Below are 144,179 nucleotides of genomic sequence, written 5' to 3' on the forward strand. Positions count from 1 at the left end.
GGAACACAACACAGCTTCATACGACATTACCCGAACTGCTTCCATGAAGAATACCTAGGTATTCGGTTTCAAATTTAATTCAGGACGGTTCAATCTACAAACCTTTCTTTTGAATAAGTTATTAAATAATCATCAACTCCATTGGTATGTCCACGATGTATGTATATGGATAAATTATATAAAGCAAGATCCCCTCTTCTGATGTACGTTACCTCATTGAATATTCGCACTATGACCGACAACAATAGCTGCGATGCAAGTACCAAAATTATATTCAGCTTAAAAAAAAGCCTCAATACAGGACCAAACTATATTAGTGCAAACGTATTGTCAGCATCTGCTTGTCGTGTGTTAGAATCCCAGATATACACAGATTTGAATACTTTGTCGCAATCATAACATTCGTGGCTTTCATTAAGTGATATCCGTCGACATCCTGCATCCCTTTGGGCTTTCATACCGCATTAATCCGACATGCTGTGATGTAACAGGACATAATTGAAGTGCTGTTCAAGGCCACTGTCACTCACTGCGTATGGAGCATTAAAGGTTTCCGATCTTATTGATGGCGATTCCACTCCACAACAGCTGGTTGTATTCTGCGAACACATTTGATCTTTGTTATATTGCTTTGCTGATATACTCTCCAACAAAAGTAGGGAATATAATAGATGATAACGAAATTATGAAGAGGTATCGAGGGATTGCAAAGGATGGATAATATAAATAAAGTACAAGGTGTAAGATGACAACCAACATCACATGACTACGATGTTCTGTAAGCGTGCCAAGAACAGAACGACCAAGAAAGACGACAGAGGTGGGTAGTAAAAATATGGACGTTTGAGGTGACTTGATCAAAAACGAGGGTTTCCCCCACGACTGGACAAACATTCGTTGATACTTCCTGGCATGGCTTGAATCAATCTTCAAATGACAATTTAAGGAGGTCTTGTCCACTATTACAGCGCGTGGTCGGCTGTCGCAGCGGAATGCCTTTGAAATTGGCGTACACGTCTTCAGCACATGTCCTCTTTGCTCCTAGGGGTAGCGATCAGGACTCCTGGCAATTGCATTATAGTGATGTTTACTGCTGGAGGTAATCAGTTACGATTTGTGCACTGTGGGTTCGAGCGTTAACGTCTTGAATGACACAACGTGGACCAGCATGACGTTCAAACGGCACATGCATGCATTGGCGACCTGGCAGTCGTAGTAATCCCGCCCTATATTAATACAGACCCCCCCCCCCCCCCCCCCCCCCCCGCCCCCCCGTCTGTTTCCTTACACATGACGTCGCATGACGTTCGTTAGGACGGCCAACGCGTTTCCAGAGTGAATCTTGTCTCATATGAAAACATTACATGAGACAAATGACTTTTCCAACCTTTCCGCGATCTACACATCATTGGTTTCTTGGTAGAAGGTGACGATGCAGACAATTTAGAATCGCCCGGTATGTTACTTGAGCTTTGTTGGCCTGGCGCAATTGAACAAGTGATTCCTGTTTGGGTTCGATATCTTATATCCTGGTTTCTGACAAATCCATCCTGGACTTGTGTTGTTGACCTTGGGCGCGCTGTGCGGAACCGATCATTAACCGATCACTTTGTGTCTGCAGAAACCTGTTCCATAGTCTGCAAATCACAGATTGTGGTATATTTGAACATACATTTCTGTGCTGCCTCTCGCTGGGCCAACCAGTTTGAAGCATTCCATTAGCCCTGAAGCGTTCATCGCGTTGTTGACGACGCATTCCCATTATGATCACAGAAACTGCATTAAAGCAAATGTAGAGAGCAAAAAGTGCTTCTGTGGATAATGAAATTCACTAATATCAATGGTTTAGAGCGATGTTCTTTACGTTTTTTACTGATGTGTAAAAATCAACGAACTTGACGTGTTGACTTTTTCTATTATGCACTCTGAGACCTCAAATGGATCGTTCGAAGCCAAACTGGACATCGTTGTTTGTAGCGTGTGCAGCGCTGTCTAGTCTATTAACACGTAGACATAGTACGAGTTCATAGGGCGACATGAACGAGATATTGAGATCAATTTAAATCTGTTTAATTAGCATTTTCTCAGTTATTATAAGGCGTTACTGGATTGCTAAAACACTAACACGGTCTGTCAACTTGACAACAGCCTATCATGTTGCTGTTTACCTATACTGGAGACAAAATGAAGGCGAAACTTTTTTTACAGCGCCAGGACATTGGTCAACAAACGTTGTTGCCTTGACTTTTCTCTCAATTGCTTTATAAACGGCCTGTTTTTGTTGATTCGTCTTCAAATTAAATATATGGTAATGAATAAAACATTGCTCTGGCTTCAATTTGACATTAAGTTTATGTCACTCCGTTGACCTCTGTTCGTAGTTAGATCGTATGTGTTGTATTCACATAGATTTACGTCATTGGTAATTCATTAAGGTGGCAAACAGGAATTTTATATGTTTTCAGAGTTTGTTATCAATAATACTGAAAAAGACACAACTATTCCATAACCATAAGACATTTCGGCTTAAATCTGATTTCATTGATCGATTCCGACTACATCTTACATGGAAGCATATGTTTATAAAACACTATCAGTTATTGATATGATAACGGGTGAACGCGAAAAGCTTATATTTAGCTGCACTGGTAACATACGCATTCAAGATAAGTCAAATGTTCCACTGAACAAACACGGGAAGATATGGTACAAGTCAAAATAAGGAATTGTATTGGACATCATGTTGGTTACTGGTGTGTCTAATTTGGAAATGGTCTCAACGTGTCAACCATGCAATTTTCTGTATTTTTCACCCTGATGAAACAACGTATGAGCAACAGTAATGCAACGCCCTTTGAAATCTTCGTAGAAAAAAACATGTTCCTCAAAGGCAGACGCCAAAGGCTGGAGCTGCTGGAATTGGGAAAGTTGACTTTGGAATGTTGAATACTTATAATAACTTCAACGTCAGAGAACAAACATACTCGCCACCCGCCGAAACAACCTCTTTTGGGCGTAAAAGGCAGACTAGTGGCAAGAAACCGACCACTGAAATTCCGTGATGATGCAGGGATTCTCAAAATGGTCCCGCCCCCTAAGTATCTCCTGCCATTCACACAATTTGCACAAAAGAGTAACTGTTTGTGTGGTGCTTCACGTCGCACAGAGGTACTCCTGGAAACCCCCTTGTCCCACAGAGATGTGGAACGGTTACTTCACTCTGAATTCGAATCTTTATGCAAAGATGAATATATAGAACATGAGGCGTTTCCATTCGTCTCTTTTATTTTTAGCTCAGGTGGGGGATCAGTGGAAGGGTATTGTCTGGTTGACCTTTATAGAACGATGTCAGATCGCTGATACACATGAAGTTTAATTTACAGCGATATACAAATCACTTCGCCTCTTCTCCCACAAGCATATTCTTTTTCAGTAATTCCCATATGTATTGATATTGCCATATTACAAGACTGAATCGTCAGTATAAGCAATTGCTTTTTTGTGCTGCTGTAAACTACATGGTTCATTTCCTGTCACCCTTGGTATACTAGTATATGTTGATATGTATGTGAACAGTGGCTTGTGCCATGGATGGTCCCTATGCTGTCTTTCTCCCCTGGGTCTACATGCCAGTGAGATTATATTATACCGTACATCTTTGGTAAAACAGAGATGTCACTGCAATTATTAGTTTCAACGTTTCACTTCATCTGAGTTTTACTCTTCAACATGCAAGACAAGGAGTAAGCAATTGCAATTTGTTTCGAATTTCTTAAGATTTTTCTTCGTTTCTTCCAACCTCTCCTTGTAAGTTGTATATGCGATTGGAACGTTCGATCAATGACAGAAACACTTTCTGTGTTTCACCTTCTGTTTTGACAATCTGGTTTCCTTGTGATTGTCATCATGCATTGCACACAGGTAAAAATTGGTATCTTTGTCGTTTGCTTTGCTTCGACATTCACCATAATGTACTTTCTAAATAACACGTTCTCAAGTGAAGGATGAAAAACATTGTAATTTTGTCTTCGGCTGTCAAGGTCTGTGTAAATCTACATGAAAATACAAATATGTATCTGATATATCCGGATAGTGTAGGTTCCATCGTCAAGCTGTTTAAGGATATCCTCCACGCATATGTGTATGGTTTGAATGCATGTTTGCCTGTTCTCAGAGAAGATGACTGACGAGCTCGAATGAGTTGGTGATTTTGCTTTGACGCCATCTATTTAGAATATCATAGTTTTAATACTGTGTGTCAGCTTAATGTGGGAGGACAACACTTAGTGATGCAAGGATGAGTATTTGGGGAAATGACATATACTGTTCACTATGTAGAATAAATAGTATTGACGCATGGAATATCAATGCTGCTATTGTATTCTATTCCTTGTTGTAAATAATATATGTCGAAACCAAACTGACCTATTGGTTAGAGGCGGGGATATATATGTCTCACATGAACACGTCGTTAATGCGTACATATTTGTAGATACATTTGACGTTAAGGTTGTCATTTTGATTCGTTTTATGCTTGTATATCATTCAATTTAATCCAAAATCAATAAAAACACGTATAATTTTATCATTTAAGGCATAATTCCATTAAACTGTAGTTATTGTCTTCTTGGAACCGATTATCCCGCACTTACATTACGTCATTCACGTTATGAGTATCACACGTATATTGACTTGCTTTCCGATGATAATTATGCAACTGCTAAATAACATAACATTGCACTGGGACACACATTGTCCTTCAGTGGACCCCCGTAGGACAGAACAGGTCCTCGGCATCTTTGCCTGTCGTGAAGGTCCTAATGGGTTTGGCTAGTGTGACTTGGCTGATTGTGTCAGTTCCCCGAAGCTACAGCGTGGCTATATACTGTCATGGCAGTAATTGGTTTGCCTGGCCCTAACCTAGTTGTGTAAATGCATTAGCTTTGTTATTGAGAGTATAGGAATATAAAAAAGCCATCTACTCGTTTTGTCAATGGGGGCTGAATAATCACCAATCTGGAAAGAGGAACATGTAAGTGAGTCAGTGTATTTGGCAGCCTGTACAAAATCGGGTCTGGGCCAGGCAGCTGTCAACACGTGCGGGGCACGATGACACGCAAACAGGCAAATATCTCGGTCCTACCTTAGTGGATGCTTACCACACGTATAGGAGATCGGGACCTACATTGACATGTGAGGTCCAATCATCTAAGTCAACGCAATTCGCTGTGCAGAACTGCGTCCACTAGGTATCCCAGACACCAGACTGAAGGTTCGAATCCCGGTTCGACCCGATTATGTTTCCTGGTTTCTAGCACCACCCTTCTCCTCTTGGGTTTCACCAAAGCGGTACACGTCGAAGACCTGCATCACTTCGGGCTTTCTCCCCACACCAAGCTGACGTGACGATAACTTATATACCATAACACAGCGTTAAACCAAAAACACTCACCCACATAGAATCTATCCCAAGCCATAATCTGCTATCAGACGTATGCACCTACACAAATGTAGCTGAAATCTTCTTTCCTCACAATTTTCATTATCCATGGCGGACCAATCGTCCCAGTCGTCTAACTTGCTGTACAGAATTGTGTCTCTAGTAGAGTGGGTTCCAATTCCAGATTCACCCTGATTATCATTCTTAACTTGCCATCGTATCAATCCACGTGTGTCCATCCCTAATGGCTCGATTCTGATGTCTATTATTCAAACGTATGTTCACAAGCCACATATACCGGTGAAATTTTCTATGTTTGTATTGACATCGAGTGGGCATTTCGCCATTTTCGATCTCTACTTTGAGGGGACTTGTAAGTTTAGGACTGCCTCTTGTCGTATCAAAAAGAACTCGAAGTGTTACGTTATCCTGCACGCTGGTACTTTTGTACAGATGTATCGTATCAAGAAACAACTTGGCAGGACATCTTTCATATTCTGGAAACGTACCAACACAGTATGTACCATGAACCGTTGATTCCTTGCCGATCGACTGAAACAAGCTGGAGACACTGGCTTTTGGGGTTAATCCCTCTATTACAAACTTAACAGAACCATACTCAGTGTCTTTGTTCATTTCTATAAGGAACAGATAATGTGAGGTTCGCGTGTCTGCTAATACTAGTCTGGACTAATGGCGGTTACATGTGCACTCCCATTGAGATATCATAACGCAGATTTTAATGGATATCCCACATGGAGCCGACCAGTCCTTATTAATGCAAAACGCCAGCCAGGTAACAAGAAGCAACGTATTTCACGATGACGCGGCAATCGAACCACTGTCGTGTCCACTAGACCAAGGGGATGGTCGGATGGGGATACAACTAAACTAAAACCTCGTAAGGTCGGACCCCGTTGTTCGGTAACACCGCAATCTGGATTACTGTTTGGCATGCTATATGTGTATACTTATATGAACGTAAAACATTCCCACCTGTAAAGATCCGGGTTAAAACGGACCTCGTAATATGGTGGGCTGGTCAGACTCGGTCACTTGGTTTATGATGCATGCCATTGTATCCCAATTGCGTAGATCAATGCTCATGATGTCAATCACTGGATTGTCTGGTCCAGACTTATTTATTTTACAGACCGCCGTCATATAGCTGAAATATTGCTGAGTGCGGCGTTAAACAAAGAACACCAAAACTACGTACCCATGACTCGTTAATCAGGTCATTTGGCATTCCGGACGGTTGAACAGTAACGTTGCACACAATGTATATCTCTAGGCGTATCCTCCTTAATATAAATGGAATATTGCTGAGTGCGTCGTCACAAAAAGGTATAGATGTACGCTGTACGAGCGTAAGTTAAGCTGTAGCTGGCTGGATATAACCGGATATTAGTTCAATATGATTATAAATCATGTACAGCTGGCCCTCGTTGAAACAAATTTATCATGAATGATTTACAAAACATGTGAACAAACATATGTTTTATTTACCTAACACAGACGAACATGTACATAAAATAGTGTCTGCAATTTTTTTACATTGTGTTATTCTTTACATTTACCACTGTCCATGGTCCCGTTTCGTAAAGCAATCATACGCTCGTAACTCCTATGCATTAACAGAGACGTAAGACGATGGTAGAGTCGATGTTGCTTTGTGAAGCGGGGCCTTGTACAGTTAGGGGTGTGCAGCTGGGAAAGCACGGTGATCACAAAACTCATTGAGAACACATTGCTATGACGTCACAGTTGATACATTATCGTAATGATGGACACATTCAAGCTTGGGACCAAACATTTCATGTCTTCGGGATGGTTTAATAATAGTATTTTACTTCTCGTCTGCTAAACTAATGTCAGAAACATCGGCATGAATACCGCGGTTTGGAGCAGATGGCGTTCCGCGTGCAACGGAAGCGATGTGTGGAGCTTCACGAATACTTGTCACGTCGCCTCGACACATGCGCTGGCAGCTCAAGGGCAAACCCTCCACCCCTGCTGTTGTTTTCGCCTGCACGCTTTATGCAGAAGCGCAGGTTTATTTGTCGGGCTGTGATTTTTCGCAAGTCTGTTTAGCAGTTGGTGACAGGATGAAAGAGTCTCGGTATATTATGGCTGTAAACAGAAAGCATCTTTCGTGTTCAGTAAACTGTTAAACGCATTCTGGTGTTTTTTTTATCCCAGACGGTGACTGTAGTTCACCTTTATATATCATGATCCTCATGTAAATCTGCATGTTTACACGATTAAGATTGATGTCACTTTTAAATAGGTTTTTCTTCTGAATCTAGATCTGAATCTCACATATTTGAGACCCAGTATCAACTGAAATTCTGCAATTGCTCTTGCAGGGACCAAGTCAAACGGAAAATGCATATTGTATGCTTCATAACAAGAAGAAACAACATGCGTGTTCAACCTGGATATGTTTGAGTGTAACGACTGTAGTAAGGTTGAAAAGATCATGATAACAGATAAAATTGCAACTAATTGGTGAATACCAACAAAACCATTTTGGAGATACTACACTAGCCCTGTCTACAGTGAAACCTTGTTAAACGAACACAAATACGATTTATTGTTAAAGATGATATCATTTTATGTTCCCGGCATAATCATTATCGGCATTTTGGTCTTATACTGGAAGTATTCTTAACTGGAACTATGGATTATTCGACATTTATTAATGTTCCCCAGAACAAGGTAATAACAAAGTTTCACTGTATATTATCAAGGGGTGTGATCATAGAGAAAACTATGAATAGATGTATTGTTTGTCGTGGCTCTAATGGCATAGGTGACGTAAATGATCATGCAACTACAAGTAATTGCTTGTTCTAGCCAGTTCATATGAGGTGCCAACGCCTTCCTCAACTGAAACCTGAATATCCTCTTTTCTCTCTGAATCTCATTTGCTCAATCCTGAGTCATGAATACAACTTAACTCAAATCTCAAAAGCATTTGTCAGAATTTTACTCTACAGAGGCAGACTTTTGATCACAAAGGTCATATGTAGGTCATAAAAGGGAGCGATTTGCAGTTGAAATACTGATAAAATATAAAACAAATATATAATACACCACTTTTTATGAAATGTTGAATCTGCGTACGAAATGGTATTCTACTTTCCTCTCGGGTACCACGCTGTTGAATCCCAAATACCCTCTAAACCACGAAACCCATATACCAAAAATAGAGTTGCGTATTATTTCGTTGGCAGTATGCACAAATGTATAGTTTGGTCGTTTCGACTATATCATATTTATAATTGTAATGATATATCTACAAAGCGCCAAGAGAATATTTTAAAGTACCAACTGATAAATGAGTTTCTTAAACAGTATATGAACATATGCTTGTGTTAAAAAAAGAGTGCAGTTTACACCTAAGACACCGCTGTGTACATTGTAGAGGAAGTTTCAACGTTAGGTTTGTGACTCGTTATGTGCAGAAACATATATACATTGCCATTTTCATGCGGTAAACAAAATACCTCCACAAAAATCTTGGAATTTCACGTGACAAAACAACACATGCCACTGCTGACCTAATTGGTAATATAAACTGAAACGGAAAGGTTTGGTCAAACCTTGAATATTGACTCGTCACATAAGCACAATTGACCTGTCACGTGATCAATATTGACTTCATCATCCAGAAGACAACCTGCGATTGGCAATACACGGTCCGCCGGTCTTTCTAAAGACGAACTGCTTAATGACAGGATCAGTATTAACACACTTAATGCGGCCTCGGTCCGGCCAGACTACCTCAGAGGTCGGATCCTCGGGTGTTTGTTTCCGGATAATGACATCGCCACAAGTAACTACTAGTATTTCCATAATGCATGTTTCCTTGAAAGGTCTCTCTACAGTTTTACCAAACTAGACCTTATTTCTTTGTACATGAATGTTCAAGCAAGAAATGACTTTGTTGTATTAGTTTCTGTATAGCAACATGTAAACCACGGTTCCTTTAACTTGTAGCACATTATCATAATAAACATGTAAACAAATTACAATAATGATAGGAACACATGGAATGAGGCTCAAGGCACGTGCTGTCAACATTAATATCAATACGGGTGATACACTCATAAACACAATCCTGAACAACAGCATACGGGTTCATATGACTTCTCTTGAAAATCTTATTTGTACTCAATTCTGATATAAGTTTTCTCATTATTACCAGAAGAAAATATAATTTTTACAAAATGTACAGCATTGTAAATTGAGATAAACATTACGTGTATGTTTGTAAATATGGACCTATGGATAAATTAATGTATATTTAGACATATATTTTAGTTAATGTATGTTTAGGTTTGTAAATGTCATATTATGTTGTTTAAACTTTTTCGTGATTGACAAGCACTTGCAGACCAGTAAGGGTTCACATTTATTCATGTGTATCTACAGTGACACCCCTTTCATCCAGATGACTCCGTCTTCGTAAAACAGAGGTACGACAAAGACCCTTTTTGACCAACCACCAACAATTACTGGCATAAAAATAGCTTACATGTTCGACGGTAAACCTAATTATGAGCCAATTAAGAAACTTGCCCATGTTCAAATATGTAAAAAATAGCTTTCTGAAAACCTCTAATTCAGCCCGTTTGACTCGATCTGTAGTGTTACCTATACATAAGATACGTTGCAATGAATAAAATCTAATTGTCATTCAAATGAAGACATTTCTGATTTCTGAATTCGTTAGAAACAAAGTATGTACATATTTTGGTCCCAAAAGGGCATAAGATTTCCTTTCTGGATTAACGGCTTGTGGGTACCAAGCAATGTCTCTCTGAATACGTAGATGTATATTGACGTTTCGGACTAAATGAGAGTCACTGTATATTTCATCTTTATCTTTATAATATGTATAGGATATATTCCAATACCTTACAATTACCTTTTTGACAACACATGCGTTCACAACACTTCAAAAACATAAATATGATCACTAAATAATCAAATTCATTATTCGCTTCTGTAACGAATTGAAGTGAAACACAGAGTCACTATCATATCTTGCAACGAAAGATACCTAAAGTTTATCTATACCTGCATACTCCGATATGGTACCTAAAGATCTGAGGACACCTTCATAGTACACACTTTTGGTTGTAGCTGACATGGCGCTCAGAAATGACTAACATATCTACAACAATACTACAACGCGGATTTATGTTTTTGCATTGGGAATTCCCCGAGTATATTCGGTTTCGAGATACAGAATGAGATATGTTTGTCTGAATGCTGACGCGAACTTCCATGGAGGTGCTCTCAGGTTTTCGCTCAGAGAGGCATTGTTTCGGAGTAGAATAACTCATTTTCATGAATTTGTTTATTCCGGTTACCTGTAACTATAACGGGCAAATCAAAGGCTAAAGTACCTCGCGGAAATAAGATCTATTTGATAATTCGTTTTTTAAAGAAAAAAGGGATAACTGTCTTGTTGGAAGCCAGGTGCCTTAAAAAGGTTTAATCAAATAGATTGTGTCGCATTTGACTGACAGTATTTGTGGTCTTCAGACAGATGAAAGTGAAATATCCGGTTATTTGTTTTTCTTCATAATAACAGTTTGAACATTCGACTGGGTGACGTTCTGCATAACTCCCAAACTCCATGAAGCTACTGTGGACTAGTCTGACGAGTGGCTTGTTGTGTGTACGGGACGAAGGCAGATGACCCAAGTTACTTTTACCTTAGGCATACATTATTATTCCATTTTTGTACACAAAATCCATAGCATATTCGGTTCATTTTAGACATGCTCTATCTTCTGTCACCGGTTGCTTGTTAGGTAAAAATAATTTCATTAAAAACTACACCTTTTGAGACATTTCGTATACAACCTGAATAATTCTGCATAATTATAAATATCAAGCGTCAAAGGTCTCCAATGTCCTTCAATATATATCTAACATATGAACCAGCGAATGCATGTTCTTCCAGTTGCTACTGAATCCTTCAAAAGCTCTTTTCAGATATATCATCCGAGTCGTGTATCTTGTCATACGTTCCCATGTTCGTTGCCCCTGTTCTAGTGGTGGCAGTATTTCCGGAGAAGGACAACTCATTCTGCCTAGCGTAGACGTAACGTCTCCGCAAACACCGGAACGCTGACAGAAACCCTTGTCGGAAGTTCTTGTTTAGGAAACAGTATGTGATTGGGTTTGAACACGCCGACACATATGACACTAAATGAATTAAAGATTTCGTCAGGGGGGAGATGTGCGCCCGCGCACTGTCTTTATCGAAAACAATCCACGTTGCCACGACATAAGTAGGCGTCCAAAACAGGAAGAATTCCAGCACAACTGCAAACAACATTTTAATAACTCTTTTCTTGGCGGCGCGACTTTTCTCACTATTTGACTGCCTCATTGCACGGTTGAATTCAAACTTTCTGAAGGTTCTCTTGGTGTTGCTGGCTGACGTGGCTGTTGTGTAGTCAGGATCCAGGTAACCAGCTCCGTTTCCCCGTGAGTGGTTGCTGTTCGAAAGGCAACCATTTTTGTCCTTCTTATCTGTAATAAAGTAAACAAACAAAAACACATGAAGTTGGTGTTTATGTTTAACACGTTGTTATCGTCGTTCCCTTTATAACAAGTTAGAAGCATACCCCAGTGTCACAGATTTCTGATATAATATTGCTGCTTGTGATCATGATTTTTAGTGAGGTAGCGAGTCGGATTCAACTCCAGTGGATATTCAGTCTCGAATAACTGCCGCAACAGATTCACAGGGCGCAAAAGGTAAAATAGTGAAAAGGATATGAATTGTTCACTGGAATTCAGTGAAGGCACCAGCTGTTTGCGAAAATGGTAAGCATGTCCTGCTCTACCGATAGAAACCGCCACTCACACATTTACGTTATCATTAAAAAGGATAGGTGTCAAACAGCAACTTCGACAATTATCACAAACCCATATGCACTGATACTGACAATCCACGAGTCACAATTGTGAGATTCGAATTCAGGGTATAGAGTCAGCGGATCCCGGAAACTAAGGGACGCAACTCTGATGAACGATGTGGTAATCTGTGACGTTTTGCGCCGAAGTAATTTGCACCTGTTTGTTCAAAATACTATTTGTGTTACTGTTATGTTGACGCTGTTAGTTTCCTGGTATGGTTTTCTAATGGAAAACATACTATCCTTACAACAGCTGATCCAGATGTGTTGATAACATTTATGAGAATAGTTTTCTGATTCTACGAAAGAAAACAATACGCCCCACATGTACACTCGTGAAGTAAGACACATTTTTATCTCGCATCAGACTGAGTTTCTATGGAACCAAACCTGCTTTGAGCACCTGTTACCCATGTGTCTACTATGTAGGGGAACATGGGTGGCAAAAACCTCAAGATCGCAGAGTTGCGTACCTTAGTCGTACCAGAATCCGATGATCATGTTTCATATTTACACTTCGCCCGATTATGATATTTGCCTTGTCAACACAATATCCGTACTCGTAGGTTTAAAAATATGACTCAATTCCATTGGTTTATAAACTCAAAATAGCGGTGGAAATCCTATGAGTGGATCATTATGAATCAGTGATGATACCAGGTGTTCGCGATAAGGGTACAGACAACCTGCCCTACCGGTAGCACTACTGCACAGCAGTACTCCTGCCATGCGGCAACAATCCAGACAATCAAGTGATGGACCAGATATTGCATTAATTTTACTGATTTTGCTAGACTAAAAACGATATGTCAATTTTGAATTACGTCTGCTGTGTACAATTGCACAGATTCGGCTGCGTATCAGTGAAGTCAAACCTTTAACAAATATGTTCTTGTGGGAGTTGGTGGTTGGAGGAGGAGCAATTTTAATATCTCGAACGTTTCTTTTGTAGCTGACGCAACATAATTGATACATGCTACGGAGCGTATGATGAATCTAGGGAACTTCAGTCCACCAGCAGAAACGTTCTGTTCATGCAAATATAAAACGTCAACACAAGAGACTCCCTCGGGCCTTTAATCCCACTTTAAGCCGACACGCTATGATAAAACTGAAATAAAGCTCAAAGAGGCGTTAAACCAAACTCATTCAATCACTCACTGCAAGTGAAGGCTACAAATTTTGTTTTCCATGGGTGCCTCTGCCAGTGAGTGAAATATGAATTTCATATACACATCGGAACCAGTCTTTTGTTCTTTAAGTAAATCTGTGCTCAGGAAAGAAGGATCACGGCAAAGAATATCTATGGAATGGGACCTTCCACGTGAAAGTGGTTGTTAGTACCATGTCATATCAGTCCACCACTACAGGTCTAGACCTTGTGACCCATGCCCTCTTTGCAACTGATTCATTGTCTCTGTATATAGTACAATGGTGAGGGGCGGTCGGGTAGCCTAGTTGTTAAAGCGTTCGCTCGTCACGCCGAAGACCCATGTTCGATTCCCGACATGGGTACAATGTGTGAAGCCCATTTCTGGTGTCCCCCGCCGTGATATTGCTGGAATATTGCTAAGAGCGGCGTAAAACCATACTCACTCACTCACTACAATGGTGAACTGCTGGAGTGATATACATATGGACAACGTGTTTTTTACGACTAAGATCGAGCATTATACAACTACAATTTGATTTTAACCTTGTGCCTCTATACACTAAAATTAATTTGTTTAGCAGTTTAAGTGAAGAGAAAATGATTGCACATGCAGGTTACATTAAAACTTAAGGTCTTGAGGAAACGGGTAGACTAAATGTTACATGATCGCAGTCCTCCCCCTCCCCCCACCCCTGCTCCAAACCACCCCTCACCTCCAAGTCAAACCAGGAATCGCTTGTCGCAGGTACAAACACACCTTTCGTCTGGATCGCCAGTTTTTCAGCACCAACGACCACCGGCATCTTATTCACGCTGTGGTAGGACCGAAATATTGATCAAAGCAGTCAGTTCACTTAACCTTTCTCAAATGCAATGAATGTTTAATACTTACTTTTATTTCTATCCGATTGCTCCTCCATCTTAATCCCCAGCCACAGCGTGTAGGAGATCATTCCGTAAGCAACACTCATGATGATAATTGGGAGAATAAGAAGTATCAAATTGAGAATGATGGTGTACGCTTTTTCCAAGTTCACATCGCCCCATACCTCGTCACAGATGCTGACGTTGACTCTGGGATAGTGAATGATCTTCTGGAACACGGCTATTGGAATCATCATAACAAAGGAAAGCAGCCAGCAGACCGCCAGTGCTTTATACGCGTGGGACAGGGTTTGCCAGGACCGCGAGTGCAGGGGTCTACAGATGGCGAAATAGCGCTCCATTGAAATAGCCACCAAGGTGAAACAACTCACTCCGACTGACACACCTGAAATGGAAAGAGAGAAGTGTCAACAGTATACAGGACCTGGTGTTGTATAATATAACATTTGCTTTTTGAAATTGCACGATAAGTGAACATTTTGATATATGATATTGGTTTGGTTCTAATGGTTCAGGGGGCGGTCGGGTAGCCTAGTGGTTAAAGCGTTCGCTCGTCACGCCGAAGACCCGGGTTCGATTCCAGACATGGGTACAATGTGTGAAGCCCATTTTTTCTGGTGTCCCCCGCCGTGATATTGCTGGAATATTGCTAAAAGCGGCGTAAAACCATACTCACTCACTCACTCTAATGGTTCTGGGGGCGAAGGGGTAGCCAAGTGGTTAAAGCGTATGCTCATCACGTCGAAGGCCCAGGTTCGATTTCCCACGGATACAATGTGTAAAGCCCATTTTCCGGTATTCCCTGTCGTGATATTGCTTGAAAATTGCTAAAAGCGGCGTAAACTTCCCTCACTCACTCACTCTAATGGCTCTGTGGTCTAAGGTATGATCCGCTGGTCAAAGGAATGATTCTCAGATTCGCTCTGATATGATCCTTGGTTTTTCGTATCCATGGACAACAGGGGCAAGTTTGGTCCTGTCGTCTAAGGCGCCACAGTTTACTGTGAAGTGATGCGACCCTTAGACGAGTCAGAAACCATTGACAATCGGTTCGATAACCGATTCGCCCTGAGTATAATCTTTGGTTGTCAGTACCTTGGCCACGATTGTAGATTCATCGCTGTGGTACAAATCTACAACCAGATTCACTTTGGACTTGCTCCGCATTGAGATCACACCTCGTGATATAACAAACATTATTCAAACACAACTAACCTGGTCACGCTTTTGTAGTTATATACCTTTGTCCAATACATTATGTTACTAAACAGCGAATTTTATACAACACATGCATTTAATTTAAATAATTAGACACCAGATTTCATTGACATTAACTGTAATACATCATGCTACACCTGATGATGTTGCACTGGATTTCTTCCTATTCCTATATGTACTATAGCTACACTTGTCAACTGTGGTCCAACAATCTCATTGTCTTTGCAGTAAGAATGTGAACTTCATATATCCTCAACAGCAGGTGTAACCCAAAATCGTTTTGGATACGATTGTTTAATAATATAAACAGTCATGAAAAAATAGAATGCAATGTTTCATGATTGCTAAAAATGAAATAAACAAGAAATGGCCATTCGATGATTTGATACGTGTGTCGTAGTTGTGTTATAAACCTTAAATTTACAGTGTTTCTGTAATCGTTTTCATTGTACGTTTTGAAAATCCAATCCTTTTCCCCTGCAGTTTGCTCATGAATATGCAAATATACGCGACTGGTTCTACGTGAAATCGTTTTAGGAAGAGGTTAAGTATTCTATGTCATAGTCGATTTTTGATTTCATTTTGCATTACCTTTTTACTAGAATTAATATGTTTCTCCGTTCATTAATCTCTGTCATTACCTTTAACATTTAAGATGAAAGACAATGTGAAAATCTGAACTCTTTTCAGAGTATGGCATGCACAGTATTTTACATGTAGGTTTGACATTATGAGATGGTTGCATTCACATGGATGGGGAACAGTTCAAATTACACACAACACGAACCAGTAACAAGAACACATTATTAACAAAAGCGATAATAACTGTATATTTATCTATAGCAGTAATTGATGTCAGATAGCAAGAAGGGTAATCCACAAGGTGAAATTCCATCTTTTGACACACGTCAAAATGAGAACATTCATATTGAAACCAGTACTTGTAAGTGTCTGAGACAGATGTTGGTGTGCGTTTACTCTGTATTAGAGTCAGGTAAGAGTAATTTTGCCGTGTACCTGATCATGATGTGAAGTGAATGTGGTTTATGGTTGCGTTCAAGATAATTTCACTAATATCGTGACGTACATGCACGCGTGTGTGGCTGTTTGTACTTGTTCGGGTTTATACCCGTTTTATAGTACTAGTACACAGAGATGTCATGCCGCAGATTAACACCAATACACCTCCCAGATATTCTTTACTCATAGTACTTGTTTTATGCCCTTAATGCCGTTGCCGCGCAAGGTAGCTAGTACCATTATGAACGTCTTTCGCTGTGATGCGGCGAGGGGATTTCCGGTTAGACGCTCCATCTGACAGAACACGGAGACAGTTCCGCGAACTTGAGGACATATGTGTACATAGATGTATAAGCCAGTACCCATTTATCAAAAGCAGAGCGATGAAATCATTCGTGAATGTATCACGTATTTAGCTCAAAACGTGGTTGTCCACTATAAATGTTATACGCCATGGTGTTCGTTGGTATCACCCCTGCCGATTTGTTGACACTTTCTTCATATAGACCATAGCTTGAGTAATTATCGATTTCTTTTTACCAAAATTAATTGATGGATGTACCATATGACAGACGTTCAATAATTTGACGCATCGGACAATATTAAACAGGTCAAAGGTGGCAAAATCAGACCATAGTCAGTGTAAGATTGCATTGCGAATGAGGTCGTGGACAAATAGTGTTGTATCTAAACCACAGCATACTTTATCACGGGGTGAGCTCGGTCAGTATCAACCAGGTCAAATACAAACTTGAGTTTGGCCAAATACTGACTTCCGACTGCTTTCCGCATGGTCACAGGATTTCACACAGAATCTGCTCCGGTACATCGACACGTCTAAATGTAAGTCAAATCGGATCAACAGTAAATTCGATCGAAATGTCCTTCTATGAATATAACGTACCTCAATTTTCGAAAGAGTTATGAATAGATTACAACAGGAGATAATAAAAAATGAATGAGGTCAAAGATTAAAGGTCACATGAAATGAATGAGTGTGATGGGTTTAACGCCGCTTTTAACAGTATTCCAGTTATATCACGGCGTGTCAGCTTAATGTGAGAGGAAAGCCCGAAGTGATGCAGGTCTCTGACGTTTACCACTTCGGTGAAACCCACGAGCACGGGTATGGTGCTGACAAACCTGGAAACATAATTGGGGCGAACCGCGATTAGAACCCACAATCATAGGTTTCTGGCGTGCCCATGGGGCGCAACTCTGCACAGCGGTGCCTTAGACGAGTAGGCCACCCGTGCGCCCTCACATGTGACGTCGGTGTGCTTGATTAGTGGTTAAGCCTGTCTTCTGAACCGAGACAATGGGTGGTAAAACGTCCTCCACTGTTAAAAACTACAGAATTGTTCAAGACAGAGTTCATCTCCCTCCCTCACTCACTCGATGAAGACGGTGTTTCTACAATAGCATTTCGTGTTTACAACCAAAAACAAGACGCCGACATCGCTAGAAACATCCTCAGGTGGATCTCGTCAGTAAAATGTGCAGAGGATAATCTCATTAACTGTTCATTCCCTCCCCACACTAGTCACCATAAGCTTCTGAAAGCACACACACACAACAAATCCCATTACTTTGGTTTCTGGTAGTTTCCGGAATGGATTTCTTGTTCCGGCTTTGACTTAATTACATCGACCTATCCGACACTTGTTTGTAGGACATGGGCATGTCACATGACAGCAGTATTGTTCGCATCAGACACAATGTTTGTTGTACATGAAACAACATGACAAAACCGGTTCCATAGAAATATCTGCACATTTCCGACTATATCATGAGCGTGATGTGCTCGTGTGTACCCGTCACAAGCACATGCAAAGGAAAGTCGAGTGTTTATCTAAACAACAAGGAAAATAGGTAAAAGTTGAAATACTGAATTGCATTGGACATTACTTTTCTCACTGACAAGACAAATTTGCAAATGTCCTCGAAATGTCTACCATAAAACTGTGGGAAAGCTTTTCTGAGACCTTGGATGTTTTAACCTTAATCAAGAACATCCGATTGGTGTTTCTGTTGTTTAACGCCGCCCAATATTCCAGCTATGTGACGGCGGTCTGTAAATAATCGAGTCTGGACCAGACAGTCCAGTGATTAATATCATGAGCTTCGATCCACGCAATTGGGATTGATAACATGCATCAACCAAGTCAACGATCCTGACCACCCGATCCCGTTAGTCGCCTTTTACGCCAAGCATGGGTTGCTGAAGACCTATTCCTCCACGGACTCTTCACAGGTCATCTGAGCAAGAGTGGTATGACGATCTTTGACGCCCCTTGTAACATGTTCGATTGTATCTCAAAAGTTGTTAAATGTAGACACCAAAGGCTGGAGTTGCTGGAATATTGCTCGACATAAAGTTGAAGTTGATTTTCGGAATGTGGAAGTCATCCCCCTTTTCCTGGATTGATCTTGTCACTCTAAATCTTTAAGCATATAATTATTCATTTATAACCCTTTAGAACACATGCCACATATGTCATGTTTATAATCTAGTAAATGATCGTGTTCTGACCAGATGCATGTTGTAGTGGTTGCAATTGGGGAGCATCGTTTACATCTCAGGAAAACTGGTAACCTTTAATGGCGTTGAAGAACTGATTTCTGCTGCCTTGCCTTGTTCACCCCAAGCCAGATTAAGGAGCTACAGGCTAAGTTGAGACAGTTCAGTCGAGTGAACAGAAGGCCAGAGATTGCAGCTTGTAACACGACAGCAAAGTCTTCAATTGCGTCTGGTGATCATCTAAATCGAATAGAGTCTTTGGGTACAGTTCAAAGTGGGCATAATCCTGCCCGTCTACACGTACATCATCGATCCTTCATCATTACGATTCGAATGGAATGGCAGACTCATACGTAACGAAGGGAAAGGAGGAATAAAGATAATTGAAAATAAAACGACCCCATGCCGAAGTGTTGATATTAAATGGACAACACCTTTCTAAAGTTGTTTCAAATGTATTTTTCTCATTTTATGGTGAGGACGATTACTCTGTTTACATGTAGAGTTGAGTATACTTGCGCAATAGTGAATTAAAATTTGAACTCTCGCGTGTGATGCAGACGGTTGCCCCCTTGGTGAAAGAGCAGGAACATTGTCCTGACAAATCAAGGGCCATTACCTAAGACTCGAACACATGATCATCTTATTCTGGCGGATATAAGGTACGTAACTCTGCATAACTAGTTACCGCGCCAGGCACAATTGGGCTACCCATGTCCCAGTGTATCATATGGACGCGAAGTGACACAATACATAGACACAACAAAAATATCCTTTCGAATTTTAGTTCAACATTAATAAGAGTGACAAAACCCTTTCGATAGCCATAAGAAATCTCTGCTAAAGACAGAGTCGGTTGTACGATTGTAGGATAACACAGGAGACATACGGACTACCTAACCAAAACCAATAAATAACAACCCTAAATATATTCAATCAATCCATATTTTCAAACATTATTTTGCGGTCTTTCCAAGCTGTTAATGAGGGCTGTCGGTTCCAGTTCAAGCAGGCACAAACGACAAACAATCATAACCATGCACCACCCTTGAGATTCTGTGAGCGTGCTTCCTGAAGAGCTGTTGCTCCCCCGATAGTACTGGAACGTTCTAATATGATGGATGATCTCGTCAGCCATAGTCTGTTGCAAAATATCATCCCCCAGTAAGTGTGGCTATTATCCGACCCTAGATTTACATTCACGCCTAACGCTGCTCAATTACAGTAAGTCGTTATCCGTATGATTGATTGGTTGACCAGCTGGACATCGCAGTGTCCACAAAGATGGATCTGTCGACATCACTGTCAAAAGAGACGCCACTCTGATTCTGTTCATTATCTATACATGCATGAAGAGTGAGGAATACCAGCCATATTTGGATATTTCGTGACTAGCCGTAAGTCGCTTTATTGGTCTAGCTTCGTGTATGAACCCCATGTAACTGGGTGAGCACGAATGAGTGCTTGTTCATCTGTTTAAGTTGGGAGACTATGAAGAGGTTCCGTACAGTATCTACACTTTCAGTAGTTTATGTATGCAATTTCAGATCAAATTAAAATTAGCGAATTTGGTTGAACGTTACTTTGAGCGCCATGTCAGCGCCTCGCTTTACAAATACATGTTAAATAGTATACTGTGGGACCTTTTTACTAACGGGATCGGGTGGTCAGGCTCGCTGACTTGGTTGATGCATGTCATCGTATCCCAGTTGCGTGGATCGATGCTCATGATATCAATCACTTGATTGCCTGGTCCAGACTCGATTATTTACAGACCGCCGTCATATAGCTGGAATATTGCTGAGTGTGGCGTTAATAAAAAGAAAACACACAAAAAACCAACACGAACAACGTCATCGTCAAATCGATAAACGAGTTAAGGATGGTTAGAATGAGTGAGTGGATTTGGTAAAATAGAAGCGACAAAAAACATTTCCATAATCATAAGAAATCTCTGAAGGCAGACATCATGTTATGATTCCGGCTACATGTATCGCATAAGCATCTGTTTATGAATCTCTATAAAAAAGCAATGACACAAGGTGTTGGCAAAATGTGAGTCTGTCCTTCGCCCACCGGAGACGCTTTGAACTGTTGTACACATGTAGGTATTAGATATGTACTACTTTGTTGAAATACACGCGTATTAACTGACAATCCAAGAAACATAATAAGGACGAGTGTGGTATTCCAACTCTCAGTCACAGGTTACTGACAAACCTAAGGGATATAACTCTGCAGAGAGAATTAGGCGCCTGAGACGATATGGTCCAATTTGCCCGATACAACGTATGACATTTCTTGTGTCCCTCGCCATGAAATTGCTCGAATATTGCTAAAAGCGGCGTAAAATCAAACTCACTCACTACAACTTATGAAATGATACTGATTGGTGCGGGCGGCCTAACACTTGGTGTTATTGATTTTCAGTAATCAATTCATATTATTTCCATGACCGTTTTGCCTTTTATGTCTTATGAAATATGTTTCGGCAAATAAGCGAGACTATGTGAGGCGTGCGTATGCGCTTACTCAACGCCACCGCTCCATGTCTATTATTCTCATCGTATGAATACCCACATGATCACCGCAGTAGGTTGTGTGCAGTGATTAAAACATACTCATACCAACATACATCCTAACAAAGTCGATTGTACTGTAGGGTGGTATTATGGGGTGAGGGAACCATCTTCGGGTATGAATGAATCACAAACCCTCTGCCATACAAAAACCAACGGCGTCGACTGGCTTTTGGTCGACGAGAGAATGTTCATCCAAAGGCGTCTCACTAATAACACACACTGGCTAAACATAATCTACTTTTATTCTATAATGTACCTCACATACAATACTACAAGAGACTAGCTAATTATCGTAACCAAACTAACAACCCTATTTACAGGCTTAATACGCAGCTGAAATCTTTACTGCGGATTTCTCCAATTATCAACGGCATTAATCTAAGTTAATATAGAGTACCTTTGAGGATAGCCGTCACTTACCCACTAAACATATCACATTTACGTTTGATTCAAAGGCAACACTCTGATTTATTGGATTTTTTAAAATACATTTTACAAAATAGATGTCAATAAAGTTGATGCACATGGACAGTAATCTATTGGAAAAAAAATCATTTTGGTGAGGAAATGGGGATTGAAATCAATTACTTTAAATGGATTAGCGTCTGAGGTGGCCGGACTAGTACACGCGGTGTCTCCATGAGCGATATTTGTAGCCACATCGAGGATGCTCATTTCAGTAACCCAATCAAGGGCTGCTGCAGCGAACGTAACAGAGACTGTTAACGACCCTTTTCAAGCAGTCTACATCAGTAGGTTTCAAATATGTCTACTCTGAAGATGTCCTGAGGAAGCATTACCGTACCCTACAGTGTGGCATGAGAGACTTGGGACTAAGCAAAAATTGCCATGCCATATGAATGCACTGCCGATGTTCTTTGTTTCTGTATTGTCACAAGCTTGAGAAACAGATTTCTGTTAATCTAATTTCCATTTAGTCGTATTAATGTTACAGATACAATACATGTTCTCTGGTATACACTAGTTTTTTTCCTTATCACCAACGTTGTAACCATGACATCTGCTGCCTGTTTTCCCATAACTATTCCGCAAATAGGCATGTATCTGTTGTAGACGATTATGGATGATCGGCTTAGATTGTACAATATACGCGAAGTCTCTTACATGCATATTCACAGTCCTAATTTCAGTCTGCAACATTTGCCAATACATTTTTCTCAGAATATTTATAGAACAAATGATAGGTACAATATGGAAACAAAAAACACTTAAATACAACTTCTCGAAAATTCGCTATATGGATTCAAAATATCTACTTAAGGAATCTGTGGTACCAAGGTATATTCAATGAATTCTAATATACTTTATAATGTATACAATTTCACAATTATGCCAATTTTATGTGAATCTAGCAAGTTATTTGTTCCCATAACAACCGCATTGGTGAATTCTAAATCGATAATCTTTAATGAGGGTATTAGAAGAATTCCATTTGTCAAGCATATACATGTTGTGGAGTACGCTTTTGTAGATGCTGATATATTTAGTCCTTGATTCCTCTTTTCTGTCCAAGTGGTTATGTATTCGTGTTCCCTATCATCAATATTCTGGATGATTTGTGTATCCATCATTGTCTTCTTCGGTGCTAGTGATCAACGTATGTCGGTCTGGAAGAAATCTATTTAAAAAATTCCCCTCGAGCAGTAAATGGGGAACGTAGAAGCCATAACATGTTTATCTCTGCAGCTGGTGTTTTAAAACTCTAAAAGGAAAACCCGTTTTTCTCGGTACAAATCAGGGTAGATAATCTTCTCAAAAGTGCCTATGCAAACAGTGTCTGTAATACAGGCACATTTTGAAAAGTTGCGTTAATGTGCTTCCACTTATTTGCCCACATTAGCTTAAAACTAAAAAAGACCAGTGGAAATTTAAATGCTTAAAGATTTAGAGTGACAAAACCTATCCACAAGGCTGTAGGACACGGGGACGTCTTCATGATCAACTTCTCCGTAGTCCCTTTATTTAGATCAATATTTAGCACCTTCAGCCTTTGGTGTCTACATTTCACAACTTTCTATGGATAATTGAGCACGCGCTTCCTGCTACGATTTCAAAGAGAGTCATACGAATCCTGCCAAGAGTTGTTTGATCCGGTTACAACATACAAGGCCTTAGGAAATCTTTTTATAAAGTCGTAATGTAGACATTTCCAAATCTGACGCATCAGTGACAAAAAATATGTCCTATGGAATTCCCTATTTTTGAATATATGTTTCCCGTGTAATTTCAGATGAACAATTGATTTGCCTTTGCATGTGTTTGTGACGGGTGCCACTTATGGGGTTCCATACGCTCACCTTTTTGCGAACACCTGGTATCATCATTTGTTTATAGTGATTCATAAACACATGCTCAAGATATTGTACAAACGACACAGTGGAGATGTCTTTTGTCATGGAAAAGGTTTCGTGGCTTTTATTTTAATTTGGATGATTTATTAAAAATACAGCTTTCCTTCCTATATTCTTTGCTTCCTATACTGATTTCAAGTCATACATATGCTACTGACTACATCCAAGAGGCACGAAAAAAACCCAGCAATTGCAATCACACAATTATACCTGCTAAATCACACACATGCAGTTTACAGACTCCTTATCAACCTGCACAGCGGAACATGAGACTAAACATGGCCTGTTCAAACATAAACAAGACGGATTACTTTGTAAATCCATTATCCGAATGAACATATTTTCCCATTTACCTTCTTCACGTCACCATTATTCATTACTGATATTGTATACTTAGACACCGTCCCCACATAAACACAAGTGCCTCGCGTTACTGGGATGCCGAATTGGAAGAACATAACTCCAGTCTGTTCTTCACGCAGTCTCAACCACGTTCAGATAAAGTAGCGCACAACTATTAGCCATTATCTAATGCTAACAAACAGCTTGACAGGCAAATGACACCGATATCACACATCCATTCACGAGTTCCATCGAGGTATGACAGCGTGTGGAATAATGAATACCCCAATACATGGGCATAGCGCAAAACATACATATATAATAACTTAAAGAGGAGATGCCTAAGGGTAAAAGCAAGTTGATGAAGTATTTATTATTACAACAGTTTCTTTACCATTGGAAAAAGTTAACTGAATTGATAAGTAGCCCGGGGCTAACAGAACGAAACACGATTTATTAGCTTTACTGTTAGGTTGTTGGTGTTAAGTGAGACAAGGCGTGCACTATTTATATTCCCAACGAAACGGTGTATTGGTAAAGTAAAATATTGTTTAGATTCCATTCATTATTTGCGTATGTTAGGTATGCGTGAAGCAACTTAGTGTCAATGTAAGTGTTTCTATACTTCTGTTATGGCAGCAAACAGTCAGTGCTCTGATTGTACTTGGAAGTGATTCCATGTCTGTATTACAGATATGACAAGACTCTATTTGCAATGTGTCATGTTCAGACGGGGGAATTGGGTGTTTGTTTGGGGACGAAGTAGAGTACCTCTCTGAGTTTGTTTGTTTTGTTGTTGTTTCATGCCGCGCTTAGCAATATTCCAGCTATATGACGGCGGTCTGTAAATAATCGAGTCTGGACCAGACAATCCAGTGATTGACATCATGAGCATCGATCTACAGTATTCAAATCGACACCGTTATATTAATAGAGGTTATCACGCGAATGTGGTTTTGGATGGTAAATATCCTGTATTAGGAATAAACATTGTATTTAGCCAATATCGTCGCATAACATAGGAAGTGCAGTCAGATGTACAACCAGCAACAAAATGAAACAAGGTAACAATTCGGACATATTTCGGCCAAATCCAACTTTTTGGGGAAAGGCTCCAAGACAAGAAAACCGACCCCGGTGGGCTTATGTCCTCGCAAAAGTGTTACTCCAAAGTTGCAAAAACTTGTAAATGCCTCAGCTGCGTCCCAGTTAGACACAGTATCTTAGACCACTCTTTGATAATGATAACATTTACGTCGGTAGTTTCTATAGATTCCCGATGGTCAATTCTGATTCTTTCGCCGATTGACAAGGGCGACGCCATGTTTGTTTGAAAACACTAAAAGTGGAACCCACCTGACCTTTCATATTTGCACCTTCATCCACATATGACTCTAACGGATGCCGTTTTTATCCGTTAGTTTTATCTAACGAAACCTACCCATTATATGATAAAGTATATTGAATGGACTAAATAGTCCACATTATCATACCACACGTGACCAAAATCGCAAACATCTATTGGACCAGAGCTGTGTGCTGTCATTTCGACACTACACCTTTTTTTAACTACAAATAGTGAGTGAGTGAGTGAGTTGGGGTTAACACCGCTTTTAACAGTATCCCAGTTATATCGCGGCGTGTCAGCTTAATGTGGAAGGAAAGCCCGAAGTGATGCAGGTCTCAGACCTTTACCACTTCGGTGAAACCCACGAGCACGGGTATGGTGCTGACAAACCGAAAACCATAGTCGGGGCGAACCGTGATTCGAACCCATAATCATAGGCTTCTAGCGTGTCCATGGGACGCAACTCAGCACAGCGAATCGCGGCGCCTCAGACCACTGGGCCACCCGCGCCCCCCGAACTACTGATACTTCCAAAGAGTTCCATTTTTCCCCAAGTGAATGGTCGTGACAAGGTTTTACTGTTTTACAAAATGGAATTTGTTATAGATTAACAGAGAGACATTTTGTACATGTAAGCCGTATCATATACATGCAGGTAATATCGCTTCTCCACACGAGACATCCTGCACCATAGGTGGAATATGAAACAAAACACAATCAAGATTATAAAAAAGCAAGCCTAGTCAGGTAAAAAAGAATGGTTGAGAGAAATGTATTGTGTAATTAAAGATATCATAGACTACATGTCTATAAAGGAATATGTACCTGCTGTATTTATATATGCTTGAAAGAAACTTGAGTTTTCAAATATTGTCGAGACACGCTGCGTGTGCCATATGGTAGAGTACTGCCGGTGATTTATGGAATTTCTCCAGTAGATAAATATCACGTACATTACACTTGTGTCCTAAATGGACGTTATGCTATCCCTTAGTACACGGCTACCAACCAGGCAGAGCGAGGCTCCCGGGAAGTGTCAGATTTATGTAGCATACACATGCTTCCGTATGAAAATACCGTATGTTGGTCGATGTCAAGCACAGCTGTTAAACATGTGTGCACACTGCTATGGATCAATCCTGGAAGCTTCCTGTAATCTATTGCAGTATTTCAATAAATAGTCTTGTTGTACGATTCCTTAATTGACTTTGTCATTGTCAGACTGAGTTTCAGATGAAGGACACATATGAGGATGCCAAGAATGAAACAAGTAATGTCATGTTGAATGATATGCTAGATTTTGACGTTAGTGTAAATATAATAGATACGGGTTGTGTTTTCGATTTTCTGGCCGTGGTTCATTGTTTTTATAATGTTGTGTAACGGCGCACTCAAGAGGATTCCAGCCATGTAACGGCGGCAACGTCTGGACAACACAATCCAGCGATTTTTCGATCATTTAGATTTTGTCCCGGGATATGATGCTGTGCAATCAACAACCAAACTTAATTAAATTATGCTACCCTGTTACCCTGCCTGGCGCTCGGGTATAAAACAAGGACTGGTCGACTCTCAGGCTAGCACTATAAAACCGACATAAGTGCAAGACTTGTACAAGTTGTCACACACAGGTATCGATGCTCATGATATAAATCACTGGATTGTCTGGTCCAGACTCGATTATTTACAGACCGCAGTCATATAGCTGGAATATTGCTGAGTGCGGCGTAAAACAACAACCAACCAACCAACTATATAAGCAAAGTAAGCTCGAACTCTGCTTTAAAGCACATTCACTCATGCATTTGGAAACTACTCGATTCTAGTTGGTAAAATAGACGCTATTAAATATCAATAAACCCCTCTGATTGAAACAACTGGTTTGACGGTCGCGTCACCGTGGAAGCGAATATTCATAGAATTTTGTTCAGTCATTGTCGGTTGGCATATTTAAATAATAATATCTACAGTTATATGTTACAAAATGCATAGTTGCGGTTACTACAGTATTCAAAAGATGAGTTACAATACATTTCGTGAAGAAAACAGAGAGCTTGGAATTTGACGCATTTCTATATACAACTGTGACGTCATATCCTCAAATCCCCAAATGTATATAATTGCTAAATACGGTTTTTCGGATCTGCACTGTCATATTTTATAACATTATTTCAGACGAGCATCTTATAACAATCCAGTAATTTTGACTGTTCTTAGCTTGTGTAGCAGTGATGGTGCTGGTGGTATAAGTAGTACTATTAGTAGTATTAGTATTGGTAGTGGTAGTAGTAGCAGTAGTAGTAGTAGTAGTTTTGGTAATAGCAGTAGTGGTGGTGGAGGAGGAGGCGGTGGTGGCAGTAGCAGCAGCATCAGCAACAGCAGTAGTAGTTGTGGTAGTAGTATAAAGATAGACTTGATATTCATGGAGATGAATTACAACGTGATCACCACTCCTTTGTTCACAGCTGGATTCCTCTAGTTTTGAAGGCGAAGATTAAATTGCGAACGTCGAGAAATAATAGAGGTATACAATGTACTCTCATACGGAATCCGTATTGACACAGACATGTCTTACGTCGACCCCACAAAATCAATTATTTTATTTCCATAATCAGCTACATCAGAGAAGAATCCTCGCCACAGCCCACGATCTTCAGGCACTCATTAGACGGGATAAAGAAGTAAGAGGTAATGATGTCTGAGTTTTTATCTTTGAAGACATGGTATCTAGCCCCATGATGCAGGACAGGCAGTCTTAGAAGCACAAGCCGTGAGATTCGGAGTATGTTACATCTTAATACGTGTTAGCTCAACCTTCAATTAACAGCGGCTTCAGCTGATCTGCTGTGCAATGGTGTCAGCCGCAACAGCTTTGGCCCTTTAGAAGTAACAATCTACCACACGGTGCATGACCTTAGATTGTATATTTAGATAGATAGCTAATTTGATACTCTTAAAGGCAGTCATCGAGAGCTCATCACAAGGGCTGTGTAATGCCAAAATGATGCTTATATTATGGTAGTCAAGGGTTTTTCTACTTATAAGTACTTGTCTTTCGAGATGATTAAAGAAGTAAGCAAATTCGTATATATTGTAGATTAGATTAGATGTTCATAGAATACGGTTTGACAAAACATACAAAAGGAAGGCCCAGCCATGTACTTCTAAATGGACGCTAGAGCCAGTGTCTCCTTCCACAAAGCGATTGTAACGTTACGACTGTTGTAAATGTATGTTCAACTGTGGAAGGTACGATCAACTTAGCTCTATGATCGCTTTGTGGAACTGTGTCATGGACAGTGCATTCGTTTCCTACGCCAAGCATATAATTACAGGAGACTTCTCTAACCCGATGTCCCATTGGTATCGGTCATAGAGGGTGTCATCGAACCCCGACGATCGTTTTTCTCGAGCACCATCCGATGGTATTTCTTATCCAGAAACCATCACACATGACATCGTTAGTATCTGCGATGTAAAACAACATTACGTTCGCTTCATCCATGGACAAGAAGTGTATTAAACTTTTTTGAATTCTATCGTGATCAAAACATCCGTTCGCGAACTCAACAACACTTTAAGCTCGTGATCACATGTGTACGTCACTCCATCGATCAAATCAACGCATACACATTCATCTGCTCTCTGAATCAACATTTGCAACAAAACAACTTAACTACCCTGCCCTTAGCCGTTGGGGATGTAATTAACGAATGTTCACACATCCCCGGGGTGAAATATGACATGCAATTTATTTTTTTATTTAATACTATTTTGAAGTCAAAACCCTTCTCTGGGTGTAACGAAGACGAAATCGATATGATAGAATTAATCACTTGGCTATGAATTGAAGGTATAGATATTCAAATAGGTCAATACCATATGTATACATCCCTCGCTAATCAGGTGCAACAGAAAATTAGTTATCGAATTTCATAATTATTTTGAAAAAGATTAAGTTGCAAGTCTTGTATAACTAGCGAGATCAGAGGCTCAGACATCGAAGCTTTCGGGGATCGAAGGAACTTTGGGCTTCAAAATTACAAAGAAAAAGATAAAGTTGCAGTTCAAAGAAATTAGTGAAGCTATGTTTAATCTTTAGCACATCATCTTTAACGTGTCGTTATGGCCAATTGCACCTCACTTTACCAACGATTTCAACGTTTTTCTCATATAATCGGACTCTTGGAAAAGCGTTCTGAAGTGTTGTTATTGCTGTCTGAAGTAAGTATGAACCCAATTGTTAAATACCCAATGTCCTCCGCAAGATACAGACGCATTAAATGTGTTCATATCTTCTTGTAACACACGTAGGCAGTTCTATGGACACTAACCGGTTTAAGTTCCTTTGCATCGTTTTTGATAAGGCCCAATGTAAACAAAGATTGTATTTAAACTGCATCAACAAAACAAAAGAACATGTCTTCCCTGCCACAGATATCGTCTGTGTGCAGACTTTCCATTATTATCACAGCAACGTGATGCCTCACATCATTAGCATTAGCCTCATGTCTCTGTTTTTATCCAAGAAAGAATTCACCATTGGTATTTTATCCGTTATGAAGATGAAAAGAATCGAACCAAGGGCTGTGTCTCCCGAGCCAGCGATTTAACCATCGCTATCCGACTAAAGCAAGATCAATAAAATTCAGAAGAAAAAGGTGATTTATACAGTGCTATTGTCGCGACATGATCTGATTGAATACAACATACTTCATAGTTCCATGGATTTAAAGAGTATCCCATTGGGTAAATCCACACTCTCAGTTAATACCGACAATTTAACCCCTGCGTTCTTCTTATCTTTATAGATGCTGTTAAAAAGTTCAGTCTAACATTATCACCTGTTGATCGGTGGATCGTGTTACATGAGCTAATGGAAGTTGTCAAAGTACTTGAAAAACAGATTTCACTGAGCTTGATCCTTCTAAGATTGTCGTTGAACAGCTACAATTTTTTGCTTACCATCAGCTCGAATCATACGGGGCATTAAACAGCCCTAGACGTTACCTGCAGACCTAGACATCCAGAAAAGCACGAAATATGCATGCATATACATAAAGCTAGTTTTTGAAACAGGATTGTAAAACTGGTGTTTAGCTTCATCTTAAAAGCCATAATGACATCTCAGTAGGAGGGAAATCTTTACTGTCAATCTGCAGAAGTTTAGAAAATATTTTGTTTAGATTTTAGTTTAAGTACGTATGTCTCGCACATTAAAAAGAAAGAAACGACATTTACGAAACTGTATATAACATAGCATTTTATTCCTATTCCACAGTTGAGCTATGATCTGCTTAGGTTCGAAGGAAATATCATTTCGTATTGTTTTGTGTAGACATAAATATCTAACATAAACCAATGGTGTCATTCTGTAAACGAGGCGTGTTGTATATACCATACAGCTCATATCTGTCCATCTCAGTGTGCTGGGGCACACGCGGATTCGATTAGACCGGGTGATCTCCTAAAACTGTAAATGCTCTGTGGAAAGAAATATACACGAATCTCAAATATGCCATGGGAAGAAATTACCTAACACCACTGGGTATAGTCAGCGCTGTTTATTAAAAAGTACAGTGATACCCAAGTATCCTCGTAAAATAATATTTACATAGAAAAAGTAAATATATGGCCTTGTGTTTGGTGTTTGATGCCATGTGTTATTTCCTTCTGTAATGACAAGCACCAGCTCCCCTCTATACCGACGATGTGTGGGGAGACCAATCAGTGGTATCTCTACGATATCAAAATATAAACTGTACCACTGTCAAGGTAACTTGTCACACTTGAACTTTAAAGTGCAGTTTCTTTTAAGGGTGATTGCACTATTGATGGCCATGTCTTATGAGTGCACTATATTGATATCTGAAATGTTAATCGTTTGTTCACATTACCATGAGATGTTTGTTTGTGTCATAAATGACAACTGACTCGGTTATAAACAGCATGAGACCCAAATGGTCGATGGTCCAGATATCCAAAACTGATGACTGCCGTTCGCTAAGCAGAGTTGCATCACTTACTAATGCTTTTATCAGCTGATCGTGGATACGATTATAATTTGTCAGTACACTACACCACAAGACCGCCTCCGTGGTCTAGTGGTAGAGCGTCCGCCCGGAGAACGGAAGGTTCGGGGTTCGATTTCCGGCCGCGTCATACCAAAAGACGTTAAAAGATGGTACCTGTTGTTACCCTGTCTGGCGCTCGGCATTAAGGGGCTAAAACAAGGACTGGTCGACTCGGAGTCAGTATACTGTGTTTGAGTGGGGTATTCATGTTAAACTGCGGCTTGGTATCTCAGTGGGCTAGCACTATAAATCGGCATCAGTCCGGACTAGTACAAGCAGCCACACAAACACATACACGTACATGCACGTCGCTATACGAGTATAAGTGCAATAATCTTGGATGCGACGTTAAACCCAATTTCACCTCACCTACAATCAAAGACATTTTTCATTTCGAAACCCATGCAATATGGCTGCTTAAGTACTAGTAAGCATGTACTCTATCAACACTTGAAAGCATTAATCTTTATTACAAGCATCAACACCATGTAAAAAGTCAGAAATATGTATAACGTCTTTGTGCTCAACTTCCTATTCCGAACTGCATGTCTTAATAGCTTCAGCAGGTTGAAGCACGCAAGCTAATTCTGTTATAGGCACCATTCCGTATAATTCAGTGGCCGTGCCCCCAGTTATTCATAACCTAAGATAGTCACCACCTGTATGTGGTAGACATATACACGTAACGGAGTCGGCTGTTGCTTATCCCACCACGGTAGTATGAACACGACAACATCTGATAGATCGTTGTGGAACATAGTTGAGGTGAGGTGATAGGGGTTTAACGTCGCGTCCAAGATTATTGCAATTATATAGCGACATGCATGTACGTGTGTGTGTTTGTGTGGCTGTTTGTACCGGTCCGGACTGATACCGATTTATAGTGCTAGCTCACTGAGATACCATGCCACAGTTTAACATGAATACCCCCCTCAGACACAGTATACTGACTCCGAGCCGACCAGTCCTTGTTTTAGCCCCTTAATGCCGAGCGCCAGACAGGGTAACAACAAGTACCATCTTTTAACGTCTTTTGGTATGACGCGGCCGGCGATCGAACGCTCACCACTAGACCACGGAGCATAACGATATGGTAATGTAATGCTTGAAATTTGGTTCTAATGAAACAATTCATTCTTAACGAGTGTCTTAGACGATCGGTAATTTCATCATCCTGGTCAAGTATAGCTTAGTGGTTCATGTCTTCGATTTCCAAAGACCCGAGTTCGATTCCACATGTGGATAATATTTGTGGAATTCATTGTATCCTCGTCCTTGGTATTGCCTGATAATTGCTAATGAGGGGCCTAGGGTTTTCGGTCGTTCGAGGAGCTGTATTTCCCTGTGCAGGGTTCAGTCCCTTAGAAACATGTGATTGTGTATCCCAATCCTCAATTTTACCGAAGTTGCATTTGTCTAGGGACTACGTAACTCGAGCCTTCCTCTTACAGCATCCTGTGATGCTGTGATGAAGCTAAAACACTACTCATCCCCCCCCCCCCCCCCAACACACACAACACGCGCGCACGCACGAACGCACGCACGCATGAAATATAAGACACTTTTTTCTTAACTCGATTTCAATTGGACTTTTGAAAATATATCCAATTTTCCGTTTTTTGAGACAAGTCGAGCAGTAGCATTAGACAAAAGAACCGACGGAGAGTCCACAGGACCATTAGCTTAGTGAGTGTTGACCATCGAGATATTGCAACTAATGTAAGGTGTGTTCTTGATTGCAATTTCTGATACAGGCTCGATGATTTATTCCTTAATGTCCATTGAAAAACAAGTGAGAGATCGACACACAAGATATATGGAATGAAGTTGACAGCCCATTAGTGTACAACAGAAATGTACATACGTTTTTACACGAACCAAACTCGAAAGTACATGATGAGATTAACTGATGATAAATTGAATTCATAAGCCCGACAACAATAAAGATAAGCCTCTGTAAATGTAAGACCCATTCACTAATAGAAACGACCTCATCTCTAATGGACACCATCACCAGACTCAGCTATGCAGTAATTTGCTTAGATGCATATTAACTGTATTTGGTGAACGTTAAGAAAGCATTGGTTTTGTGTGGCAAATAAGCAAACGACACAGAACCTAATCAATGGATGTATTCGAATACAGTAGACACGACGCACGAATGTATTCACAACCTAATGATAATGGATTACGTAGGGTAATCACGTTTGATCAACATATTGTTGATGAACGACGCTTTGTGTTGATTCGTCTGTGGAATCATTCAGTGTAGGTCAGTGTGTCAAATCCCTTTTTATATGTGTTCAGGAAAGAGGATTATATTAACACAAACTATTTTAGGACTGGTAGGCGTGCGTGTTAATATGGGACGTGATGAAAACAAACGCGCCATCTGTACACCGGTGTCTCCTGGTACATCTACACACTGTAACAAATGTTTTATTTGAGATAACGCTTACTTAGTAAAGTACAGATTCTCGTACTTTTTTGGGTTGAGTCCCGCCCGGGATTCGAACCCACACTTGCCAGAGTGAGGCACCTAATCGCCAGAACACAAAGTCAGCGATCTAACCCACTCAGCTACCGAGGCTTCCACAAAAAATGAAAGTCCGACAACTGGTAGTCTAGATCACGTACTTTGAGTACCCCTCTGAGAAGTGTAAATTGGCACGGCTCCCATGGCCGAAAGCTATGAATATACAATGCCATTTAGAAAGTGGTCAAATTTAAAAATGTTATATTTGGGATAACTCTTTCTTAGTAAAGTACAGATTCTCGTACTTTCCGGGATTCGAACCCATTTGTATTCATACATCTACACACTGACGAGAAAGAACTTTGTGTTGTAGGCGCATGCAAGACACAGAGATGAGAAGCGCATTCAGAAACACTGGCCTCAGTGATTTGTTCTCATTGCTAATATACATTAACTTTATTGTCACTTACATCAAACCCTGGTTCATACAGGCATACTAATTTCGGATCAAACTGTTTAAAACATATCCCTTCATCTCGGTCTATTTGCTTTTGAGGGTGCATCGGAGTGGTCAAGTCTTCTAAAGCGCTTTCACGGTGCAGGGTTGAGTCCCTTGGATGAAACAGGAACCTATGCTCGTGGCTACAAATACCAAATTCCCACTGTTAGTGATTCTTGGTTTGCTAGTATCATACCGTAACTGTAAGCACGCCCTAAGTGGGTGCGGCGGTAAACAACAAACAAGCAAACATTGGCTTGTAAATTCAACGCATGGATTGTAATGCCAATGTATTAACATTAACACATCGTCCCATCTTGACGACGATATCTCCGCCACACAGAGCGCAGCGTAAGAGTATCAGCTTCTTGAGTAAATTAGCCTAGCAATAAACTTAAAGCGTTAGGTTACCAATTCCGCTTGCCGGATAAATTGGGCTTACCAGTGCCTAAGCAGCAGGCATTCGAAGTAATTTAGAAGTAAGAGTTAAAGAAATCGGAAGCGGTAAATGAATTACAGAAGCAATCACAGAGTTGGTTTCTTTGTTAAAGCATCTCGATCTCCAACTGGCATCACATCATCAGAAGTATCAAGTAGCAAACACATCCTGCTTCGTCTGATGATTCAGAAGGAAATGGGTGGGCAGGTAGGACATGTAACAGAACTTTACTAGTTAAGATTTTCGTGAGCCAGGTTCTTGATTAATAGCATCTATTGCGTCACAGAAGTAGATGAGGTGAGGTGAAATTAGGTTTAACGTCGCATCCAAGATTATTGCACTTATATAGCGACGTGCATGTACGTGTATGTGTTTGTGTAGCTGCTTGTACTAGTCCGGACTGATGCCGATATATATTGCTAGCCCACTGAGATACCATGCCGCAGTTCAACATGAATACCCCACTCAAACACAGTATACTGACTCCGAGCCGACCAGTCCTTTGTTTTAGCCCCTTAATACCGAGTGTCAGACAAGGTAACAACAAGTACCGTCTTATAACGTCCTTTGGTATGACGCAGTCGAACCCCGGACCGTCCACTCTCCGGGCGGACGCGGACGCTCACTCGACCACCGAGGCGGTCCTTCACAGAAGTAATAGTTAGCAAATTCATTGAATTTGATTGACACCAGTGGGGAGTCTGGGTCCCTAGGAACATCCGGTGGTCATAAGAGGCAACTAACGATTAAAGACTTTTAATTAGGGTGTTGGAGGCGTGGAAATGTTTAGTACTGCGTCAGTTTATATTTGGAGCAGGTAAATGGTGTTGACTGGATATGGATATCCTGTTGTTCAAGGCGATGTACAGAGTTGTATCCATCTTGGAAACCAAGTTAAGCCACTCGGTGTTTATCTTGATCCGGGACTAACTATGGAATCACACATCGCCAGAATCTGCAAAACATGCATGCAGAACCATCGACAAGACGATACATTGCCAATATCAAACATCTTCTTACAACAGAAGCCACCCATCTCCTTGTGAAATCGTTATTGATATCAAGACTTGACTACTGCAATAGCCTTTTTATTATCATCACTAAAGATCTCCTCAGTAAACTGCAGTCTGTGCAAAATACAGCAGCCCGCGTTGTAACCCGAACTGCTAAATACTCACATATTACACCGACTTTTAAACAACGGCGCTGGCTGCCACTTCAGGCGAGAATAGAGTACAAAATCATCTCTCTCATTTACCAGTGCTATACAGCTACATCACCTGAATATCGCTCTCAGCTCTTGGACAAATATACACTTATCACATCTTTGCACAAAATCCCTGCAACCAGATTAAAATAATTTTGTGAGAGAACTTACAAGTTCTCGGACGCTACACTATGGAACCAACTGCAACTTGAACTAAGACTGTTATCCACCCTTCCATCTTTCAAAAGTGGATTCAAAACACACCTATTCCAAAAATACTACGGCCTCACATGAACTGCGTTCATTTTATGATGCCTGTTCTATGACCCCTGCAGCGTAGTAGTAAGCAGATCCAGAGAGGGTGTGCAAGGATTCACATCCCACCTTTTTTGAAGGACATTAATCACATTAACGTATAAAACATACAACTGAATCATTTGGTGACATGTCTTCAACAAAAAATACTAATTGAATAAGTTTTGGCAAATTGTTCCCAGAATGAAGTGTTTCATTCTAAGTACACCTCCGCTCCCCCTTTTCAATAAGTCTGTGTATCCCATCTTTTCAAGAAGACGTTGACTGTCATATTGCATTCGGCACGGCTCTTTACACAAACAATAAAGAAACTGCGTTTTTTCCAGATTGCAAGTAACAAACCTGTTTTAATGTGAACGAAAAACACGAAGTGCCTTCTTGCTGAGGGCTGAAAACAACCCTTTGAAGCAAATACACTTTGATTTGAAGACATTTACGCCCAGATTGGCATGGACACTCGTATTACAGTCATCTATTACAAGTGGTTAGTTCTGCCAACTTGCGTCTTTGAAAGTGCATTACTTTGAGTTGTTGGGAGAGTATTGAGCGCAACTGCAGTGCACGACGTTAGGTTCTGACACTCGAGAAATAAGACACCCACTAAAGGCTTTTACATGGGTGAAATGTACATTTGACTGACGTACAATCGATCACGTCGACTAATCACTTGTACCATGTGGCATGAGTAAATTCAGCAGTCACGTAAGATACCATAAGATGAAGCCAACAGTACATCGTTTGTAATGGCTTTTGAATTTTACAGACAGTCCTTGGGCGATAACGACGCTCATATCACTCACATGTGGAACCTTGATTTATTGCGAGACCTTACTATCAGGCGGCGAACAGCAACTCTGTGCTAAAAATGACATAACGATTCCACGATGCATTTAACAATCTCACGGTAGCTATGCTAAAGAGGTTCTTGACATATAAGCTTCTGTCAGTGGGATGGAAATAGACACCAATCATATGTGTCACCGGATACCCGTTAGCACAGCTTGAACACACACACACCGTACAACTCGAATTCGGATTAGTCGATATATCTGACAGGATAAAGGGGATATTTTTCTTTCATTTCAAGCTGTCGATGTGTCATTATTCACCTTGAATGTTTGACAAATGGATTCAAAATCTTTCGGGTTCAGTTTGTTGTGTTTACGCTACACTACCGTTCCATCTATATCACGGCGGTCATTCGCGAACACCTGGTATCAGTTACTATTAGACTTCGTGATATAATTGGAATACCGTTAAAAGCGTCGTAAAACCCAACTCACTCACTCAGTACTATTTGATAGTGATTCATAAACACATTCTCATGATATAGTCGGAATTGTACCATCGACTCTGTAGTATGCAGAGATTTCTTGTGGGTATGGAAAGGGTTTTGTCGCTATATTATTGAATAAAGGATGCTAGGCCAGGCAAACCGGTGGACATGAACACCTGACAGCAAACATTCAGCCACAGTGTGACCATCCGATCCTCCTTTAAGACGTCTCGTACGACCTTCCATGTACAATGGTAATCCGAAATTCCCTCGTTACTTGATCAACTTTTGATCAGGGCCCATTTGCAAAAAGCGATCTTAGCGCTAAGATGATCGTAACTCCCATACCTTAACATAGGACAATGACAGTCTTAACGCTAAGACCGCTTTGTGCAAGTAGGTCCAGGTTGTGAACAGGGTTACAACAGTAAAGCTTTTCAAAAGTCGTATAGTACACATGAGAAAGGATATTTCCAAATTTGACGCATCGATAACCAAAATGATGTACGATGCAATTCCCTGTTTTGATGTGTGCTATAGATGTTCCGGTGTTTGCTCATCTGAACACTTGACGGGTCCCACCGATTGTACGCAGGATCTATTTATCGTTTTCGATGATGCCTTCACTATTGAATGGTGATGCGTACATGGACCGAACTGCCGGTCCAGACTCGAAAGTTGCAGGTCTTACAGAAGGACTATTGCTGACTGTGGCGTACGGAAACAAACAAACAAACAAACAAGCAAACAAACAATTGTGCGGGCGGTTGATACCGGGGGTGCAGGACGACATGCTCAACCTTTCCGCGAACAACCTTATAGTATTATTTGTGTTAGATTGTGTGTAATTTCAGTCTGATGCACATGTTTAACTTCGACTTGTACAATACAATGCCTACGATTGTTAAGTTGCCAGTCAACACGTCAGCAAGGTGTATGGGCGCTAAAATAACCCTAAACCTTGATAGTTACCTTATTACCAAGTAAGCACAAATACATTAGTTTTAGGATAATGCTTTTTATCTACTATTGTTCGGACTGGGGAGACAAATGACGTTCACTGTACAGTTCCTCATAACAATGTACAAATCCAGACACTGACAGAGCACCAGCTAGAATGAGGATTGGCTGCTAACTGATTGCGTGTCTTGGTCTAATAACGATTTCACTTGATTGGTTTAGATGTTATAGCGTGCACGAACAAGTAAAACTAATTTTGAAGTGATAAGCTGTCTGCAGCGGCAATAAAACACAGTTCACTCACTCACACTACCATGTCATTACAGTGATTAGGTTCGATATAACGCTAATTCTAACATACATTATAACATGTATATTACTGCTTGATTTCGGGGACTTTGTGCTTGCCAAACCATCATCAGGGCGAAACTAGGATTCGAACCCAACATCATAGTATCCTGGCACGCCAAAGAGGCACAACTCTGCAAAGTGAATTATACAACACATACAGGATATGGACCAGTTCATATGTATTAAATATCAAGCTAAGAACAGGAATTCTTTAAACAGGTGCAACTGTCCCTTTACGTTGAAGCAGGGGGAAAACCATTTTCTCTCTGTTTTTGATGTCATGCTAAAATATGCTATTTCCACTTGTGACAGTTGTGTACAGTGTACAAAATGGTGATCAATCACGCATAAGATACATATCAATGAAACTATGATTAAATTGATATTCATAGTACCACAGCATTACTGAGGTGACGGGCCTTTCGTCGAAATAGTTTTTATTCCATATCCTTTGTCATAATGAAATGGAAATAACTGCCAAGTCTGTATGTCAATAGTATCAGACGCGATAAGGGCTTCCCCATATGCCACGATTGCCTTCATGTTTATTTCATGCTTATTGAATTCAGCGTGAAATCGAACCCTCCCAGCATCTCTTAGCGTTGGGACCAACCTCGCTCCACGGCTAGTACCGGTGCGAGTATCGGATCGACCTTACACTGAAGTGTGCTTAGGATTGTTTTCAATCCGTCTTCCGGCTAAATGATGAAGTAATTGCAACTTTCCTGTCTGTCAATGCAGGTCTTGAAGCAAAATACGTGATTTATGTTTTATTATAAGAACAAAAATAGCGATGTATATCGAACCATACTAATTTAGCAAAAAATACCATTTTGCCTTTTAGATGTTTGTTTACTAACATTGTATAAGTAGTACATATGTTCTTACATTTATTGAGAATTTACCTGGTTTCTACAAACGTACTGTTAAAATTATTCTTTTCAACGATTGATATTTCCATGTTTGTGGAATTATGCATAATGTAAGACCATAATTATTACTGTGCTTTTGAATGGTATGCCCGAACATTACATGTGTGTGTGTGTGTGTGTGTTTGTGTGTGTGTTTGTGTGTGTGTGTTTGTTTGTGTGTGTGTGTGTCTGTGTGTGTGTGTATGTGTTTGTGTGTATGTGTATGTGTGTGTGTGTGTATGTATATCTGTGTGTATGTGTGTGTCTGTGTGTGTTTGTGTGTGTGTCTGTGTGTGTATGTCTGTGTGTGTCTGTGTATGTGTGTGTCTGTGTGTGTCTGTGTATGTGTGTGTCTGTGTGTGTATGTGTGTGTGTCTTTGTGTGTGTGTATGTGTGTGTGTGTCTGTGTGTATGTGTGTGTCTGTGTTACTACGTGGTGAGTTGGTCTCCTTCATAACATCATCATAACACCATCATCATCATAACCCTATCATTATAATAATTTTTGAAAATATCAAAATATGGCGCATATATCTTTTAATTAATATCGTATTAGCCATCTATTATTATTTCTCGAAATCGTAATATACCAATGGCACTCAGCATTAAATATAGTGACACGGTTTTTACAATAATTTCATTTAATTTATTTACCTGTCTTAATGTTCTCCAGAGGATCGGTTCGAGCTCAACAGGTACTTGTTTACGTATTTGGTTATCATCTTAATGTCATTATCTGTGCTAAGTGCGTTTAAAGTATGTTTATACAATATCTGGATAGGATGCATAATGGCATTACTTTCACTGAAGCAGCTGTGCATACGGAATTGAATTATAGATCTGAAAATATTTCTGGTAAATGATCATGCCGATTTGATAAACCTCCATCACCCTTAAAACTGTAGTGCAAGCTGGAAATGATATTAACACAAGCTGTTGACTATTAAGATGAAAATGGAGATTTGATCATTATGTCATAATACCCCATATTGAGTTACATATTGACGTACAACTGCTGGCCTTTAGTAGCCTCAGCAGCTGACACCTTACTTCATACGGTGCAAGTCTCAGCCATTATATACCATTATAATTAGAGAGAGAGAGAGAGAGAGAGAGAGAGAGAGAGAGAGAGAGAGAGAGAGAGTGAGAGAGCACAGTAAAGTTCTTACTCTCAGGCACAATATAGTAAAAAATAAGTATATGGAGTAGGATTGAGTGGTACGAATGTCTTCAATCTTATATATATTTATGTTATATAACAATGGTAATTACCAAATGTAATCATTAATTTATCATTTGAAATAACACAAATCTATGAAATGTAATTCTAGAGGATCGAATATATACTTTTCTGCCATTGTGAGTATGGTTTTTACGCCCCTTTTGAGCAACATTCCAACAACATCACGCAGGAGGGACACCTGAAATGGGCTTCACACGGTGTTCTCAAGGAGAGAATACAACCCAGGCCTCAGGTGTGACAAGCGTGCGGTTCAACCAGCAAGTTACCCCAATGCTCCAGACATTTCTACAGTCCATCTTATTGCCTGTATGTATGTAGACACTGCAAAGGCAATCTTTGTTCTAATGTTTTGATTGTTTGTTGTTTAATGCCACACTCTGCAATATCCCACGGGATCTAGGATCCCAGGGGTATCCGTGATATAGCTGAAACGTTGTTCAAAGCAGCTTCACAATAACCCCACTCATTCATCAATAATTCAATACCGCGCAATATTGAGACTACACAGCCTATTTAACAAGTGTGTTACATCAAATCAGACGCACCGTAAAAGCAAACAATACCATAGGCTTAAATTTAGTATGCATGTGAATTAGCGTATACAATTGCGGACAAAAACATCATCATCATCCCTATACTTGTAGCAAGTAGTTAATTATGAACCCCAACTGTTACTATTTACGTTTGTGTTTGATGTTTGTTTCCATATATAATTACAACACTTTGATCCTGACCTTTTGTATTCAGAATGTTTTACCATTTTCCTGCTCAGTGATAATGACTGTGTTGTTTCAGATCCGTTACGAAACGGTATATTTATATTGGGATAGAATATTCTCATCATGGTATGGGTGAGGGTGAAATGGGTGGTCCAGTTGCGTCCCTTGGGCACGCCAGGATCGTGGGTCCCGGTTCGCCCCGATTATGTGTTAGGTTTGTCAGCACCATACCCGTGCTCGTGGGTTTCACTAAAGTGGTTGACGTATGAGACCTGCATCATTTTGGGCTTTCCTCCCCTTTTAAGCTGACACGCCGTGATATAACTGGAATACTGTTAAAAGGAGCGCCGGTGAGATGGGAGATTCAGAGAACCCGGGGAAAATCTAGACTTGCTTTATTTATGGTTATAACATTACAGTAAACGCTAGTCGGAAGTGAAAAAATGGTTCAGGTACTGTGATGACAGATTAGGTAGACGGTTACTATTGTTGACGCCGCGAGCACAAGGCTGGGTCTGGCAGACCAAGGATAAAAAAAATGTGAGGGGAGCAAGCTCAGTGCGCTGTGGCACCTTTGGCTATTTTACACTACAGGCCTAAGAATGAGTGAATGGGTGAGTTTTACGCTGATTTTATCAATATTCTCCGACTATGACGGCGGAGAACTCCAGAAATGTGCTTCCCACATTGTACACATATGGGGTAGCGGTAGAAGCAGGGGATGGGTTGGGGGTGGGGGTATTGGGCGTGGGGGGTTTAGGGTGATGTTGGAAAGACAGTATCAACCATATTTGGTGTGACAATGTCCGTCATGTTTTGTTCCATTAACAAACTGAGAGATGTCTTGAGTTTGCATTAATTTAATTTTTAAACTTAGAAGTTGCCGCAGTCAGACCATAAGGATTCTGTCGCGACCGTACATTTACATCGTGGGAAATTATTATGGAGTTCAGCTTACTAGATTACACTGTGCGTTAAATCAACATTCATCACCCTCACGTGAGTCGACAACAACAAGTAAATGGAACCAAAGGAGATATGTGTTGTAACTAGTTTTAATCTGTATAGCTTCCCTCACGGCTCCCAATATTGATCTTCTCAAACCAAAAGAATTCTTTCATTCTTTAATTGCATCTTTACACCCGCGGTTGTCAGGATTTCCCACAAGAATATCGATGAATTACATCAGCTATTATTTAACCTCCTTAAGTCGAACTCCATTATCTCGACATTTCGCTTGGGATCGGCACAATAAATAATATTATTAATTTTAATAATATCATAATGATGATGATGATGATGATGATGATGATGATAATAATAATAATAATAATAATGTACACGCAACAATCATTCTCAGCACCCTGGGAAGTATACAACCGAAGCTGCCTGTTAGGCGCTAGAAGGTTAACAGACACATTGTCATCTTATCCTACCGGGTACCCATTCACTGCTGGGTGTTCAGAGGCACAATTCGAATGAAGTCACTTGCCCAAGGAGACACCACATGTGCTACATGCGCTTCAGTATGGAACAGGACCGAAGCCCTAGAAACTCCCAGCAGCCACTGTACTTGATCTTTACTTACTCATGTTAACACTGGTGTGTCAAAATATCGCGAGATATCATGCTTAAGTCATGTGAAACGCTAAATGTAGAAATGGCTTGATCGTCAACAGGCCGCTGCCGCATGGCAGGAGTTTTGCTGTGTGGCGTTAGGTATCAAATCACAGTATATTTTATGCAAATTGTGCGAGTGGCGGGTGCTACTGGTTGAGCAGGACATTTTTACCCGTTTCGTGAACACGTAGTATCATCACCCATGTTTTGTGATCCATTCATATATTTGTCACCAATATTTTGGGTTTTTCGCCGTATGGATTTTGTTTCGGCAGATAATCGAGACATATTAGTTTCTGATGTTGACGTTGTATAATTAATGTTATATACACCGTACCCATTTGAATATTGAACCCGGAATGAAGAAAGCTGTAACAACTTGACTACTCCGCCGTCACAGCCGAGATTTGTACATCAAGGAAGTCGATCGGCTCTCTCCGGCACACGATCCACAACTACCATAAAACTGTACAACATGTACCATAAACAACAGATCATCAACAGAGATACTAAGTCCTACGTAGGAGACAGTAAGTCCTACATAGGAGATACTAAGTCCTACATAGGAGACAGTAAGTTCTACGTAGGAGACAGTAAGTCCTACGTAGGAGATAGTAAGTCCTACATAGGAGATAGTAAGTCCTACGCAGGAGAGAGTAAGTCCTACGCAGGAGACAGTAAGTCCTACGTAGGAGATAGTAAGTCCTACGTAGGAGATAGTAAGTCCTACATATGAGATAGTAAGTCCTACGTAGGAGACAGTAAGTCCTATGCAGGAGGCAGTAAGTCCTACGTAGGAGATAGTAAGTCCTGCGTAGGAGATAGTAAGTCCTACATAGGAGACAGTAAGTCCTACTTAGGAGACAGTAAGTCCTACATAGGAGATAGTAAGTCCTACGTAGGAGACAGTAAGTCCTACGTAGGAGACAGTAAGTCCTACATAGGAGATACTAAGTCCAATGCAAGAGACAGAAAGTCCTACGTAGGAGACAGTAAGTCCTACGTAGGAGACAGTAAGTCCTACGTAGGAGATAGTAAGTCCTACGTAGGAGACAGTAAGTCCTACGTAGGAGACAGTAAGTCCTACGTAGGAGATAGTAAGTCCTACGTAGGAGACAGTAAGTCTTACGTAGGAGACAGTACGTCCTACGTAGGACTTACTATCTCCTACGTAGGACTTACTAAGTCCTACTTAGGAGATACTAAGTCCTACGTAGGAGATACTTAGACAAAAAAAAATTACCTTGGCCCAACTTCGCTTCCGTAAAACCCAAGACATGCATTGGTATAAGAAGTTCCCTTAAAGCCAATACATGCATGCTTATGATTTAAGCATTTGTTGACGCTGCATATAGACAATACAGTGATTTACATCATAATCTTCTTTATACACAATTGGGATAAGATGACAGATATTAGCCAAGCCACCCAGCCTGACCTACTTCTCCATCGAGTCCTCTGAAGACATGAAGATGTTTCTGGGGACGGGTATCCTTACCTGGAATCGCAAATGTCTACTACATACTCACAAGTGTTCGACATGCACGACACAATCCAAGTGCTACTTCCATTAACAAAAAGCAGTGAAGATTTTGTATAAACTGAACAGGATCGATATCCTTCCATTCACCCTAACAACGCTGCTGAAGTCGTCTCCACGATCGTGACAATGATACACTAGCGCTGCGATCATAAAGACGGCTAAATGGCGAGATGTTTTAAGAATATCTTCTAAGTTCCCTCCACTCATCATTAACATATCATATGTATAATCCGAACTGGCACGACCCTCGTATTAGGGAGTTAGTGCTTGAGTGAGTCACATTTATACGAAATAGATTCATATAAAATAGGTACGACGTCGACGAGCAAACGAAAAACAAAATGTGGATGAGGAGTTTTAGTGTGTACTGAAGACAGGTTTGGTACACAATATACTAGTAGAGGACTAGGGTGTATCATCATAACATTCGTTTATTACGTACGCCTTTTTCAAATGGTGTGAGTGAGTGAGTGAGTGAGTGTTGTAAATATTGTGAGTAAGCGAGATTAACACCTTCAGAAATATCCCAGCCAAGGCAAAGATAATCAGCAATATGTTGATATATAACATAGGGAGACAAGTTGAATATAATTGTGCATATTTTTCAATAAATATATGCTTTATCGCCATACATCGAATTCAATCTAAGTATATCATGAAGGATAATCGAAGCGATTTCTACTTTTTTTTAAAACAACCATACAGAGTTCGTACAGCGACATACAACACATACATATTTTATCAACGTCGGGAATCAAACCTACAATTGTATCAAACTAACCCACCACCTAGTGGACTACTTAGACAACTTCTCAAATGCAGCCGATTATGGATGCAGTGCAAATGATATGAACAGAATATCAAGATTTGATAGATTCGAGGAAAATCAAATATTTTTATTTCTCCAGGTATTTTTCTCTATTTCGTGTCCGGAAAATGACAACTTTGCAACCAACATACGGGAACATGTTCAGGGTTTGTCACGAAATAGCTCGAAGCGTTCTAAAATCATATGGTATTTGCTCATTATAACAGATAATAGAAAACACGACCACACTCTAAGCTCAGTCAGGTGTTCGTGCCCCGTTCCTCCAGGAGAATCATTCAACTCGATCAGTCTCCTGTAAGACAGGGAGACTTAATTGTTCAATAATAACATATACCTCTTGAATACTTTGAGACGAAAAATAAAATGTTGACACATATGTTATTACTCGAACAAGACAATATCCGAAATCAATACATGATCAATTGACTGACTGCCGACAGGTTCAATATCAGCGAGTTTGGCTTAACAACAGTCCTTAAATATTACGACGGGGATAGGTCTTCAGCAACCCATGCTTGCCGTAAAAGGTGAATATGCTTGTCGTAAGAGGCGACTAACGGGATCGGGTGGTCAGGCTCGCTGGCTTTGTTCATGCATATCATCGTATCCTAATTCCGTGGATCGATGCTCATGATGTCAATAACTGTATTGCTGGTCCAGACTCGATTATTTACAGACCGCCGCCATATAGCTGGAATATTTCTGATAGCGGCGTTAAACAACAAACAAACCACAAACAAATCTAGCTGTGACTGTTGTTTAATCCACTAGACTAAACATATCATAACTGTTAACACAGGTGATAACTTGTCCTTAAAATCGGATTAGCCTTCCACACACTGGCAATTTACAATGTATATGTGCGTCAGTTATTGCTTAATATGTGGACACATATCACTATATTTAATGTTAAATCATTATGTCTTTCGAAAGATCCTATCGAGACACGGCGATGTATTAAGAATGGTCATCTCAAGTTTAACCTGATCAAGTTGGGTTAACGTGGAACTATTATAGTGCATTTCGCTTTATCATTTTACACAACAATATATGAGAGGATCACAAAAACAATCTCGTCTTTACAGCCACAATATCCTGTACCTGAACTTTCTTAGACCAGATATATAAAAACCAAACAAGCCGTAGTTGGTTAAGAAGCAGCTAATACAACGTGTCACACATATCCAAGCTTTAAGACTGTGTCACCAATATCCCAGCTATGATATAGACGTCTGCAATATTTCAGCTGTAACAAGGCGTCAGCAATATCTCACCTATACTACGGCGTCATAAATATTCCAGCTGTAACAAGGCGTCAGCAATATTCCACCTATACTACGGCGTCATAAATATTCCAGTTGTAACAAGGCGTCAGCAATATCCCACCTACACTACGGCGTCATAAATGTTCCAGCTGTAACAAGGCGTCAGCAATATCCCACCTATACTACGGCGTCATAAATATTCCAGCTGTAACAAGGCGTCGGCAATATCCCACCTATACTACGGCGTCAGAAATATTCCAGCTGTAACAGGGCGTCAGCAATATCCGAGCTTTAGCAGGGGTCCGCAATATCCCATGTGTAACAAGGCGTCAGCAATACCAATACACCCGTAGCTGTGGTGACATATTTCACTTTTAGCTGTACAAATTCTTACTCTCTCCTGTGACAATACTGCATACAGTATTAAACTGTCACGATTGGATATATAACCAACATATAATGCCCCATTACAAATGTAGATGTATAGTCGCTAACACAAACGATTCATGTACGCAGAATAATAAGCCAGGAATGTCCTGTTATTTCTAGCAATAGCACACATGAATATGTGTAAGGGTTTAGTAGTCACATAAACCGATATTCTGCACGCTTTAGGAATGACTGGAACAACATTTTCTGATATCGTAAACGTGAGTACAGACTCGATATCAAGTATCGATTGACAACCACAAGGACACAAACATCATAATATGATAGTTAACATAAATAAATGTTAGGTTAATGTGTAATCCCGTATGATACTACAAAGGATTGTCGAGCAACCGTTTGACACAACTTCTTTTCCCAGGAACTGGGGCTGTCGCAGCAGGTCCGAGGGCAAATGTACAAGAACAATCTTAGTGCCCTGGCCGCACTTTTTGACACAAATTGCGATCCCATCCGATCAATGAGCCCAGCTTGTTGCTAAATTGGTGTCTTTGTGATGAGAAAGTAAATGGCAATGTAAATACAGCGGCTGAGTTGTAGCTAAAATTAAACATGTCGGGACCGCTATTGACCTTGTCCATTCTAGCTCTTGTAGTCGGTCAAGTTTATTTGCCCACTGTCAGAAACATAACACCAATTGTTCGGCTACATCCAGCCAAGTGGGAGACAACCCTTTTCCAATTTGCTACCGTTCTCTGAACTGTCAAGGAGCACGTGGTACATCTTCACCGCCCAGTTGGCGTTTCAGCAGTTTCATATTTGAATTAACCGATATCGTAAATCTAATGATCGAATAACAAACTATGGCTACAGTTCCTGGTAGTGGGTGTTAAGTGTACAACGCGGACCTACAGTGGCAACTAAAATAGACATTCTCTGATATAAGACAGACGGGGCCAACTGATGAAGTATCCACTCTCGACATAAACAGGTTAGGTAACAATCTAAAGTATGTAAAATGATGTTTACATTTTATAACTTGTCCTTTTAACCCATGACTAAGAATCGGGATCTATTTTTTTTTTAAATGAATTCCAGTCTTTTATAATTCCCACCGAATCTACAATTTCATTTAAGGCTGTCTACTGGCCATGGTATGAATGGTTGTACATTGCACAACACAACCCTCTTTCTATCGGCAAACCTTTAACAGCATATATGCGTACATGCAATGCTCTTACGATCGACCTAGCTCTTAGACTGCCGTGGAACAAGTGCACTGATCATCCGTCAACCATGTCGGTCTTCCATATCACCGGGACATTTTGTCATCTTGTCTCTCTTCAGTTTAAGTAAAATCTACAGTAGCAGTGTTTTATCGTGAGCCATGTAGGTCCATCATTCACTTTGGATATCGTTCATGGTTTCTGTAATGCCGCCTCGACACTCTCTGCCACAGGCTGCCACAGACGTTATCGTCACGAAGCAGTACGACTTGAATGTGCAACTGATGTTGACTGTGACATGGTATTAAAGTAAATATTGTGGTCACCCAATCACGTTACATTCAAAGTATAAAACAGGTTTTAAATGGAGAATTAACAGTTTCCTGTGTACTTTCTTTCTTCCTACGTTTCTACCCGAAATGCTATTTAATAACTTCGGAGCCCATATAGTTTGGGTCACGCATATTTGTACTTTCCTGTGGGGTGAATAAAGTGGGTTTCGCGTGGAGAGTACGCCGTTAGAAACACTTCAGCTTTGAAAACTCAACATGACTCAGGGTAGGGAAACACACGAGCACTGGTATGGTGCTGACAGTACAGGGATCCTTGGAGAAAATATGGGATTCAAACTCACGATCAGCGGATCCGTCTAGCAAGGTTAAGGTACGTCACTCCACATAAAGAGATACAGTGCCTTATATCACTGGGCCACACGTCTACACTGTCATTGTTGATATTCATTGTAAGGCCTCTGAAAGACGTTGTCGGTGATATTCTACTTAACTGTATTTTTACAGATGCGAAGACAATATACACCGGTTTGACTAAAGGCATACGTAGACCTATGCCAGAACATCGTCTACCTCATCGTCATCGACATATTCTGATGCCGATGGCGGCAAAACTCTCCTTACGATTGATTTTAGTTCAACTAAAGAGAGACAAGATGGCAAAATGTCCCGGTGATATGGAAGACCGACAGGGTTGGCGGATGACAGATAACTTTCCTTAAACAACCTTGGTTCTGGCGGTCCTCCAGAACCCAGAATTTAACAAAGAGGAATGGATGTGTGCACTGAATAGAATAGGCGCAACAATGTAACAGTATGACTGGTTCATAATTCATAATTCATGAGAAGAAAACGCACGGCTACCTCAATCAAGTTCAGTAACGTATCCAGTTCAAGTTATGCATGAATATTAATGCTTAAATATCAGTTCAAAGCTGCATCCATGTTGGTCGAGTGAGAATGCAAATTGGAAAATCTCACAAATAATCATGTCGATTGATTAATTCAAGCATACTGTTTGCGAAATGGCATAGCATTTAATACATGACGTCTTCAGCATTATCTTACACTGCTGGTTTTACCTGAAATAACCTATCAACGGTCCAGTTCATAGCCTCCAGACACCTTCCGTCCTTCCCAAATTATCGAAAAGGTATACAGTTGTTCATTTGTTTCAGCAACGATTTAAATTGAATTGTTATGTTACGCCATGGTAGCTATAGGTGCGGACGGATAGGCTAGTGGCTAAAGCACTAGCTCGTCATGCCGAAGACCGGGGTTCCATTCCCGACATGGGTACAATGTGTGAAGCTCATTTCTGTTGTGCCCCACCATGATAGTGCTGGAATATTCCTAAAAGCGGCGTAAACCCAAACTCCTTCACGATAGCTAAAACTGTGATGCACTCGAATTTTCAATTTGAATCGCTCATTTTAAGAAAATAATACGTCAACGATTGAACGTAAAGCAGATTATGTATTAGAAACAGTCCTCTTGCATACGATATTGTCACGTATATTCAGGGGCTACAGTGCTAATCATTTAAGACTGGTCTGGATCAATTTGCAGCTTGGCAATGATTTTCGCCAACAATCGCTTTTATGCAATTGGATGGCGATTGTTAGGTCCCGATGTTAAAATATTTACAATACTAGTATGTAAATACAAGCGATGTTTTGTGTATAGTGGCCCAAGAGCCATCGCCCTCGTGTCATCGTGGCACATAAGCAAGAGAATCGCTCCCCGGTGAGGTTCTAAAATATAGTAGAAGTTGATACCCTGTCTGGCGCTCAGCTTTACGGACATAAAGCAAGGACCGGCCGGTTCGGAGTCAGTGTGCTGTGTCTGAATGAGGTGTTCGCATTTAAGTTGAGACATGGTATCTCAGGGGGATTGCACAATAAAACCTTCCTGCATACGTCCGGATTAATACAAGCAGCTACACACACGTACATACACGTCGCTACATAAGTGAAATACTTTTGAACGCGACGAACCATATTTCAACTCAAATCACCCTGTCACAAGACATGCCCAACCACACTCAATTCTTGAGGTCTCTACGTCGTCGTGTTAAAAAAATGTTGAATTACGACGCTATAATTGCAAACCTGACCTTATAAACTTATAAATTTCATATTTGAAATGTGCATAGTCCATGTTAATGCAGAACATAATTATTCAGTCACCAACGGGTACTATACAAAATAATCCTTCATTTTGACGGATACACGCTTACATTTCCATCACAATAGCTACAAGGGATGTCATTTCTGCTTTCTTAAATAATGAAATGCCTTTGGTCGATAAAGCTTTGTTAAATAATGCCAAAAGTTGAAAGACGGAAAGTTGTGGTCTTTTAATCAAATGCTGATCACACCTTCCCAAGACAGTCCTGCAATGCATTTGGTGATCGGTGAGTGTCGACGTCGTTGTGATGCTGGGCAGACATCTGTAGCTGTATTCCCCGTGTTCTCATCGAAGTGTTATGTTTCTAATCTGACTTCAAGATTTTGTCGGTCATGCCAGATCGGTTGGTCTTTAAAACCGTATTAACCCCCATAGTTGGACACAAGTGCAAGTCCTTCTTTTTCTCATTCTTGTGCTCGAGGGTTTCACCTTGGTAAACGAGTTGCTCTCCATCAAACTGAAATTTTATTCGAAGCGGTTACAATATTAACTCAGGAAGTCGTTACCTAATGATTACTACCAAACTCCTATTCTTCAAATTTGCCATGTTATGCCAATATCACTTTCGATATGAAAGACTGAAATTAAACATTGCCGTGTAATTCAGATCTAGACAACACATTGGGGCATAGACTGAGTTGTAAAAGCGAACAAGCCTCCTTCCTACCATGATATATCATGAATACTGCCTGATCATTGTTCGTGTCTTGGGGTTGTAACTTCACATTACCTCATATAGTTGCCATCTAACAGCATGCCCCTGGGGCCTGTGCAATCTACTCTTTAGAGAATTCTGATGAATATGGAAAGGGTTTTGTAGCTTTTATTTCCAAGAGTACCCTTCTTCTATATTTTGAAGCATGTCAAAAGCTGTAGACACCACAAATGCAACGAGTTGCAAAACGATACATAATAAGTAACGCGAATATGTTTAACCCGGAACTTGAAATCTTGGAATCTTGTAACCATTGAGGTACCATACCATTTACGGTAGCGGGGTACTCTCAGCTAACGAATCTACAAATGCAGTCGTATTCTCAAAACATCTAGCCATCTTAAAAAAGGGAATATATGTATTCAACACATGTCTATTGACTCATAGTAAACAAAAATTTACACTAGACTTCGGCTCACCTGTTTGGTAATATGCTTAGAGACTAGCCGACGAGATTAGAGGAATAACGGATTTGTAGTACCAAGTGAATGAATTATATAAGCGTTGAACTTTTGGCGAGGGAACTTACAACATTCATTCACAGGGGACGGCTAATACTTAATTCCCAGTTTCAAGAATTTTCAGAAAGTAAAATGTATGAACGCGTCACGCCTACAGAGAAACCTCACTGAATATATAAGGACAGAGAATAGTTGAATGACTTTACATGAGGTAGATATTATTTCCATTTGAAAAAGAAGTGGATAAATGTGGATTACTTTGCACTAGATTATTATTATTATATTCTGCGTCAAGTTCACATTTTACGACAGAGGCATATAGGGAAATAACTCACTGTGTTTACATTTTTGCATCAATTGGTATTATAATACTATTAGCATAAAACCTATAAAAATATGTCATACACATATGAGTAGGGACAGTCGTAAAATGGGAATTAATGTCACTGTTTGTTTGATATATAACACCGTATCTTTGACAACTTGACCTGTAGCCTATGTTTCAAGGGTGTATGCCTCTATTCGGAGATTGTCTTAAATCGTGCGATATTAATGCCATTAACCATGGAGGACCTTATGTCGCATTTTTTCAAACAATGGAACAATATGACCCGTCTGCGGCAAACATCGCTAATACCCCAAGTGCAAATGGAAATAAGGTATTACACGTTAACTTTCTACCCTCACGAGTAATATAGATTAGTACATTATACATCAGCTTCGATATCAAATGCTACCTTTGTTCGAGTGATGCGATGTGATGTGATATGGTAAAATGTCTGGTTGTGCATGATGTAAAACGATTACCTCTTAATATGAATATTGCATGATAAGAATGCAATATGCCTTTTATTCCGAGTTTTGCCCTCCATTATAAAATCCCATTTTACACTAACGTACACTGTAGCTCCTAAACTTCACAACACATTGATTGGTATCACTGAGATCAAAGAATGGGAAACAAGACATGTTCATCAAAACGACCTTAGCATTATGACCATCTTAAATCTAGGTTAAAGTATTGGAGTTAAGATATTTGTAGACTAAATTCAAGGGCCGGTTTCCTGACATGTTTAAACCGATGGGAGTGCTCCATTTACTGTCGCAGCATCATATTTGAAGCTGGTCAAGGGAGCCGCAACACAAACATCTCTTTATGAAACCAGGCCCAGGTAAACATTTGAATGTTTTCTGGTAAATACTCAATCCACTCTTATTCCCAAACGTTAGATCATTATGATATGACCGAAAGATACTTGGCAGAACTCGTAATGTTCAAGATGCATGTTGAAGATCAATCAGGGACAACACGGGGCATCTTCGTATGAAAGAATCGAACCTACAGCACGCAGCTTAAGTGGCTATCAACGGCGAGCACCTTCTGTTCATTCGATTTAAGTCTGTTAACTCAATTGGTGGTCCGTTTATGCCTTCTCTTGAATTCAATGAGGTCGATTTAGATGATAGCATCACTTAGACGCACATTATAGTCATTCAAGAAACTACTTACTTTTTTCTCTCTGCCGCATATTTCTGCTCACATCATTTGCATTTTGCAACTGCAGCGTATCACTCAGTGATTTTTTAACACATATCTGTAGCTTTATATCCATACACATGTACACGGGGAATACACATGTACTGTGTATCTCTGTGTACTGTGTAGAACATGCATTCAGAACCTCAACATATCAGTTTATATGTTCGTTAACTGTCGTTCGTTTCATGTATACGAACCTTGGTGGGTTGTACAGGGTTTTTAGGTATTTAAGTAAATCCCATGTGGGGATTCTGACTAAAATCAAAATCATACACCAGTGAGAATATATATTTCGAATCTTTGTCACTGCATGTAATTTCGGTGGCATTTGCAAACATTAGTTTATGTGGTTATGTTTTTGAATGAATAAATGTTGTTTAATTCAATAGAAGTTTCCAAGTTTAAATGCTATTGTTATATGTAATTGTTTCTTTGTTTTGTTTTAAACATATATCGACATGACCTGCACATATCTATATGCTGTTGAATGCATTGCAAAACAGGCCACCAAACGTATTATTTGACCTGACTTATAAATAACAAAGTAATATTTTCAAAGATGCAATTTGAACAAATTGTGATTGCAAACCAACGTTACAGTTAGTTATTACATGTGTATGTCCAACGCTTTAGGTCCCAAACAAGTATTATATAATATATACATATCAATAAATGTTTAAGAACACATAAATATATCGTAATCTTTAAATTATGCATACATTCAATACTGTTGAGTAACCTAAGATATGCAGTGCAACGAACATTCATCATCTTATCCGTATTTGAAAATTTTCGGGAGCAAAGGCTTACATCGTCTTCAACGAAATGGACTTAATGGAATGTGTGTTTACCCTTCATCAGTGCAGCGATATGCACCAGCTCTGTAATGTTTCCAAGATATCGCTAATGAAAGACTTTCTTAGATAAAATACTCTGATAATATGTCATTAGAATTCACTCAAAGGAAAAACAGTTACCTGAAAGCTAAAGTAAACCGTAGACCATATTGATACTAATCGATATTTATTTTTCTTGCATTCCGACTTTTTAGAGCTGTATGTGTCACCCTATATCATATTGCGCTTCCCTAAAGCCCTACACGTGTTTTCACGTGAACCGAATGTCAAAACAAACCATACGCAACTTCGTATCAATTTTCCGTAACCTTTGTAATCTTGAAATAAATCTAATAAATCATAGAATTACTCTCACCATAAGGATATAATATTAAATTTTGACATGAAAGCGTTCTCCTGCAGAACCATTCCTATCAATTAGGGATTAATAATCTGCCCGTATAATAGCGTTTTGTCACGTCTAAGCAACACCAATACTTGCCGAACACTGCTACGCATATTAATATTGATATGACTGGGAGGCTAGAGGCGTTTGGGATAGCGACGCCTGCGTTAATGTAGAATAACAGAACGGTATTCATGACGCTAGAATAATTATGTTTGTACTTATTGGAATTTTCGTGTAGAAGATATATGACATTTGATTTTGCATTGTTGCCAAAAGGCCAAGGCTTGATAAAGGCGATGTTTGATTAGAATGGTCACGTTTGAAACTTTTAATTTCGCACTCTCTTAAAGTCTTCATTTTAAGAATAGAAAAATATCTTGAGCCATGAACTTAATCTGATCATACTAACATTGATAGGAAACCCGTTTCGGCTAAAAATATCAAATAAATCTTTTCACAGATTTAATTAAGTCATACTTCATTATGGTGGCTTTAGTTCCAACAGCTTGAATTGTTCCTGTTTGTAGAAACATGTTTGCTAGTTACCACACAATAAATATCCGGTAATTTGTATATTTTTAACATCTCTACCTTGTTTCCAACGAGCCGGGACGGTGGGGTGGTCTAGTGGTTAAAGCGTTGGCTCGTCACGTCGAAGGCCCGGTTTCAATTGCCCACATGGGTACAATGTCTGAAGCCCATTTCTGGTGTTCTCCACCGAGATATAGTCGGAATACTGCTAAGGGGTGTACATACCAACTCACTCACTCACTCCAAAGAGCCACATGCACAGTTTATCATAGAAATATAAATATTTATTTTAATAAAGTATCCATATTCAAAATGCAAATGTGTGTTCAATCATAGTCGCTACGCTATATAAACAAATGTCAATTTGGTCGTGATCTATTGATGACGTATTATAACCTCAAAAGATAAAGTATAGCTTCGTCACACGTAACCATCATGTAGCCATCTTACATTAATGTTGTGATTTACGTTATCATTGCCGATAGTACAGTCAGCGTGTGATCGCTTCACTTAAAACCGGCGATTGATTTGTAATATGTTGCTAGAGCACACAAAAGTCCGCAGACACCATTACTCAAGATAACTACACAACGTCTATCACACGAAGATACAATAATACAACGCTATAATATACCCGATAAAATATGATAGCATTGGTATGCAGAATTATGTGTACTCCCTTTCCCTACCACTTTAGCTTAATGGATTAGATATTTATCAATATGGCAATGTCCATTTATTTCCTGTCATAAATATAATAAATAACCACACGGCTCACAAAATAATCGTCTTCATTATGCCAGTTTCATATGTTTTTTCACTTAAGTACCGAGATGGTAATTGAAGACGAATGGTTAATAACATATTTTTGTAAGAAATTTGTGCTATGGAATGCGTTAGCCTTACCCGTGTACACTGACCACTTTCGTCAAAGCGATACCCATCAGGAAGATGCATTGCAAATGCAGAGTTGATGTTATACAGTTGGCTTATCGTGGCTGGTGGCAATTGGCACCATTTTCATCAATAGGCCACTACAGACGCATAAATAATGAATAAACCGTTATACTGACGGCTTTTCATTGCTACCCAATACACCAGCAGGGCCACGTGGAACAGTTATGTATATATAGGGCATCATTCATTGATTCAACCTTTGATAAAGTGCACTACTTTCTGTTAGTATCCATACAGAGTTTCCACAAGCAGAATGATTGATGAGAATTACACAGCACAGCGAAATCCTGGTCATCCGATTAGTACTTGCTTGCACAGGGAAATAGTCGAGTCGGACGTATTTCTCGATAAACGAAAGTTTAACATTGTTCCAGGATAATGTACTTTATAGATAGTGTGTACACGTTTAAGAAACACTTTGAAAAAATGAAGAAGTTTAATTTCATAATTAAAGCCTGTTTAAATGATACTTTGAGATATATAAGTGAGTACGCTGTGTGTAACGCCGCTTTGAAAAGTATTTCTGAATGTATATCACGGCGTGCCACCTTGACGTGGGAGGAAAGCCCGAAGTGATGCAGGTCTTAGACGTTTACCACTTTTGTGAAACCCATGAGTACGAGTATGATAATAATTTAGCTAATGGATATATAAACGCCAATTACAGTAATGTTCAAATAGCGGGTTTCCGTCCCCATGGGGTCCGGATTAGCGAGGTTTTATCGTATACCTTCACGTCATCATATATAAAATTCTTTTGGAAATGTTTATTTCATTTTCGGTCATCCTTTTAGAGGTTACTTGACATTGACTATAGAATGTGAAAATGTTTATTCAGCTTGAACTATAGCACAACGCCTTCGCGTGTACCTATGTTCGTTAAGCCTACCTCAGAATGGATAACAATACTTCAGTATTAACGGTCACCATCCTGAGGTGATACAGTTAAGCGAACTTGTATGAATACTGATCAATCGTTACCCATTTGTATCGATTATAAGTTTCATGTATGTATATTAAAGACATTGTATTGGTATCCTAGTAAGTAAAATAAACAAATAAATGAACATAAGGAAGAAGATGTATGGATGTCAACTTCTTTATCATGAGGAACACAACGTTTCGGAGAAAATGCTTACTCCTTCATCATCAGGTAAACGAACAGGAGATCATTCACCTGATGAAGGAGTAAGCATACAATCCAAAGCGTTGTGTTCCTCATAATAAAGAAGTTGACATCCATAAATTCTCTTCCTTGTGTGTTTCACTTCTAAATGTCTTTCAAAGACTTAAATAAATGGACGTTTATTGTATTTGTGTACTTACCCATCAAAAAACAAAAACAAATTATGTCTGATACCATTCCTCTTGTTGTACTTGTGGGGCACATCTAATATCATCATTGTGTAATGGTGACTCATCCACTCAAGACTATTATATATAATGTAACTGATAATATAAGAATATAAGAATATATCAATTAAATTGAATTAATAAAAGAATATAGAAAAAAACACTAAATGGACTGAAACATTAGCGCCCATTTCATAAAAAAACACCAACCCAGTTTTTCGTTAAAGCCTCTTACTTCGAAAGCCAAATATTTACTTCACCTGTTCTCAAATACGCGCGGCATGTGTGCGGAACATGCAGACTTGTCGATCAATGGACGAAATGTATGTGCATGCCACGACTCTCAACAAAATGCTCTCAATGGGAACCTTACAATACATGAAGTTATAACAGTAGCACATTATGGCTTTGCGTACAATGCTGCTTTGAAAGTGAGTTGAGATCAATGTTGTCTAATGGGCAACTTGATTGATGCAATGCTCATGCGTTACCTAATAAAGACGGCATCATTACGACTCCTTCTTCTATAGATAGCTTGAAATAAGGATACAATGCCTCTCAGTGCCAGTCAGCAGTATTGTCTGAGGCGAGCTGTTACGCCCTGCTGTGGTCACGCAGCTAAGTATGTAGGAAAAAAAGCTGAATGGGTGACCGTGCACGTTCCTACACTCATTGCGATATTTTGTTGCATGGTTTACTATCTATCATTTAACTATTTCACACGGATAACGGTCGCACGGATGCTTTTAACGCTCACATGACAGTTATCTTTCTTCTTCCTCCGCATTTGCGGTCGCAAAACACGCATCAATACATGGATTATTATATTATAAAAAATCCCGCCTGTTTTCTTGACATTCAGTGTAATTCCTTGCCTTTAGCATATTGAGTCATGACTGTGTTTGTATGTAATTGGCAAATGTGTTAATTTCTTTTTATATTTAGGTCGTTTATATTCATTGCCTTCATAAAACATGCTGATATTGTCGGAATCGGACAATCGACCCTGTTTTCTGCAGAGATTTCTTGTGAATATGGAAAGGGTTTTGTCGCTTTTATTTATACAGTTGTATGCAATAGACTCACAACCTGCATTGATAGAAACTTTGTCAATAGGTCTGGTTCCATAGATAGCAAGTAAGATACATTGCCATAGCAAGTTAGACATTCGTAATTCTGGAAACTGTTTTGTAACATGCAAATGCGCACACACAGAGTCAGAAGACTGGTTAGCCGTCGTATGCGGCTAACAAGTTCGATATCGAGATGCTGTTTATATATGAATAGTTTCAGTATTCCGTGTAACCCTCTATGTATCCAATTTAAGTGTAACGAAAGTCAATGAGACTATATAAGAAAGAAATTACAACAGTGATACTCGTCGAATGTGTGCCCAATGGTATTTGTTTCTGTGGATGATCCAGACTGGATATTCTCTGATGTTGATGTTTTATATTTAACGCCACTTTAATATTTCGGTTCCATCTGGGAATGTCAGATTAATGTAGGAGAAGGATGACGCACGATGCAGACAACCCATGGTATAGTTAATATCAAGAACATACAAGAAGCTGGATTTCTTACATTCCTGAAATCATGCAATACTCAGGAAAGTAATATTTGAAATGAATGATGACCACACGAAGAATGAATAACATAGTCAGATTTACAGTCATAGAAGTTTAAAGAAATCCTTCAAAATAACGCTTGAATTAATATAAGCTGGACCATTCAAGCAATAACTGGTTATACAACACGTTATATAGACAGTCTAAAATTTACACAACGCATTGACGACAATGTCTAGACTTAGATTGGAAATCGGCACTGTCAGTATCATCTAACAGCTCTTAGAATATCTAGAGTTGAGTTGGAAGACAAATATATTTCCTAACCATTTGCTTCGTTAAATATTTGTTCCATTAAGAATAAAAAAACCCCGCACGATCTGTAACATGTGTCCATTCGAACATGTATATCATAGATATAATATAACGCGAGCCAAATCAATGTAACTTTCGAACACGTTTGTGTATTCGTCAGCTATCGATTTAATATAATTAACTTCAGCACAGTAGTGTTTAGTAATATTAGCAGGCATGAACTACGCTTACGACCTCTACAGCGACGATGTGGACCTACAATAGGATATATCGATGACTTCGTTCTATTTGGCATGGTTTCATCTACGCATTGTAATCTATATCTCTGATGTCTGATGTCATTTGTCTATACGCTATTCATATATACGTCGATGGTCGTTAATAATGGCGGTAATTACCCCATGTCCCTGGAAATGACAATGTGCCACACACTGCTTTGCCTCGGTTCCAGCTTTGATTTTATTGACATTTTTCATTTGAATGTTATACGGGGATGTTATAATGGTTTACTGTGTGATTAAATAGTCTCGTTAATTTGTGATGTTTTCTTCTTTATTTAAGGATCCAGTGGACAGCGTTGTAATTTACTGTGCATGGGTGCCTCCCTTAGCCGTACCAGGATCCGATACTACTAAGTTCGAACCTAATATTCACAGCTCACATGCTGTAACATGATGGAAATACTGTAAAGAGATGTTTGGCCAAGCTCACACACTCATTCACAGATTCGGTTACATTACGGACTGAGCGAATGAGCGGGTCTGGTTTTACGACGAGTTGATGTATTCCACAGAAGAGGATGCAAATCTTTGATTCCATTAACAGAGTCAATGTTAGTGAGTGAGTATGGTTTTACGCCGCTAATGATATTATTCCACCAATATCACTGCGGGGGCCACCAGAAAAGGACTTAACACAGTGTACTCTACCCCTTCACACAGTGTACTCTACCCATTCACACAGTGTACCCTACCCCTTCACACAGTGTACTCTACCCCTTCACACAGTGTACTCTACCCATTCACACAGTGTACTCTATCCCTTCACTCTACCCCTTCACACAGTGTACTCTACCCCTTCACACAGTGTACTCTACCCCTTCACACAGTGTACTCTACCCATTCACACAGTGTACTCTATCCCTTCACACAGTGTACTCTACCCCTTCACACAGTGTACTCTACCCCTTCACACAGTGTAATCTACCCATTCACACAGTGTACTCTACCCATTCTCACAGTGTACTCTACCCATTCACACAGTGTGCTTACCCCTTCACACAGTGTACTCTACCCCTTCACACAGTGTACTCTACCCATTCACACAGTGTGCTCTACCCCTTCACACAACGGACCACCTCCGTAATCTAGTGGTAGAGAGTCCGCCCGGAGAGCGGAAGGTCCGAGGTTAAATCCCTGGCCGCGTCATACCAATAGACGTTAAAATATGGTGCTTGTTGTTACCCTGTCTGGCGCTCGGCATTAAGGGACTTAAGGAATGGTAGGCTCGGAGTTAGTATACTGTATCTGAGTGGGTATTCATGTTAAACTGCGGTAAAGTATCTCAGTGGACTAACACTGTAAATCGGCATCAGTCTGGACAAGTACAAGCAGCCACACACACGTGCATGCTCGTCGCTATAAAACCCCATTTCACCCCACCTTTACACAGTGTACTCTACCACTTCTCACATTGTACTCTACCCCTTCACACAGTGTACTCTACCAATCACATTGAAGGTTACCCTGTCATACAGTGTAGGCCCGTACCCGTCTGGAAATGCAGTGAGTTTGCGAGAGACATGTGCGATAGCTTGTTATCGAATACATGCACATTAAGTTCATTGTGTATTGTATCAGCCTAGCACAAGGCATGCTTACCATTTTCGCGAACACCTAGCCTGTTGCCATGACTGATTTACCTTATAATTCAAACTAGTTTTTCCTTTTTGTCCCAATAGAATCTGTTTCGTCGGATAATCGTGACCTGTTATTCTCTGGCGTTCACGTTTTATTTTTTTATGGAGCGGAATGGTGGTCGTATGGTTAAAGCGTTCGTTCGTCCCACCGAACAACAGGGTTCGAGCCCATTCTTAGTTCTACAGGCATATTACGCAGATCTCAAAAGCTTGGAATACGCGTGGTGCGTGTGTGTGTACTGATGGAGGCAGGAGGGGGGTGGTCGGGGGGAGACGGGAGCCTGGACAGGAGTGACTGAAGCATACGGTACACCTGCGGACTCATTCAGACAAAACGCTAGACGTTCACCATTCAAGCTGAAAGTTCAGGGCTATCTTATTTCACAGAGGGGAAATACATGACTTGTATAGTACGTATCTTTGACTGATTTAAATTTGAGGCCACATTATGGAACGGCCCATGTACAATTCCTAGTTTAAAACCATAGAAGCCACCATCATCGTCATCATCATCATCATCATCATCAAAACAATCATATATAAGAAGTTCTAATATTGAGCTGATTAAAACTCAGCTCTAAACATGGATTTGTTCGGGGAATCAATAAACATTATGTATGAAAATGTTTGAAACATTTGATTGGAACCATTAGTACATTGTTTCTGAATCATCCCACCCTGTTTGCTTTGAAAGAATCAGACAATCGGGATTAACATTAAGATTAACGTCTATTGTTCAGCCAATCCTTAAAAGCCCTAGTTAATTGTCTTCAGGACTAAACCACGAACATCTGTTTGTAAGAAAAAAGGGAAAGGAAGCATCTTCTAAATTGAAATCATTGTGGTACTTACCTTGTAGATAACGGATGGTAATACACATTGTTTCTCCGAACACAAAGTTTTTGAGCACCATGGGGATGAGGGTAAAAGGCATGCAGAACACAGCTAGTAGCAAGTCGCTAATAGATAGGTTTAATAGGTACACGTTCGTGATTGTTCTCATTTTCTTATTCTGTATGAGCGTCACAATAACCAGGATATTACCAACCACCGACAGGAGAAACAATATCACATACAGCGGGATTTGAATGTTCATCTCAAGTGGCTTGGCCATGGGACGTCGACGAAACAGTGTCCCGTTGGTGTCGTTGCCGGGTGAAGTAGTTGTAAAACCATCGTCATACGACTGGGACAATGTATGAATTAAAGTCCCCGAAACATTACACAGGGCTTGGGAGATTGCTTCGGACGTGGTGTCCGTGCAGTTTAAATTCACGTCCGTCATGGTCGAAGGTCCTTGCGTAAATGTCTCTTAAACGTTGGAAACAGATCACGCAAACATTCCACTGGAATTTGCAACTAAGCTCCTATCATCTTTGTATCAAACTGTCAGTGAAAGTTTCATTAAAACAGATCCAAACTCACTGGAAGGTTTGAATGTTTTGCAATTGTAATTCGCGAGTGTTTGGTTTAGGAAATCCCAAATTTAATATAGATCCATCAAGACTACACTACAAGCACTACACTGTCCAATTCACGAGTCAGGTTTAAAACTGAAGATCCGCTCTTGAAACCATTGCAACGAGAAGATGTTTTGAAAACCTCAGGAAAACATCCATAAAACGCCCGGCGTAACCCTACGGTGGCCGTAATGAAGGAATCAAATTAACAGAAAGTTGTTTCGCTGAGGACGGCGAGTGGATTTGATACAGACGTGTAGCAGAAACACACCAGTGAGAATCACGAAGGGTAAGAGCCTCCGTCAATAAGCACCGCCTTTAGGCGAGCAGCCTCGTCCAACGGTAAGGTACTAAAGCGAGCGCAACATATTTTCAACTACACGTGAGAGCGACGTGTTTTTCACTTTTGATTGACATCGAGTAGGAGGGTTTGTCATGTTCGCCCGCCTTAAAATCAATAGATTGAATGTGCGACCAAGACTTTAGAGCGCTATATTCCTGCCTATCACAATGTCGGCTCTGTTAATGCTGCAGAGCCTCGTAGGTGGATTGGCGATGGTTCAGAGGTGCCGTATTGCTCCAACAATTCATCGTTTGTACTTCGGAATGGAGTCCTGCAAATTCACTTACGTCAGGGCCCTTGTTGTGCCCCTGGGTCCGATGGAAATAGCATTGCAGCTGGTTGTGTACACGGGACGTGATTATTTTAACTCAAACACTCATTTAATCACAAATGTCTAAGCTCGCACCCTTAAACTATCTCTTCGGTATCATTGAATTATGTTTACAGTGCATGTATGGTGTTCCTGTTTTAGATAACGGGATCGTATGTGTAAATACTTCGCATTGCGTTTCCGTTTGACAATGCCTCGTTGATTAATAACAGTACTTCTCTCATCAATTACAACAAAGCGTCGACGCTGCATCTTGCGCTGGGCATCGCTCATAGACATGTTTCCAGTAATAAACTCATGATTCAATTTGTATATAACAGCCCTTGCAAAAAAAACCTGTTCGTTCTTGATTGCGATTGATGTAAGTTGATTTACCTGGTCAGGGTGCAAATTCATCAATAATAGTTGTTTCGAATGGCTCAGGAAACTTATCGAAGTCTTTGAAGTATTCCAGGTGTGCCACAGCGGCATGTAGGTTGACAGTTCAAAAGTAAAGGTTTGATTCTTTAGGAGGGGGTAGGGGGTTTGGGGGTTTGGGTGGGGATGAGGTATATGCTGGGGTTGGGGAGGAGTGGGGTTCGGTTTGTGGTGTACAGGTGTAACTGGTATTAAAGTTTTCGATTCAACGAAATAAACTTTTTCAAGTTTTTAAAGTATTCAGTTTAACTTGAGCAGCCTTATATCCGCCATCGAGCTTTCGAAATGCCCCGTACGTCTCCAGGCCGCTGAAACGAGTGGAGTTACGATCCATGACACAGGGTATGCTCTTTTCCAGGCCAAACGTTCCCTGCAAGTCTTCTTTTTCGAACATTCCTTTTTCGAACATCTGGAGTCGTAACTGATTTTCAGTGAATAATTTTTAATGTTAATCGCTATTTTGCCTTTGACGCACAGTTGAATCTGTTTCGGAAGATAATCGAGACTGATTACTCTCTAGCTTTGACGTTTGGGACAAACATGAGACACTGGGACAGAAGGCGTCCCATACACGCGGATAGTCACAATGAAAAATGCACGAAATATTCATAAAGTGTAAAATGTAACTTCAATAATCATTCGGTATGTAGAAATCGATTACCCAAATAAGGAAACTATTGCGTACAAAACAAAACATTATTCAGGTTTTGCGTATTCTTAGGAGCGCAATGGTACAATGTAAATCAACTACATTCAATATCATAAACAATGAACATCTTCCTTTCTTGTATGTGATAATAAACTAAAATAAGGTTATAACTTAAGGATGGTTACCAAATCGATAAAGACAGAATCCAATATATTGTCAGGACGTTCGCTTCCTCAGAGATTAGACGTATTGGCCATACTACAAATACGAATGGTATTGTCTTTTATTGAATTGAACCGACAGTTAACTGATCGTTGTTGACAGTTTCCGCCTGGGTGGGAGGGACATTGAGTGAGTTGGGTTTAATCCCGTTCTGATCATGTTAGTTATATGACGGCGTGTCAGCTTGATGTTTGAGCAACACCAGAAAGGACATCGATCGCAGACTTTTGCCTCCTTGGTGAAACCCACCAACATGAGTGTGGTGTTGTGTGATTTGAGCTGAAATGGTGTTTAATATCACATTCAAGATTATTGTACTCGTATATACAGACGTACATTCATGATCACGCTCGTATGTGTGTTTGTGTGTACATTGTATTGTCATGTAACTGTCGATAATTTTCTCTGTGGTGATGCGACCCATGAAGATCCGATTTCAGCAACCCATGTTTGCCAAAAAAAGGCGCCTATGCCTGTCATAAGAGACGACTAGCGGGATCGGGTGGTCAGGCTTGCTGACTTGGTTGATGCATGTCATCGTATCCCAATTGCGCGGATCGATGCTCATGATATCAATCACTGGATTGTTTGGTCCAGATTATATTTCAGACCGCCGTCGCATAGCTGAATGCGGCGTTAAACAAAAATAAACCAACAAAACAATTTTTGGTGATGCATCTTTAGGAAACTAATCACTGATTCTTCTTTCATCACCATGTAAATCCATCTAAAGTAAGTCCGATCAGAACATAGCTCACAATCATGTGTGTGTGTGTCTGCTTGTACTAGCCTGGACTAATGCCGGTGTTAGAGTGCTAGCCCACTGAGATACCATGTCGCAGTTCAATGGATATCCCACTCAGACACAATATGCTCTTCACAGTGACAAGGTGACTTAGTTTGGTTTAACGACGCTTTTGACATTTCATTTCAGTTAAATCATAGCTCGTCAGCTTGATATGGGAGCCTTAATGGGATTAGGTTTCAGACGTTTACCACTTTTGTGAAACACACGAGCACGAGAATGGTGCTGACAAGCCTGGAAACATAATCGGGGGAACCGGGATTCGAAACCACGATCATAGATTTTTGACAAAGTCATGCTTTGCAGAGCATATCGTACACCGTAGAAGACTGGGCCACTCATATGCCCAAATCTCGGTATCGATCCAACGACTTCTGGGGTTATATAACCCCTCGGAGAACATAATGAAACAGGGAGGAGTATATATATGCAGATTGACGAAAATATTAGACAAGGTATCGATAATTTTAGTTAGGTAGGACAGATGATTTTATATATAGTAAAATAGTCAGGTAGCTACCAATACAAATTGCGCATAAAAAGCTTGACATCGAGCTTAGCTGGGAAGTGACTAGTCAAACCGGCGTATTACATGTACGTTCGTCAGCAATTATATATGGCAAAGAAGGAAACCTTATTAATACTTGCGGAATCGTTAATGAGTACTCATTAGTGACAGGAAACAAGCCTTTGCGCACCTGTTATAACACAATACAGGCATTGTTCCAATCAGAAGTTGTTAAGAAAACATCTTTGTTCAGGAATTGTTATTTTCACCTGTGGGCGAATATCCAGTTCGATAGATGCGTCATTTAGCATCTGTATTAGCATGGAGCGGGAAATAGAACAGTTGTAGTATAAACATAGACACACATACAGTACGATAAAGTAATAAAGCTTTCCGAGACATTTTAAAATGCTGTGAATAGCTGGAACTTCCGTTAAACTTGCAATCTGAGCCTTGGGATTGTGTACGATATGTTTTCCACCCACTAAGTCGCCTTTTAAGATGATATGAACATTTCACATGCGCTTCCTGTTTGCTGAATCTTTGAAGAAAGAATTCCTTTCTGTACATAATTCTGTGGCTGGGCGGTGGTGATCAAAACAAACACATCACCTTGACTTAAGTTGTAAACAGGTTTGATGTAAGTGGCTGCTGATATACAGTAACTGTAATTTATATGGGATGAGTGAGGGAATATGGTTTTACGTCGCCTTTTGCAATATTGCAGCATTTCACTGCTGGGGAAACCAACAATGCACTTCACACATTATATCTATTAGGGAATCGAGACAGGGTTTGCGGCATAACCATGAAGGCTAGCTTTAACCTCAAGCCGACACTGCCTCTCCAAAATGTATCTGACCGCGTATGTCTGGCAATGGTGATGTCATTTTACAATTGAAATGTTTACTTGTTTTGTGCTTATGATAGTTTATTGGGGGAAAGAGTTAAGTGAACCTAAGTTTGCCTGAGTCTTGAATGTATTTTTCCACATTTAACGGTTTACGCGAAACACCAAATCAGTGTGTTTTTAATTTCACAAACTGACTAGACATTATCCAAACATATGTGGAATTAGATAAATGCTTCAAGGTAGGCCTAATTAACTTTATCAATTATTTTACCACTGATAACAACAAGTTAGACTAACTTCTTTCACTATGGGATCCAACATGACTGGAGTGAAATGACTGTAAGTTTAGGAATATCACGACCGTCAGCTAAGGGGGTGAAAAGCACGACTTAATGCAGGTCTCAGTTGTTTACCGTTTTCTTAGAATTGGTCTTGGCAAGCCAAGCTAGTTGTTATAACGAGATAGAGTGCCAGACACGCTGACTTGGTTGATGTCATTATATCCTAATTGCTTAGATCGATGCTCATGATGTCAATCGGTGGACTGACTGATCCATACTCGATTCTTTTCGCTGGAATATCGCCGAAGGTGGCGCTAAACAAGAGACAAACTATCTTTGATAAAATGGGCATGGGAATGGTCATGACACACCTAGAAATATAGTCAGGGTGAATGTGGCATAAGAACCTACGATCATATGTTCCTGGAACGCCTAAGGTACGCAACTCTGCAAAGAAAATGTTGCAACTCTGCAAAGAGCTCTCGACCACCCACAGCCCCCACAATGACATTGACTGTAACGTGTATCACGTTCATATCTGTTATCAACAACACCTGAAATGTTCATAAACCTCTCTGTACCACAGCACCGCCATGGGCGGACCCCTGTTGATAAATGCGTTGTTTAGTTATTGATGGATGCTTAGCTGATGCGGGTCGCTGCAATTCTTGTGATCTTTGATATGTCTGTCCACAGCCGTATCTATTTTATCGCAAATAGACTCATTTATCTAATTGCAACCTTACATTTCCATAAAGTAATGTGGATATAAATTGGGGACAGGGCGTATCATGAGATAATGTTCCAGGAATAGGACAGGGCGCCTCGTGTTAGATACAGTGTACAGGACAAGATTAATGTTTGGACAGACAGTAACTAGTTCATGTGGAATTGCAGACTGTCCATGAAACCGTCACTGTGTACATACAACACATGCGTGATTACCTCTACAGTATCAGAATCTACCTCGTCGATAAAACATTATGATAATGATACTTACACTCCTAATGTTACATTTACTGCTACTATTACTGCTGCGGCTACTACTACTACTACTACTACTACTACTACTAGACATATTGTTACAGAAACTTATATTGTTCCTACTCCTACTAACACTAATACTACCACTACTAATGTTACTACTACTACTACTACTACTACTACTACTACTACTACTACTACTACTAGACATTTTGGTACTGATACTGTTACTTCTCCTACTAATACAAATACTAACACTACCACTACTAATGTTACTACTACTACTACTACTACTACTACGACGACGACGACGACGACGACGACGAAGACGACGACGACGACATTTTGGTACTGATACTGTTACTTCTCCTACTAATACAAATACTACCACTACTAATATTACTACTACTACTACTACTACTACTACTAACACTACTCCTAGTACATTTTGGTACTGATACTGTCACAACTCCTACTAATACTAATACTACCACTACTAATGTTACTACTACTACTACTACTACTACTACAAACATTACTGCTACTGCTACTGCTACTACTACTAATGCGGACACTTCTGCTGCTACAACTTCTTCTATTACTGATATAGCTAGTCCTGCTTCTTCTGCTAGAACTAGTAGAATTGCTACTACTATAACTGCTTCTACTATTGCCGCTACTACTACTACAGGTACTGCTAATGCTACTGCCGCTACGACTGTTACTGCTACTACAACTGCTGTTGTTTATACTGCTGATACCGCTGCTACAGATACTACTACCACTACTACTACAACTACTGCTGCTTATACTAGTGTTACTGCTGCTGCTACTATTACTACTACTAGTACGCCTTCTACCACTATTACTGCTGCTGCTGCATCTACGACTTCTACTACCACCATGCCCGAATTGGCTTTGTTGGGACAACTAACGCTTTACATTCTAGCAGAAAGTAAGATTGTAATAACAATTGATACACTAGATAGCTATTTGTTCCTTCACGCAATTGTATAACAGATGCATATTTCATATGTTCCAGTTCGATAAAGCAGATAATACGTTGGGCTTTGCTCTCCGTGATATAATACAATACTAGTATATCCGGGGTTCGATCCCCGGCCGCGTCATACCAAAAGACGTTAAAAGATGGTACTTGTTGTTACCTTGTCTGGCGCTCTGCATTAAGGGGCTAAAACAAGGACTTGAATATTGTCACTAATTACTCGAAATGAGATTGTTTGCGTTCTGGCACTGGCGTCACCAAAGTCATGATGTTGATTACATAACGTGTGACAGGTGACGGTTATATTGACGCCATCCTTATATGTTGTCCACATACAGATAATGGCTATCGACACCATGTATCAGGTATTAATTGGGAGGTAGGCCTGTGCGTGATTAGTGTTTAACAGTGTTCGAACTGTTGCAGCCTTTCACAGTATTTTCAGTCACCTTCATGTGAGAGGAGCGACCGACGTCACGTACAGCGTTGACGATTACAAAATCAGGGTTATTTGGTATTCTAAATCTCTGCACAAATAATTGCTTCTTGTTAGATCAATGGGCCTGACGATTTCATGATAAGAAAAAAGAATATGATATACTTATACAATGTATAACTTCTCTTTGTATCGTTGACGTAGACGACATGCATTCACACATAGGGTAGCCGCGTGGTTAATTAAGCGTTCACTCGTCACGCCTACGGCTTGGGTTCGATCAAAAAAAAAATTTTGAAGCCGATTTCTGCTGTCAACTGCCCTAATATTAACGGGATATTGCTAAAGAAGGCGTAAACCCATACTTACTCATTTATGCACTTAACCATGAGCTAGCCTTGATTATTTACAAACCGGCGTGATAAAACTGACTGTTTGTTAATTAATTATTTATTGCACAACATTCCCCCAATCACATACTACGTGAATGGAAGGTGTGACATTTTGCTTATGTTAAATCTTAACCTCCGGTTCGTCTGGTTCAGACTCGAGTATTTACAGGTCGTCGAAAATATACTGAACCAAAACCACGTAAGGACCACTTACAGGCTCCAGCAACGGTACCAGACCACCAACACTACAGGTGACCGACCACGTAGTGGAAGACAAGTGTCACCACCCGACGTCAGGATCGTCAGATTGTGCGACAGCATCTTCAAGATTGCTTTGTTACTGCTGCGGAAACAGCCTGAGATGTCACAGCCCACACCGAGGACCCATTCTGACACCACGTCATAGCCGAGACCGTCTTCGGTGGGCAAAACAGCACCAACAGTGGCGCCACCAGCAGTGGAGAAGAGTCCTCTTCTCAGAAGAGAGCCGTTACTGTATCCCAACAGCAGATGGCAGGGAGAGAGAGAGAGTCTTGCGACGCCGCGGGAAACGTTATTCGGATGCTTGTGTTGTTGAGACTCGTGGGGTGGTCCGAGCATCATGGTGTGGGGTGAAACTGGTCTTGCACAGAGGGTCGGCCCTATGGTGTCCCGGAACATCGGTCCAGGGACCGGTACATTGATCAAGTCTTGTCACCACAAGCTATATCTCATTTGGCACGCCGCCGCAACCACGAGTTTCAGCATGATAACGCCCGTGTCCGACCAAGGCCGACAACTGCAGCTGAACTGCGTCAGGCGTTCCTCGGAGTCTGGGCTCAAGTGCCTATGGCCTTCATCAACCGCCTCATTCATTCCATGTATCGACGTTGCGCGGCAGTCATCAATGCACATGGCGGACACACGAGATCCTGACTTGTGATTCCATTTTCTCAGAGACTAGTTTTGTGTTTCGCTTTAAGAACATTTGACACTTTAATTTCAACCTTGATGATCCGTTTTGCCAAGTTTCATCTTTTTAATATGTCTCAAAGTATGTTTACAGTGTTTGGACAAATGCGGGTTCTCATATATCTACCCATGGTGACGTTCCTTTTGCGGTTCAGTATATAACTTCAGAGATATTGCTGAGTTCGTTGTATTCACACATGTATTTAAATCAGGATACATATTCAGAACAAAATGGATTTATGAAAAATTATCGTAATGATGAAAAGTATAAATTCGACCTTCTTTCAGATTCCTGTGATGATCGTACAATTTACAAACATCTATCTGCAGACTGTCATTATGTATTAGACTATGCCATGAGACAAAAACAATACAGGCGATCTAGATATAATGAAGGTTACGGCAAGTGTTCCGCGCAGCTGTTGGTTAATTACAGAGTCTATCCGCTTCTGGGGGGCACGGGTGGCCCAGTCGTCTAAGGTGCCGCGATCCGCTATGCAGAGTTGCGTCCCCTGGGCAGGCCAGAAACCTATCGAATCTCGGTTCGCTCCGATTATGTTTCTAGGTTTGTCAGCACCATACCCGTGGGTTTCACCGAAGTGGTAAACGTCTGAGACCTGCATCACTTCGAGCTTTTCTTCCACATTAAACAGACACGCCGTGATATAACTTGAATACTGTTAACAGCGGCGTAAAACCCAACTCACTCACTATCCACTTCTGAGGCTTCGCTCGGAGCGTCTTTTTGCAGCTCACAGAACGCACCCTTACCACAACAGTAGCCTGTGAAGGCAAACATGTTTAGCGGTTGTGCGCCTACCCTAACTCCCACCTGATAGGCATCGTATTCCACAGAACCGGTTGCTGTTAGCAACAGGGGTATGGTACTTTTATTACATCCTTGTCACAGGCCAAACTGGCTTATCATGGTATTGTTTCTGCCTGTCTGTATTTGACGTTATACTCTCGAACTGTCTCGCGAATGTCATACTGTTTTTGAAATGTAATTTGAAAATACGATAATTAATATGTCAGTGTTGTTATATTCAAATCTTTTTTTATTTGGTAACATGTCTATTTCGGGAAGATCTAAATTTGCTATGCAAAGCATTCAGATTAGATTTAATGCTGTTTGTTCACATATTATCCATTTAGTTAAGTAATCGTCTTTCAGTTAGTATCCCCGATATAACATCGTGTGCCATCGACACTTCAATCATAAGGGTATGTCAATATTAATCTGTTTGTCTGAAAGCAACAACAAATTGTCTGGTTTTCGTTTTAGAATCAACGGCTGTCTCTATCGATCGGGATATTTAAGAGTGAGTGCGTGAGTATGATTTTACGCCGCTTTCGGCAATATTCCAGCAATATCACGGCGTGGAACACCAGAAATGGGCTCCACACATTGTACCCGTGTCGGGAATCGAACCTGGGTCTTCAGCGTGACGTGCGAACGCTTTAACAACTAGGCTACCCGACCGCCCTATTTATTAAGACGTCGTACACCCTATGTGTGTTACATCTATATCATCAATTCAGCCAGTGTTGTGTATTTTCCTTCTTCAAGCTGCATTCCACACTTGTTTATAATATTCTAGGTTCCACCAAGCGTTTATGACGTACAATCATTATTATTTGGAAATTGGCTATCCGTCGGTTCTTTAACTTGCCTTTGCATGTGTTTGTTACAGGTGCGACGATACGATACGATCACCTTTTTGCTGACACCTGGTATCACCTCTATTAATTTTGATAGTGATTCATACGTGATACATGTCGCCATGAATGTGTCGATTTCACCTTTATTAGTGTCACCGTTTCCTGCATCAACCTCTTATCACGGTCTAATGGCCGCACCGCACCCTCGCTATATTTCCTACACCGCTCGGCAAAGTCCGGCGGTCGTCGTTGTACAGTAGCATTGCATTCTTTGTTTTGTTTGTTTCTTGTTTAACGCCGCACGGCAATATTCCGGCTATATGACGGCGGTCTGTAAATAATCGAGTCTGGACCAGACAATCCAGTGATTGACATCATGAGCATCGATCCACGCAATTGGGATCGATGACATGTATCAACCAAGTCAGCGAGCCTGACCACCCGATCCCGTTAGTCGCCTTTTACGATAGGCATAGTCGCTTTTTACGGGCATTCTTTGTTAGGGAATTAGTAATCCGACTACTTCATTCTCTTGTGACCTAACTGAACACTCATACCATGTATTGACTTGATGTCTGTTATCTCCCTTATGTTCGCTACCTGATTCGTGTGTTGGGGGCGGTCGGGTAGCCTAGTGGTTAAAGCGTTGGCTCGTCACGCTGAAGACCCGGGTTCGATTCTCGATATGAGTACAATGTGTGAAGCCCATTTCTGGTGTCCCCCGCCGTGATATTGCTGGAATATTGCTAAAAGCGGGGTAAAACCAAACTCACTCACTCAATTATTGTGTTGAAGCCATATTTGTAACTACAATTTTCAAACATAAGGGGAATTTATATGTACACTCAGATATGTTTCTTGTATTTATGGTCATATTTGCCTTCTCAATAATTGTACATTGCTTGTTGTATATATTTAATTATACCGTTGGATAGCTTATGTTCAGCGCTTTGTTTTGATACTTCCATCTTCCGTAAGGATAAAGCAGTTAGTTTTCTGTTCGTGTTTTCCCCATGTTTTCCGAAACACACGTTGGCTAAGCGCCCCAGACTATCTTATTTCCCGGGAGGGACAGGCGGGTAGCCGAGTGGTTAAAGCGTTCGCTCGTTATGCCGAAGGCACGGGTTCGATTCCCGACATGGGTACAATGTGTGAAGCCCATTTCTGGTGTCCCCCGCCGTGATATTGCTGGAATATTGCTAAAAGCGGCGTAAAACCAAACTCACTCACTCAATTATTTCCCGGCAGTCCCAGAGAGATTTTCCTCACTGAGGTCCGCGCTCACTATACAAAACCCTTCTGTCAGGATATTGTGCCTTTACCCCCAAGTTTCGTCAGATCATTTCTATTGGCTCGTTACCAGGTGGTCACGCGAGACTCAGGTTTCATTAGTAAGTGATAACCGGCTCTTTTGACCTTGGACTGACTTACTTGCTTGTATAGTAAGCTAAATGTAGTAACTACATTTAGCTAGGGTTTCCAATCCTCAAGGGTTTTTTTCGAGTAATCTGGGAATAACCAACCTTTGTGTGATTGTCTAGCTTTGGGGGAATTTTAGCATTTCCTGCTCAGTCGAAGTGGCTGTATCTTTAGTCTAATAAACTAGTTTGATATTCAGACGTTCTTGTCTATTGTATTGACCAAGTGTCTTTTATAGGGATAGGGCCATCTGTGTGTATTTCCCGTTATTGAACCTAAGCCGAGGTTATTCACTCATTAGAATCTTGAGTTAATTAACTCGCGTGTTAAAGGGGCACTGATCTAACGCAATTCCCCGGGACTGGTTGTTGCCTTTGTTATTGTTTTTTCCTAGTGAGTACCCGGATGTATAGCAGAAACCTAGACTAGTTCGCGACCTCTGCTGCGCCATTCGTAAGCGCATTAGTCACTTTTATGGGTAGTAATAAGGGCGTGGTCACATTGATCAACAAAATGAAATACAGTTTTCGAGATAATAAGGAAATGTAGGTATCTGTGCTGGTAGCATCGGTAATGGTGACGAAATTCGTAGCCGACTAAATTGAAGTCTGGTCGGTATGTTGTCAAAGTGTTGTTTCAGTTTCTCACATTGTATTGCTGTAATACAGTTGCTTAGCTAAGCCCTTTGTGTATTTGCTCTAGTGTATTTAATCAGTCGTCCTTGTCAGCGCAGATTGGGCTTATTGGATCCTCCTATTGGCATCCATTGGTTCAATTAGTTTTAATAATAAACCTGTGAACCTACTACGTTTTCATTATGACTTTATTCTTGTTTAATGACACCCCTGATTGCAGCAGATAACGCCTGTGACCTTCAACATACTATATGAATGTCTTTATTATGAACATTGTAAACAATGGAAGTTGAATATTAATATTGATAAAACTAAGGTGGTTGTATTTGGATCAAGAAAGAACAATAATGTGTTTAGGATAGGGGATATTAGTGTTGGGTCTGGTTTTTAGACAAACTGAAAATTTTCTAGCAGCCAAGATGTCGTTGGTAGCTCAAGTTAGAAAAGCTACGCATTTATTATATATTAGAATACGTAATCTTGATTTACCAACAGACTGCCGGTTATTTCTCTTTGATCAAACAATGGTGCCTATATTAACGTATGGTTCCGAAAGTTGGGGATTAGGTAGATATGATGGAAGAAGTTCACACAGATTTCTTTAAAAAATATACTTAGGGTGAAAAAAGCACACCAAACTATTTTTATACGGAGAGCTGGGAAGAACCACTTGTATTGACTTAATTAAACTAAGAATGTTGACATATTGGACAAAGATATATATATAACTTGTATAACTTATAATAAACCAACGAAATTGGGTGCCGTTATGTATAATTATTTTTTGCCTACTCCTGTATAAGTAATCATAAATATAGCTGGCTCGAACATGTTAAAGATTATTCGATGGATTAGACCTTAGTTCTATTTGGACCCAACAACATATGCCAAAAATAAATGTATTAAAATGTGCTAGTAAATAACGTATCTTTGATCAGTTCAGCCAGACTTGGACAAGTTGGATAGACAACTCTCAGAAGGCAGTATTCTACCTATAATGTAAACATAAAATCCAGTCAGAAAACTATCTGCTGTCGCTACCCTTAAGACTCAGTATCCCGATTACTAAAATAAGATCCACAAATCATTGATTATCGATAGAAAAGGATCGACCGGAAAATAGACCAAGGGAAGACAGAATTTGTAGTCCTTGAAATATACATGACTTTACTGACGCATATCACTATCTACTAATTTGTAAGAAGATAAGTTATGTATTCAAAAGAAGTATTTTACAAGACCTTGTGCGATATTACTTGACATGTTACTAAATACCGAAAGTTTATTGAAACAAAAAAGAAACCAAGCATAGTTTGTAAAAGAAATCCTAGCACAGTAAAATAAATCCTCAAGATCATGAATTAAGTTTATGTGTCCGTTGCAGTTGAACTTACAGCTGACGTACGTCTGTCTCATGTTTCGTTTCACACCTAATATCTCCAATGCACCTTCAATATGTAATAGCTATGACCTTGAAGCAAAAGAGAAACGTTTGTTCTAGATGTTATAGCACAGCACCACGACAATTAGTAAGTTTTAAACGAGATATTTCACCTTGTCCGTCGCGATCGTAGAGGATTATCGACCTCAATATCTTAATAGCTGATAAGTTAGATTGTTTATACCTTAATGAGACATGTTCGTGTTCTTCAGATGCGTACGTAACATAATGAAAATTGTCCATTGCCTTCATTTCGTTTATAATTGTCATTCAAAACCATTTCATGTCTTTGTGCACAACATATTATATTAGTTTTGCAGACACAGATACATTTTACGCCGCTGGGCAAAAAAAAGACTCATTTTAGTGACACGCTCTCAGTGCTATTTTCTCTTTGTTTACTGAGCCGAGGTAATTTACTCATTAGAGTGTGGAGTTAATTGACTCGGGTGTTAATTGGTCGGAGCCGACTTTATTGGCAGTCGACGTTTCGGGTACATTTCTTGTCAAAGTGTTATTGTAGCCATCTTCCTTTTTATAGCTGTCATACAGTTGTTTGGCTAAAACATGGTTGTATATTTGCGCTGATAGAATTAATTTCTGATCTGTGTGAGCGCACAGTGGATTATTTTGTAATTGTCAACAATTAGTACAATTAGTATTTTTTAATAAACCTGTGAACCTATTACCACGTTTTCTTTATCACTTTATTCTTATTTTATGACACCCCTGATCATTGGAGCACAACGTTCCGTGACAGTACTCTTCAGATACTTTTTTACCAGAAGCCACCACATTTTTGTTCCATGTGTAGCATTTATTTTTCTGTCAATAGTTAAATATATTCTTCCTTACAACAGGGACTGGTAACTTTATTTCTTAATGAACTGAATTTCGCCCAGTCGGTTGGCAAGTTTCGCATTTAAGCCACTTTGTTGTGACGTTTACGTTTCTGATCAGTCCGTGTACCTCGTTTGTCATCCAAGGCGGATCCCAAGGTGTTGTTTCTTCTGTATTTAATATATGTTTCGAACATAATAATTGAACAGATCAAAGCCTATGCTTTGACGTTCACGTCTTCTGAGGATGACAAGGAGTCCCATTTGATATTATCAAACGCGTTATTAAGGCCATCTACATCAGCACGTAAATGTTCCTTTTATATGGTTTGATTTTTTCGCATATGTTCCTTAATACTTACATATATTGGACAGTGATCACAACTAGTCGAATCTTAAACACCGGAGTCCCGTACACTATCAATATTTGTCAACAATAATTAATCAAAGTGCAGAAAGTAGGTGTAACTCTGGTAGGATCGTTAATAATGTCAAACCATACATTGAATTTAGATAATATATTTTAACTTTGCTATCCTATCTGCCCGGCAAATGTACCAATGAGGTAACTACGACTTCTGCACTTAATCTGTACCTATAAAGCTTCTACATAGGAAATATTCAATTTACCCATATACCTGACACATAGATTGCTTAACATACACAGCAATGCATCCCCACGACTTTGCCTACCAAATTTGCTCAATATCTATCAGAACAATTTCTTTTCTAAAGGGTGGATGAAATCCAGGAATATAAACATCATTTGTCAAACACCTTTGAAACTATATGACCATTCATTGTATTTATGACCATTCATTGTATTATGACCATTCATTGTATTTACCCCAACACATTGCAATTATGCTTATATGTCTTACGTCCCTCCTTTGTATTCTTAACTGTAAATGCCATTGGCTTATTGGATTTTCGTAATATATACTATGTTCTGCAGTTGGGAAAGCGCCTCCGTGGTCTAGTGGTAGAGCGTCCGCCCGGATAGGGGGAGGTCCGGGGTTCGATCGATCCCCGGCCGCATCATACCAAAGACGTTAAAAAATTGTACTTGTTGTTACCTTGTCTGGCGCTCGGCACTAAGGGGCTAACACAAGGACTGGTCGGCTCGGAGTCAGTATACTGTGTCTGAGTGGGGTATTCATGTTAAACTGCGGCATGGTATCTCAGTGAGCTAGCACTATTAATCGGCATCTGTCCGGACTATTAAACGCAGCCGCACACACATGTGCATGCACGTCGCTATTTAAGTGCAACAATCTTAGACGCGACTTTAAACCCCATTTCACCTCACCTTCTTCAGTTGGGAGATAAACCTTAATTTATTTCAGGGTTGTAAATGAATATTTGTTGCCCGGATATTTCGGACATCGAATACGCATTATCATAAGACCCGCAAATATTGAAACCACACACATGTAATCTTTACCAGCATTGAAATCTGATAAAACTGTGTGTTTGTTTCCTAACTCGCACACATGATGATGCAGTAGATGACGTCATATGCTTCTGTGATAATTGAGCTGGCTTGTTCGCAGTATGTGGATAAAACAATTAAATCGAAATTGTTCTAATAGATATTGAGCAAATTTGATAAGTAAGTTTTAAACCTAATGCGTCTCCAAATTGATACGACTGCTCAGGATAGGTCCGCCGAGATTGCTTTGACAAATTGCATCCTCTAGATCTTGAACAACTAAAGCATTCCAAAGTGTGGAGTGAGGCCGTCTTATTTCTGATTGTAAGTTGGAGACATAAATGTTTAGTTTTAGCATTTAATTCACGTTCGCGTTATTTAATCACTGCGGTATGCGTTTCGCCAAGCCTCAGAGTATGCACTGGTAAAGTTGGGATTGAAAACAAATATACTTAGAAAAAACATTCATACGCAGTGAAAAATCCTAAAGATATCCAGGGTTCATTCAAATTTTAAGCAATCAGATTGCAACATTTGATTTTTCTTTGATTAATATGAATACAGATATAATTCGAGAATATTAGAAAATAATAACTGTAATTGTTTTGAGCTAATATATATATATATATATATATATATATATATATATATATATATTTATCATATAATGGGTAGGTTTCTCGGCAGGATAAAGCCAACGGATAAAAAAACGATATCCGTTGGGGTCATATGCGGATAGAGATGCAAATATCAAAGGTCAAGTAGGGACTACTTTCAGTGTTTATAAACAAACATGGCGTCGCACTTGTCATTCGGCGATCGAGTCAGAATTAACCATCGTGAATCTGGATAAACTACAGGGATAATTGATACAATTATTCAAATATATACTGAAAGTCAGTGTCGAACTGCGACGTAACTAAAGCATTTTAAAAGTTTGGGCAACTTTGGAGATATAAATTTCGAAACAATTTTGCGAGGGCACTAGGCCTAGGCAAGCGGGATCAGAAGCCATATCTGTGCTTGTAGACCTCTGCGGCTTGAAACCTTTTCCACAAATAAAAATAGTTGGGTTTAGGCGAAATATGTATGAATTGTTACCTTGTTTCGTTTTGGCGCTGTGTATACATCTGACTACACTTCTTAACGTTATGACAGAACAGGCCGACTATGAACAATCACTGGCCGTGATGTCTCATAGACTAGGGTTAGAGTAGCTTCCCTTTGACAAAGGGCAGTTACTCTAGCGGACAGACCGATGGATTGTCGCGAAAGGCAATTAAAAACAATTGTTGTTTTGCGTATATGTTGCTTCGCCACTGTATAAGAAACATATTTCAGTTTGAACTATATTGGCTACTGTCACTGTCCGACTTACACATCACCTACCCTGTGACGTAATAAATATTAATGCGCGCATTCAAGGAAAACTCGCAATGTTTAGGTAATGTTTGTGAGTGAGGAGAAGCGATTTTCAAGCACAGAATTGAAGAATGACATTATATGATAAAGAGGTTATCACGCTTGTGTGTTTAGGAATGGTAAATATCCTGTATTAGGAATAAACACTATGTATTTAGCTCGCCAAGGCTCGCTAAATACAATGTTTATTCCTAATGCAGGATATTTACCATCCCCAAACACACTCGCGTGATAACCTCTATATATATATATATATATATATATATATATATATATTGAAAGATGCCCCATCTAGACATCTTTATATCTTCCAGCAGGTAGTTTTATAGGCATGTTCATTCAATACAGTGAATTTGATGTTGTCCGTATTAATTTCTAAAGCAAAAGTGAAAAGCAATTCCCCAACATGTTCGTGTTATTTGCTTTTTGATATAATAAAATCAGACAAATGTTATACTATCGGGAATACACCATCACATGTTTTACACACTTCAAAGGAAATGTCTGTAAGTCACGCAAGTGGAATATTTTCATAATTGCCACCACCACAAACTACGATACAGTTAACTAAAATATTGCTTTATGCACATGAACGAAGCGTATAAAAGATAGATTATCAAAGAAGAATGGTGAGGCCAAACTAGAAAAAAATCGATTCGCTGTTATTGTCATCATATCACAACCTTGTTTTATGGATGTGTTGTCCTCAACAGGTAATCTAACAGGACCTCAAAATGTATATTGGTTTCATTTCCAATAACAGATTCTGAAAATCCAATTTATTCCAACATAACGAGCAAACATAAATATGTAATGTTAGATACTCGTTAGGATCATCGAATGGTAGCCCTTTATTTCAAGAAGAAACTGTACATGTGATGCAGTAGGGTTGTAGCCTTAGCGTCAAGAAGCATCTTTGAACATGACCAATTTTCAAGCAGCCCATCTACAGTAAACTACGGTTATAACGAACTCAAAGAGACCACTTATTTTAGTTCGTTATAACCGTAGTTCGTTATAAGCATATATACAGTATATATACAACAAATGGCCGGGACAAAAAAATAAGTTTGTTATGTCAGTCAGTTCGTTATAAGCGTGTTCGTTATAACCATAGTTTAATGTACTTCGACCCAGCACCTCTATCAACCCAGCGACCCGTGAAGATTCGGGGTAGAAAAGGTCTTCAGCAACCCATGCTTGCCGTAAAAATGCGACCATGCTTGTCGTAAGAGGCTACTAACGGGATCGGGTGGTCAGGCTCGTTGACATGGTTGATACATGTCATCGTATCCCAATTGCGTGGATCGATGTTCATGATGTCAATCACTGGATTGTCCAGTCCACACTCGATTATTTCCAGACCGCCGTCACATGGCTGGAACTTTGGTGAGTACGGCGTTAAATAGCAAACAAACAAACACACAAACAAACAAACCCAGTACCAAGTCCCACTCACGACCTTGCCCGACCAGGTCCCCGTCTTATCGAACACTCAGTCCGACCCTGCATCCATTCTGATCTACAGTGGATGCTGATCCATTGACCTTTGATGTAATGTAGTGCCTTGTCTATCCTTAATAGGTGTCGATTTGGCACATGATTACGCGAGACATACACACGTCATGGCTACATGGTAATTAGACTTTCGAATTGAATGGCTTTGTTCATTCAGACAAAGGATGTCCTGAATCGGTTGCCATGACAAATTTCTTCACGAAAATATTGAGAACCCAACCTAGGTAATATAGGCATTACCTTGGACAAAAGCAGACGGTTGTTTTATTTCTACACGTTTTGTTAGAATGTATCTGTGTGATTTTCAGAATGTTCCACGATAGCTGAAATTCGCTCTGGTTGTCAGTTTTGTTTTGGAAATATATCTAGCACAGGAGTGGTTATGGCGGATATGCGTGTTACATTGCAATAACGTTTGTCAAAAAGGAGAACCCTCGCTTCTTTCTATACGTTAAACTGTCAAGGGACTGATAAACACATGCCGCAGATGTCCTTTTACCAGGAAATTACAAGTTACATTGTAAGATGTTTGTCCTATTACAATATTTTATATTTTTGTTGGAGATGGAAATACGTTCTAAATAAAAATGTTCATATAGGAAACGCACTAAGAAATAGTATAATGGTACGTTGAGGATGCAACTGTTAATATGTCCTACTCTTGTTGAATAGTACTCTGAATGAGTGAGTGGAGAATGGGGGTAGGTTGAGTGAGTGGCTGAGGGCAGATTAGAGTTTGGCTTTACGCCACTTTAAGCATTCATTACACTGGGGAGAATCTACGGGTGAGCGTCACAGTTTGTAGTGAGTGAGTTGTGTTTTACGCTGGCTGAGGCAGATTGTAAGTCCTAGCATTGTTGATTCAGGTCATTCAAACACTATATTAGTCTGCTCACTCTGGAACTAAACTCAAAATGGCAAGTTGTAGCCATATTTTCGACGTTAGGAGGGTTAGACAAATTGTACCAAGAAAGTTTGAAACAAGTCATTCAAGCACCACATTTAATTGTCTGCCAACTCAACAGTTCGTGGGCAATTGCACACATGGTCATTATAAGTCAAACGTCGAGACCTAAACTGAAAGTGGACACCCGACATCATGAGCCCAACGATCATATCAAACACTTCAACGTCGATGGTAACCCACTCCCAACCCTTTACTCGCATTTCTTTGGCATATTCCTGGTGATTGAGCAACAGCAGCGGGTTCATCGTGAATATTATTTACTCATACAATGGAACATACTTATAAATACTCGTCTAGAGCATAAAAAATGGGATCATTTTGACAGGACAAAAACTGTTATAGAAAACTGTGTCCATGAAATATGAGGGCACATTTGTGTGTTGGAGTGAGTTAGTATGTTTACCCCTCGTGGTTCTGCTACAACAATATTTCACTGCAGTGATGGAGCTATTGTCACACAAGAGTTACAAAATTATTTTTTTTCAAAGCCGCAATTACAAGGGGTGGGGAAACGTCCCTGCGTGTTAGGTAGTGAAATTTACGTTTCAAGGTTTTACATTTGTAAGAAAAAAAATATGTCCACTAGACAGCTGCACAAAAAGGAAAGGATATTCCATGTGACGAGTGAAATATTACGTTTCTGACATGGAAAATATCTCCTTTCAACCCGTCAATCGATAAGAGAAACATGATATTTCACTCGACACATGAAACATCCTATTTATATTAGTATTCAACCTTCCAATAATACCCCCCCCCCCCCCCCCCCCCCCCCACACACACACACACCCTTCAGGTGGAGCAATATTTCAGCAGCTGAAGATTTTCACTGTAATTGTGTCGTTTAATTTATGAAAAGCTATTTTGTACAATACTGAAGTTTTAGTCGAGGACGTTAGAACATCAAGTCACTACTGTCTTCATTGAGATGGTAATGACATCGGATGGCAGTTCTAAAATCCTTATTTTTGATGATTGCTCATGCACGAAATTCTATCAAATTAAGCCAGAACGTGTAAACAGGCCTTTCAAATACAATAAACAAACACTTTATTGGATTGAGTCAGCGACACTTTAAGTTTAACGAATTAAGACGTTTAGCTAGAATTGAATAAATTATTAATGCCCTACCAATTTCACCCAAAGCTATAATAACAAATGAAAAAAAGACAAATCCCCCATGAACGTTATCAACGTAAAAGATCTGTGAATATAAAAACTGCAACACATGCACATCGTGGCTGTTGAAAGACAACACTAAAATAGGTTTTGATTAAAACAAATTAGTTTAATTATCAAAACATGCAATTGTGCATACGTAAGCACAATGAGCACATAGAAAGTCATCTCAGCATACCTGTCTAGATATTTATTATTCATGGTTACAAAGTATAATTGCATATGAACAGATGGCCAGGAAATGAATAACGCCACAGCCTGCGGGTATCCATGTTTGTATCTGTGTTGCAGGAAATAGACCACAAACAACAGGCAGCCACGTGATATGAAACCACACTATTTACAAGATTAGGTGAGGGGACATGGGGGTTTAACGTCGCGTCCAAGAATATTATATAGCGGCGTGCATGCACGTTTGTGTGTCTGCTTCTACTAGTCCGGACTGATACCGATGTATACAGTGCTAGCCAAAGTTTAACACTGATAAACCAGTCAGACATGCATACACAGACCTTGTTTTTAACCCGTAATGCCGTGCGCCAGATAGGGTAACAATAAATACCATCTTTTAACGTCCTTTTGAATGACGCGACTGGGGATCGAACCCCGGACCTTCAAACTGACGCTCTACCACTAGACCACGTAGACAGTCCTTTACCAAGGTGCAATATCACCGAGTGTCCCAATATGTATCTTGAGTGAACAGGAACACACTTCAAACATTACTGGTTATTAGGTGTGAGAGTTGGTACGGTCGGCTGCAAATGATGCACATCTTCTTGCGCCATACAAAAAAAATAAGAAACGTATAACAACTTATTTATAAAGGCAATTATTTAGGGAAATACGAGGATCCATCAAACATGTTGTAGAAGTAGTGCACCCTTTTGTCCAAACATGCTGTATCCGTGCTTTCTTTTATCAATGTGTTCAATTCGTCCGTCGTAGATATTTAGTTAATATTTCTTTCGAGACGAATCACCAAAGAACTTATGCAGGTGAGACGTTGTATGTCTCCCACCGAAGTCAGTAATATATACGATATAACACACTATACAACAGACTGAATATATTCGTTGACAGTTTTAGAAAAGATTCCTGCGTCGGTCCACGATGACGAGCAATGTTCCAAGCAGTAATTACTACCCCACGCACACGTTTGGCGAAACTGTAGGGGCCACGGGTGGCCCAGTCGTCAAAGGCCACGCGATTCGCTGTGCAGAGTTGCGTCCCTTGGGCGCGCAAGAAACCTATGATTGTGTGTTCCACACCCGGTTCGCCCGATTATGTTTCTAGGTTTGTCAGCACCATACTCGTGCTTGTGGGTTTCACCTAAGTGGTAAACGTCTGAGACCTGCATCACTTCGGGCTTTCCTCCCACATTAAGCTGACACGCTGTGATAACTGGAATACTGTTAAAAGCGGCATCAAACCCAACTCACTCACCCTCGACATGTGTAGAGTACCTGATGCATAAAAAACCCGAACAACACCAATTTCTTCTCAGCCAGTTTTGTACTTGGTAATCACAAACCACAAGACAGGAGTAACTGAAGGCGCAGGGCTCAATCATTTGGGTCTTCAGTTCACTCTAACGAACTGGCGAAAGTCCACATTTCAAACTCTTTTATATATTTGTTAGTGAAGCCATCTCAGGTATGTATGCGTAGAACAGAAAATAAGCATTGATCGAAATATGGTACAAAGACAATTTATGTTATCTTAGTACAACGACGTAATGCTTCGAGTTTAGTTGACAGGGTCATAGGGGTTGGTCATCGTGTCTTACTGGACAATGTTTACAAATATTTCTATTGCTGCCTCGCATGAAAAAACTGGATTGCCTCAATTCTCATATACGGTAAAATAAAAGAGGGAACTCTCTGGTAAAGATTGTAAACTATGGCGTCTCGCAATATTTCGATGATCTGTCTGTGTCACGTGTCAGCTACATGTGCACCATATACAAGAAAGAGTAATGTAATTGGTTCTCTGATCTATGGAACGATGTAGCTAATCCTAATGGACATAGAGTGTGTAAATTAGGTTTATTTAAGGAGAAACGTAGTGTATGAATCATATATTTTATGTGTATTATATGTACAGGAACTCGATGATAGCATGTATAGTAGCAAAATATATTCGTACTGAAAAAATCTTCGTATACACAAACAGTGCCACCCGCCATCTTGGTCATCATTCTAGATTTCGCACTCGGTTCGAATCTCAGCTCGATATCGCATGAAATATGAACGCCACTTATTTCATCCTATCGCCCCTTGCTAAACAAACCATGGGCTACACAATCGGGTTTATCTTTGGTCAACTTTCCTCGTATCTATTTTGAAACAACCATCGAATCTCAATCCTAAGCTTCGACTCAATTAATTTTTAGGTCTTACAGATACTGTGCATACAGACGATTCTCAACTTAGAGTCACGTTTATTAAAATCGTCCAAACAATGAGGCTGCCAACCCCCTTTTAGGTACTCAGTGATGTGGTACGCCGGATATATTGCTCATTTCGTGCCTCTTAAATATATCACCATTTGGCGATCCTATGTAAACGTCTAAAATCGCTTTTAACAGTTTTATATTCAACATATGTAGACTAAGTAGAAGTACGTCACCTAGGCCTACTATCAGCACACCAAAGTCTTTTGGCAGCTCCCATTTCATGGCGATTATTTTGTAAGTCATTTTCCTTCCAGTAAAGTTTTAAATGGTAATTGTACACAGAGACTGGAAAGGTACGTTTAGCAGATACTAACAGGGCATTTGTAACAGCAGAGGTATACATTTCCACGCTCTCGGGTGATTTTATACCTGGTGGAAGATAATTCAAATCCTGCGTTATTTGAAATAAATTATGTTTATTGCAAAAAGATGATATTGTTGGGGGATGTAGATGAATACACATTGGCAAGAGAGCCAAATGAAAGCCATTGTTTATCACTATATTACTAATATTTATACCAGTCTATTATGTTGTCATAATTCCTTTAATCTTATATGCAATGAATTTCTATTTTTGAGTGGTTCATTTAGCTGTGCTTTGAGTAAGACATTACGTTATGTGTACTTTATGGTGCTGCCTCCGAAACAAATGTTCGTCGTCGCCTCGCAATGCTCTGGTGGCTTATGTAGGTTCAACTGGCTTATAATCTCACAAATCATACCCGTTTCCTATCTGCGCTAAAAAACGTAATTTGTCGCAGAACAGATTGTTAGAAAGTATCAAGACAACAATCAGTTGAATGTTACGCTTTATCTTCCGCACAGGCCCTTTGAAATACACACCGTCATCTCAGCGAAAAGGTCAACACTTTTAGCTATAGAGGATGGTCTTAAGACAAGCAAATGTGACGCAAATGAACAACTTGGGGCCCATTGGTTCTCTTTGCCTGAATCAGATACGACGGACGGGAACTGGGGAGATCTCAGCCATAAGAACACCTGAAGCACCAATACGACATTGATCGGCTTGTCAATTTGCGCTGGTCTTAGATAAGTTGTGTTACCGCCAGTGTAGATGTGTGATTAATCGAGCTCTTGGTTCGGTTACTGACGTGTTTACTTGTACTTGTATGTACTTGTACTTGTATGTTTGGCGTAATCAATGTGTACCAAAAAATCCAGATTCATTTTTAGTATCTTTACGCCAAAGACTTAAGGATATATACTTGCAAAAATGGGCATCGCATGTTTTAAGTTCAGAAAAATGCAATTATTACAAGCTTTCCAAGACAACAATTGCCACAGAATACTATTTGTTTGACATTAACTTTAAAAGGTTTAGAATAAGTTTAGCACTATTTAAATTGCAGCTCTCATAGACTTAGGATCGAAGTAGGCAGGCATAGAAACATAGACAGAGAATTGAGAATATGTGATCAATGTGATTTAAATGTGATTGAAGATGAGTTTCATTTTCTGTAAGTTTGTCCAAAATACGGCCACCTTAGAAGAAAATATATTGATCTGCCTGGTTATGTGCATCCCACTCTACAAAGATTTCCAACGATCATGTCAACAACTGATAAAGATCCTCTAAAAAATCTATCAATGTTCATTTATCATGTTATGTTAATTAGAATATGACCTGTTAAACGGATCTGTAACCACTCCCGAAAACAGAATTGTACTATGGGCCTGAGGCTTTGCAGTATGGAATAAAACTTATCCTATCCTATCCTACTTGTACTTGCATTGGTTGATTTTGCCTCTGCGCATTACTAAATGTGACTTCAATTAGCATAAACAAAAACTACAGTGACACACACAACATAAACACGTCTGGAAATTATCCCACATTTCCTCAGAAACGGAAACCACACCGTACACCCCCACCCCCCACCCCCTCCAAAAAATAACAAAATAATAAAAAATAAAAATAATAATATAATAAAATAAACAAATAGAATAGACTAGAAAAGAATAGAATAGAATAGATTAAATCAATCAAGTAGCACAAGCACAAAAGCACGATGACTTAGAACTGTCAATTCCATGATTATACATGATGATACATCTCTGTCCTTTTGAGAAGATATACGTGAATGTCAGACTATCACGGAGCTGTGCTCCAATGGTCAGGGGTGTGATAAAATAAGAAAACGTGGTTATAGGTTCACAGATTTATTAAATTACTACTAATTGTACTAATGGTTGGCTATTATAAATAAATCTAATCTAAACGGTGACACAGACTTCATGTTAATTTTATGTTTGATATAAACAGCTTACCTCGGACCTTGGCTGAGTGTTTTGTGACACAATTGCATCCGGGCTTATGTATAATTTAATGATCACTGGTACACAGAGGTGGATCCAGAATTCTGAAAATACGAAGAGACTTGACCAAGGGATTGTGGGCATTCCTGCGTCAATAACCCATTCCATGACATCACAGGAAGTGACGCCTATACCCTGAAATGAAATGAAAGTCACGAATGTGTTCTTATTTTACAACCAAACATTCAGACAGCTGAACTTTCTAAATCAGTTTTTTTGTCTAGTGATCATGTACAAAATATGTTTGGATAAACCTAGAAACTAATGTACGTAAGTATCAGTGACTGCTAAAACCGTTTTTGTTCCTGCTGATCGGTGCAAATAATCCTTGATTTAAACTGACTTTGATATATTTAGGTCAGAGGCGACACAGTTTACGAAACATTTCTATTTGTTACCTTCAGATATTTGACATCCCCTCGACTAATCATTCATGTAAGGTGCGAGTCCACTTCAACATTCATTCCTTGACCGAGGACAAGGGGATTACATACTGAATAAGTAATCGTCACCGACACAAAGAAATTCTAAATAGTATCAATGTCAACTGTCAGCGACAAAAGCCTTAAGTGGTTGTATTGTAGTAATTAGAAATGGCAGAACCCTGCTCTGGAACTGTGTCCACTCCCATGTGCCTTGTCCGCCCTGTATAGTGGGACAGAGTGGAAGGCTCTTAGATGTGACTGATTTCTGCTATATTTATTGTTATATCCCCTTTCCTGGCTTGAGTGTGAGTTTAGAGTCTTCAGAGGCCATCTCGAAAATTACGAGAGATCACTTCATTATATTAAAATGTTAATGTATATCAATGGAAAGGTAAATACTTCTTGAATGTAACATTCGGCAACATGTGGTCTATGAGACACTGAAGATGAAATACAATTTCAAAGGGAATGAGTATTGTTTTACACTGCTTTTCGCACCACGTCATGGACATCCCCACGAGGGAGACACAAACCTGTCTTCACTTGAAGCTATGTGGTGCAAGCACTGGCATTTCAATACATTTCATGAAATAGATAACCCATTTGACCACCAACACACGGGGAATCCACACGCTTAAATATATATTCTTACATACACTCTTCAAAAAATGAAACGCATAGGTAGTGTGTAGTCAATTGAACCTGACTACACAAAAAATCCGGTATATAACTTGGATATATGTTATTGGAAAATGTTGGTGGCCTGATATTCGACAAAAGCAGCCATTGTCGATTTGCAATGTCTTAAAACGACATTGTTTTCACAAAATGCAAGTGCAAGTTATGGCATTCGTAACTCGAGGTAGTGGCTATAAAAAGCAAAGCATAAGTCATTAATTTGGAATTCAATTGTCAACATTTTTAATGTTCAAAAATGCCGAGACTCAGCGCTGCCGATTGGAACATCGCCACAGGACGTATCCAAAGAGGGGAATCGCAGTCTCTATACGCCACTTCACCTTCTACCACAGCACCAATTGCTGCCTTTGTGACCAATACACACAGATCAATTCCACTGCAGACCGTCCGAGAACCTGCCGACCAAGAGTTACAACCACTGCACATGATCGCTACATTCGACTGTTCCATCTTTGTCATCGCAATGCCACAGCTACGGAGACTGCCAGTTTTCGTCCCAGTTTTGCAACATATCCATTGACAGCAACGCTTGCGTTGGTGCCATACCTTACAGCCTTGGAATTTGAGAAACTGGAGATGAGTGTGGTTTAGCGATGAATCACGATTTCTTCTTCACTGGCGAATTGAAAGACAACGTGTTTATCGTCGTCGAAATGAACGTTTTGCCCCACATTGTGTACGTGAATTTGACAATTTCGGTGGCGGTAGTGTCATGGTGCGGGGGCCATATCCTACACCACGAGATCTCACTTGGTTATGGTTCAGGGAAATTTGACAGCAAATCGCTACATGAATCAAATTTTTCAACCTCACCTTCTTCCAATCATTGACCGCCAGAGGGAGCTGTTTCAACAGGACAACGCTCCACCACAGACAGCTCGTGTCACGGAAGACTGACTACCTTCATTATGCCAACATCAATGACTTGCCTTGGCCGTCGATCTCAACCCAATCGAACACCTCTGGGATGAACTCGAAGACGTACACGTACGTCAACGTCAGAAAACGCCACAGACACTCCCACAACTGGCCAACGCGTTACAAGCAGAATGGCGCAGAATTCCGCAGGACAGAATTCATACACTTATCCAGTCAGTGCCGAGGAGATGCAGAGCCGTGATTGCTGCCCTGGAAGGTCACACGAGACACTGAGTTCAGCGCCACTTTGTGGCCTTATGTGACATGACAGTTTTCAATGTCATTGTACAACGACAACATTTGACTATCGAGCTCCTAAATTTCATATTTATATCTATGATATTAAATTAAATATATCGACTTGATTACGTACAATAAATTTACTAAAAATCTACATACAAGGTTTATTGATGCTGATGCAATTGCTCCGATGTTTCACTCAGGCTGAGAACTTTTTAAAAAAAGAAAATGACATTGAACAATAAATAATGTAATGAAAAATAAGGTAACGTTTTGAATTAAGCATATCCGCACAAAGACCATTCTTTCCAGAAGACGGCTTCGGCTTCTACTAAGTTCTGATTAAAAGGAAAATTCTATGTCTGGGTACTGGGGGATGCTAAAGAACATGGCTGTCAGCTGAAAAAGTGATAAAATGTTTTTTTTTCTATTTCTATATACGAATAAACGTGAAGAAACATAAGGCTCAGACACGACATCCTTCTTGAATAGACTATGAGAACCGAGATACTTCCATTAAGATCTCGAGAATCAAGTGAACCAGGTTGATTAGTCTAGTCAGCACGTGAGCACGTGACACTGACAAAGCAGCGATACCATTCAAAGTCTTGAAAACCTCTTAGAGAAGGCTTTTCCCACAAGATCCCTCTGTTAAATGTTAAATATATTTTAACTATTAGGGTCAATCTGAAAATGTTTAGTCAGACACGATGTTAAACTCCAGTGTACCTCCTGCAAAACTATAAACAATACTCGTCATTCTGCCATATTTTAAACAATGTTCATTTTCTGTTCAGTTCATACATGTTTCAAAGCTGTTTCATAGAGTGAATATGGCGGAACTGACGATTCACAAAGAGCTTGACACGCGGGATTTAGCCAGTTGAATGAGTCACACACCTTGATATTGTGGTTGCTGCTATCCTGGAATAAATGATTATCGAGTACGAAGCTGCCGAGAAGCATATGGTGCTGCTTTCTTGTGAATGCTTCTCGCACTCCATACTTGTACGAACCACCAATATGAGGGTAGAGTGGTGACAACAATGTGTTTTAAACCTGGGTCATCATCGTTGCTAGGCGACGTAGCTTTTTTGCTCGTATTATCGTGTCTTGTCCAGAGACGACAATTTACAAACTGCTGTATATCTTGTACTATATTGACGGATATGTTGTACCCTGTACTATATTGACGGATATATTGTCCCCGTGAAGATTCCGGGATAGAATAGGTCTTCAGCAACCCATGCCTGCCGTAAAAGGTGACTATGCTTGGCGACTAACGGGATCGGGTGGTCAGGCTCGCTTACTTGCTTGATGTATGTCATCGATCCCAATTGCGTGGATTGATGCTCATGATATTTATCACTGGATTGTCTGGTCCAGACCGCCGTCATATAGTTGGATTATTGCTGAGTGCGGCGTTAAACAACAAACCAACTATATTGGCATGACATATGTTATCTTGTCATCTTATCTATCACACTCAAACAAGTTCTTTGGTGATTTTGGCTCGACGGAACTATCAAGGCATAGTTAAATGTTACGATTAAACAATTGAATAAATGAAACTCACGCTGATCAACGTATATGGATATAGACATAATTGCCATAATAAATATTACATGATCACTCAGATATATTAAGTGATTTTGGAACGAGGAAATTATCCATAAAAGACGAATAAAATGTTACTATTCAACACATTGAACAAACTAATTGTCACTTAGAATGTCATAATGTCAATGTTGTTGTTAATTATGAGTTCTGAACATGAACTCAAACGCTGTCAAGAATTCAACAAATTCAATGATTGACCTGATAGAATTTGACAAAGGGATTGTCCCCATATTGCACATGATCACTGGATAAAGAAACACTGGGGAACATTACTGCCTCCGATCCTCATTTGAGGGTTGCCCAGTGTTCCAAAGTGTTCTCGGGTATTTCCCATGAAGAACATGAAGAACATGGGAAATATTGGAGAACTTTTTGGAACACATGATTGGAACACATGTACAGGCAAGTCAATTGTCAACCTGAAAAAAACCACGGTACGATATGGTACAAGTAAAAAATAGTGAATTGTGTTGAACGTCATTCTTGTCACTGATGCGTAAAATTTGGAATATCCTCCATATGTTTATCATAAAACATTGAATGTTTTAGTGGGGCCTTTAATGTTTTAACTTTGATCAAACAGCTTCTGAGCAAAAGTCATCACTCTTAAGCAGAGTATCGAGTTTGTCTCGTGATAAATCGATATAAGCAAATGTTATATTATCACCTTCAAATACAGAGAAAAGGTCATGAAACAGATGCTCATCATCACTGTCATCATGGGCTATAAATACCCTTTTAAAGTGATCAGACCAGTTTTCGATACTAATATTATTATGCCTGTTGTATTATCCCTAGTTGTGTAAGAGTTGACAAAAAGGCTTGAATTATTAATGTTCTTATCAAGAAATTCCTGTTTCATTTGGGGCGGTCGGGTAGCCTAGTGGTTAAAGCGTTGGCTCGTCACGCCGAAGACCCGGGTTCGATTCCCGACATGGGTACAATGTGTGAAGCCCATTTCTGGTGTCCCCTGCCGTGATATTGCTGGAATATTGCTAAAAGCGACGTAAAACCATACTCACTCACACTCACCTGTTTCATTTCATAATATTCAGCTTTCCTTTTTCGTTATCCTTATTCCGGATGCGGTGATACTTTTCCAATGAAACCAAATCTTTTATCCTGCAAAAAATCTAGATCTTCCTTTTTTGTAATGACTCACAGCAACTATCATTCCACTGACAGTTTGTTTCTCTTCATATCTGATGCAGCCATACATAAGGCTTCAGTGATTTGTCAACCCGCGTCATGTATTTCACAAAAGAGCAAGACGCTTGCGATTTAAGTCACTCTTTGCTTCCCAACGACATTCAAGCAGTATCAGTGAACTATAATTGTTCAAAAGTCATTCGGGGCGGTCGGGTAGCCTTGTTTTTAAAGCGTTGGCTCGTCACGCCGAAGACCCGGGTTCGATTCCCGACATGGGTAAAATGTGTCAAGCCCATGTCTGTTGTCCCCCGCCGTGACATAGCTGGAATATTGCTAAAAGCGGCGTAAAACCATACTCACTCACTCAATCACTCAAAAATCATTCAGCCAAACCTTTCTCTCGTCCACTGCAGCACCTTCTGCACAATACAAAACAGATTACGACTCGTAATATTATCAGTGAATCCACTCCGGGATACGATGACACACAATTAACCAGGCTCCTGAGTCTTTCCAACTGTTCCATAAAGTCGCCAAATACGACTAGCATGCATTATGTAGGTTGCTTGGGACCAGTTCTAAAATGTGGGATCAACCTCAGGGTTATATGGACAAGTGCCCTCGTGTTCCAGTGGGAGCAATGACTTCATGAATATTGCAACAGTTCATATTATAGTAACAGTGGTCGTTCGTTCCCATGACAAACTGGCGTTTCCAATTGTGTATTTTCTCTTCTTATCGAGGGTATGTTTCCTCTAATTGTCTGATATATAGTGGAATGTCTGATGCTACTGCTCGTATAGTCACAAACAAAATATGCCTCGTTTTTACAAAACAAGGTAGTACCACTTGGGTAGACTCGATTTCATGCTTTAAAAGTGGAGCTCTATTGTGTTATTTTCATTTTCATTCCAGTTAGGTCTAGACGTTTTATAATTTCCCTATTCGACGTTGTAATGGGAAGCTGTTGAGTTGACAGGCTAACACAGTAGTGTTTCAATTACTTGAATGAAACATGCCAGGACGTCTGCTTTGGACCATATCTAGAACTCCCTTCACGTCGAATACATGGTAACACCGTGTTTAGATCATACATGTGTACATGTCTAAGGCCACATAATGTTCTGTACAGCACTGTGTCTCTTATGCGTGGCAGAAGCGAGTGATGATATTTTCGAATCCAGATTCGCCCTGATCATGGTTCAAGGTTAGTCAGCACCCCGGGCTTTCGCAAGCGTTTCACTTAACTGATTAACGTCTGGGAATTGGACCATTTATAGCTTTTAAACCACATCAAGCTGACACGTACTTTAACTGAGGGGCGGTCGGGTAGCCTAGTGGTTAAGCGTTCGCTCGTCACGCTGAAGACCCGGGTTCGATTCCCGACATGGGTACAATGTGTGAAGCCCATTTCTGGTGTCCCCCGCCGTGATGTTGCTGGAATATTGCTAAAAGCGGAGTAAAACCAAACTCACTCACTATAACTGAAGTACTTACAAACCTGGGTAAAACCGAACTCACTCACGTAGTATCGTACTCCGTATGTGTACGTCAGTGCTATAATCACATCGAATACATTCAGCCTGACTCACTCTGTCACTGTAAGAAAAACAACTATGGATAGAGAGAGGGGCATAATTCACAAATAAAGTGCTCAATACATTGTCATAATGATTGTTTTTGGTTTTAACCGCTCCTTTTCTCAGAATTCATTGCGTAATACGTCTCTGACACAAAATGTGAGGGGCATTGTACTGGGAACGTCTAAAAACAATTCTGTGATATAGTTGTATTGGTCCCATGCAAGTTTAAGGTGTTGAAAGAAGGGTTTGGTTCATCTTTTCACGATAGGCGTTATGGTAGTTGAACACGCATTGTCGCCATAACTACGCCTCCGTTACATAGATTTTCTGACGAAGACTTCAAGATAAATTCTCAATAAAAGTGTAGGAAATAAAATTATATGCGTGTTTGGAAATGACTGGCTTGGTTAGACGTAGGCCTTCACAATTTCCATAATCGTTGTCTCAGGGAGTATTTAAAACATTGTATTTCACCTACATATGTGTCACCTACATAAGCGTCACTCTCGTGAATGTTTACTAAAAGTACTTCTATCAGGATGCAGAAAGCGAATAAGAAAATCATTGAAAAAATAAAATAAAAACAATGAAATAATTTAAACTAAAGAAACAAAAAACAACATAACTTAGACATATTAAATGTATGTAATAAAACATAACGTTCAAATATATAATAAACTAACGGGCAAAAGAAACGCCACCAAACAATTTTCTGGTCTAAAACCAAACTGACGCAAAATTTAGTAACAGTTGATGTTTTATTATGAAAGAAAACAATTATTTAAAAACGGTATTTGAAAATGACAAGATAAAAAACGATGTACGATGTAAGTTCTGCAGACACGTTTATCATGCTGGGTGCGCTGTCCAGTATCCGATCACACCCGCAGAATCGACTTCAATTTCTTTTAAAGTTCCGTGCTACACACATGGCTCAGTATCGGATGTGAACCCATCCAGCAACGATGCAGGCCCTAACACGAAGGCGAACTGGGTTAGGGATCCTGAATAGGGATCAGACACGTTTCTTCCTGCATGGGCAATTGCTAAGGCATCCCTCGTCAATGGCTGCTGTTGACGTTTCCGAATCCTGAATACCTTCATCGCGTAAACGGTTCCTCATTGCCTGAGCTAATATCCAACTCAATCCTGGAAGCCCAAAGTTTTAACATCCCAAACAATTTTTGCGATTTTTCAATCATTTAACCAAATTTCTGCGGTAGCACATTCTTTCCACACAAATCATTTCCTATCGATGCAGAAATGTCCTATCGATTTTTTTAATACTTTGGTATAGATGTCGACAACACTCAGTCAGATATTTACGATTGAACAACTTTTGCGTTTCTCTTTTCGCAGAGTATATATGTAGTTAAGCTTGCTTCTTGGAACATGATGCAATGAGAATTGTATCAGAGGTCATTGTCATAGATTACGTAGAGAACTTCCATACCATCGTATCATCCTTGTCCTGCAAGAGAAAAGTTCCAACAACTTATGTACTCCACAAACATCATCCATAATGCGGACCGCCTCCGTGGTCTAATGGTAGAGCGTCCGCCCGGAGAGGGGAAGGCCCGGGGTTCGATCCCCAGGCGCGTCATACCAAACGACGTTAAAAGATGGTACTTGTTGTTACCCTGTCTGGCGCTCGGCATTAAGGGGCTAAAACAAGGACCGGTCGGCTCGGAGTCAGTATACTGTGTCTTAGTTGGGTATTCATGTTAAACTGCGGCATGGTATCGCAGTGTGCTAGCACTATAAATTGGCATCAGTCCGGACTAGTACAAGCAGCCTCACACACACACATACACGTGCATGCACGTCGCTATATAAGTGCAATAATCTTGGACGCGACGCTAAACCCCATCTCACCTCACCTCACCTCATCCATAATGCTAATTGTCAGATATTTTCTTACGTTGTTTTCATGTTCATATATAGACAGGGGGCACGGGTGGCCCAGTCGTCTAAGGCGTCGCGATTCGCTGTGCAGAGTTGCGTCCCTTGGGCACGCCAGAAACCTATGACTGTGGGTTCGAATCCTGGTTCGCCCCGATCATGTTTCTAGGTTTGTCAGCACCAAACCCACCTCACTCACTCATATATAGACATGTTCACATTGTACCCTTGCCCTTGAGATACGGAATGTAATACGGAAAAACATGAACTTATCCCTTGTCACTTATATACACATATATTAACACTAACTTGCTATCGCTCTGTTGTATATCATCAGTGAATTTTCGTTACCTACCATACTACAGTCCCTTTGTCGATATGTCTTTAACCCACACATGGGTATTCCCGACAGGATCGCAGTTACATCAAAGGACACATCAAACATCAAAAGTGACTCAATCAAACGTTTATCTTTTAACATTGCGTTTTAAGGGAAAACGTTAGGCCTTTATTGGTTTCATTGATACCACATGAATCTAAAACTAAGCATTACCCACAAGTAATAGATACCACAAAGCGAAGACATCTATAACTTTAAGTGTATAAGATCAAAGGTTAATTTCGCAACAGAAATGAAGTATTTGAAGAAGATCGACGTATTGCGTGAATCTACGTCTCTATGTTTCTGCATGAGATCATTAAGCAATAAACTAATAACACTTCACCATAAATATTCCTGACAGATGAGGAGTAATAACATTTTATCGAAATCAGACAGAATAATATACAAATTTCAGCATACATTACGGTATAGGTAACCTACCATACCAAATTGCACCAGAACACAAATATACACTCAGTTACTGAAACCCATAATTCACCTTAGTTTGGAAAAGAATTAGGTCCGTGTAAAAAATATATGACCTTCGTTGTTACCAAGGCATAAGAAAAAACAATATGTTTGATATTGGCTTGAACGTAACATCAAAAGATTGAATTGCCTTTTAGATGAGCTAAAATAATAAGTAAACAAAAGATGTAGTTTTATGTGAATGTTGGAAAGGAATTATTTAATGACACGTGAATCATGTTTCTATCGCGTCTTATTTCCTGCACCCATTAACCGAAGCAGTTTTTTCAAACACAATTAAGAATCAAATATCTCCGAAGCGTCTCATCTTGCCCTTACCTGACATACTTTGAATGCCCTAAACCGAATCACGAAATAGTGGGTCAATTGAAGTAATTAACTCTAACTCGCTAATCTTCCAATGCTAATGCATTAGGTCACGCCGAGAGGGGTTCCTTTCCCTACAGTCTCTCAAAAAAGTGATTCAATTTATTCGACCCACTAAACGAACCACTGTCTTATTTCTCCTGCTGCGAAAGTGCGGACTATGTGTACTATATGCTTTCCCTGTCACTAAACAAGCAAACCCTTTCATAATACTGTAAAACGTGAAAGTAATGGGTCTCCAAAAGAATGCGACCGCTGGCCCCTAGCCAAAAATGCGACTCAATATGAATGCGACACCCCCTCCACTCAACTTACTTACTTACTTACGTTTGGAGATTTAACGTGCGCTTTCCGACTGGAGCGTATTTCGCACACGGGCCCGGTCGGGCCATTTAGCGTGGTTTTGAAGGGAAAATAAAGGTGTTGCAACCAGAGGGGGGTTTTAGTGGTTGCTTATATAAGTTTTGGAGATTTTGAAATTTGGAATGCATGCCTAGGGGTGTGGTAGTGTACTAAGGGAGTGTGTTGGTGTGTGTTTGTTTGTTTATGTGGTGTGGTTGAGTGTTTTTAGATGCGGATCATTAGATTGGTTTTAGTTAAGTATACGCCTAGTGCTTTAAATTTTTCTGTATTGTTATGTGGATTTAGGATTGATTCTAGGGTTATGGCTTTATCTAGTTTTAGATTTGTTTGGAGTGTTGCTCGGTGGGTTTGGTAGTGCGTGCAGTGTAAGAGTGCATGTTCTATTGTTTCCAGGTGTGGGCAGTGTGGGCATTTTCCGGTTGCGTGTTTTTTTATTTTTAGGAGTTGACTGTTTAGTTTAGTGTGACCTGTTTGGAGTTTGGTGATTATTCTATCAATTTTCTTGGATGGATGGAGAATTTTAGGTTTGGTTAGAGGTTTTTTGAGGATTTTGATTATCTGTGTGTTTGTTTTTAGGTATGTCTTATGCCATTTTTGGGTGATTTTACGTTTGTTAATGCTTTTGATCTCTGCTTTAGATATTGGTAGATTAAGGCTTATTTCAGGAATTTTGAGGGATTTTTTGGCGGCTTGATCGGCGTTTTCGTTTCCATATATTCCTACGTGGGCTGGGATCCAGATAAATGCTATTTGTTTACCTGCCTCTGTTAAGTTATTTGCGCTTTTGAGTATTTGGTTAATGAGTTTAGGGCGGTTTTTGGTGTTTTTATTTTGGAGGGCCTGTAGTCCACTTAGTGAGTCTGTGAGTATTAGGATTTTTTTATGTTTTTTAGCATGTTGGTTATGGAGGGCGGATGCTATGCCCATTAACTCTGCAGTGAAGATGGATTGGTTGTTTGGGAGTCGATAAGATTGAGTGTTCCTATTTGGTTGTGCTATGTGGACTCCGAAACCAGTGCGATTTGTGATCGGATCGGAAGATCCGTCTGTGTAGATGTGGCACCAATTTGGCCAGTTTTCGTGTATGTAAGCTAGTGTGGTGGATTTAGCTATGTTTGGATCGGTTTGTTTGTTTATTGAGTTTGCCAGAGATGTGTCTATTTTGGGGATTGTTAGTTTTGGGGTAAATATATTTGATGGTTTGCAGTTTTGTTGGAGGTTATCTATTTGGTTTTCGTTTAGGTAGTTGAAAATTCGTTGAGATATTGGAGTAAGTAAAGGGTGCTTCCTAGTTAGAGCCTGGTTACGAGGGCGGATATTTTCGTTTAGGAGGTTTTGGATGAGAGGGTTTGATTGGGACGAGGCCCAGAAATTAAGGGTTAAGTGTTGCCTACGTAGGTTTAGTGGCATTTCTCCTGTTAAGGCCTGAAGTGAAGTGAGAGAGGTGCCATGTTGGGAACGTGTGACTATTTTAAGAGCTTGGTATTGGATTGAGTCTAGTTTTTTGGTTAGGTTATTGCTAAGCGTATCATAGATCGCACATCCGTAATCTAATTTAGACCTAATTAGTGATGTGTAGAGAGAGAGTAGAGTATCTTTGGAGGCCCCCCAGTTGGAGCCGGTGAGGCATCTTAGTGCGTTTAGATCTTTGCTGCATTTAGTTGTTAAGTTTTTAACGTGGGCCTCCCATGTTAGGTGTTGATCGAAGATTAGCCCTAGGAATTTGGTTTGTTTTTGGAACTTAATTGGTTTATTGTTTAATTTAAGATTTGGGGTGGTGTGTTTCATTTTTCGGTGTTTGAAGACTATTCCTGTAGTTTTTTCGGAGTTTAGGGAGAAGCCCCACTTGTCTGCCCATTGCTGTATTTTATTTAGGGATTTTTGGAGTAGATTTTGGGAAGTTGACATACTTTTTGTGCGGATCCAGAGGGCTCCGTCATCTGCGAATTTGGATGTTTTAATTTTAGGGGATAGGCCCTCGAAGAGGTCATTGATCATTATGTTAAAGAGTGTTGGGCTAAGAATGCTGCCCCTAGGGGACACTGGTCCGATAGAACCTGGTCTATACACACTGTGATTTTTCGGTTATTTAGGAAGTCCTGGATGTAGTTAACGATTTGTCCTTTTGGTCCTATTTTTTTAAGTTTTTGAATTAGCCCGTTGTGCCAAACCATGTCGAATGCTTTTGAGAAGTCCTGAAGATGCCTGTAGTATATTGTTTGTTGAGTTGTCCTGTTTTGATCTCTCCACTCAAGCATCCATGTATTTTATATCTAAACAAAATGTCCTCTGTCAGGTTTACAGGAGAATCCACACCTTAATCCAACCTTACATTAATCCAATCACACAGCGCTGTGAAGAGTACTTGTCTGTCTGGACTTGCAGGTGTGATCAGTGATGACATGAGTGAGTAGAACGCTTGTCTTGACCCCAGCAGTGACAATTCACAGGATGTAATTAGTGTTTGAATGACATTGTTTACTTGACAAGTGATGTTGAACGTATTCATAGTATAATAGTTCGTCAGTTTATACAATATCTGCCAAATTTGCCAGTCAATGTCCTTTGCATGAACCAAGTCGATTTATCTGCTGGTGGACATTTTGTCACCGAGAGATGTCACTATCTTGGCAGCATTTTATAAAACAAACGACCCGTGAAGATTCCGGGATAGAATAGGTCTTCAACAACCCATGCTTGCCGTAAAAAGGTGACTGTGCTTGTCGTAAAAGGCGACTAACGGGATCGTGTGGTCTGGCTCGCTGTCTTGGTTGATGTATTTCATCGATCCCAATTGCGAGGATCGATGCTCATGATATCAATCACTGGATTGTTTGGTTCAGACTCGATTATTTACAGACCGCCGTCATATAGCTGGAATATTGCTTAGTGCGGCATTAAACAACAAACCAACCAAACAAATAATAAAACAAACGTTAAACGAACAAAATAGAAACTATGATACAGACGGACCTGACGCAACTATTTGCATATTTTAAAACGAAGATTCATTTACAAACACCATTAGAAATGTTGAGTGGAGGACGTTTTTCTTTCGTTGGAATTAAGTTGGAGGACATTTTTCTTTCGAACCCATATCCATGCAGTATTTCTTCATGTGGCGGGGGCACGGGTGGCCCAGTCGTGTAATGCGCCGCGATTCGCTGTGTAGAGTTGCGTCCCTTGGGCACGCCAGAAACCTATGATTGTGGGTTCGAATCCTGGTTCGCCCCGATTATGTTTCTAGGTTTGTCAGCACCATACCCGTGCTCGTGGGTTTCACCGAAGTGGAAAACGTCTACGACCTGCATCACTTCTGGCTTTCCTCTCACATTAAGCGGACACGCCGCGATATAACTGGAATACTGTGAAAAGCGGCGTTAAACCCAACTCACTCAATCACTCATGTTCAACAGAAAATTGCAAACCCTGTCCTATTTCTGATAACGATCCTGAATTCAAATCGGATTTACAGCTAAAACATACTGCCCACATTCTTTTGAAGATCTATCATGTCAAACTTAAAACGTCATATATGGCATTGCATGAACCCTTTGGAGATTGCAGTTTGCAGTCTTTCTAACAAATGTACTGCCAACGTCAATGTATTGCATTTGGGGAAACTGATTTTTGTTTGAGAGTCTTGTTTGCAAATTTCAAATTCAAGAACATGCGGTCTTTGCCTGATGTAGTGTAGTCTGTTTCTGGTTTGGCCAAATGTTTTAAAGTAATATCAACAATAGTCAAGCCGTCAATGAAGATAAGAGTACAGCACTAAGTATTGATAGCCTTTCTTGTGCGGCAGTATAAAGGTGGGCGGCAAAGTTTAAGCGTGGCCGAGAGAGCTTTGAAGAGTACCCACGTCCTAGAAATCCTCTGACGTCAGCAATGATTCAGAAAGTCCACGACATCAACAACTATACAATCTAGTCGGTACTGTGAGTTCTTTCTGTTTGTAGACTCACCCATCAGCAAAGGTTGCTGGAGTCGTTCAATTTCTTGTTGCTTGATCAAGGTTACAGGTGGATGTAAAACCCTCTAGCGCCCGAAGGCAGCTTGGGTTGTATACTTCCCAGGACGTTGAGAAGGATGAAAGTTGAATGCAAACGGATCCACTGGCCAAGGAACAAATAAAACCGCATATGAGCAGATACTAGAACATGGAAACCTGCGGTATATAAATAATAATAATATATTAGTGATACAGGTCTCAGACGTTAGTTGACTTTGGCGATAACAATAATCGTGACTACCTGCATATAGTGTTACATCATACTCACCCTGCAATTAGTATTAAACTATTATTATTTGTCAACACTTGTATAAACTCAAACTCCAAATCGTTTGTTTGTTCGTTTGTTTACGTCACACTCAGCAACATCCCAGCTGTATGACGGTGATCTGTAAATAATCAAGTCTGGGCGAGACAATCCAATGATTGACACCATGAGCATCGATCTACGCAACTGGGATTCGATGACATGAATCAACCACGTCAGTGGGCCTGACAACCCGATGTCACCAGTGAAGTTTGGGATGCTGAAAATCAATTCGTACCCGGATTTTCACGCTATGTTAATAATGTAGTTGATGACACTGTCAGTTGATAACATGATGGCTGAGACTGACTTACATAAATATAAAGCTGTCAAGCATAGTACATTAATAATTTAGGAATTAAATGCATAATTATGCAAACGTAATTCTACCTTTAAAGTGAGTGAGTATGGTTTTACGCCGCTTTCAACAATATTCCAGCAACATAACGACGGGGGACAGCGTAAATGGGCTTCACACATTGTACCCATGTCGGAAATCGAACCCTGGGCGTTAACCACTAGGCTACCTGACCGCACCTCTTTACCCTTTTTTATGTATTTATATTTATGTAATGAGGTAAAATGTTTGGAAATAAATATCTCTTAAGCGTCTTCTAAATGCAGACGAAAACATGTTCCCATCGCCAGCATCTTGGAACAACCACACATACGCAAAACAACAATTAACATTTGTCTCACATACAATGCCCAGTTGACTTCACCATTCTCATCTAATACGTTAAGCATAATATAAGTTTGCTTTCATTCTCAAAGGATCAATCCAGTTTTATTTTATTATCATACACTGACGTCCAGTTTCACCCAGAACAGCTTTGTTTGCTGGAAATATATCCAAAACAAGAAAACGTTTAAAATAACATGCTTGTATCTTTTCAATTGTGTCATTATATTTAATACCCCATATTTTATCAATATTGGGGCGATTATACTGTCAAATACATTACAAGCAGTCGAGAAATCTATAAATCTGTTACTACTGAACACATGAAAAACTGGCCCTATTGCCTTGCGTGCTTGCGTGGCAAGAGTTCCACATGCTTTAGACATATTAACCGTAAGAAGAACACGATTCCAAGACATTTATAGTACTTTACCATCTTTATCTTCACATTATCCAGTGTCCAGTATTCTTACTAAGATATTATCCCTCCATTTCTAAGTATAATAGCATTTGATTTATCACGATTTCCACGCAAGCCCCATTTCGAACAATATGTATTTAGAACATCTCGCTGTTCCCGCAAGCCCCGAACAGTATACGAGAAAAGTACAATGTCATCGGCAAATAAGAGTAATACGATCCTAAATAAATTAGGTAACAAACATACCTTGATCACAAGCAGCAAACATTCCTAGCACAAGGTCATTAACAAAGGATATAAAAAAAACAGGATTCAAAACGCACAGGAACATATGGTACAACTCAAAACAGTGACGTGCATCGGACACCAGGGGGTTTGCGAAAAGAAGAGCGTAATTCTACCTCAAAAGTAGAAATGGGAACACCACAGGCTGGAGCTACAGGCAAATTGTTCCACATAATAGGACAATTGACTATTGGCGAGAGAGTGAGTTGGACGTCACGTCGGTAATAATTCGGGTATATATATATATACATTACAACTTGTACGTGAAGGACAATAAAGGTACTGGCAGTACATCACATATTTCACATTTAAACAAGGTTGAGAATATAAAATAGATTGAGAACATAAAAGAAACAGACTTGTAAAATGGGGCCGTAGATAACCAACAAAGACAGTAAACCTCCAATCCTCTCTTTACAAAGGTTTGGTGAAACATTATAAATTAAACACGCCAAAAAACGCTGAATATGCGAAGCTTTCAGTTTCAAAGGCTGCTCTGGAAAATCACGTTTGGACAATAATTACACTTCATAGAAACTTGAAAGAAAACTGAGCATTAACTTAATGACCCACTATCAACACCAGTGTGAAAGCGCGGAGATGATAGGTTTTAACTTTGATGCTCATTATTATAAATTGTATAATGTATTGGATTAGCATTGTTTGTAAAGTTCAATTGAGTCAGGGAAGAAGCATGGACAGGGAGCACAGTTGTTGTTGGCGATACATCATGAGCTAGTGCTATATTGCGTGTCGTGAAGAGCTGAACAAACACTTCCACAGAAGGAATATGTCCCTGTTCTACTAGACAACCGTGGATACAACTAGCGTCAACACAGTTTTGCAGTTGTGATCATTCATTTGCAAATATGTAAATATGGAAGGAACAGAAAATGTCAGATGAGTGTAGACTGGTATATTCATGTATTGATTTTGCATAAATATATTATATATACATACTTAAAGATTTTAATCGGATAAACAATGTGGTCTTATCATGACATTAGGAAAGAGGAAATAGGAATGTCAAATTTTGTCTTATATTTTTAAGATGAAACAGGTTTATACTCATGTAGACCTGAGGATAACACTTAGGAAGGATGATCGTTCCTGCGCCACCATAAGTAGGTGGGCAGCAGAGTATCAGCGTGGCAGGGAGAGCCTTGACGACGACCCCCATCATCGAAGGCCTGTCACGTCAGCAAAACCAGCAATGCTCCAGAGAATCCACAATATGGCGATGGCGACCAGCTTCGGACCGAGCGTCATAGTACTAGTTCAGCATGCATTTCAAAAGAGAGTGTACATTTCATTATCACAGAAACGTTTGCAATGAACAAAGCATCAGCTCGTTGGGGTCCAAAGCTTCTGTCTTCTATGAAACAACTCACCAGGCACAACGTGTCTCGTGATAACATAACTCTGTTCGAAACTGGTTCAGAAAGGTTTTTTTGCAACGATTTGGGTTCACCACTTCCAGCTTGAGTCAGTACAACAATAAAAAAAGTGGAATCATTTGACATCATCACCACCAAAGAAGGCAGAGACTGGCCTCCGTGTTCTGAGATACCGAGGGTGTCATCGCAGTAGACAATCTTCCAATAGGCCAGAACATAAACCGAACTTGTTATGTCTATTAAGACTATGAGACGTTAGAAAGGTGTGCTATTCAATCTGGACAATACCCAGTGTACAAGTTAGGCATTGCCATGTTTTAAATCCAGGGTTGTGACTTTCCTTCAGCTCCCATACTATTCTCTTGATCTGGCTCCGCCACAATTCAATCTATTTCCAAAATGACGAAAACTGTAGCTGGAAACTATTTCCGCAAGGGGGATGACGTCATAGCAGCTGTGGAGAGCTTTAGGATAGGACTTCTACGAAGATCGTTGGCAAAAGTGAATCAATGTGGAAGGGGATTACGTAAAAAAAATGTTTCCATGTCAAGTCTTTCTAGATCTATGTGAGGTTAGAACGCACCAATCTCACATCGTATAATAGTGTGGTTTGTCAAATGGTTGAGTTTAAGTTTCTCAAAAAGGCGTGGCCCATTTAGCCGAGCGAGATTTGTATGTCCTTTGTACGTATTCCCATGTACGTGATACCGATCCTAGGTTCCGCACAACTACACCCGTGTTCATGTCTTTCATCACCCATTTATTTGTGAGGGTTGTCATATGCACTTAACGCGTCCTCAACGACATGGCGGGCATCTACAACAAACATGTATGCACATTAAGTTATGTAGAAAGAATCGACTTTGAGTTGGAATAATTTTAATTCGCAAAAAATAACTATGCTTAAAATAAATTTCAATAAAACTTCAATAATTATGTATTCAATAATTCAATGTTCAATAATTATGTATTCATGATAGCGGAACCGTACGTTCGACCCGGCTGAGGGAGCACAACGTCCTGCAAGACATCCGGTCTTGCTTCCTTTTCACCGTCAAACACGCCGAGCTTTGTGTAGACAGCATCTGAGGTTCAGAAGACAAGACAGCTTTGGTTTTCGCGCAAAGGTCTACAGGCATCATGGAGAACGTTTTAGCAACGCCTGCGTTACTCAACGTCGTCCGTTTGTGGGTGGAAGTGTCATGTCATAGGGAAGGGATGGGTGGACGCCTACGACAGGACCAGTGCCAGCCGATAACGCCAATGCGCCACCTTTGCCTCGCCTGTATCAACGCAAATGGTGTTCTCACCCGATTTGGACACAAACTGAATTGTTACACCATCCCATTTTTAGGGCGTGTCACTGTCCACTGATACCGGGTACTGGTGTTGTTAATTTAGTTCTCATGTTGGTTGGTTGGTTTGGTGTTTAACGCCGCACTCAGCAATATTCCATCTATATGACGGCGGTCTGTACATAATCGAGTCTGGACCAGACAATCCGGTGATTAATATCATGCGCATCGATCCACGCAATTGACATGCATTTGTAGCGGCCATAAAATTTCCGAGTCCCGTGAAGGGATTCGAACCACGGACCTTCTGATCAGAGGTCGGACGCCTTGTCCACATGACCAAAGAGGTTAACCCCGTCAGCAAGCTGACAAGGTAAGGATGTCATCTGTGGGATGACTCCACGCCCTGCTACATACTCCCCCGTCAACAGAAGGCACGTCCCGGGCCGCATAGTAGGGTACTGAGGCTTATTTTGCTCAAATTTGATATGAACGTGCTCAGCCCCACGTTGGGCGCCAATGTAGCGGCCATAAAATTTCCGAGTCCCGTGAAGGGATTCGAACCACGGACCTTCTGATCAGAGGTCGGACGCCTTGTCCACATGACCAAAGAGGTTAACCCCGTCAGCAAGCTGACAAGGTAAGGATGTCATCTGTGGGATGACTCCACGCCCTGCTACACATTCATGACATGCATCAACCAAGTCAGCGATCCCGTAAGTCGCCTCCGATGATAAGCGTAGTCGCCTGTTACGGCAAGCATGGATTGCTTAAGATCTATTCTACCCCGAATCTTCACGGATTTCTCATGTTAAAACACTGATCAGACGAATGACTAACTAGTAAGGTGTTATTTTCAGTAACCTAACATTTACACCACTTCATATGAAGCAAAGTTAATGTTTTCCGTTCGTAGAAATACAAGTACATGTACTGTAGCTCGAGAACACCGAAAGTATCATTCTACTTACACAATGGCTCAGTTGGTCAAGGCACAGATGAGAGATGTCAAGTGATTGCATGGTGCCCAAAGTAAATGATAGTAGGTAGTGGGTACACAAGTCCTAAAGATGACAGCAAGACATGTCGGAGCCAGGATGACTTAAGGATCAGACATCAGACATATAAAGGATCGGTTATGGAATCTCATGAGACTTGTCTGCAGGTTACAGTAATACGATCACAGATACTATCCATATTCATGGTAAAGCAGCTGGACTTACGTCCATACCTCATAACGTGTTACCGGAACGCTTCTTGTGGCTTTGACAGGGGTAAGTGAAGAATGAGGGAGAAGTAGTAACAAGTTTGGGCGTGGTGATGAAGTACATACTGACAAGACTGTATACACGTGGGAATGTCCAACAAGCCGTTGACAGCCTGTCCAAGTTTATTGTTTGGGTAAAAGGTGTGACATCGTGTAAGCGGATAGTCACTGTGCTGAGTATGTTGCTGTATCATTTTCAACGCCAATGGTTGTGTCTTTCAACAGAAATGTCACGACTGACTAATAATCTAATGTGACAGGACTTTCTGTCCGCCAGCAATGCTTCAATCACGTCACATCCAGCAGAGTCCTATTGTAACCGGGGGTGTTTATGAATAACAAGGCTCTTTGTTTGTAAGGAGGATTTATTGTAGACTCTCAGAACAATGACCTGAAACATATACTTCAAAATAAATATACACGTACTCATATATGTAAAGTTACATCACATTCACATGCAATGTTATTTATATTCATTCAAATCGTCACACGGACGATATCATGCAAATAGATTGAACTCATATATTAACAAATACTTTGAAGGATGGGTCAAAAGTTACTATACCTATACATACATTTTTAACCGTAAACATGCAAAAGGATAAGACATAAGTTATTATTACTTACATGTTTAGAAAAAGAAACGCAACCATACCCTGTGGATGAAGATGGGAGGCGAACTGAGTTCACCAAATATAAAACTGGCCAGACTAATATGATGTCTTCATCGAAATACAAAATTCCAAACCCAAATATTGTCACTTAGGAAAAACTGATAATCTTAGCAAACACGAATTAAGTATGATTCATAACATACCTACATGTATGCGCGCTTTACATTATGCATAAACAACATAGTTATAAACAAACACATACATAAGTTACTTCGCACTCGCTCACTCATTCTCAAATGAAAGATTTACGAAAGGTGAAGATACGCCGTGCTGGATTTCTGTAGAAACTTACTGACCTAGCTAAAACATGTAAATGGCCGCAATTATATGACTACATGTCATGACTTATTTAGAAAGCATAAAGACTTTGTAAAACTACAATTGACTAAACGTCGGCGAACATCGTCGGGCCGATTACGTTTTGCTCATCGGATCGACATCTGACGGACGTCGGAAATAATAATCGGCCCAGCAGCGGCCCAGCAGCGGCCCAGCAGCAGCAATCATTAGCGGCTCAGCATCCGCTTGACATCGGGCCGACAGTAATTATAGATCTTATAGGTTTAGAATCAGCCTTGTCCAACCCCTCCAATCCTATCACCACCCAAGCATTGGCCATTCAGACTTCATCACCTTTTTTCTATTCTATGCTCATGTTCAGTATTTATACAATTCATTATTTGATGTCAAGTCTTGATTTTCTTCCAAATAAATGCATATATTAAAAAACAAAAGGCTTACAACTTGCAATCATCATTTAGAATGATCAATATCTTAAAAAATAGTCCAAAACAACTAAACTATCATTGTTTCCAAACACTTCGTTCGTTTCTTCGTCTGATATTGCCGTTAACAGGATGATGTTTAGTAGATTAGTTACATATAGTAGTCATCTCATCTTTGTATTTCAAGCAAACGAATCTTTCAAAGTGTAGTGTTAGGGCACATAAAACATTGCCAAAGCTACGGCTTTGACTTTAACGTTATGAAGAGTAAAAGAAACATTAATAATAATGATTTTTTTAAAAACGATAATTACTTTTGATCATGGTTAATACTACACAAGAGCTTGAAAATCAACGGTAAGTAAAATGAATTTATACATGTTCTTCTATCTGTTCAAAACAATCGAAATGCTTACTGCACTATTTCTGTGTGCCCACTACATTTGTAATTAATACTCACAATTATACAACGAAAGCAGAATGGAATAATAAGCTTTATTATTATTAATATCATTTACAAGAAAACTGTTAACACTTGCCTAAAGACGGGTATGGAATATCCATTCTAAAAACGAGTTTTTGAAGTCTGTACTAAACATATCCGTCATATTGGTTTGCCAAACTCTTTTTCAAACTGTTTCATGTACTCTGACAATTACAAGTAATTAAGTTCACAATAATGTCAAAAGAACTGATTGATAACATATTGAAATGAAATAATATCTAATACCCTGTTCACACATATGTGTGTATATATTATTTGTCTTGATAAGTTTATAATATGTGTAAATATGTAAATTGAGTTATATGTACTGAGTAAAATGTATTCTATGGAGGGTTATTTCATTTACAAAAATAAAATAACAATAAATATGTTAATAGTGTGAGTTAGAATGGAATTATTGTATTATTTGTAAGTAATTGAATCACAATGTAATCAACAACAACAAAATTCTGATATGATAACAAAATCAAATCATATATCAGGTTCAATAGTGACATTGTCTATCACCATCGGTCCGACAGCGGACAGCTGCAGTTCGCCGATACTGATATTGCCGACGGCGTTCCATTCATAACCGACGTCGTCCAGATGAAAGTGTGCCTGCTGAGAAGTCCCCCCCCCCCCCCCCCCACACACACACACACACACACACCCAGCTAATACAAGTTAAAAAAAAAGAAAACACCACACAGAAATTACGGTTATTACTCTGCTGAGAGTAGCTCTGTAGATTACAGCACCTGGCATTTTTTTTAATTTAGTGCAACACAGTGAAAGGTTAAAACATCATATGAATATAATTGGAACTTAAATATACGACAGTGGTGAGCAAACAGTTCCTGAATAGCTTTGGCATTTGACATTCTGTCGGGATTGATGATCAAAATGGATCCAAAGTACTAGGCATAACCCTGAAATACGACCCGACCAGCGAGTGATCGGCTTGCTGCAATACATAACCTCACTGTTTGTTTGTCATGGTACTAGGCAGGCATATTGCTGCTGATCTTAATCACTTGTTTTAAGCTCGACACTTTCGAGGCAGCAATAATCCAGCTGACAGCTTGATATTGATACATGTCGTGTAATACAACACTCACGCCGTGTTAGGATAAACATTAATAATTAATTTTAGATGTTAGGAACATTAATATCACATGTTACCACTGATCCAGTTAAATTCATCATACAATAAAATATTAGTATTTGACATTACGAAGTGCATGATCATGTACATGTTCATTGTGGTACTGTACAATCAGCTTCATCATAATTAATATGACAATGAAGCGGCAGCAATGATAACTATATGATATCCTCACATGCATCCTCGATACATTGACATCGGACAATGAATGAATTCGATATTCTTATATTATTCGAGCTACAAATAGCTTCATCCGGGGCAGTACCGCTGTCAGTAGATTAATAAAATGTTCGTTAAATATGTATCTACAAAATAAAATGTACCAGAACAATGCTTACTTTCAGGTCCAGAAGTGAGGCAAATTAGACTTGCCAAAACGTTCTAGACTTGAGTTGGATTCCTTTTGAATTTATTCTATGTGGTCCTGGAGACATGCAAGGGCATCCGTATCGCACGGGGAACTGATGTGACCATATGCGGGGAAAAACGAGGTTTCGTGTTTCCAGTTTGAGGGCTACCGGACGTAAAAACTTACAATAAACATCCATGTATTATCCCATATACTCATCTACCTTTACATCATCATAATTGATATATCAGGTATCGGACTTCGAATTATCAAGTATTTGCTTATGAACGATATTACTAATTTCATTCCCATTTGCAATAACTGAGCTTAATGGAGCCATCATTCGTGATCTTATGAGACCAATTTGACTTGCATCTCATTCAGAATAAAAATCATGGAATTGCCATAAATATTTCCTGCGCCTGAAACACGTGCATGTAAACGAACAAGAGATAGATCCTGATTTAAAACCCCCATGACTGGATTGATACTACTCTGGCCACAGGTCATGTTCAAATACTTCTCTGATCCCAGTTTCTTTATTCCCACTCTGAAACGGAGACTTTCTCCCGATCGATTAACTGAATAATCAGTTTCTAGATGGTACAGAGCTACTCTGTTGCAGTAAGTTCGTGCCTCGATGAAGATAGTTGATATTGTTTTACGCCGCATCAGCATGTTTGCAGCTCTTGCGCTGTCCTCTGTTAAGAGTGCTCAACTAACGATTACGCCGGCTAAGCAAGACTTACGTCTTTCTTACCCACAGAGGAGCTGACTCATAATTGTCAAAAGTGTTTTTAAAAGGAAGTGAGTACACTGACGTAAAGTTGAAAAATAAATAAATAGACAGATGGATTGCATTGAGGAGCACTGACAAAGATAAACCAACGGATAGTGTAAGGATGAATTTACTATGTCCTCCAGTGGTCAGAATGTGCTCGGATCTGAGCAGGGATTGTGGAGTTTCAAGTTACAAAATGACATTCCATTAACAGACTCAGTGCTGGTCGTTATGCAGAGGGGCCTTGGGATGGTGGATCTTTGAGACAGATAACAGAGACCCTATTACCAAGCAAAAACCACTGTGTAACAAAGTATATTAACATTTTGCAATAACCACTTAACTAAAGCATTAAAGCTTTCAGTAAGCAATAAAGGTTGGACTGGCACTGAGTGAATAAACGTTAGCAGCACATACACTCTTCAAAAAAAGAAACGCACGGGTAGATTATTTAGTAAATATATTGTACCTAATCAAGTCGATAAATTTAATTTAATATCATAGATACACATATTTGGAGCTCGAGAGTCACATGTCGTCGTTGTACAAAGGCATTGAAAATGCCACCTTAAGGCCACAAGATTGCGCGGAACTCAGTATCTCGTGTGACCGCCCAGGGCAGCAATCACGGCACTGCAACTCCTCGGCACTGACTGGATAAGTGTACGAATTGTGTCCTGCGGAATTCTGCGCCATTCTGCGCCATTTTGCGCCATTCTGCTTGTAACGCGTTGGCCAGTTGTGGGAGTGTCTGCGGCTTGTTCTGACGATGACGTACAGGGCAAGGCGTTGATGTTGGCATTATGAAGGTAGTCTACCGTGACACGAGCTGTGTGCGGTGGAGCGTTGTCCTGTTGAAATCGCTCTCTCTGGCTGTCAATGATTGGAAGAAGGTGAGGTTGAAGAATTTGATTCAGGAAGCGATTTGCTGTCAAATTTCCCTATTTCCCTGAACCATAACCAAGTCAGATCTCGTGGTGTTGGACATGTCTCATGGCGATGTTCCGATCGGCAGCGCTGAGTCACGGCATATTCGAATTTGGAAAATGTTGACAATTGAATGACAATTTATTGGCTTATGCTTGCTTTTTTATAGCCACTACCACGAATTACGAATACCATAACTTGCACGTGCATTTTGCTTAACTGTTTTCGTCCATGACATTTTTTAACAAGTGTGAAAACAATGCCGTTTAAGACATTGCAAATCGACAATGGCTGCGTTTTGACGCACCGTTTGTCTAATATCAGGCCACCAACATTTTCCAATAACATATATCCAACTTATATACGGATGTTTTGTTTAGTCAGGTTCAATGAGCTCCATACTACCTGTGCTTTTCTTTTCTTTTTGAAGAGTGGATAAAAAAATATGTAGCTTTAATGCACAGCTGACATGATTTAAATACACAGCGATTATCAATTTTATCAGATGTCAGATCAAACCATCTATTACGTAACCAAATTCATTATGCACAGATGCACAGGGACCCCGGCGTTTGAACTTCCATCGGGGGCACCGACACTGCAGAAAGAACTTAAGTTCGGGATTTCTCCCAGAGTATATTAAGCATCAACCTTGAATTAAGGCGGGGCTAAAAAGCAATGAGGTCGGAGAAGGAATCCGTTCAAGTCTTCTATCCCCTCAAGTAGCACGCCAAGGCTATCATTTGTGCTTGTTACAAAACATTAATCCGATATCACAGATTAGCACCTTAACTGACATAAGTAAGAAAACCATCAATATGAGATGCGGCCTTTCCATTTTAAAAGACGTTTCATATACAGTAAAGACCCAAGGGGTTTAGAAGTTTCCGCCTAAAAGGTGACTAATTACAAAACCCCGAGGGAGAGTTAATAATATCAATAAGCAATAAAAATACAAGGGGGTGGTGCCTCCATTTGAAACATTGTCACTGTCGTATCAAGGTGTAAGAGATTCAAGTCGATTGTGTATAGTTGGTTTACACCAGTATCTCTTTACTTCCATACCACGTAAACTCGCACCCAGAGCTGCACCAGTGTAAATTAAGTACTGAATATTTAAACACCAATATATTCGAGACATCTCTTGAAGAGGAGACGGGACATAATGAAGATAACAATGATGTACAATGCACCTGATGAACTGGGATGTGCGTATGTCCGTCCTCCTCTTCGCCACCATACATTTTGCGAAGAGACTGATAATATGAGGACGTATTGTTTGGGCTGAACACACATTACACCACAACAAAAGGCCACTGTCCTTTCTGCGTTGTCTTTGATTCTGTTCCATTTGTTCCAGGAAATGGGACCTCTAATTGGATACAGTATATTCAACTCATAGTCGTATATAATTTTTTATTAAATGTTATCATAAATAAAAAAAAAGCTGAATGGTATACGAGGGCATGGTATAATTATGATGTGTTGTCATTAACGGGCGATATTAATTTAGATTGTTAGCAGCTCTGACAAATGTTTAGTTCAGCGTCTGAGGCCAGATCTGCCAATTCAATTCTTAACTGTTCTGGGGCATGACAGTTGGTTTCATTATTTTCATGAAAAGTTATTTTTTTCTAGAAAATCGTGAGAAAATAGAATTTCCTTTCTTTATACGCTGAAACGTACACAGTGACTACTACACTCATTGACGTTAGATACTATAGAAAGTTCACCAGTGTCGTGAAATCATAAAAATGGTATCTAACCAGAAAACAGTGTGGTAATTGATACATTATCCACGTTAAATATGTATTTAAGTGTAATCTAATAACAATTTTTTATTCGCTAAACAGACCAACCGAAACCGGTTGCAAATCTGGTTGCGCATGAATATTGATATATGCCCAAACATGAACAGTGTTGTCATTTCTATGCATATGCATGAACAAAATGGTCCTGCTAATGTGTGCGCAAACATGGCAGAAGCAATATGTATTTACGAACTTTTAAAGCTAATGGTTATTCAAGCGCTTAGCTGTTATTACGGAGAACATCTGAAAGAAAACTTAAAAGTTGTTTGTTTGTTGTTTACAGGCCGTCGCAGTCAGCAATATTCCAGCTATATGACGGCGGTCTGTAAGTAGTCGCGTCTGGACCAGACAATCCAGTGATTGACACAATGAGCATCGATCCACGCACTTGGGATGAGATGATATGCATCAACCAAGTCAGCGAGCCTGACCACCCGATCCCGTGAATCGCCTTTTACGACAATTAAAGTCGTCTTTTACAGCAAACATGGACTGGTGAAGAGCTATTCTACCTCGAAAAGTCACAGCGCCAATTTTTGAATCTCGAACCTACAGTCACTCACACCGCCGATCATGTTTCATTTTGCTTCATCGATCACCCGAATTTACATCCTGTCCGTAACATTCTGGAAAAGTGAAATCAGATTGCTCACGAAACACGTTCGACCTTATCCTTAAGATGTGAAAATAAACGTACTGGAGCCTGTTTGTGTCAGCGGCAGTTTCAAACGAAGGGCAAGGTCACCATCACAATAAGACAACAGTGATCCCTACATAGCGTGTTACTCTAGAGATTAATACGGAATGTGTTCACATTTAGGATGTTCCTGGCCACACAATCAGAAGACAGGTGCACGGAATTTTCTCATTCTTAGTACATTCATTATAAACAAACACTGTGCAACAAGTACACTTCGAAGGGGACACCGAATGAAATAATATCGGTCCAAATATTATAAAATGATTTCATTCAGGTTTACATTAAAAGCAAATTGAATGTCGCGAAAGAAGTCTTGCTTTACGCTCACAGGGATCACGATTTATCTGTTATTTTTGTATTAAAGCCTATTGCTAATGGCTGATGTCTCATATTTCAGGCATTGTATTGTCTTTTATAATTGTAGTTGGTTGGTTTGTTGTTTAACATTCCAGCTATATGACGGCGGTCTGTAAATAATCGAGTCTTGACCAGACAATCCAGTAATTAATATCAAGCCCATCGATCCACGCAATTGGGATCGATGACATGCATCTACCAAGTCAGCGAGCCTGACCATCCGATCCCGTTAGTCGCCTTTTACAACAAGCATAGTCGCCTTTTACGGCAAACATGGGTTGCTGAAGACCTATTCTACCCCGGATCTTCTTTGTATACCTGTGTCAATATTTTTATTATTCATAGATCTTGTGTGTTTATTTACTGATTTTACAATTTAGTTCTGCACGTACCAATTTCTGGATTATTCTTTCTGTCAATTTGGGAATCAACACTTAATAACATTAAAGTATCCAAAACAAATTACCGAATGCTTTAGTTCAGAAAAAAACATCTAGTTGCACTAAAGTATGAACTATGATGTACTTATGACATCCCACTGAAAAAGTTACACAAAATACTTTGACCGACCAATGACATTACTAACAGGAAGTCGACATTAGCCACTGAAAATGCAGCTTTCTTAAGCATTGAGGCACTAGTTTCAAATTAGCGACTTCCGTTCCAGACTATGCTTTAAAAAGGTATTTTGAATACAATCCGTAACAGTAGTTTTGTGTTAAACTTTAGAGGTTGCATGATTAGAAAACATATTCCGCTAACAATGTAACACTACAATTTAAATATTTCTTTTTTCCCTTTTTATTACGTGTTCGTATCATTATCTGTCGTGTAGTCAAATTTTCGATCACGAACGTTGATACTACCTAATTTCGTTTATCCGACATACTCGTTAATCCGACATAATCATATGCAACCAACAATGTCGGATTAACGGGACTTGACTGTAGTCATAAATTCGAAAATGTCGAGTAAAACTTAACTTTAATCGTGACTCTTGTCGGGAAGAGAGAGCCTTTTGGACATACCATGAGGCTTTTACGGCAAACCTCTGATAGAGAGACACAAAATAGTCATTACACTTTGGTAAATTCAATTTATAAAGATCAAGTGAAAAAGTAAATTAAGTCATGGTTCCTGTTGGAGAGAGAACGTTTGTGGACAAGATGAAAAAAGTGGGAATATGGGAATCCTGGGTATTCTTTAATGTTCGTATAAAAAAGGCAAAAGCGAACTTTAATACAACATTGTGTGCTGGCATTAGCAAGGTCAGCCGTTATGGCTTATCACTGTCGACTTGAATTTCGCCTTTTCTTTGATCTAACCGTCAGGACCTTTGATGTTTCTACAATCACTTATTGTCCGTGATGAAAGACACATCCTATCTCCAAAGTAAACAAAGTAGCACGGACGCTGCGAAGGGCATATGTTGAAGAAATGATCAACATCTGATTAGCAACATTTTATCAGCATATAAAGAAAAGCGACAAAACCCTTTCCGTGTTCGTAGTTATAAGAAATCTCTGAGTCGATTCCTATTCTCTGATTGTACGATTCCGACTACACTATGAGTAAGTATTTATGAATCACTATCATATAGTGATGATACCAGGTGTTAGCGAAAAAGTAAGTGCATCCTTCCCAACCAGGGCACCCGTCACAAACACATGCAAAGGCAAATCAATTGTTCATCAGAAAAACAACAACACGGGAAGGTATGGTACAAGTCAGGACGGGGAACTGCATCGGACATCTTCTTTCGTCACCGATGCGTCAAAGTTTGAAATATCCTTATAACATTTTTGAAGGCTTACTGGGGCCTTGAATGTTGTAACCTTGATCAAACAACTCCTGAGCAAGAGGTGTATGACGCTCTTTGAAATCTTGGTTCAAAGAACACGCTGGATTGTACCTCAAAATGTTCACACTAAGGGCTGCATGTATATTGTTCGACATAAAGGAAAAAGTTGACCATTGGAAAGTTGAAGTCCTCCCTCTTGTAGAGAGTGTTTTGTCACTCTGAAACAGCTGTAGCGATCTCACCTTTCTCATTTATGTCGACTTCAAGCGGGTGTCCCCCACCGTGATATTGCTGACATATTGCTAACAGAGGCGTAAAAGTATACTCACCCACCCTGACATTGCAAATCCTTTGAGGTTTAAAGAATCCACACGGTATTAATTCCACTTGTCTTAAATACTTTCTGTGAATATACAAAAATCCCTTCCTTGTTTGATTGTTTATTTGTTTGTTTATTTGTTTAACGCCGCACACAACAATATTCCAGCTATATGACAGCGGTCTGTAAATAATCGAGTCTTGAGCAGACAATCCAGTGATTGACATCATGAGCATCGCCCACGCAATTGGGATGCGATGACAGGCATCAACAAAGCCTGATCACCCGATCCCGTTGGACGCCTCTTATGACAAGTATAGTTGTCTTTTACATCAAGCATGGGTTGCTGAAGACCTATTCTACCCCGGATCTTCACGGGTCTCGCGGAAGATTGAGCGGATCCTGCTCCACAGGCTGCATCATCACAATCGCATGCACAGGCAAAACAACCTGAAAACTCAGGGGGACGGTTGTCTACGATCAAACGTTTTGAAAGCTTTGCTGAGGCCTTGGATGTTGTAACCCTGATCAAACAAGTTTGAACAAGCCTCGTGGGACAAGCTTTACAATGTTTGTAGAAAGAGCATTCTCGATTGTACTTTTCATGTTGTGAAATGTAGACACCAAAGGCTTGAGCTGCTGGAATATTGGTCGACTGGATTGGAAAGTTGATGTTTGGAAAGTTGAAGTCATCACTCTTGTCACATTGAACGTGTTTGTCACTGATTATTTAGAGAGATCTAAATATGAAGCAAATGAGGCGGTTTCACTTGTCTCTTCTAGTTCAGGTGGAAAAATCAGTGGAAGGGAATTGCCTACATGACCATTATTGCTTAAGAGCTAAAGTGTGGGAGTTGTTTATCGTACAATATACTCCCTGCAGTGTCTTATTTCGATAAACAACGTCGATTACCTGTACCTTTTCTCTTCAACACCGGCTAGACCTCCATCAAATAGCTAATTAGCAGTAGCCTAGCTGAGAAACGCAGCATGTATGGCCTCAACGGGAGTCTTTTAGGATGTTCAATCTTGGAACATGAGCATATTCGAATTTCATGATTGTACAGGACAAATCGTAAGATTTTGTTCACTCAAAGCGTGTACCTCACATACCTACCCGTGCTCCATCTTATAGACAAAATACTTCGCAGTGGGCTAATATTCAGCGGAGATATTGCTGAATGAGTTTGACAGCACTGGAGTTAGCAGTCTTATGACGCAGGATATATGTAAAATTTGATCTTTCGGCACATAGTCTATATAGAAGCGTGGTCACAAGGCTGGATTTAATCTATCTTGACAAAATGTCATCCCAAATAACGTAATCGTTACACGCATGATCCAGTAGTATAAAACAGGACTGTATTGATCAGAAAGACCTGCAATTGTGCTTTAAAACATTTTAACCTGTCAGTCATGGAGATATTTCTGGACTCTCTCAAATTTTCTTAGGTTTAGTGGTTCACAGAGGGCTTAAAAGAAACTGCATTATTAAAAGCATAAACACATTTTCCAAACCATAGGGATATCGTTCCTACCCGTGGGTGTCGAGATGTCTTTTCCATGATTGACGATGATCCCGTTCCTTAATTACATTTAAATGAGAGGAGATTGTCGCAATTATGGTCCTCATTTCAGGACTTCGAGAGACCTCGAAAGCTCCGCGATATTGCTGAATAAAACAGCCAAGCTGCGCGAATTATATTTAGCGCTATCAGTTGCACCTGCAATAACGTACCAAAATTACCACCACCGTCCTTGTTGGCGTGTGTTGCCATCCCGATATGTAGTGAAGAGCGTGGGGACCATTAACGAAGCTTTTACTTCTAAAAGTTGATGATCGATTGATATTTCAATGGTGGATTGGGCAGAAAACGCTCCCGAAGATGATCCTTCTCCCACCGAGCTAAGCACAATCACTTCTAATCCGTTAAAACGAAGATGGTAATTTGTCTTAAGATGAAAAAGAGTATAGTGGGGAGTGGTGTCGATAAAAAGTCAGAATCACATGCAAGTTTGATGCCCTTAGGACTACCATTATGGCATAGACATTGGACGTTGCTGGACAAAAAACTTAATATAATTATTGTCACATTTTCCTACAAGAGTTTTAAGTTTGCACATGTTCAAAGGTCTATGAAGTGATACTATTAACTATTTTACGCTCGGGAACAGAGCCACAAATTGGCGTAGAGAACCTTAGTAGCTCTCCTTCCTCGCCATCACCTAATAGAGCTCTTTTTAACCTACACGTGACACTGGATGTTATAGGATGACCCAAAGGACTTCTTACACCAGTACAAAGAAACTTCGTTAACTCCTTTAATATAATATATAACTTACGAAGATGTAACTTTTTCTCGAAAACAAAACGCCAAAGCCTTTATATTTGCAGAAAGTATTTGAGAGACCACTCTATAGTTAAATAACTCCTCTGTAAAAAATGCCAGCATTGTAATCTAAGCCAATCTACACAATTATCATCGTTTGTTTGTCATCACGATACTAATTTGCATGATTTTAGTCACCAGTCGGAACTTAATTGGTTCTTTAACTTCGCGTCTCCGCGTGCATTATCAGACACCAAGAAGTTGGAGTGGTCTAAAGGTTTTAAGGTTTTAGCGTTTTATGAAAACATTAATGCAAACAATACAATTGCTTGTGTTGGCCATTTCAATGCCGCGGAAACACTTTTAATCTATTGATAATAAAATAATGTTACCTGCTCATCACTGGAAACAGTCTGGCAAAGGGTTTAATTCTTTCTTCCTTTATCTCATCAAATTGAATGACCTTTTTACTTCTCTATGTACAAATACTCTGACAGGCTGTCGAAACATAAAACATCCCTCTGCGAAAGTGTGAACTGCTGTATAAATGTAACTATAAATCAGAAAAAAGGTCGGGTTTGACATTTGTAAAAGTGCTGTGAACGGACACAACGAACCAATATCATCTACGATTACTACGTCGGTATAACTCAGAACCTGCGGAAAAGGAAGGTAATCATGGTATATAATTGCACCTTCTTCCCACCTTGCAGCAATAACACCCGACTACATATATTGCACATTTGTAGATATCTTCCTTGATGCGTCACCTGTGAATATTTATGGTGGTCATTTATTATCATGTGGTTGTCAGTGGAATCAGCGGCCCGTGAAGATCCGGGGTAGAATAGGTCTTCAGCAACCCAAGCTTGCCGTAAAAGGCGACTAACGAAACGGGTGGTCAGACTCGCTGACTTGGTTGATGCATGTCATCTATCCCAATTGCGTGGATCGATGTTCATGTTGTCAATTACTGGATTGTCTGGTCCAGACTCGATTACTTACAGACGCCGCCATATAGCTGGAATATTGCTGAGTGCGGCATTAAACAACAAACAAACACAAGGATCAGCAGAACCAAACTCTACATCCACTATAATGCTTTCAGTGTGTCCATGATAGCATACGTTGTATGATTAAGTTTGCATTCGACACTGTTCTAGCATAGGCAGCGTGTCTACGATTAGTCAACGGCTCCATTAGTAAGTGAGTGAGTGAGTATGGTTTACGCCGCTTTTAGCAATATTCTAGCAATATCACGGCGGGGGACACCAGAAATGGGCTTCACACATTTTACTCATGTCGGGAATCGAACCCATGTCTTCGGCGTGAAGAGCGAAGGCTTTAACCACAAGGCTACCCGACCACCAACGGCTCCATTAAGTTATGAGGTTATCGCGATCAGCACTGTTGTTACTTCACATGAATAACACAAAATACATTTCATAGCCGATCAGTTGAAGTTCATTGTAAACAGCGATTTAATGAATGGGTAGTTATCAGCTTGCAAGATATATTTGTGAATTAAATTGGTAAAAATTAAATTTTGATGAAAAACAAAATGATTTTTTTAAATAATTAATTTAGTTACAGACAGGTGTGTGAAAGGCTGTAGGACCAACTGTAACTTTGTTGTGTGGTATCAAGAGACAGGTGCTAGTTCTCAGTACACAATTCACCCGTTTATCATTTGCATGTCTTTCTTGGAATCCACAGGACAGTCTTTATATTTGCAGAAAGTATGTTAGAAAAGTAGACTTTATATCACGTGGATTCTCAAAATAATTGCTTGCATATTTGCGATCTAAGAAAGAATAATCATTATGTCAAATCATTTGAGTTTCAATATACCGCTATCCCACGCGACAAATTTAAAGGAAACCTTTATTCCTTGATGCATGGGGTATTTGACACCAGCTGCACCTTTATCGCCAAAGGTTGTGGACAATGTGTCGTGATTGAAAGCAAATGTCATCAGAAGTTTACAGACAATAGAATTTGTGAAATGCAGGACTTTCTCCTAGATGACATCTATGTTACATTCAGGTGTAGGCCATCTGGGCAAGACGTAGGCATCTCCAATGACACCAGTTCCAGTTGGCTGAGACATTTAACTTAGGTTTCAGATATATCGATGATCTAATATCGTTCAATAATGGTCCGACTGGCAATTAAAACACCTCAACAAGGAATGGAATGGACCAGTGAAACTGCCTCATCTGTTTTATATCTCCATCTAGGGATACAGATTTAGAGCCACGAATACCTGCACGACAGGGGGGATTATATTCCAGCGGTCATGTTTATTTTCGTGTCGAGCAAAATTCCAGCAGTTCCGCCTTTGAATCTCAAAAACTCAAAGGGTTTGCTTGACTTTTGCGCAATCTCGGAAAAGAACCAAGTTCCATTCTGTCAAAACCTGTCAAGTTGATTTTTCACCACTATCCCATACGGGGGGTTTTGTTACAAAACGTCGTGAACACAGATACAGTTACGTATCTATATTCAGAGGTTCAGGACAATTTGTGACAAATGAAAGAAAATGCCATCTGAAGTTTACTGAGAAAACAATATGTAAAATGCTGAGACTTCCTAATAAATAAAATCTACGTAAAATTTGGGGGTAAGACAGTTAGGCAAGAAGTAGGCATCCCGATTGGCACCAATTGTGCTTCCCTTCTTGCGGATCTGTGTATTTATGCATATGAATCGGAATTGCTGATCGGATTGGCAAAGTCAAAACAAGGTAACTTGGCCAGGAATGATAACTTACGCTTCAGGTATATCGATGATATCTGATATCGTTCAATAACAATCAAGTAGCCAATTCCCTTCCTCTGATTACCCATCTGAACTAGAAATAAAGGACACCATCTGTTTCATATTTAGATCTATACATAAAGATTCAGACTGTCAAAAGACTCTCCACAAGACTGTATGACAAGAGGGACGACTTAAACTTTACAAAGTCAACTTTCCCTTCATGTCGAGCAATATTCCAGCAGGTCCAGCCTTTTGTGTTTACATTTCGCAACCTTTGAGATACAATCGAGCATGCTCTTTCTGCAAAGACTTCAAAGAGCGATATACGACTCTTGCACGGAAGCTTTTTTATCAAGGTTACAACATTCAAGGCCTCAGTAAAGCTTTCAAAAACTTTTATGGTAGATATGTGGAGGACATTTCCAAATTTGAAGGACCAGTGAATAAAAATAATGTCCGATGCAAATCCCTTTTCTGACATGTACCACATGTTCCCATGTTTTTTCAGGTGAACAATTGACTTGCCTTTGCAAGTGTTTGTGGCGGGTGCCACCGATGGGGCAGGATATGCTCACATGGTATCATTACTATTTGATAGTAATTCATAAACACATGCTCATCATATGGTCGGAATTGTTCACATAACTCCGCTTTATGCAGATATTTCTATTGGATATGGAAAGGGTTTTGTCGCAAACATTATGTACGATGCAATTCCCTAATTTCCTATGCCATGTTCCTGTGTGGTTTTTCATTATCACATTTGACTGATTTGCCCTTATATGTTTCTGTAACTAGTGTCACAAGTGGGGCAGCATACACTCATCTTTTCCCAAACACCTGGATTCATAACTAGTACATAGTTATTCATTGACACAGGCTTATCTGAAACCTGAAGATATGTCCATTCCAATTTAACAGTAAATTTCAAAGCTCTATAAAAATCCGTCCTTAGATAGATATATTGATGTGTCAAGCAAATGTTCCACAAAATCCCTGTGTCAAAGATTAACCATTATCGGTTAAAAAATGAATGCAAATGTCATCCGCAGTTTATTAGGAAGACAATATTTGAAATGCTGGACTTCCTCACTGATAAAATATATGTTCATTTGTGTGTGAATTATGTCCGATGTTGTTCCCTATTTTAACTTGTACCATACGTGAACATTTGACTTGCCGGTGGGGCAGGTTACGTTCACCTTTTCGCGAACACCTGATATCATTACTGAGTCTGTTTAACAGTGATTCATAACCACATGCTCATCATATAGTCGGAATCGTACAATCGATTCTGCTTTTTGCAGAGATTTCTTACGAAAACGGTAATGGTTTGCCGCTTTGTTTTATTATCATTATAAATTATTATCATTATTATTAGTAGTAGTAGTATTGTCGCTGGAGCTGTTGTTGTGGCGGATTCGTACAGTTACTATCTTTTTGAAAGTACTTTTCTCATTAATGGCATCGTTTGTGTATTTATGTATAATGTGTCTCGCTTTGAATGAAGAAAAGCTTTGATCATCAAGGCGGTCACAACAATATCACACGCTGTGGCAGTATTCATAATATAGATATTACTACACGAGTGTCTGTCAGATACACAACGATTTGTTTTAAAACGTATCTAAAGAGCGAATGGAAATTAAATACGTTTTGAAACTTGCAGTAATCCGGTCCTTACACGCCCTCAAATAACAATCGTTGGGTATTTCTTTATTTTCATGATCGCAGTGGCGCACTTATACATAGCACAATGGTCATGGGTGACACCATCTGGGATACTGTTTTCTACTAATACCTAGTATGACCTTCCACAAGAAAGTATCAGCCATATTTTAGGATTATCATGGTGATGATGATAATGCAAACTAGAAACGATCAAAAAACGTTTACTGATGAAAACACTAAAACATCAGCGTTTCGACACAGACGGAGGTAAATTCGACTGAAGGCACGAGCAATGCATTCATGAATTGCAATGAGGAATGTAGGTCGTCATATTCTGAACTTAGGCCATCTCCATGTTGTAGCCAATTGCAGAACTGGAATTCGATCGCAAACACATGTTTGATGCCCGTTATCTGTAATGGGTTTTTCACCCTAGTGCATTGGGGGTTAGTGAGATTCTGTCAGGACCTTGAAGTATAATAGTGTTGATCGATATATCGAGTTATTGGAGTTTGACATATCAAGGTATTTATGTAGTTGAACGGTATAACTGCGTCACTTCATATTGATATCTCCATGCTTAATAGAGCCACCATGTATATTTGTGATCATATACCCAATGGACCTGCATGTGATGCAGAAGAAATAGTCAGGAAATATAGCTGCTTACTTATAAATATTGCCGGCATAACCTCTGAAACAGGTTCATTCAGACAAACAAGAGATCCTTCCTGATTTAAATTTAAATGGATGAAAGGATACTACACCGGCCAGAGGGTCATAAAAAATATTTTTTTCTTTTATAATTTGAGATTTTGTTATATATGTCAGCTTCAGTGGAATTATGGCTTTTCCCCAAACGATTAATTGAATTTTCAACACATAGATGAATACAGAACTACACTGTTACAGTGTGGTCGTGACGTTAAGAAGACAGTTTTTTATAATATAATAATGATTCCACATTTGCAGATCCATGTATCGAGGCATTTACGCATTAAGGTATCGGAGATTCGATCTGTTGATTTTAGAGTAAATAGCGTCTGTGTCAATTTTACCAAGTATTGAAGAGGAGAAGCGACATAATAAGTGAAACAGTGATACCAACTGTCTCAACATGGGTGAGCGTATCCTGCACTGAAGGTAACAAATGTAAGTGAAGACACCAGTCATCACATTATAGGCGAACACGCCACGCGCTAATGGTACGTAGGAAGTACATTTAATGGCCATATCTCCTACGTCTTCGGCCCTGTTCTAATGATTATGGGAAATGTGACCCTTAGTTGGATGCCGTTAATTCAATTACATCCTCATAATCATATCTAATTAACTAAATTAAGCGGCATAAGAAAGTGTAGGTTGGCAATTTGAAATTTTCCTAAAAACAGCGATAGATAGTGGAAAGTGGGTATTGGGAATATGATTGCCAAGGAACAGGTACCAAAAAACACCTTACCCGAACGCGCCACCTTTGATGGCACTAGTGCGGTGACAAAAAATGGTGAAAACAGGTTTCCCGCCTATGGCATAAACTGCACGTGCATGTTAGCTGTATAAATGCGTTCGTCTGCAGGGTATAACCACACGTGATGAAAGCACACAAAAGAAATGCCACGACTGTCACAGGAGCAGAGAGAGAGAGAGCCATCGGTATGGCCACAATAGGGGCAACACAGGTCCAAATTGCCAGAAGGTTTGGTTGTACACCATTGACAGTAGCCAGACTGATTCAACGGTACAGGCAGGCAGGGAGGACACAGGACAGGCCTAGAACCGGACGACCCCGAGCGACAACACCACTGGAAGACCGTCAGATACGGCTCATTCACCTACGAAACAGATTCGGAACGGCGACGGCGACGGCGACGGCGACGGCGACGGCAGCAACAGGGTTGGGACATCCCATTAGCCAACGTACAGTACAACGACGACTTCGTGCTGCTGGAATCCGAACGTATCGTCCTTTCCGAGGAATGGTACTAACTGCTCAACGACGCCTGAGACTGCGATGGGCGAGGCAGGTTCGACGCTGGCAAGTGAGAAATTGGCGTCGAGTGTTGTTTACTGATGGAAGTCGGTTTAACTTGTTTCGAAATGACGTCAGAGAACGAGTTTATCGACACAGATGGGAACGTTTGGCTCTGGCGTTTATTCGAGAGGTCCATCCATTCGGCGGGGAGGTGTCGTGGTGAGGGGTGGTATTTGTGGAGATCAGAAGACTGATTTGGTGATTATACAGGGAAAACTGAACGCTGTGCAGTACAGAGACCAAGTGTTGCAGCTAGTTGTGCTTCCGTTCTTACAAAACCAACAGCAGGGGACATTGTTTCAACACGACAATGCCAGACCCCATACTGCAAGACTGACTCGGAACTTTCTCAACAAGCAGAACGTTGACGTTTTGACCTGGCCTGCCCACTCGCCCAATATGAATCCTATTGAGCATCTGTGGGACCATCTTGACAGACAGATTAGAGCACGCCATCAGCCTCCCGTCAACAGACAATTATTGCAGCAGGCCCAGAAAGACGAGTGGCAACGGATTCCAGTCCACGTCAACAGAAGACTGACGTCATCGATGAGGCGGCGTATCACAGCATGCATTGAGGCAGCTGGACGTCATGCACTCTATTGAAGGCAACTGTGTCGACAATTTTTTGGTGATATTTCAGACAACTTTTGAAAATGAAATGTCTTACCCCACCATTGTTTACCTTGAGGCTACATTACCTGTGATTGCACAATTTCATTCAAACTGTGGTTGATCAATCATTTGTTACCCCTCCCAAGATTATATTATAATTCACGACAAAACTTCTTCTTGTTATTTTTTTATCGATCATGGAACTCGACCTATACTTTCTTTTGCCGCCCAGTTTATTATCAAATGTAATTAGTTGTATAATGTACATGGCAATGTTCTAATAATGTTATCATTAGGTACATACATTTGTCGATATTAAATGCAATAGATTATTATCCAAAACACTCATGGTTGGAAGTGTGTGTGTATAAATCCGCATGTCTACTGAATCTCTGATGGCAGACAATGACGTTGAGTGACAGGTTGTACGCCATTTTATTAAACATTAAGCAATATCACGTCAAGGACACATTAAATAGGATTCTGGTATTTTAACCATGTGAGGAATCGAACCCGACCTTTCGGTGGAATAAATGAATAAATGAATGAATGATTATTGTTTTACGCCGCATCAGTAATGTTCCAGCTGTTCACGTCGATAACCAGTTTTGAAAAATACTAGCATATACATATAAAGAACAATCATATAAGTATGATATCAATGATCATATCAAATATCAGTCATATATCACAGAAAAAGTAGAAAATGACTATTTGCCTAAAGTCTATATTGTGTCATAAAGATGTATTTATTTCGAAACAGCTAGAAACTTACGCCTATAAATTTTAGTGAAAAGTCGTTTCAAAGAAGAAACATTAAAATATGTCTGCTGTATTAATACAGTATCCGCAGCCGTCGACGGAGCGAACGCCTTTATCACAAATAATTACTACAGAACACGAAAGTGATGAGGATCGCTTACGTTACCATTTCGGAAAAAGCTGCCTATACGGATATGTTTGACATACCATAGATTGCAATCAGTTCACAATGTCCCATCGGGTTTTCAAGCCAATGGTCGATATGGTTGGCATCGATCGACTTCTCAAGACTCTCCTGGAAGCAATTCAACAGGGTTGGTTTTCGGTGCAGATGATAGGTATTACATTTTATGACTGAAATGGACTTAACTGGGGTGTATTTTATGTTTTTACAAATACAGAGCTTAATTTATTTACTACGGTCTCCATTGTGATGTGTATGTGATCTTATTACACAATACCTGCCGCATGGTCTTATACACAAAGTATCAAATTTCACTTTCATCGCAATCTCCCCGAGCCATGGGTGTTAACTGACTGTAAAAGTTCAGATTCCAGTAACTTTCCTTTAGTTGTATCTATCATGCATTTCATCGCTTCGGAACAAACTTTCATGTGAGGATCACCAATCACCCCTGCTTTGCTCATTTTGGAAGTCTGACCACTGTCGCCGCTGGATGAATATATATTATTATGACTGACTTTTGCTATTAAGATTGTATTTTAGTATCTGATACTGACCACTGCCATCGAATTATGTATTGCAATTGAATATTGTACTACAGTTCTATTTTGTACTGTTTTTGTTATTGTTGTGCCGTAAATAGTATTGATTTGTTAATTTTGTAATACATTTGTTAATCGTATATCGCTTGTTGGTTGTTTGTTGGTTTCACACAAGGTTCGTTTACGTAGAGATTTCTGGGTTAACAAAAGTAAACTCCCAGAATGATATGTACTTTTTGCAAATTAAAAAGAAAAGTGTGAAACTAATCTCCTGTCGGTGTATATTTAAATGATCGTGTAAAAAAGTTAAAAGCGGACTTTAATACAATATGGTGTATTGACATCAGACAGATCAGCTGTAATGGCTCATCATTGCCGATCTGAATTTCACATTGTCTTTGATCTTACCGCAAGAGACTTTGAAGAGCCGATAATCACCTCCTGTCTACGATGAAGGCCATATCCTGTCTCTAAGGTAAACAAGGCAGCACAAAAGCTAAGAAGAGCATACTTTGAAGAAATTATCAACATTTTATAAGCAACATGTTATCATCAACAGATAATAGACACAAAGGCCTGTAAGATGTGTGAAGTTTTGTCTACTTATACCGAGAAATATCTACTTTTTATTTCAGCCTGAATCTGTGATTCCAACACAACACTCCATTATGTAATGCTGCACTTTAGACCACAAGAAAATCTGCCCTTCCTGAAGAGCAAATAGTTTTAGTTTTCCGAAGTAAGCAAAACACAGGTAACATATTAATTGTGCAATGTTGTATCGGAGGACCACTAGACGATGCTACAACACAACAGACATGATTTGTCCTTAAAAAAACCCAATATATAAAAAGATACGGACTGAGTCGGAACCTGAATACTTGTTCGCTCGTGGCAGTCTATTTTAGATTTCATGAGGTGTCTTATCATCTTCGTTATTTCCATATGGCGATGAACTGCTATTCTTATCATGTTCTCAAGACCCGGTGACGGAATGACTTCAGTCTGTCAACATCACAGCTGCCGAGAGTGCTTGCAACACGCACACGACTATATACGTTCCCGAGCACGTATGTAACAAGGCGTTGACAAAAGTGTTTCCAAGGAAGGATGACCTTAACCTTCCAATGATCACCTACCTCTTATGTCGAGCAATAGTGCGGCTGTTCCAGACTTGGGTGTCTACATTTCACCAGTTGTGGGGTACAATCAAGCATGGTGAGGTGAAATTGGGTTTAACGTCGCGTCCAAGATTATTGCACTTATATAGCCACGTGCATGTACTTGTGTGTTTGTGTCGCTGCTTGTAACAGTCCGGACTGATGCCGATTTATAGTGCTTGCTCACTGAGATACCATGCCGCAGTTTAACATGAATACCCCACTCAGACACAGTATACTGACTCCGAGCCGACCAGTCCTTGTTTTAGACCCTTAATGCCGAGCGCCAGACAGGATAACAACAAGTACCATCTTTTAACGTCTTTTGGTATGACGCGGCCGGGGACCGAGCCCCGGACCTTCCGCTCTCCGGGCGGACGCTCTACCACTAGACCACGGAGGCGGTCATCAAGCATAGTCTTTCTAAGGACACTTGAAAGAGCGTCATGCGACTCTTGCTCAAATGTTGTTTGATTAAGATTACAGCATTTAAGGCCGCAGTTAGGCTTCTCAAAATGTCTTGTGATAGGCATGTCCAAATGCGACGTACATGTATCAGTGACCAAAAGTATGTCCGATGCAGTTCTCTATTTTGACCATATGTTCCATGTATAATTTAGGTTTATGTTATGGTAGGAATCGTACAATTGACTCTTATAGTTTCTCATGATTAGAGAAATTTTTCATTCGCTTTTATTTAGTAATATACAATGTGAATGAACCTTGCTTTACCTTGATATGATAGCGCGTGAGTGATGTGTAATAACGCTGCAGTCATTTCCATCTGTTTAACAACAGGCTCACAACAACCTTGTTTTACCTTGATATGATAGCGCGTGAGTGATGTGTAATAACGCTGCAGTCATTTCCATCTGTTTAACAACAGGCTCACAACAACCTTGTTTTACCTTGATATGATAGCGCGTGAGTGATGTGTAATAACGCTGCAGTCATTTCCATCTGTTTAACAACAGGCTCACAACAACCTTGTTTTACCTTGATATGATAGCGCGTGAGTGATGTGTAATAACGCTGCAGTCATTTCCATCTGTTTAACAACAGGCTCACAACAACCTTGTTTTACCTTGATATGATAGCGCGTGAGTGATGTGTAATAACGCTGCAGTCATTTCCATCTGTTTAACAACAGGCTCACAACAATCTGAACAAGGCAAACGAATAAAGGAAAGCCCTTTTTGTTGTCTTTCTTTTTGTTTTTATGTCTGTTTGTTGTTTAACGCCGCACTCAGCAACTTTCCAGCTATATGACGGCGGTCTGTAAGCAAACAAACTAGTAACTGGCATCATGGGTATCGATCCAAGCAATTGGGATACGATGACAAGCATCAACCAAGTCAGCGAGCCTGACCATCCGATCCCGTTAGTTGCTTCTTAAGGCAAACGTGGGTCGCTGAAGGCCTATATTTACCAGGATCTTCAAAAGGTGCTGGAATATACCCTGCATCATGAAATACATTGCCACGTATCCCTCACTCGAACTCGAGAAGACATCCTCACGGGTTTACTCTCAAATGAGTGTTATTGAAAGTGTCTAGATTCAAGTCCAGACGCATTGCGCATACCTAAAGACAATTTGATTTTTAACAATATTTAATAATTCATTTCACACAGTATAAGGTCGTAAGCTTAAAGTCATAATATTATATTACGCGTCCTTAAATCATACGATGCGGGTTTCAGTCCCCTCTTTCGACACAGAGGTGGTCGGGTAGACTAGTGGTTAAAGCGTTCGATCGTCACGCTGAAGACCCGGGTTCTATTCCCGACATGGGTACAATGTGTGAAGCTCATTTCTGGTGCCCCCCGCCGTGCCATGCTGGAATATTGCTAAAAGCGTCATAAAACCACACTCACTCGCTTATGCTTATTTCAGGCTTATACTTGTATCAAGAGTCATGAAGCATCTGTCATTGTTTTAAAAAATTAAAAATGTAGAAAAGAAAAAAATAGATGTCTTACCTTGCATTCTGACTTGATATTATATTGGTTAACGATAGTATGAGGATATTTTACATAATCGGGTGAACTAAATTGGCGGTAAGCCAAAATTTCATTTCCACCGATCCTCCGTGGTATTTGTGATCACACCATACACCCGTCGATAACAGTCGAAAGCTAAAAATGTGTATGACATCTGCGCAAACACATCGAGACGTTACAAGAGTGTCTTAGAGATTCAATTCGTTGTGCACGGCTGCGTCACTTAGTCATGTCACGACTTGTTGGTTTAACTTCTAAGCATGCACGTCAATTTCTGTTCAGGACAGATTCACTGTTTCATTGTAATGGACGGTTGCAGGTCCGTGTACATGTCCTGAGAGTTATTGATCATATTCTCTTTCTTAATGAGCAACACATTTTTAATGGCTGTAAAACAAGTTCACAGTCGTACCGTCTCATCCCACAGACAGCATTTTGCAGTTGGCAGATATTCAGCTGAAATAGTGATGAAAGAGTTGGAATTGCCTTCACTCAAAAGTAGAAATCAGTCTGATCACGCAAGATATGGAAAGTGATATATTTACAAACCCGTTGATCTTACAGCACATAGTCTGTAAAGAAACGTGGTCACCAGACTGGATTTAATCTATTTTGACATACAACCATCGTAATCACAGCACGCATGTTTCAGTAGCATAAAGACAGGACTATATTGATCAGAAAGACCTGCACTAGTTCATGGAGACAGTTTAACCTGTCAGTCATACCACAGGGTACATAGTTCCTACCCTGGGAACTGGTATGACGTCTTTTCAATGGTTGGCGATGATCACGTTCCTTTATTATTTTTTAATGAGAGAAGATTGTCGCCATTAGGGCCCTCATATCACGACTTTGAGAGACTTCGAAAGCCCCCCGATATTGTTGAAAAAACCCGCCAAGCTGCGCGAATAGTGCTATCAGTTCCACCTGCAATAACGTACCAAAATTACCACCACCGTCTTTGTTGACGTGTATTTCCATCCCTCTATATAATGAAGAGTTTGGGGACCATTAATGAAGCTTTTACCTCCTAAAAGTTGATGATCGATTGATTTTCACGGCACCAATGGCGGATTGGACAGAGAACCCTCCCGAAGATGATCCTTCTCCCACAGTGTTAAGCTCAATCAGTTCTTATCCGTTTTAACGAGGATGGTGATATTGGTCGAGATGAAATAGATTATAAGGGAGAGTGGCGTGAATAAGAAGTCAGTTTCATTTTTCTCGTACTGAACAGCATCACATAAAAGAGTGATGTCCCAGGCATCATTACATAGAAATAGGACTTTGTAATTCCATTACATTGAAACACTTATTGGTACATTTGCCTACAAGATTTGGAAGTCTTGTGTACATGTTCAAAGTTCTGTGAAGTAAGTCTATAACCATTTTAAGCTCGGGAACACATACACAAATTGTCATTAAGAACCTTTAGTAGCTCTTTCTCGCCATCATCTAATAGATCTTTTGCTAACCTACACGTGACACTGAAGGCCATAAGGCGACCAAAATGATTTCTTTTACCAGTCCAGAGAAACTTTGTAAATTCCAATAACGTGATATATAACTTACGGAGATGCCCTTGGATCAGTGATCCTAGCACATTAGTTATATAGAACGATTGCCAGGGATGATAAATGCTGGATGCAAACAATCCCTGCATGTTTGTCTCATTAAACAATGCTTTTGAGAAAACGTAAATCTTCTGATTATAATCTGGAAGGCACCTTTTGGGTGACAGTCTAAAGTTGTGCTTACCTAACGCCTGTCAGTTTGTTCCGTTAATGTTTGGAGATATGTCCATTTATGTTTCCTCCATACATATTTATAGCTAGCATTTGCTTCAGAATGGGCAGGGACACCAGAACAAGACTCAACTATATTGCTCCATACCCCGTGTGTCCATTACAACATCCTACCATGGTATGATAAAGTGTCGGTTCTACATGTTTTAGCTGTAACACAGGATAAGTCGGACACTCCATTACATATAATAAATACTAAGCTCACCTCGAGCGACACTCCAGTATTAAGGCTGGTGTATGCATTCAATCAAGGTCCACATACTTAGTATATTTCCTGGTTGTTGTTTTTTTACTTGGTGAACTTTTCTCAACGATTCAGTGTTTGTTTGTTTATGTTTAACGCCGCACTCGGCAATATTCCAGCTATATGTCGGCGGTCTGGAAATAATCAAGTCTGGATCAGACAATCCAGTGATTGACATCATGAGCATCGATCCACACAACTGGGATACGGTGACATGCATCAACCAAGTCAGCGAGCCTGACCACCCTCTTACGACAAGCATTGTTGCCTTTTACAGCAAGCATGGGTTGCTGAAGACCTATTCACCCCGGAACTTCACGGGTCCCAGAACGTTCACACTGTGTGTATGTGTTTGTGTCTGTGTGTGTATATGTGTGTGTGTGTGTGTGTGTGTGTGTGTGTGTGTGTGTGTGTGTGTGTGTGTGTGTGTGTGTGTGTGTGTGTGTGTGTGTGTGTGTGAGAGGGGCAGAGTGTATGTGTGTGTGTTTGTGTGTGTGTGTATGTGAGGGAGAGAGTGTGAGAGAGAGAGAGCGAGAGTGTGTATGTGAGTGTCTGTTTGTACTAACGTCCATACCAATATCGCTCGCCTACTGAGATACTATGCCGCAGTTTAACATGGAGACTCCACTCAGACACAGCATACTGACTCTGAGCCGACCAATCCCTGGTTTATCCCCTTAATGCCGAGCGCCAGGCATGGTAACAACAAGTGCCATCTGTTACGTATTTTGGATTGACACGACCAAGAATCGAATAACGGTCCTTTCGCTCTCCGGGCAGACCGCTTTATCTAGTAGACCACAATGGCGGTTCCCGTATTCAGAATATTGCTCGGGACATTGTAAGGAGTGTAAGTCTTGTTAAATCATTTATGAGGCCTCTTAGAATCTGTCCCAGGACAAGGTAACAAGTTTACAGATAAAAACTTTGGCGTGATGGATTTTCCGGACGCTTCACCTGATCTTAACCTTATAGAAAATGTCTGACACCTCATGAAAGACAATGTCGAGACGTCACAGGCTGGAAATCTTGCGCGATGGAAGGGCACGGTCAGTGAGGCAAAGTCTACCATACACAGTTCAAAAAGCAGTATGACAAGGCATGTGCACAAGTGTATCGACATACAGGATACCCCCTTTGAATATTCAAAGAGTTCTTGTGACCTCACTCAGCTTATGGTAGAAGCACATTTAATTTCTATGATGTATGTTTGAAAAATATGCTTGAAACATTACGACTTTTTACAATGCAATGTATAATTATATATTGATAGACATATGTTCGTGGAGAGTTCGATTTATCATTATACTCGCAGTTGTCATTAGTCGGAATTTCTGCTCGGATTGGCAAAACAAAACATTGGAATTTGGTCAAGAGGTTTAACTTAAGCGTTCTTTACATCGATGATCTCATATGGTGCCATAACCATCAAATAGCCAATTCACTATCACTTTTTTACCAACCTGAACCAGAAATATAGATGAAATCGCCTCATCAATTTCATTAATACATCTATGCATAACGATTCAGAGTGACCAAATACTCTCCACAGGCCTGTATGACAAGAGGAAAGACTTCAGTAGTCAACTTTCCCCCTATGTCGAGCAATATTCCAGCAGCTCCAGCCTTTGGTGTCTACATTGCAGAACCTTTGAGCATGCGCGTCAAGCGAATATTTCAAACAGCTATATACGACTCTTGCTGATAAGTGGTGATCAACGGTGCAACATCCAAGGCCTCGGTCAAGCTTTCAAGTTTTTCGGTGGAGGACATTTCCAAATTTGTCACATCAGTAACAAAAAAGGTGTCCGATGAAATTCTTCGTTTTCACTTGTACCACATATTCCTGTGTTTGTTTTGTATTCAGGTAAACAATTGACGTCTTGCTTTTGTATGTGTTTGTGACTGGAACCACCTCTGGGACAGGATACGCCCATCATTTCGCGAACACCTGGTATCATCACTATTTTATAGTTATTTCAGAAACATATGCTCCTGATACAGCCGGAATCGTACAGTCGACTCTGCTTGTGGCTAAGGAAAGGGATTTGTCGCTTGTATAGATTATTTGTGTCCTAAAAAATAAAAAAGCAAAGGTTGTTAAATCAGTTTATGATGAGTGAAGGAGTTGGGTTTAACGCCGCTTTTAACACTATTCCAGTTACATCGCGGCGTGTCAGCTTAATGTGGGAGGAAAGACCGATGCAGGTCTCAGACGTTTACCACTTCGGTGCAACCTACGAGCACGGGTATGGTGCTGACAAACCTAGAAACATAATAACCGAGATACGAACTCACATTCATAGGTTTCCGGCGTGCCCAAGGGACGCAACTCTGCACAGCGAATCGCGTCCAAGATTACTGCACTCATATAGCAACGTGCATGCACGTGTGTGTGTGCGTGTGTGTGGCAGCTTGTACTAGTCCGGACTGATGCCGATTTATAGTGCTAGCTCACTGAGATACCATGACGCAGTTTAACATGAATTCCCCACTCAGACACAGTATACTGACTCCGAGCCGACCAGTCCTTGTTTTAACCCCTTAATGCCGAGCGCCAGACAGGGTAACAACAAGTACCATCTTTTGGCAGTCGGGGATCGAATCCCGGACATTCCGCTCGCCGGGCGGACACTCTACCACTAGACCAGGGAGGCGGTCTGCTTCACTTGGACTACACTAAGAAGACATGTGGCAATCGTAGTGTACCGAGACGTAAGATCAGCTAAATTAGTACTATTCTGTTGATCGATACTTCTCTCGTGTTCTAAACTCTTAACTGACAGTCACGTTACGCCGTAAATCTATTACAGGTTTAATACATGTACATGCAGCGTGTACTTGTAGATAGCCATACCCTTGACAAATGAACATACCAATATTCACTTCCAGGTGTAGATGAATAGTTAACCTCGTTAACACGACATCTGCGAGATCAACGAAAATATATTAACGTATCCAGATTTCGAGAGATGTCGTTATTATCAATAGGAAATTCACATACTTATGTTATTCTTACAGTTATTATCTGGGTTCTTTATTCTTGTGGGGGTACGATTCGCTGTGCAGAGATGCGTCCCTTCGGCACGTCAGAAACCTATGATTGTGGGTTCGAATCCCGGTTCGTCCCGATTATGTTTCTGGGTTTGTCAGCACTATACCCGTACACGTGGGTTTCACAGAAGTGGTAAACGTCTGATACCTGCATCACTTCGGGCTTTCATCCCACAGTAAGTTGACACGCCGTGATATAACTGGAATAGTGTTAAAAGCGGCGTTAAACCCCAACTCACTCAATCATCATAAACTGCGTAATCTTGTGTAATGACTTTCCTCACACCATAATCCAAAATGGGCCGGGATATGCATATTAGATGTAAAAATATGTATACTCATTTCCAAAAGAAACGCAACCCAAAGTGTTGTCGGCACCTGGGATGCTGCTAATGCATCGTGTGTGCTGGCACAGCTCTGTTGTGGGTTTCAACTGTCTGTCTGGCAGTAGTTAACGCTGGTAGGTGGGGTTGACGCAAATGAGAACGGGCGATAACCCTCTCTTGACGTAACTACGTTACACGTGGGCGTCCGTTCCTTTTGCAACCTCGCCCACTGTTTGTCAATAAGACAATAATGGATCTAAGTGGGGTGAAGCTATATCCAATACTCCATGATGAGTGTTTATGCCTCATCCAGGCATGGTGCATTCCATGTCAATCAAAGAACTGTCCCACGTTTGTTGCCACGTTTCGCTTTTACGGGTGTCAACACCTATCAGTCCATGTTGCACGTTAAAAACATTTATAATATTCTCAGCACGTGCTCAGAAAGACACATTCTGGCTCGTCTGTTTCATGAATATGAAGAGTCCATATGTTCTGTGTTCAGTGTTTCAATCGCAAAACGATTTGCGGGACGTTTCTCGACATGTTATTCTATCAATGTGTTTTTTGTTGTCCAAATAAATAACTGTTATTGGATATTATTGAGACCGGTAGTTGGTGAGATTCTCGGTGCGCACAGCCAATCAGGTAGAGTTAAGCAACGCCGGTCCTTGGATGGGTGATCCTGTTTCAGCAGCTTGACATCTGAGAGTTTCTTGGGCTTCGGTCCTGCCACACACTGACGCCCATGTCACACATGTGGCTTCTCCTTTGGAAAGTGCCTTTGTTTTAAATGTGCCTATGTCAACGCAGCAGTGAATGGGTACCCGGTAGTATGAGATGGCAATGTGGTTGTTAACCTTCTAGCGCCTAACATACAGCTTGGGCTGTATACTCCCCAAGGAGCTGAGAATGAATCTGTAGTGCACCGGGGTAATAAGAGCGCTTTGAGCATGACCATATGGTGTGGAAATTTAAATAGCCTACTATTATTATTATTATTATTATTATTATTATTATTATTACCATGGAGACAGAAAGCCATGACGACATCTGCACTGTCGTAAACCCACCTACAGGGACTACTTCATTCACTACATGTCCAACCACCATCCACAGATCAAACAACCCATAAATGTTACCACGAACCATAGTCATCTGCAATCCTTGCAGATTTAGCAAAAACATTCATCACCTTAAACAAACCGTTATCACCCTCAATGGATATCCCAACACCTGGTTGTGAAAACCATTCGTTAAACCCAGGAAACCCAGCAAAAGATCCCGTTTCCGTTTCCAAGTCCAAACCAGTCCCATCACCCATCCTTGTCAACATCCCATACCAAGGCCCGACGAGTCACCAGATCAGCAGAAAGCTTACCCAACATGGATGTGACATTTATGTTTTAACTTAAAATATCGTACATACCAACGGTAAAGGGCCTACCCAGCCCACCGGTAAAGGGCCCACTCAGCCCACCCCAAACCCTAGGTGATGTGTGTATGAGATCTCAAGCAACTAAAGATAAATATATTGGAGATACTTGACGCAGTACAGCCACCAGAATAAAAGAACGCAATATCTCTGTTGCCAAATCTGGCGGAAAAACCCGCCCTTTCGGAACACATGATCACCACTATATTTCCTGGCAACAAATCAAGATTCTCCATATTCAGTCACTGGAAAAAAAAGTAGAGTTCAAGAAACTATCGAAATCCAAGGAAGAAGTCAGTCATTATCACAGATGAAGGCATCTTCCTACCACTGTGCTTTATTCATATCATCAACCACAAATGGACATCTTGATTGCCTTAATAGGTTGGTGTTACCATCGTCAGCTCCTTGGTACTACGCCTTCATTGCACTTAAGTGATTTCTCCCCTGTTAATCTCATTGGCTTCGTCATTATATTGTTATCTTTATACATTAATCCACCATGTCATCATGTCTATACATAATACCTCTCAAACAGTAATCACCTGATGAAGGGGCAAGAAGTAGCTCTGCAACGTCGTTACAAATGATAAAAGAAGTTAATATCCATAAAAGGCGTCACATATTCATGTTCTTCCAACTTCTAAATGCCTATCCTCAGCTGACTTGGGCGAGCCTGAACGTCGATAGCCGTTGGAATATGCTACCTCCGTCTTCGCGAGTGATGACATCTGTTTAATATTACTAGATATTGATACACGATTTATCCAGTGAGTGACATCAAGCGCATCGATGCACGCAATTAGGATACGATGACGTTGGGGATAATCCGCTGCCATTCCTCATTGTTCCTCTTTTGCTTGCTGACTGGTGCCGCTGGTTGTATTCTGATCTGTCGGTCAAGGTGATCCCACAAATGTTCGTATGAGGAGAACATGCCGACCAGGGTAAAACCCGTTGTGCGGAAAGTCATGTTCGAGCCTTTCCGTATGAGGTCTCGCATTGTTTTGCTGTAAGACAATGTCAGGTGGCTGTTGCTGAATGCATCGTTGCACAACTGGTCTCAAAACTACACCACGAAATCTCTGGGCATTCAGGTTTCCCTGCTAGTTTTGACATCGCCGCAGATACCTCCCAAGACCATGATGCTACCCAATCCAATTTTTTTAACCTTCACCTACTCTGTCTGTATACTCGCTGCTGACCATTATTTCTGTACAAGCAATGTCTAATCTCATCGGAGAACATGACGCGTTCCCAGTCTCGTATTTGCCTGGCCCATATCAACCTGTTACGTCGGTGTGGACGTGTTAACATTAGTCCGAGGTAGGGTCGACGTGCTCTGATACCACGTTTTCTTAAACTCCTATATACACTGTTGACTAAACCTGTGTCCCAGTGTCGTAATGTCGTTGCCGTCGCTGTAATGAAGCGGTTTCGGAGATGAATGGTTCGGATGTGGCGGTCATTAGTGGGCGTGGTCACCCGTGGTCTCCCGCTTCTACGCTGATGTCTGTCCTGCCTGTTGCAAACGTTGCATCAATCTGGTAATGGTTACACGATTGCATCCGAACGTTCACCCAGAGTGACACAATTCTTTCTGAAGCAATGTCGGAGATGTTCCTGAGATTTTACCGATACAATTACAAAGCACCTCTGTGCATCAGCATACATGTACTCGTCATCTCCTATTCTTAACCAAACGATGAACAAATTCTCAGTTATGTAACCTCATGTATCATCTCCACCCCGAGGACAAAACAATGTGATGTTTGCTAACAACCATCTGGACTATTGCTGAAATTCAACAGTAGCGACAAGGTTGATCTCGCAAGAAATGTGAACAGTGATAATTTACACGTAACGTTATCTAATGAAGCATATAGTCTGTGTAGAGTCCTGGTCAATAGACCTGGTTGATTAGACTTAATGCCATCCGAAAAAGCATGATAATGACGCGCAGGATTGACTCGTTGGAAGGTAGGGAATCACCGAGATCAGTATTTGTGTTAAGGTTCAGGTTTAGAAGAAAATATGAAATTAAAAGCATAAACTTAAACGAGTCTTCCTTACCATAGTGGAAATAGTTCTTACCCCTGGGAGACGAGGTGACATTTTTTTCAATGGTTGACGATGATCGTGTTCCTTAATTAGCTTTTAATGAGATGAGATTATACTTATCGCTATCAGGGTCCTCATTTCACGACTTTGAGAGACCTTGAAAGCTCCGCGGTACTGCTGAATACAACAGCGAAGCTGCACACATAGTGCTAACAGTTCCACCTGCAATAGCGTACCGGATTTAGCACCACCACCTTTGTTGAGGTGTATTTCCATCCCTCTGTAAAATGAAGAGATTGTGGCCCATTAACGAAGATTTTACCTTCAAAACTTGATGATCGATTGAAGTTCACGGTACCAATGGCGGATTGGTCAGAAATCACTCCAAAAATTATCTCACTGTGTTGAGCTCAAGCAGTTCTTATTCGTTTGAAACAGGATGGACATTTTGGTCAAGAAGAAAAATATTATAGTGGAGAATGGCGTTGTAAAAAGTGCGTTTCAATCATCTTGTGTTGGTATACAGACTCACATAAAACTTCGATGGCATTTTTACATTGAAAATGGACGTTGCAGCACAATTAAGTTGATCCAATTACACTGTGACATTATACAACATGATGTTTAAATCTTACGAATGTATCTAAATGTCTGTGAAGTGACACTATTAACTATTTTATGGTCGAGAACAAAGCCACATACTGGCGTAAAGTGCCCTAGTATAGTATCTCTTTGTGTTTGACATTTTTTGATATAGCTCTCGTAAACCCACACATAACACTGAAAGGCATGAGTCGAGGTCAATGAAACTTTGTTAACTCCATGGACCGGATAAGAACTATAACAGCTGCAAGTCTGTTTAAAAAACCCAAACCGAAAATATTCGTCTATATTCTACAGTGCATCTCTGGGATGCAATGACCTATCAAAAGCAGCTCATGTCTAACTCCTGCATGCGTGCGCATGTATTCTTTTCGTGCGTCAGTCCCGTGAAGATTCCGAGTTAGAATTGGTCTTCAGCAACTCACGCTTGTCCTAAGAGGCTACTTATAGGATCGGGTGGTCAGACTTGGTTAGTGCATATCATCGTAACCCAACTGTATAGACCGATGCTCATGATGTCAATCACTGGATTGTCTGGTCCAGATTGGATTAGTTACAGCTTATGTGACTACGCAGGAATATATGCAAAGTGAATATTTCTACAACCAATGTGTTGCATTTCAAGCTTAATTTATGCTGACTCTTACCGTAGTGCGTTGTCACTGGTGATATTGTAAAGTCGATTTGACACAATCACGATATAAATATTGGATGACTACCAACACCTTAAACCACGGCTATTATGTAGGAAGTATCTGTACAGCAGGGGATATTGTTTCAGTGCACCAGTAAAGCGAGAGTATGCAGAAAGTCTTTCTAATGGTAGAAATTTCTGAGAGAAGTTTGACCAGACTTTATACTGATTCATAAACGCATACTCATGATAATGTCGAAGTCGAGTTTTCTTATGAACAGGGAAAGGGTTTTGTCGCTTATATTTTATGCATATTATGTAAACGTTTTTTGTGGGTTTTGTTGTCCTATCATCTTTGTTTATCCAGTGTTCCATATTTCCATTCTATAATGGTTTACCAGTACATTGTCGATACATTCGCTTCCATAGTGTTGGCTTCGTCTTGATACTGGTTCGAATTGCACGGTGCTAAAGTAGCCGTCAAGTCACATTAAACATTTCTAGCGCGATCGAGCAAGTGGTGATACAACCGGTAATCGACCCTTCTTGTTGTGTGATATCTTAAATATAACTAGAACCGTATTACCACATTCGAATCCCCCTGCGTCTTTATACTCGTGTAAATAAAACTATAATCTGATGTTAGACTGGTAGCTATTGTTTGTTTCTGAAATAGATAGATAGATAATTGATAACCATGTCTTTTATGAATTTGTAAGCACAATTCTTTTTTGTGAATCTGTTAACAATAACATTTGAATGACGAGGTCACCACTCTGGAGAGAGAAGAAACAGGTATTGGGTGTAAACAGAGAGGCGGTAATCAGAGGGTACTGACGGTTCAAATGCGAGATAGGA

General features: G+C 40.1%; 1 protein-coding gene across 1 annotated transcript; it reads right to left on the reverse strand.

Moving 5' to 3' along the window:
- Window positions 1–9,405: 9,405 nt before the first annotated feature.
- On the reverse strand, window positions 9,406–64,040 carry LOC139450455 (cholecystokinin receptor type A-like). The gene is made up of 3 exons (XM_071232161.1): window positions 63,104–64,040; window positions 14,433–14,810; window positions 9,406–11,998 (listed from the first exon to the last, which is right to left on the reverse strand). The coding sequence occupies exons 1-3, from the start codon at window positions 63,534–63,536 to the stop codon at window positions 11,439–11,441; spliced, it is 1,371 nt and encodes a 456-aa protein (XP_071088262.1). The 5' UTR covers window positions 63,537–64,040; the 3' UTR covers window positions 9,406–11,438.
- Between the last annotated feature and the right edge of the window lie 80,139 nt (window positions 64,041–144,179).

The sequence above is a fragment of the Haliotis cracherodii genome, unplaced genomic scaffold, assembly GCF_022045235.1.
Source record: "Haliotis cracherodii isolate W230 unplaced genomic scaffold, xgHalCrac1.p SCAF_8, whole genome shotgun sequence".
Classification (NCBI taxonomy): Eukaryota; Metazoa; Mollusca; class Gastropoda; order Lepetellida; family Haliotidae; genus Haliotis; species Haliotis cracherodii.

Coding starts and splice junctions, on each gene's coding strand:
- LOC139450455 (XM_071232161.1), bottom strand. CDS start 63,536: ATGACGGACGTGAATTTAAACTGCACGGACACCACGTCCGAAGCAATC. Junction 14,811..63,103: donor TACCATCCGTTATCTACAAG/GTAAGTACCACA, acceptor TTTCCATTTCAG/GTGTGTCAGTCGGAGTGAGT. Junction 11,999..14,432: donor GCAATCGGATAGAAATAAAA/GTAAGTATTAAA, acceptor ACTTTATTACAG/ATAAGAAGGACAAAAATGGT.